The sequence below is a fragment of the Ochotona curzoniae genome, unplaced genomic scaffold, assembly GCF_017591425.1.
Source record: "Ochotona curzoniae isolate NIBS_2020 unplaced genomic scaffold, NIBS_Ocur_1.0 contig_2210, whole genome shotgun sequence".
NCBI lineage: Eukaryota > Metazoa > Chordata > Mammalia > Lagomorpha > Ochotonidae > Ochotona > Ochotona curzoniae.
Window position 1 is genome coordinate 33,058,539 of NW_024465369.1, and position 128,468 is coordinate 33,187,006.

The following is a 128,468-nucleotide window of genomic DNA, read 5'->3' on the forward strand; positions in this document are numbered from 1 at the left end:
AAGATATGAGCCAAACACAGTATTGAAAAGATAACTAGCTGATAAGTAAAGGTAAGTAAATAAAGATAAGTAAATCCTGTAGCCTACAAGAAAACTCGCTTAGGCCCAGCACAGCAGCCTAGTGGCTAAAGTCCTCACCTTGAACGCGCCGGGATCCCATGTGGGTGCCGGTTCTAATCCCGGCAGCCCTGCTTCCCTTCCAGCTCCCTGCCTGTGGCCTGGGAAAGCAGTCGAGGACGGCCCAAAGCCTTGGGACCCTGCACCCGTGTGGGAGACCCGGAAGAGGCTCCTGACTTCGGATCGGCGCAGTACTGGCTGTTGTGCTCACTTGGGGAGCGAATCATTGGATGGAAGATCTTCCTCTCTGTCTCTGCTCCTCTCTGTATATCTGACTTTGCAGTAAAAAAAAGAAAAAGAAATCTTAAAAAAAAAACTCAGTTCAGTAAAGGCACACATTAAGTGCAAGCATGGGAAGATTTTCCGTGCCTATGGAAAACAAAAGCAAGCAGAAAGGCAAAATACACTTTAAATAAAAGTCGTAAAAAGGGAACATGATATATAATCAGAGATCAATAAAATGAATTAAATATAAGTGCATGTGCAGTTGATGTCAGCACCCAATTTTATATAATCATATCTGCAAGGAGAAACAGACTAAGAGAAATAGTGGGAGCCTGTAGCATCCCACCAACATCAATGGGCAGAACATCCAGACCAAAAAAAAAATTCTTTCCAGCATCAGAATTCACTCAAATGATAGGCCAGAGAGATGCAGCAGCGTTACAGCTAACAGCTGTAAGATGCACATTTTTTAATCAGCATGTGGAACACTATCCTGGGACAGGTTTATATTTTAGGCCACAAGCCTCAGTAAATTCGGACAAAGCCGCATCTTTGTATATATATTTTTTGCCACAATAGGACAAAACAAGAATAGTGTCCAGAACACATGACAAAGAAAGATTAAAGTCAAACAATGTAAATAGACATCTTGCAAAAGAAATTTAAATGACCAACGAAATTATGAGAAAATGTTCAACATCACTAGCTATCGGGATGTGCAAACCAAAATCCAGAGATAGCGCCTCACCCAGTTAGGATTGCTGTTGCCACGAGATGCGCTGCAGGTGCTGGTGAGGGCGTGGGCGTGGAGGAAAGGGGACTCCTGGGCTCTGCGCATGAGCAGGTGCGTGAGTTCTGCCACCAGTCAGAGCAGTGGGGCGCTGCTTCCTCAGAAGCTGAAAGCAGATCTGCCATATGACCCAAGAAATAAAATCAGCATCTCCGATAAATCACACTCCATAATAGCCAAGATACAAAACCAACCTTGTGCTGCTTAGAGATGAATGGATAAAGAAATATGCTATGGTGTCTTACCTGTCGCAGCAAAATGAATGGAACTATAGGTCATGAATTGGAGTGCCATTACACCAGACACAGGAAGCAAAGACCACGTTTTTCATACATGGAAGTTAAAAATCAATCTGAAACTTAGAATAGTGATTACTAGAGGCTGGGGAGGGCAAGGGGAGTAAAGATGGAGATGAGACAAGAGGTCCAAAACACAGAAATATTAAGTTCTATAATTAACTAGCACTTTGGGGTGATGCAGATCACAATAAAGTGTTATAAAATGTGTGAAGGGGGCTGGAAAAGTGGCTTAGCTGGCTAACTTCACCTCCACTGGCATCCCATATAAATGCTGGGTTGTGTCCTGGCTGTTCCACTTCCCATGCAGCTCTGGGCTTATGGCTTGGGAAAGCAGCGGAAGAGGATCCAAGTCCCTGGAACCCTGTATCCCTGTGGTGACAGGGAAGAAGCTTCGGATTGGCTCAGCTTCGGACCTTGAAGCCTGCAAAGGGAAGTCCTGGGCTTGCCTTTTCTCCTAAAGTCAACAATCTTGGGGTTTTTTTTATTGGAAAGGCAGATATACAGAGAGGAAGATCTTCCATCCATTGATTCACTCCCCAAGTGACCGCAACGGCCAGGTGCTATGCCGATCCGAAGCCAGGAGCCTCTTCAGGGTCTCCCACGTGGGTGCAGGGTCCCAAAGCTTTGGGCCATCCTCGACTGCTTTCCCAGGCCACAGGCAGGGAGCTGGATGAGAAGCGGGGCTGCCGGGATTAGAAGCGGTGCCCATATGGGATCCCGGGTGTGCAAGGCCAGGACCTTAACCTCTGCGCCACAGCGCCGGGCCCCAACAAACATTTTTAAAAGAGTTCTTCTGGCTCATTACTAAATGGACGAAACGGGAGCGGGGGGAGAGGAATGGATCTTTGAGGATGTAACAACAGAAACTTTAAAATGCAAAAAAGATAAAAAGACTGGAGGGAAAAAAAATAAGGGATCGACATTGTCAGTAGGTTAATAAGCTGTTGGCTTGCAAGGGTGGAAACCCCTTGGAGGCCATACTTGGATTTCCACATGGGAGTCCTGGCTAGAGTTGCAGACTCCTGGCTTTGGCCTGATCCAATCCTAATGGTTATGGTCACTTTGGGGAGTGAATCCAGCAAATGGAATCTCTCTTGGTAACTCTGTGCTTCAATGTCATTTTTTTTTTAAAGATTTATTTTTATTATTTTTTCATTGGAAAGGCGGATATACAGAGAGGAGAGTCAGAGAGGAAGATCTTCCGTCCGATGATTCACTCCCCAAGTGAGCGCAACGGCCGATGCTATGCCGATCCAAACCCAGGAGCCTCTTCCGGGTCTCCCACGCGGGTGCAGGTTCCCAAAGCTTTGGGCCGTCCTTGACTGCTTTCCCAGGCCACAGGCAGGGAGCTGGAAGGGAAGCGGGGCAGCTGGGATTAGAACCGGCGCCCATATGGGATCCTGGGCGTGCAAGGTGAGGACCTTTAACCACTTGCGCCACCGTGCCGGGCACTATTAACCAACCAGATGTAATGGCCATTTATAGATGACTTCAGCCAGTGACTCAGAGCATTTACAGGATGCACACTCTACGCCACAAAATACACTAACAAATTCAAGGAAAAGGAATACAATGTTTGTTTTCAATTCACAGAAAAATGAATTCAATAAAAGTAGGTGAAAAATCTCAAAAGATTTGAGGAGAAACAACATACTTCTAAACAACATGTAAATCAATGAAGACATCTTAAACTTGAGGGATTGGTGTTGTGGCACAGTGGGTTAAGCTGCTTTTTGCATAGTGGCATCTCGAATGAATGCTGGTGTGAGTCTCAACTGTTCCACCTTAGATCCACTTCCCTGCTAAGGCACCTGGCACAGCAGCAGCACATGGCTCAAGTACTTGGGCCCCTGCTACCCCCATGGCTTCTGGCTTTTGCCTTTCCCAGCCCCAACTGTGTAGCCATTTGGAGAATGAACTAGTAGATGGAAAGTAACTCTAATTCTGCCTTCCCCCCCCCAAAAAAAAAAGGCATTTAAAAATGTGTTAAAGTCATGGGCCCAGTGCAGTGGCCTAGCAGCTCAAGTCCTCGCCTTGATCACACAAGGATCCCATATGGCACCAGTTCTAATCCCAGCAGCTCCACTTCCCATCCCCACTGGGGGAGTGAAATTGGATGGAAGATCTTCCTATTTCTCCTCTTCTCTGTATATCTGACTTTGCAATAAAAATAAATAAATCTTTTAAAACATATGTTTAAGTCAATTAAAATAGAAACACAACTTGCCAAATTCTGGGATGCAGTGAAAGCAGTGATTAAAAATTTTTGCCCTGGGGCCCAGCGCAGTGGCACAGTGGTTAAGGTCCTCACCTTGAACGCCTGGGATCCCATATGGGCACCAGTTCTAATCCCAGCTGCCCCGCTTCTCATCCAGCTCCCTGCCTGTAGCCTGGGAAAGCAGTCGAGGACGGCCCAAAGCTTTGGGACCCTGCACCTGTGTGGCAGACCTGGAAGAAATTCCTGGATCCTGGCTTCGGATTGGCATAACATTGGCCGTTGCGCTCACTTGGGGAGTGAATCATCAGATGGAAGATCTTCCTCTCTGTCTCTCCTCCTCTCTGTATATCTGACTTTCCAATAAAAAAATAATAATAATAAATCTTAAAAAAAATAAAAATAATAATAAAATAAATCTTTAAAAAGATTTTTTTTTGCCCTGAATGTACCCATAAGGGAAAAAATGTAAAATCAGTAATCTGAACTTCAACTGTAGGGAAGCAGAAAAGCAACAAGTGAAGTGAAAAGGAACAAATGAAATGCAAAGTAAGAAGAAAAGCAATAATGAAAGAGCAGAGATTGCAAATGGGAAAGTAGTAGAGAAAAAAAAAGCCACTCCCTTGAAAAGAACAATAAGATAAACTTGCAGCCCGAGAGAAAAAAAAGATAAATCACCAAGATGAGAAATGAAAGAGGAGCCATCACTGCAGATCTCCTGGGCTTCAAAACGATAATAAAAATATTATGAGCAACTTCATGCCCACAAAGAAACCACGGAACTATAAAGGTTCTAGAAGAAACAATCTTCGATAAGGAGACTCAAGTATGGCAATGACTTTTTAGGTAAAACACTAAAGGAAAAAACCGAATAGCCAGATTTCATTGCCACTGTTTATGACGTTAAGAGAATGAGAACGTTAGCCACAAATGGGTAGACAACATTTTCTTGAGAGACCACTGCTGAAGGACTGATACTCAGAATGTACAAGGAACCCCACAAACTCATTAAACAGTGTAGGACATCAGGGAATTGCCAGTAAAACGATGAGACAGCATTTAACTCTCATAAGAGTGGCCTAAATCCAAAACGCTGACATTACCTGGGACATGCGAGGAGAGATAGTCATTGCTGATCCAAATGCAAAATGGTATTCCCACTTTGGGAGACTGCCTGGCAGTTTCTTACAAAACTAAATATACTCTTAGAGAAGCAAATGTTTGTGTTCCTCAGCATTTAGTCAAATGAGCTCAAAACTTACACACCAAAAGCTGCACACAAAGGCTTGCCATGGACTTGTGCTTGCCAACGCTTGAAGAACCCGGGATATTCCTGACTCCACTTCTGAATCCAGCCTGTTAGGGTGTGCTCTGGGGAGCAGCAGGCCTGGCTGCATTGGGCTCCTGCCACCCCCAGGAGACACTTAGAGTAGTTGGCTGCCAGTTCTCTTTTTTTCTGACTTATAAATTATGCAAAGTTCTCTTTAAGACATTAACAAAGCCAAACGTTGGATTACTAAAGTTTTGAGAAACAAAGAACAGTATACATTTCTACTCCCAAATAAAGAAGGGCCCCCCAAAAAACTGTTAAATATGCTTGACAACAAGGTACTAGTTTCTCTAGCATTGCCTATATCGATAATATCATGGCACAGGTAAGTGGAATGTTGGAACTGTGACTGCAGCTGAAGGGACTGCATTGTAAAATACGGGGGGTGGAGGGAGAAGAAAAGGGAGGGTTATAGAGAAGCCACGTATATACCTAAACAATTGTATAAAGAAAAATAATTTTTAAAAAAATTAGTATGTATTTTAAAAAAATACTAAAATTGACCATTTTCCGGAATCATTAAACTTCAGGTAAGAAGTCACAAATAATATTGAAAGTGAAAAATAAGGAATTATATGGCACAAATATTAATAAAATTTAAGATTTAGAGAAAATGAACACGTTTCTAGAAAACAAAGCTGACCCAAGGAGGACTAAACCTGAAAAACTGAAAGAAATGAATAAACATCAAGTGTAACAGTTTCTGGAAGAAGAGCACAGTACAGGCTGTACAGGGACGTTGCCCACTTAGACATACCACGCTCCAAGACGGAGAAGGTCTGCAGTAAAAGCTTACTTACCAGTTACATGGGCGTCACAGTGTCACCCACAGCTGACTTCTCATCAGAAAAATGAGTGCCAAGAGTGACATGTTTGAAGTTCTGCAAGAAAAACACTTCAGCTAACAACTATACCCAGGAAAACTATTCCAAGCAGAAGGTAAATCAGTGTCATCTTGAAACATGGCGGGATATGTGTTGCTAGACAGCCTTCTTTGCAAGGATCAATAAAGGAAGTGCCAGCTACTCCACTGCCAGTCGATGGGCCTCGGAAAGCAGCAGAGGGTGGCCCAACTGCTTAGGCCCCTGCCACCCACGTGGGAGACCTGGCAGAAGCTCCTGGCTTTAGCCTGGGCCCAGCCCTAGCCATAGCAGCCATGTAGGGAATGAACCAGCAAATGGAAGACCTCTCTCTGCCTACATCTGTAACTCTAACTTCCCAATAAATCTTTTTTAAAGTTCTTCCAGTATCTTAAAAAACATATATAACAGAAGTGATAACTCAAACTCACATGAAGATATGAAGAGTTCCAATAAGGACAATTACATAGATAACATACAGACTCTGCTGTGCTTTTCTCTTGATTTGAAATACAGCTGGCGGGACAGGGTCTGGTGCAGTAGTTGACATCTGATTAGGACATCCACATCCCGTGGAGTGCCTGGGTGTAACTCCCCACTTGCTGGGACTGTGTTCCTTGGGAGCAGCAGGGCGATGCGGATAGTTAGGACCCAGAAATCGACATCATGGGAGACAGTTTGGTGGCTCGCATAGAGCTACCCTAGAGTTTGCAGGCATTTGGGGATTGAAAGTGGATGATCTATCGCTCTGTTTTGTACATAAATACAGATATGAGCAGGCCTTAGGTACAAGTGATTAAACTGCCATTTGGGATGACTACATCCTATGTTGAGGTGACAGTCTTGAGTCCTGGCTGCTCCATTTCCCATCCAGCTTCCTGCTGGATCTTGGAGGGGCATCAGATGACGGCTCCTGTTACCAATATGGGAGACCCAAGTGGTGTCTGAGGCTCCTGTCGTAGGCATTTGTGGAGTGAACCAGCAGACGGCATTATCACTCTCTCTTTTAAGCAGAGAAAAACTAAATAGAGGCTGGAGTTATTGCACACTGGATTAAACCGTCTTCAATACTGCCATCCCAGAGGAGCACAGGTTCAAGTCTCTGCTGCTCCGCTTCCAATACATCTCCCTGATAATGCACCTGGGAAAGCAGTGGGAGATGGCCCAATTATGTGGGTTCCTGCTCCCCTCATAAAAGACCTTCAGGCAGTTCCAGTCTCTAGGCTTTGGCCTGGCCCTGCCCTGGCTACTGCAGACATTCGGGGAGTGAACCAATACATGAAAAACTCGGTCTCGCCGAGAATCTTGCAGCTCTGCCTTTCAAATAAATAATTTTTTAACAATATAAATACTTTTAAATAATGACTTTGAAATAAGTACAATTACAAGCAATAATTTAAAAACTGTACCATAGAGTTTTGGCTAGAATAGCAAAGGGAAGGGAGGAAACCATTGTACATGTAGAAGATTTTACATTTTACTCATTTCCTGGAGTATATTTTATTTGAATGAATATTAATCACAGATACCTTATGATAGATTAAGATACATGTTGTGGAACTGGCACTGTGCTATAGCTGGTTAAACCTCTGCTTACAGTGCTGGAATATCATGTGGGCCCTGGTTGGGGTCTCAGCTATTCTAGTTCCAGTCCAGCTCCCTGCCAGTGCATCTGGGGAAGCAGCAGAGGATGGCCTAGGTGCTTGGGCCCCTGCACCCATGTGGGAGACCCAGAAGCAGCGCCTGGCATTGGCCTGGAACAGCCCCTTGGCTGTTGCAACCATTTGAGGAATGAACCAGCAGATGGAAGATTTCTCTGGAGGTGGCATTTGATAAGCTGCTTCTGAAATGCATAGGGAAGATCAGAGAATGAAGAACCACAAGTTCTTGAAAAATAATGTGATTGAAACAATTTGTTACATTACATTTCAAAACTTTTTTTAAGTATAGATTACTGAAGAGAACATATATTGATTGGCACAGGAGAAGAACAATAAGAAGAAACTTAAGAGACTAAAATTAGATCCATAAACATATTGACCTTTAAAACAACAAAATGGCACCTCAACCCAACAGGGAAAGGAAGGTCTTTCAATGAATGCTATTGACACAATAGTCTAGCCATATAAGGAAGCAAAAACAGTTACCTTGTACCAGATGCCAGACAGACGGGAAGAAACCTAAATATGAAATCCTAACAGGAAGACATGAATCATATTTTTTGTCCTAGGGAATGAATAATCTAAATAAATAATGCTAATAAGTGCTGTCACTTAACAGGCTAATCCTCTATGGCACCAACATCTCATATGGGGGACCTGTTTATGTCCCAGCTGCTCCAGTTCTGACCCAGCTCCCTGCTTGTGGCCTGGGAAAGCAGTGGAGGATGGCCCAGATCTTTGGGACCCTGTACCCACAAAGGAGACTCATAAGATGCTCCTGGCTTCCGGCTTCAGATCAGCCCAGCTCTGGCAGTTAACGGCAATTGCGGGGTGGGCGATGGGTGGTGAATCAGCAGATGGAAGACCTTTCTCTGTCTCTTTTTCTCTTAAAATGTGCCTGTCAAATATTTTTTGTCCTGAAAAAAAAAATCGTTAAAAAATAAGGCTAACCATAAAGGAAAAATGCTGATGTATCTGCAAAATTTAAAATATTAATATGTCAGGCCTGGTGCATCGGCCTAGTGGCTAAAGTCCTCACCTTGAACATGCCAGGATCCCATATGGGTGCCAGTTCTAGTCATAGCAGCTCCACTTCCCATCCAGCTCTTGCTTGTGGCCTGGGAAAGCAGTTGAGGACGGCTCAAAGCCTTGCACCCACATGAGAGATCAGAAGAGGCTCCTGGCTCCTGGCCTCAGATCACCTCAGCTCTGGCTGCTGTGATCACTTGAAGAGTAAATCAACAGATGGAAGATCTTCCTTTCTGTCTCTCCTCCTCTCTAAATATCTGATTTTGCAATAAAAATAAATAAATAAATCTTTAAAAATAAATAAATATGTTAATATGTCAAAGACACTGGGAAAGAGAATGCACAAAATGGCAGAAGTTTCAACAAGAACAACATAAATATCCAGAATACAAGAAGAAGTCCCTTGAAAATAAATGAGAAGGGGCCCGGAGGCCTGGCCTAGCAGCTAAAGTCCTCGCCTTGAACGCACCAGGAACCCATATGGGCGCCAGTTCTAATCCCAGCAGCTCCACTTCCCGTCCAGCTCCCTGCTTGTGGCCTGGGAAAGCAGTCGAGGACGGCCCAAAGCTTTGGGACCCTGCACCCGTGTGGGAGATCCAGAAGAAGTTCCTGGATCCTGGCTTTGGATAGGCATAGCATCGGCCGTTGCGGTCACTTGGGGAGTGAATCATCGGATGGAAGGTCTTCCTCTCTGTCTCTCCTCCTCTCTGTATATCTGGCTTTCCAATAAATAAATAAATCTTTAAGAAAAAAAAAAGAAATGAGTAAAAATGGATAAAAGACATTAACAAACACTTCATTCACCAAAGATAAAATCAAAATGACCAATAAATGTACAAAAGGAGCTCAGGCTCATTTGTTATGCAGTAAATTCTAATTAAAACCACAGTGAGATGTCATTGTACATCTAACAGGTTGGTTCACATTGTTAAGCCAACACATCCTGGGAGTGATATAAATCAGTTCAAGAATCTTTGGAGAACATTCTTGGCCTAATGTGGTAAAGCTGAATGTAATAAACCCCGAGTCTGACTCCATCCTGATGCTCGCATCCTTGTACAGATGCATACTCCAGCAAACACGTTCAAACATCCATAGTGATGCCTGCAATACCCCCAAACCTGGAAGAAAAACCAAATGTTCAAGAGAAAATGAAAAATAACACACTCACACAGTAGGATAAATACAATATAGCTACAGACGTTACTTGCACGGACGCATCTTACAAACAGAATGCCTAGTAAAGTCTCAAAAGTATACACTCTACCTTGATTCCTATTCATCTCAAAGCGAAGAGGCTGTAACAGTGTTTTGGGATATACACATACATATGCACACATTCATCTGACAAAAGCATAAAGAAAAGCAAACAAGAAGGGAAGGGAGCTGTTAAAGTAGGCGAGCGGTTGTAGAAAGGGCATATGGAAATTTCTGGGATGCAGCAAATGTTCTTTCTCTCAACCAGTGTCTCACATGGACATTCATTTGTCTAAAACGTACATGTATGTGTGTGTGCACCTGTCTGTGTAAACATGGAAATGCACAAAGGTTCTTCAACAAATTTTTGGAAAAAATGAAATCAAAAATTCATATCAGGGCAAAAAAAAATTGGAAACCATGCATAGTTTTCAAAACATCCACTTTGTATGAAATTTTTGAACATCCTTTGCATGTGTTTCATGTATTTTCCATAGTATATACATGTACTACATACAGTATATAAATGTACTAATGACCAGTAAACATGAAATTCAATACTCTAGTGGTTAGGAAAATTAAAGCTAAAGTAACTTAGCAGTGATCACCTGCCATGACTTGCTAAAATATCAAAAAATGATAATACTCATTTTTGCTGGGGTTGCAAAAAGGCAAATCCGTAAAATGCTTCTGGGAAGGACTGTAGTACTCTGCATAAAACTGTAAAATTCATGAGCCCAACGCAATAGCCTAGTGGCTGAAGTTCTTGCCTTGCACATGCCAGGATCCCACATGGGCACTGGTTCGTGTCACAGCTGCTCCACTTCCCATCCAGCTCCCTGCTTGTGGCCTAGGAAAGCAATAGAGGATGTTCAAAGCCTTGAGACGCTGCACCAGCGTGGGAAACCCGCGGGAGGAAGCGCCTGGCTTCAGATAGGCTCAGCTCCAGCTGCTGCAGCCACTTGTGGAGTGAACCAGCACATGCAGGATCTTTCCGTCTCTCCTTCTATATGTATATCTGACTTTCCAATAAAGATAAATTAATCTTTAAAAAATGTAAAACTCATATCTTATTACTCAATATTATTACAATATTATTACAATTATTACAATATTATTACTATCTTATTACTCAATATTATAATAGTAGGTACTTTAATGAAATACTGTTAAATGCACTCAAAATTTATTCAAAGATGTTTACCATTCATTACAGCACTGTTTGCAATAGTGAAAAAAATGAATAAATGTCTGTAAGGAAATATTTCTCCCATCCAAGTACTAACCAGGCCCGACCCTGCTTAGCTTCCGAGATAGACAAGATCGGGCGCACTCAGGGTGGTATGGCCGTAGACAGGAAGTATTTCTGAAAAGTCTCCCTTTTATACAATGAAACACTACGCTGCTATTAAAAATAAATCTTTATGAACCAACATGGAAATTTCCCAAAGACATATTGATTTAATAAAAGCAGCTACAGAGAAAACATATATATATATATATATATATATATAGCCCTACTTTTCAAACTAGAAATATACATATATTTCTTTAATAGACTATGAGTTTAAACTCTAACCTGTTAGCAGGGATGACCTATGGATAGGAAATGCGAAAGAGGACATTTTCATATCCTGCTCTAAATACTTATTATACGAACTTATATAATCATAGATCTATACTTATGTTTTTTTAACAAGCAGTAACAGCATTTTTGTTTGTTCCATTCTCATGAGACCAAGCTAATACACTTGGAAATGACTTGCCTTCAGGGCTAATTCCTTTGTACTTGCAGAGTCCTGAGTGAGCTTCTAATTGTGGTTGCAGGGCCGTCAGGCAGCAGCTGACAGTGGCTGTGCCGGACACTGAGTGCCCTGGTCCGTCTCTAAGCTTATCCCCTCTCATGTCCTGGATCACCAGCAATAACAGCAATGTGTTCTGAAAGCTCTTGGCTCAAGTAAATAAATTCTGATGGTCCTTGTCAAACTGCATCCATAACAAAGTGTAGCTGTGGCTGCAAGATGTATGTTTACATCCCAATCAGTATTCACGCCCTTGGTGAGTGACTTTTGGAATAAGAAGTTTGCATTCAGACTCCTAAGTAAGGACCTAGACCCACAAAATCAGCAGCTAGAGTTTTCCTCTGCTTCTCCTTCCCTGACTCCACCCTGGCGCTTTCCCAAGCCAACCGTCCATGGCTCATCAAGGTGGGACACAGAACAAAACCTGATCATGAGTCGTCTGGAATCAACAGTGAATTAATACAACGACAACAACAAAAAAAAAACCACTATCAGTATACACACAAAGGAAAATCCAACCACACTGCATACATTTTGGTGTGCAGTTTATTTTTGTCTGGAATCAAGCCCATATGAAGGCAATTGCCAAAGTAGCCTTTATTGATTTTGAAAAACTGGCTGCTTCTGCCTTGCAAAATCCAAGCCAGTAATGCAGGAAACATCCCTATTTCCATATGCAGGAGAGGAGTGTCTAGGCAGTGCCTTCTAACTCATGAACACGGGAGGATCCACATCATTTCAAATACAAATGCTAACACATCAGCACCCACAGATCAGCCAGTCTGGCATCACTGGCATGCATGCATCATTGCAAAGTACCACCTACTTGGCGGCATCCGCTAGGTCTCACTATGCCTGCATCTTCTTATTCTAGAACGGAAGATAAACTAGGCATTTAAATGCGTCTAATATTGATGCTTTATTTTCATAAGTCATCAATAAGAGAATGATCTTAATACATTTATTCTCATGTGATTAATAAAACACTTTCAAAACATTCTGTACATTTCAAGCCACTCAGAACTGCATTACATTTCTATAAATGTGATTTGTTGGGATGAGGTGCCAAGATGTTTCTGTACAAAGATGTACAATATGTACAGTCACCGTAAGTGCAAGCTGTGCAAAGCAGAGTCTAGAACACTAACTCATGCCAAGGCTTAGAAAAACATCCAACACGTAAGACTAAAGCATTGTGGTTGTTTCCCCTGGGCAATGGTTACTTTATAAACAGATATTTGTATACGTCCTAGAGAAGGGGCCGCCTGACACCTCAGCTCAGTCAGCACCATGCAGCTGACTACTCACATGACACGGCTGCTCTCCTGCATGCCTCTGGAGTGTGCCACTCGGCACTCGGCCAAGTCTGACAGTTCTCACTGAGGTGCCGTGGCTGTAGCTGCTTTTGCCTGCACCGCAGCAACAGCAGGAGTTTTAAACTTGGGGAGGTAAAGGCCAAACTTGTTTTCGATGCCAGCGAAAGTGGCTGTGGCGAGTCTGTATCCACCGATGTGATCAGGATTGGCAGGGGGCAAGTCTGCGATGCGTGACTTAGGCGTGGGTTCTGAGCCCGAGGGTTTGCTGTCGAGGCAAGAAAAGGCAACAGTTAGCCTGCTCAACTCTGCTGAGGCTGGTTCACAACTGAACATTTTCCTCTTGACCCCGCATGCCACAAAGAATAACATCTATCTCAACTAGTTCCATGTTGTCTCTGCCACATTAGCTGTAACTTACACCTGCTCTAAAAGCTATACATAATTGATGTGGGACAGAAATGGTCTGTTTTAATGCTGAAACACCTACATCAATAGATTCACAGAAATAAGATCAGAAGAAAATATACTCAGTTTTAGTAAATAGGACGATGAGATGACTTTGATATTTGACTGTTTTCCAAATGCTCTGAACTAAGCATACATTAAAGTGATTATATAATTGTTCACGCTTTCATATTTTCATAACATATATTTCACATGTTTTCACAAGTGTGCATTTTTCTTTTCAAAGCAGACTCCTGTAGATTACAACTAAAATTGTGTACAGAGAAGTAGATTCAGGTGTCACTTTTACAGAAGACTAAAAGCACAGAAATGCCTGAACCCTAACATCTTCACAATGGAACTGTAAGATGAATGTTGTCACTTTCTGTGCACGTGCCTTCCCTACACAGAAATCTAATTCCCCACTTGGCCTTGGAGCAGCAGATTACAAAGCTGTTATGAAATAAGGGTTCTCAAATAGCATTTAAGTTTTCTACTTTAGCTAATAGTTACTTGCTTTGGGTACAAATTCTCCTCCCAGCAAAGTCAACAAGGAATTCTTCTTTTCCCACTACTGACATTTGCAGCACTCAGTGAGCTGCAGGCAGCACAATGGTCAACCCTCCAGTGATCACACCCAGAGACACAACCTGCACAAGACGCTTTTTTTTTTTTGCAATAAATTATCTCTAAAAACAACTTTACCTAGCTGATAATAAATTATGGGGGACAAAAGAAATAAAGGACTTGGCCCTTTCAAAAACCATTCACAAAAGTGTTACCAGCACACATTTATACTACTTCTGGTGAAAAGGCCACATAATCTAATCCACATGATGAACACAGAACTCCATAAAGCTCAGGATTTACTTTCACGAAAAAAGACAATTGTTGAGGAAACATTTCCATTTATCATCTCCTCAGGCTTTTCCCAAATGGTTAATATACTGTGCATGCTTCTGCTTGTCAAGATCTCGTTCTGCTGACCCTGCAGCTTGTTAAGGCTGACATCTTAAATGCACTGGTCTTGAAGGGCTCTGTCTTCCTGGCTTTCTAAGAATTTGAAAGGTGTCTTTGTAGAGCAAACATTTTCATGTTCTTGGTGATTGAGCAGCCATACTTACAGGCCTCCAAAATCAATGTAGAACCACCGCTGGAGAAGTTCATAGGTGACGAGGGTAACACCAAACTGGGGAGAGGACCGAAACACCCGGGCTGCAAAACGGGAGGGCACAGTGCAGACTGAGAACCAGGAATGACGAGGCAAAGACACACAGCAGTAAGCATGCAGAGGGACAGGCTCGCCAGCCAGCCGCTCCTTGGGGCCTGCACCTACCTGCAGTGCCTTTCCAAAAGGCTGAGGGTCCTTCCTCCCGAAGAATCTTCCTGAAACAATCAATGACCCCACTATAGGTGGTCTGGCCAGCCCGGGCAGCCACCTGCAGCCTTGTCTTGATGACATCAGCGGGGGTCACTAGGGAAGCAGCAGGCACGCCTATGGTGGAGTCGGGGGAGAAGCCACATTTAATATATCCAAAAAACGTCTCAAGGACAGAGAACCAGCTAACACTGGACAAACAATAACATCTACAAGTTCAACCACCTAGGGAAAGCTCAGAGCTGCCTCAATACATGTCAGGACACCAAGAGAAACAGAATATAAAGGTCTGTGAGCTGCTTCAGTATGGTGAGGACCAAATTACTTTAATGTTTCTGAATTAAGAAAAATACCACATGACACGAAAGAACAGTGAGAGTGTGGAAAATATAGCCAGATTAGGTACAATTCCCAAGTGTTCCCTTTTGGTTTCATTTTACCCTTTTTTTACTTTCTTAAATAAGATTCAAGTCTTTTCATGCATAGTAAGTAAGAGAATGATGCTAACTTAACAAGCTGCTGAATGGCAGCTGACCCCAAACTGGTGCGTTGTGCCCATTCCTGTCAGCTCTTCTGTGTGAGGTGTCAACACTCACCACCACTCACCTGTTGGCAGGGCTAAGTTGAGAGTTGGCTGTGACTGGTTTCAGACATGCTTACGTGACAGAAGTCATTACAACTGACGCGAGAGGAGGCCGGGTGAACCGTTAGGGAACAATCGGCCCTCCCATCCTCCCCAGAGCCACAGCTCCCTGGGCCGGGTGCAGAATGATCAACAGCGGGCCAAGCAAGATGGATTTCACAACCACATCTTTTTACTTATAAAACAGGGAACAAAGCAGCTCCCCAACCTTCCCCAGAGGGAGGAAATTCAATTTGGCCTGAACATCACTACATCATCCCTAGGCAGATGGAGCTGGCGGCTTCGCAGGGAGCTCTGTTAGAGTGTGATGCAAATGCCGCACCCTATTCAGATGAAACTCGGTAAATTGCCTGCCTGGGTAGGTGGGATGCTGAACACTCTCAGTGCCTGCTGGCAAAGCTTTACTGGTAAAAATTAGGGACATTCATCTCTCATTCTGAAAACTGACATCAAATGTCTGTGGGTGAGAAGTTGGTGGCAACGTGGGAAATGTTTACTTGGTTCCGACACCCACTGGCAAATGGCTGCCCACAGCTAGACCATCTTCCCGGCTGGCCTTTGCTGCTGACCAAAAAGTGCAGGGAACGGCTTGGAGGGAAAATGTTGGCTCCCATTTAAAACCAGGAGGCTAGTCAGTACCTAAAAAGGGGGTGGGCAGACACTCAGGCCAAGACAGAGCAGCTCACTCTCCTGGCTTCTGAATGTACATCTGACTGAAATTACAAACGCCAACAGACAAGGTATGCTGAACCCCAAATGGGCTCAAAGCTCCCTGCAGGAGTTTTTAAACCATCGCAACTCATTGCCTGTCATCATAAGCTCATCCCAACACTCTCAGAACCAAGGTCTCTCAGCACACCCCAAGCATGGCACACTCCAAGGCATGCCTGGGCGGGCTGGCTGTTTGACCAGGGCTACCCGAAGAGATGCCACCGAACACTGACAGCCATACTGAGCTCAAAGACAGCTCCTTGCTGGCCACAGGGAGAGCAAACACGTCCTCTCCTTCCTTGGCCATTTCTGAATGCAGTGTTGGCACAGCCAAAGACACTGGCTCTCCCCTGCTATTCCAAGTAAGCTCTTTCCTACCTCAGGAGTAAGGCTGTGCCTGAGAGGAGAGGGAAGCATCTTAGGACATTGAGGGTGTGTTTAGGCCCTCTCTGACTAGGAATCCCCTCTGTGTCTAATTTAGTATCTCAGACTGAAGTTTTCATTCATTCCCCGGTCATTGAGTTCTAGTTATGACTAGGTTGGCCACTATGTCACAGACAGAATGACACTCCTGTCCTAGAATCCTGCAGTAGAATAGAGCACAGAACTCAAATGTGAACAAGCCACAAATAAAGTCAAAGCATTAAGAGTCAGGAAAGATGAGAATCAATTCAGGGTGGTTTGCTAAGGGTACTACTTCTAGGTCTAACGAAGGTGATGGCAGGAAGAATGGGAACAGCTTTGTGAAGCAAACTCAATTTTGAGTGAAATCATGTAGATTCCAACATACAAAGACAGTAAAGGCACGCTAGACCTATGCATAGCATGAGGTATAACCAAACAACTGATTTGATGAGGAACTTTTTCACCTTAATGCTTAGCTTGGCTGCACCCAAGGTTTCAGGGCACAGGAGGCTAAGAAACGCATTAATGATGAAAGCCCAATTTAGATGGGCATATCTAATTTGGCTCAGAGTTGCTAAGCTGCATTAAGCTGTTTATCCACATTATGCAAATGTAATTAACGCTCATCAGAATTATAGCACATCCCACAAAGGAGAAAAAAAATGATCATATTTAAACTACGTCAGAATCAAACAATAACCCTTCCAGAAATAGAGGGAAAAGTACACGGACATTCTGCATCTCTTCCAAAGGAGGAGAAAAAGGATTCTTACGGTTACAAATAATGCTGTAGTTACCTGCCATAGCTCCAGCTGCAAGCAGATTCAAGCCTCCCACACGTCCATTTTCATCAGCCAGAAGTAGTTTGCAATGAGCATAAACAGGGAAATAGATTGCAGAAAAGGGAATGTCTCGGAGGAAACACGCTTTGGCACCCTGTCACACAGAGAGGAAATCGTTTAAAACAGTGGGTAAGCAGGTGTGAACGCCCTGATGGGACCCAGAGGGCTCTCCGTGACAAAGCTGAGGTGGCCCGCAAGCAGCACTAAAAGGAATGTGGGCAGGAAATGGCAAGGACACAGGCCTCAAACACGCAAGGCTCACAGCTGGGGAAAGTCCTGAGCTTGGTAACTCAGAGTCGGCCAGAATCTGACAAAGCAAGACTTCTCTGGTATTTCTTGCAGAGATTCAAAATTTGACATTTTGTTGTGGTAATACCACATCTCTCTTTTTAACAAACATTTAAGTGTGCAGCATAATATTAATTATCAGCAGAACAATGCTGTGTGGCAGAACTCCATAAGTTAATGCTACACGATGAAACTCACTATGCACAGCACTACACATAATTTAAGGATAATAGAAATCAGTTCACAAACCCCAAAGCTGACTGTTTTTCATAGCTCTGGCAGGGGGAGGGAGTAGGAGGTTAGACTTAGAATCCCCAAGTCAATAGCTGCATTTTGAAGCAACCAAGGAAGGCAGTGTACACAGCTACAAATAAGGATGGGCACTGTGTCACAGCAAGTTAAGTTGCTGCTTGACAGGCACACATCCCATATCTGAGAGCCTAGAATCAAACTCTGTCTCTTCTTTCAATCTAGCTTCTTGCTAATGTGCCTGGGCAGCAGCAAATGAACTCAAATAGCTGGTTCCTGCTACCAACATGGGAGACTCAATGGAGTTCCTGGCTCCTGACTTCAACTGCTTGTGGTAGGTACTTGGGGTATGAACCAGTGGATAAAAGATCTCTTCCTCTGTGTCACTCTGCCCTTCAGATACTTTTTTTTTTTAAAGCTAACAAATGACCAATTCAATCTACATCTGCTTATAGTCCCCACTGTGCCAGCATAGACGCTACTGACCGGTAAAGGCAGTTAACTATTATAGGGAAAGGGAAAAAGAAACCACAAATCTTTCCTCTGTTTTCCATAGCAGAGAATCAGAGATAGTCCAGACAAAATATCTTAGCAGGTGGTTTCTATGGGAGTAAAAAACACCCATGAACAGCTGGTCGCAGTAATTAAGATCACCCAAACACTTCCCTTGGCTGTGCCAGTAGTGCACCCTCGGCTGTGTCAGTAGCGCACGCTGTTCCACAGTGCAGGGATTTATCTAGCTAGGTAAATTCTGTACCTTGGCACTGGCTTCCCTAATGGCTCTGTTTGGAAAGGGCAAGCCTAAACACTTTCCAGCTTTCAATGGGAATTCAAATAGGAATTAGGAATAGGCTGAGAAGCAAAAGTATGCACAAAACTCTGAGATTATTTAAAGGTTTCCAGACAGTCCTGTAGCTACGTGAATCTAATGTAGACAAATTCTAATTCCTAATTTGCAGCTATAAAAGCAAATTTACACATTCTGTGTGATGGATCTATAAATAAATCAAATGCTGTGGAAACACAGTTGCCCACAGCAGCTAAATTTACCCAGTCTCTCTTATACCAGGCAAAGGAATGGAAAGAAATACTCTTCCTTGTTTAAGAAAAATAATAGCTTCTGCTCCATTACATCTGATCTGTAATGATGGGAGTAAGCATACCTGCAGGGAAGGGATCTGTTGACTGGCATTTTGCTAAACTACAGCACACTCTGGTGTGGTGGTGATGTTGTGGCTGTTTTAATGGAATTCATTACTGACAAATCCTACCACTTAACTTCTTAAAGACCTGAATCCTACCAAACTCCACTACTGTTTTACTGTGGTCAAATTACTAAGACAAAGAGAGGCTCCTATTGGGAAGATAACAATAGAAATAACTCAGACTCAAAACAAATGTAACAGTATGTTTGAAGTCCTAAGCCAGTTCAAAAGAGAACACCAAAGAAACTTTTCCCAAACCCCCATCAAATGAGAGGCTGTGAGCCTGAAGCCAGCAGGTGCACCTCCCTGCCGGCAGCTTCATAAAAGCCTGAAGATGGCCACAGCAGAGCAGGCTTGTGTATCCCAGGGCCTCCAACAGAAGAGTTCTGATTTGTTCTTTTTTGTTTGATTTTTCTACTCCACAGACTGCCCTGCTGGACAAGATTGTTTTTCAACCTGGGCACAGGGAGCGAAGCAGAGAGGCTGTTTCTGTATTCTTTCACATTTCTGTTGACTACATTACACCTTGCTATTGCCATGCTCATGGTATCTACGCACCTTATATAGACCAAAAAGTCCCAAGTCCCGGAGCACATTCAAGGCACTGACTCTGGGTCCTGTGGTGATCTCTCCGGCTACCTGCAGGCGAATCTTCACTATCTCCAGTGGGTTAGTGAAGATGACCTGGGAGCCTCCCGCCTGTAGGGAAAGGAGAAAAGAGGCAATTCTCACATCAGAGCTTGGCTGGCCACATAAATCAGGAAAAACAAAGACTCCCCAGTTTCTGTTCTCTTTACACCTCCCCTTTTTCATGGAATGAGCATGGCATGACTCAGTGGATGACTGAGCACGCTGGCTGCTGGTCTCCAATTCAGTCCTGGGTCACTCTACCTCAGCATTTTTTATTTGAAATGTCAAGACTGTTTCTCAGCAGGCCTTTCCAGGATCATCCTAGCCACACATTCAAAGCACCAACACTAACAACCCATGCAGAGCAGGGTTCTTCCCAGGGAAAGAGACGGTAGCAAATTGGTCATCTTTACACACTAGAGTTAAATTCAGATCCTCCCGTATTGCTTCACCCTTGTTATCAGCAAGCCTTCTCTTGGGCCCAGCCACTAGCTTGCCTGCCTTGGATTGCGGAGCCATTAACACAGCCTGGTCCCCACAGGGGTGCCGTAAGTCAGACTCCTCAGGTTTAGATCTAAAAGGTATTATCCTGCACAAAACTCAGAGATGGGCGCACGGCCACAATCATAAAATAAAAGGAAAGGATTTAGCAAGACAAATTTCAGTATCATTTCAAGACAAAACCAAGAAAACTGCATGGCAGTGCTGGGAAATGGACCACTAGCTACCGTGAGTACAGCACCCTCAGATCAAAGCAACTGTTTAGTAGTGAGTGACAGAGATTTAAATTTGGATAATGAGACTCCATTTGCATCTGAAATCTGTTAAGAGATTAGCAGAGGGAAAAAAAAGTATTCAACTATTACCAACTCCTTTCTTCAGTTTTTAAAAGAAAGAAAAAATATGTATGTGTCATGACTAGATCATAAACATTTGTTTCCTTTCATGGCATGAAAAAAATCTCATTTATACATCTTCCTGTTAAACTACAGCCATTTACATTAACTATAACCATATTCATATAATCCTTGCAATGCACTTCACACAAAGAATATAATATATATGCTTCATTAGAGCCCTGCAACTCCTCCATGTGTGTAGATTGACAACAAGCTGGATGCCAGGCAACCCATATGCAGCCTCCACGCTCAACTTCATTCACTCACATTCCTGCTCATTGATCTAAAATCAATGACCTTCCCAGACCCCTCCTCCCAAGGGGTAGTGGTGAGGCTCAGCCCGTTTTTTTCCTAACTTCCCTTGGGCTACAAACCCCCCAACTATTCCAGTTCCAGTCCTGACCCCTGACTTCTTTCAACATCCACACTTGCCAACCCTGACACTGGATTCCTTTCCTCTTCGCAGGCCCTTCATTGTTCTGGAGTCCCCAGGGTCCTAATCCCTTTTTTGTCCACCTAGCAGGGAGATGCAGCAATTTGCCTTCTCTCCCTCTTGGCTTCCTGTAACTCCCCAAGTCGACACAATCCAGACCACTGATACATAGGTCCCCCAACGACGTACTGACCCAATTTTACATGTTGATTTGCCTGTGTTTCTCTCTTTTAATCTATTGCACTGCAGGCAGAAGGAAGCATTTCAGTGTTTCAATCTAAGCAAACAATACTTTCAAAAGGATTGCTGGGTAAAAAATTATGTTAAAATGATAATCCAAGTAATTGCTCCTGGAGCTAAAGACCAAACCAATTCAAAAAAGTTTACTACTTTCCTGAAATCTCTTGTTTAAATAATGGTTTGAAGACTATCTTTGGGAAAATGTGCTTTATATTCTAAGCTAAGGCAGATTTTTAAAAAAGAACTGCAAATTTTGATTATAATCCTACAAATTCACTACTGCCAGCCAGTGGCAGCCCCTGGGTGCCAAGTGTTAAATGTGTACATTAGGTTTAAATAAATGCAAAGTTCTTTCATGTTTTTAATCACTAGTGAATTGCAACACCCTGTAGAGCAGGAATACTCCAATCTGCATCTCCTACCCCACTCCACAGTTCCATACTCCCCTGCTTTCTCTCACAGGCCATTGGGATCGCCAGCTTATTGTGATCTGCACTTTCTAAACATCTCAATTTTCTTACCTGAGTGTACAAGTAACCAGTTTTCTACTAAAAAGCTACAATTAAGGATAGGAAATAACTATATTTTACAACATCTACATACTAATTGTTATATGCTTTCGAGATTAGTTTGCCTAGCACACACTAAAACCCAACAATATATCGGACATAAACATAAAACTAAGCTACTATGCATTTATAAGCATATGTAATTTGACAGGTGAACAAGTTTATGATGAAACTGACTACAGCAAGGCATACATGTGTGAGTTTAATAACTACATAATCTATCCTGTTGAAGAGGGAAACTTCTAATGACTGCAAAATTTGTATATGCTTTAAAAATTGGCATGGTTTTTAAAAAAGATTTATTTTATTTTCATTGGAAAGTCAGACATACAGAGAGGAAGATCTTCCATCCATTAATTCACTCCCCAAGCGATCACAACGGCTGAAGCTGTTCCAATCTGAAGCCAGTAGCCTAAAGCCTCTTCTGGGTCTCCCACACAGGTGCAGGGGCCCAAGGTTTTGTGCCATCCTCAACTGCTTTCCCAAGCCACAGGCAGGGAGCTGGATGGAAAGCAGGCCGCTGGGATTAGAACCAGTGCCCATATGGGATCTCAGCACATGTGAGGCAAAGACCTTAGCCACTAGGCTACCATGCCCGGCCCAGCATGCTTTTTAAAAAAAAAAAAAAAAAAAAAAAAACCTTGTGATAGACCTAGGAACAGGTAGGCAAATAATATGCTAAAACACTGAACAAAATTACAAAAGATAAAGATTGTTATATGATTTATCTCAAACTCTGAGTGTTTATAACACAGAGAAACACACATGACAAGCAAGCACTGCCTTTTGTCAAAGCCTGAGGTTAATCACTATCCATCTATACACATGATGCTCGTGTCACTGGGAGGAGTACGATCCTAAATTAGTACATCTACACTTGTAAGAAATCTAACAATCTAGAAACAAGGATTATGATGTTATCATACCCTTTAATCGAGTGTCTCCCTTCTGAAAAACAAATACAGGGAAATATACATTATATCATCAAATGAACAACAGCTTTGTAAAAAGTAGTTCTGCTCACAACAAGCACAGAATATGTAAAATATAATAAGGTCACATTTCAATGAAAAATTATAATATTGTTTACTATTTTAACAGAACAAAATTATACAAACAAAATTTAAATGCACAATAAGAAAACAGCTGGACCTAGTGCCATAACCTAGTGGCTAATGTCCTTGCCTTGCATGCACCAGGACCCCATATGGGTTATGTTCATATCCTGGCTGCCCAACTTCCCTTTCAGCTCCCTGCTTGTGACCTGGGAAAGCAGTTGAGGACAGCCCAAGGCCTTGAGACCCTGCGCCCACATGGGAGGCCAGGAAGAAGCTCCTGGCTCCTGGCTCCTGGCTTTGGATCAGTTCAATTCTGGCTGTTGAGATCACTTGGGGAGTGAATGAGCAGACAGAAAATCTTCTATATCTTTCTCTGTAAATCTGACTTTCCAATGATTTAAATAAAAAATAGCTGACTACCTACACATATGAGAGCATTCTAAAGAATGCATGGAAAAATAGAGTTAAAAGATATCTTTTTCAGTGTCTTGCGTCACTGGCAACCCATATAGTTGCTAGTTTGAGTCCCAGCTGTTCCACTTCTGATCCAGCTCCCTGCTAATGCCCTAGGAAAGGAGCAGAGGTCCCAATACCCACATTGGTAGCCGAGAAGAGGATCCTAGCTTTGGGCTGGCCCAGCTCCAGCTATGGTGGTCATGTGTGGAGTGAAAACAACAGATGGAAAACAGAAGCTTCCCTTACCCCCATTAACACTGCCACTCAAATGAAAAAAATAAATCCTTAAAAAAAGAAAAAAGGTCTATTTTGGTTCCAAAAACTTGTGAAATCTATGTGTAGGTTTTCATAACACATACTTTTCATGAATTTTTGGAATACCTCACATATATATAAACATTTTTAAAACTAACCCAATACAGGTACACTCTAAAAAATAAATCCTGAAACCACAATGATGCACAGCTACATACATCTAAGCAAACACTGCTTAATTTGCCATCTGTTACCTCTGGTGCTGATCCTTACAGATAACATGCTGTTCCAGACCACACCAGTGGTAAATATTTCATTTATCAAACTAATTGCCAGTATTATTTTCTAACCCATCTCACTGATGAATTTCTCTTATCAAATATGTTACTTTTTTTTCTTAAAGAGACACAAGTACAAGATTTAACACAGTCTTAGATATTTTTATTTTTCAGTATTAAGCAATCATTTCTTGGTTCTAGACTTAAAAAGAAACATAAAAGGGAACAGATGTCATGTTGAATGAAGATTACCCATTCACAACAGAAATGTAAAGAATACAAAAATTCTGATTTAATCTTATATCACTTAATTCATGATTAATGAGAAAATAAACCAACTAAAGCAAATGTCAGCAGGGAAAGCATGTGCTATGAGATGTCACCTTAAACTCCAAATGTCAGAGGTTGAGCAGTGGTGACAAAACGAGGCCTGTTCAACTCTCTGCCTCACCATGCCACACCAAGGCAGAGCCCATGAAGACTTGGGACTCCCTATTCTCAGTCCACTGATTCTCTCTTCTTTTGATCTGTTGTTTCTCATAGTTTGGAACTATTTCTCTCCAAACACAAAATGCCCAATCTGAGCATCTCATTAGAAAGTCTTCCCTTACAGAATCGGATGAAAATCTTAACATCAATTTAAGGTTCACAGCATTTTTAGCAGATATGCAAAGTATGTGTGTTTGAAATAAAGAAATAAACTAAGCTGTAGAATTACTTGTCACTGGAATTGCCAGCACAGGAGTCGAAATAAACGCATTGCATTACTTTCACAAAGCGGAGAGAAATGTAGTAGTTCTTTCTAAACAATCTAGGACAAAGAGAGCTTATAAGTAACAAACTGCACTGTCCTCAGTGCTGAGTGAGGATATATGCTGAGGTGTTATGACATGATATATACTCCTACAATAAGGTGAGAGATGCTATCACTTCATGTCAACACTCTCAAAATTCAGGTACTGGAAACTCGCACCCAATTCCAACAGCAGTAAAAGGTGGTATGGGGAGGTGATTCAATCATAAGGATTCTAAACAAGACTGAAGGGAGCTGCCTTGTTCACATGAGACATAGCAACCAGGTACCATGTTGGAAGTAAAGAAATAGTCCTTACAAGATAGGAGTCTGCTAGCACCTTCATCTTGAACTCCCAACCTCCAGATTCATGAGGAAGAAATTTTCACTATTTACAAACTGCCCACTTTTTTTTATTACAGCACCCAGAACACAGGAGGATAGGACAATTTAAAAACCCACACTTTTGGGTTTCGACGGAAGATCTTCCTCTCTGTCTCTCCTCTCTGTATATCTGCCTTTCCAATAAAAAAATAATAAAAATAAATCTTAAAAAAAAAAACCCCACACTTTTGATATAAAAATAGAGACTTTTAACTTGTTTGCATGTATGTGTTTGAAGCAACAGCCTGAAAACAAGTCTGACTTGCTAAAGAAGATATAGATATGGGGTCTTAAGCCGACCAGCTCCAGATGACAGGGAGAGTGTGTGAGGAAGGGTGTGTGTGTGTGTGCGTGTTCCCACGTACGTAAGTTGATAGCAAAACTCGGGGGACAGCAGAAGGAATCTGGGTTTGGAAGACTGATGAAATGGAGGTCATTAACTTTGAATTCATCATAAACATTTCCATTCCTTGGTTTCTAAATCACCTTGTGGACTTCACAGAGCTGTGTGTTGACTGATGTGAGAATACAGGTTGCAAGCTAGACGCAAAGGAAGGGCATGAGGACATGAGGGGATGACGTTCGCCCTTTGCTGAGGAATAAAGAAATTTTCAGTTTTACAACTTTCATCTTCTCAGAAGTGGTAATTCTCTGAAAGTAACATGGTCAGTTCAAGTAAGCGGTGAGCCAGTCTCTGGTTAGAACTTAACAATCAAAGCACAGGTGAGAGAGACCTTCAAGAAGGTAAACACATGTTAGCCCATTTTAGCTTAATCTTTCACCCTCAGTAATTTGGACAGACATGTAAATTGACTCCCACTTAAGTTTTTAGATGTGCCCAAGAAAATATGTTTACAAGTTTTTTTTCTTTTTAAAATGATCAGTAACAGGGACAGATGTTTAGCCTGGCAGTGAGGACAGCCATGTCCTCTGGCTGAGTGCTGGGGTTCAGTCTGCAGCTTCCCGATGATGCAGGCACCGAGAGGCGGCAGTGGTGGAATGGGTAACCAGGTTCCAGTCATTGCTGCAGGATACCTGGTTTGAGTTCCTAACTTCTTCAGTCCTAGCCCAGCTCCTGCCATGGTGGGCATCTGAGGAATGAACCAGTGCATGGGAATGCACTTTCACCCTCTTGGTTTCAGTCTCTCTCTGTGTGTATGTCTCCACTTCTTACATAATTTTTTTTTAATAAAAAAAACCATAAGCACCAATAAGAAAAGTAATAGGTAAGTTAGACTGAGGAAGATGGTTCATAACAAATATCTGACAAAGGGTTCTATCCATGTGGTATAGAGAACGCCTACAAATCATTATAAAATACGAATAACTTAAAAAAGACTTAAACAGAAACATCACAGAAATAGACATGAATAGTCAATAAACACACAAAAAGATACTTAAAAACTGGGAATCAGGGAAATGCAAATTAAAGGCACAATAGGCCACTATTTCACATTAACCAGATAATACAAAAAAAAAAAAAAAAAAAACCAGACTAAAACATGGAAGATGCAGAGCATCTTCTATCAGACTCTATGGAAGAGTCTGTCAAATGGACCAACCATGACTAGAACCTCGTTTCTTTTAAATTGAACATACATTTCCTCTGTTCTATTCTTGTTCACCCAAGAAAAATAGAAAGACCATGTTAACAAAAAGACTATGCAAAAATGCTGATAGCAACCTATAGACAAAAGGCAGAAACAGTTCAAACAGCCAGCAACAAAAGAATGGATAAACAAATTATGGCAAATAACATAAAAGAAATCAGCAACAGCACAATTAAAAAATAAGCCAAATAAAAAAAAAAGACACAAAACAAGTATAACTGTGTAAAAGTCTTATGCTAAGCTAAAGCCAGTCAGAAAAGAATTCATTTTGTATATTCCACTCGTATTAAATCTAAGAACAAATACAACTTGCAACAAAATCAGAAATGCAATTGCCTAGGGGAAGGGAGGAAAGGTTAACTGGAAAGGAGCAGGAATCAATTTTCTGGGGTGAAAGGATCCTTATCTTATCTTGGATGGTGATTACAATTGTCAATACTCACTGAACTGAATACCTAAAATCTGCTTTCTTTAATGTTAATTGTACCCAAAAAATACTCAGATATGCATATATACTCATCTAGTTTTGAAAGCAGGGAAGAAAGTAAAAAGGAAGAAAGTGAAAGCCACTACAAAATTAAAGGGGCTAGATTCATTTTGATACAGGGAGAGGGCCTTGACTTGTTCTCTTAAAATATAAGGAGTTGGCCTTAAAATTTTTAAATTTGGGGTATGGCATTGTGGTACAGTGGTAAAGCTGCCACCTGCCATACCTTTGTGGGTGCCAGTTGGAGTCCCACTTACAATCGAGCTCCAGGCTAATTGGCCTGGGAAAGCAGCAGAAGACAGCTCCTGTACTCATATGGATACCCAGAAACTCTTGCATTCATACTACCATCTTCACATCCCAGGAAGATACAACTTCACAAAGACCAGGACAGTAACAATATGGACAGACAATAACAAAGGCTGGCAAGAATATGAAGAAAACAGAATCCTCACACACTGCTAAAAGGATATAAAAAGTAGTTATTTTAGAAAACAGTCTATGCTAATTAGTTACCAGTCTCACTCGTAGTTGTATACTCACAAAAATTGGAAACATGTTCATGTAAAACCTTATATACCAATATTATAACAGGACAAAAGCGAAAATGACCCCAAGGTTCATCAACTAATGACTGGATGAACAAATATAACCTAACAATATATTTAGCAACAAAAAGGAGTGAAGTATGAATACATACCACACCATGTATGGAAACCGAAAACTTGCTAAGTAAAAGTAGCCAAGCACAGATCACTTATCATGATTCCATTCATTCAAAGTATCCAGAATTGGTAAATCCAAAGAAATAGAAAGTATATTGTTAACAGTTGTTTACAGTTTGAGAGTGAGGAGGGAAGCCTGGGGAGTGACAGCTAAGGATACCAGGTATCTTTCTGTAGTGATGAAAGTGTTCTAAAATTGACCATGGGGCCCGGTGCGGTGGCGCAAGTGGTTAAAGGTCCTCGCCTTGCACGCCCAGGATCCCATATGCAGCCCCGCTTCCCATCCAGCTCCCTGCCTGTGGCCTGGGAAAGCAGTCGAGGACGGCCCAAAGCTTTGGAACCCTGCACCCGCGTGGGAGACCCGGAAGAGGCTCCTGGCTTTGGATCGGCATAGTATCGGCCCGTTGCGCTCACTTGGGGAGTGAATCATCGGACGGAAGATCTTCCTCTCTGTCTCTCCTCTCTGTATATCCGCCTTTCCAATAAAAAAAATAATAAAAATAAATCTTTAAAAAAAATAATAAAATTGACCATGGCGATGGATGTGTAACTCCACAAGTATTCTAAAAACCACTGAATTGTATACATTAGAAAAGGAAACTGCATGATACATAAACATTCTCAACAAAGCTACAATTTTTAAGCTCATCTGAATCATTCCAAGAGTTCCATGAATAAGGAAACAAATAAATAAAATGATGAATTCTAACATATACCAAATGTGGAAAAAAATGGATTTGGAGATAAAAGTAGCTTGAGTCTTAAAAAAAAAAAAACTGGCTAGCTCAACTGGCCTCCACCTCCAAGTACCACATCCCAAACAACTGTCGGTTCCCATCCCAACTGTTCCACTTCCCATCTGGCTCCCTGCTTTGTGGCCTGGGAAAGCAGTAAAGGATGGCCCAAAGCCTTGGGACCCTGCATCTTCATGGGAGACCTGGAAGAAGCTCCTGGCTTCAGATTGGTTCACCTCTGGCCATTGCAGCCATTTGGGGAGCGAACCAGCATATGGAAGATCCTTCTCCACCTACCTTTCTTTCTGCAAACCTGCCTTTTCATTGAAAATAAATGCATCTTTTTTTCTAATATAAAAAAGTAGCTAGAATCTCAACTTTGCCAATTACTACGTTCTAGATTTCACTGATATGTTTCTATCATTATCCTGTATCTCTATACCAAATGCATTATTCTGCATATCTCAACTATTACATATGTGTAAAAACAGTAAAGCAAAGCAAATAGAAAAAACATGTAATGGCTGAGAAGCAGGGCTTTTAACTTTTTGGTCACTTACTCATTGGTCACTTAGTCATTACACTGCATTTTCTCTAAAGAGCAATGTAGTCATTTTCTTTTCTTTCTTTTTTTTAAAAAGATTTATTTTATTTTTATTGGAAAGGCAGATATACAGAAAGGAGAGACAGAGAGGAAGATCCTCCATCCGATGATTCACTCCCCAAGTGAATGCAAAGGCCAGGTGCTATGCCGATCCGAAGCCAGGATCCAGGAACTTCCTCTGGGTAATCACTGCGCCACCACGCCGGGCCTACAATATAGTCATTTTCACAGCAATAGGATTTCCCTCCTATCCAAAGAGAACTCAGGGGCCAGGTTGTAGGTAATCCTTCTTCCTCATTAACCTGAAGGTCATTGCAATAGGTGTATCTTTAACATGGGGTTAATTTTCAAAGCGCAGCAGCACTCCCCCCCCCCCCCCCCCGCAGCTCTGTCCAGCACACTCACAGGGACTCTGCAGAGTATAACATCACCACTAGCAGGGATGGTGAGGAAGCCCAAGCCCTCTAGACAAACCAGGATGAGTGGCTGCCCATGACTTAAGCTCGCTACCCATGTGGGAGACTGGGATGTAGCTCCACGTTTCTAGCTTCAGCCTGGCCAAGGCTTGACCACTGTGGCCATTTTGGGAATGAACCAGAAAATGTACATGTCTCTGTATCTCCTCTCTCTCTGTAACAGCCTCTCAAATAACCTTTTAAAAAAATTCAACCAGACAATCCATATCAAAGCTCTGAATCATGACTTCCAGTATCAGCACCAACAATTTTCCACAGACATTTTCATCATTCACAGCCATAATGTGATTCTATACTTGGGAAAAATAAAGAAATTAGGTCATTGATTTTGGTTTAATTACTTAGGTCACACGTCAGAGAGAGATCAGTTTTATGACCACAAACCTCTGGATATGCTTATGGAAACAGGAATAATCTGCTGGTGGCACAGAAGCAGCAAGAGTTACAAGACTTTTGGCAAATGTGGCAGGAATTTTTGGCAAATGTAATGTGGTAACAAATGAGGTAGGAAGCTTTTTCTACGAACCGAAAATGAAAAACACTGTGGAAAAGAATATGATGTATCATGTTTCTCTCATTAGATAAACAATTTCAGCATTTAATTGGGAGAAAGCAGAACAAAAGCTATTTTTTGAGAACTACCTAAGCAAAGGTTTGCCCTTTCATAAAAACTCAACCAAAGAGGTCTCCTTCTGGAGAAGGCACAAAGACGTGCTTGCAGGCACATGTATGCAAATCTGCATTCTCACTCCAAGCCAAAGCACCTCTTCCACAAGAGGTGGATTTCAGAAAGGTGAGAACTCAGGTATGCGCCACGCTGACAAATCTCATCAAAAAGAATCTGGGGCAGCCTCTCTTACTGGCCTCTGGGGCATCTGGTCTAAATGGGAAGCTTTGAAGGTCATCGACCTCATTACCTCAGGTTCCATAAGCAACTGAGGAAGTTTTAGCCAAGACTGTCAGCCAGCTCAACTGGAAGTTATTCATGTTTTCAGGAGCAAAGTGGCCTAAATACAACTTACACAGATCACATGTTGCTAAGTGAAATAAATACCCACAAATAAAATTAGTTGAGGTGCAAATTTAATTTGAGAAATGGTCTAAATCTAAGGTCTTTTTACATTTCAAAGACAGAGAAATGTGTGCTCTAAGTAAATATAATCTGAAGCTATGGGCAAAGAATTTTTGCAAATAGCTGCAATACAATTATAGCGGTTGGTCAGACTCCCTGATCTCTAAAAAAAAGAAAATTACAATTATCCTGCAATGGCATATTAAGTCCTACACCTTAAACACAATGGCCCAATTAAACAGTCAGCTAGCTTACACTTAACTTCAAGGTCTCAATCAATATAAATGAATGGTAACTCTCCACTGTATTTTCTATGAAACTTTAGAATAAAAATTAGAACCTTTAAAAGTCTGAAATATAATATTTCAGGTATTTCAAGAATGAAAATACCACTTATTTTCTGTCTCAAAACCAATTAGATCACACAATAAAATTTGAGAATTATTCTACAAGATGGTAATGAAAAACTTCTCAGAATCCCTTGAGTTCAAGTGAAATGTCACATCCTATGTAATGTGAAAAAAGTTTAAGGGAAAACATAGTTGCCACAAGAAACATCCAAGATGAATACTGAATACTTACACAACCCCCAGCAAGGATTTCTGCTGGTAATGGAATGGAGCCATCTTTCCTGGTAAATTTGTCTCGCACAAAATCGTTAACCTAATTAGGAAGATAGTATCACTTAGAATTCTCAATCACTTCTACTGGCACATTGCTGCTTTTCCAAGTCAAGAAAGCATTTGTCACATGATAACATTAAAAATTATAAAATATTACATATAAATTTTTAATTATGTAAGTGCCTTCTAGTAGGGAACCCGTCCAGGAGAATTAATTTTAATTTTTGGCTTCATTGCAATATAAACAAATGATACAATTTCAGTGAGAAAGAAACTTACAGTCAATTTAATGGCCTTCTCTGGAGCAACCCCTATTAATTGTGGTATCAGGCCTAGACAAAGGAGAAACAACATTAGCAACACAGATGTCCTAACACAAGTAGACTAGCCCAATAAGGAGGTGCTTGCCCCATATTATTTACCCAGCAAACATTTTAGCATTTTCATTAAAATGGTAAAAAATGGAGTATGTTAAAATTTTTTCTCTGTGTGTGTGCATATATATGATTATTTACTAGTCAAATATAACATTATCTAATCTTGAGGCTACAGACCCTTTGCTTACACACACTACTGCCTTTGAAGCCTAGTGATCCAATACCTCTCCAAAAGGTACACAAGGAAGAGTGGAGACTTCGGGTCTTCTCTATTCTGGGAACAGAAGCAAATTCCCTCCGTGGCACTGTGGAGCTGATGCCATGCCTTCAGGAAAGTTCTGAAGTGCGTGCTTTTACACATATCTCTATCTTACCACAAATGACACTACCTTCATAAAAGCATAAAGTGACTTCATTATTATGGAGCTTTAACCCCCAAAACTTTCTCTTCAGAGAAACCCAGAACTCAGTATTCATTTATTTGAAATGAAACCAAAACTATAAAGAAAAATGGAGCTTTAACTATCATTTAATGACTATGTTCCATAAGTAAAAGCACATGTCTATTGTGTTTTTATTTACAAATATATGTCAAGCTTAAGACATGTAAAAACAATTCCCTCAAAGAAAGAAAATTATTATTCTTGGAAAGCTAAATTTCCCAGGCTGCCTGCAAACTAGAAACAAAACAATATATAAACAGTTCAACATCTGTAGATATTCACAGGGCTTGACTTTCTAAAAGCACACAGCTTACCTAAATTGTTAGCATACATTTTTTGCCTGCATTTTTAAAGATGCTAACAATAAACGGTATATATCCTTTAAATCGGCCAGCCAAAGGGCAGTTACATATGTGTCTGCACGCATGTTTATTGCTGATCTTAAACTTACTTTGAGGATGCTGCTGAGTGATTTTCTGTGAGTTGAGATCCAACAAATAATCATACATACAGGCTACTGTCAGTCAAACTAAATTATCAATGACAAACACAAATCCGCATACACCTTGCATGGGTAGCAGACTGATTTAAAAGAATATATCAGCAGATGGCAGTCTTAACTTTCTAACCCTCATGATTACCAGGCTCTATTACTTTTAATCTAACTCCCATACAGCCATGTCAGCATGTGTATTTGTTTTACAACTTGTCTCAATCAGGGTTCATGGAATTTTAATAAAGTACTGACTTGTGTCATTTTATCATTGTTGCCTGCAAAGAAATTTACCGGATCTGTCAACAATTTTGTCAACCATCTGACGGAATAATGGACGAGTTCTAAGCAATCTATGACAATCTCAATGATCACAGCGCTCACAAACAGGACTCCTACAATCTTTGTCCTAATCCAGAAGTCCCTCATTTGAAGGACTGATTTTACCAGCTCATATTATGAATAAAACCAACAATGTCTTCCCCCACTGCACTCATTTAATTAATATGACATTTCCCCCAAATGAAAGTTTCTATAAACAGCCCTCCACTGCAAAGGTGAAGTTATGCACTATAATTATAGATTCTAAATTCTAATAGTGGACACTCTTTACAATTTGAAAGCACACACAAAAAAAGAGGAGAAATCTTATCATTATTCAAAAAAGACTGGCAATGTCAAAGAAAAAATCCTTGATACTCTTCAACACGATCTCCCTATTAAGTACAAGCTACATATACAGGCCTAAATTGATTTAAAAATTAGCATTTACAGGCAGATCTGCATTCTGGAAATGCATACCTCTTCCCATGGAAAGAATTCAGAGAAGCCGGAGTTCTGAATATTTGAGGAAAAGTAATTATATTCATTCTTAGGAACAGGGTATCGGAAGCTAATTTGATTTCAGAATGATCTTCTCTTATTCTATATATACTGGGAAAAGTAAACATTTACATGACCCTCTCCTTCAACTTTAAGTATATCAGTTATATTTTTCACGTGAATACCATCCATAATGCTAACCACTGGTATTTTCTTCCTCTCTCCATAAGCACAAAGCTTTGTTCAGGCCCAGTCTTTCCCCCCTCCCTAACGCCCCCTTGGAAGAGATTCTAAGCCAGTTTTTCAATGGAGCTCAGAATGAGCTAGGGATTAATGATCCTGTGTGTGCAAACAAACAAGTACAGTAAATTACATAAATGCTCTGGACCTGAGCATGTATAGCCTATTTTCAAAGAATTCCAAGTGGCGCCCAAAGGGATTAAAAAATTAATCTCCCTCCAAAAGGAAACGTAAAATTCTAATGTGAAAAGACATACATGAAAGTCATTCCCTCTCCAAAAAGAGCAAGTCCCTACAAAACCAACAGGGTTGGTGATGGAGGGTGGGATGTGGAGAATTCTGCACAGGGCTGTTACCCCTGACACCAACAATGCTGCTTGCTGTAGAACTGGTGGTAACTTTCACTGCAAGAGAAAAAATCTGTCTGTTTTGACTCTGTGAGCTATGAGGAGGACAGGTTAAAAATGAGACTTGTCACCCAAGGGTTTTCTTTCACTTTTTGTGTTGTTGTTTTAAACACCAGGTGAGTCACTGGGGGGGGGGGGGAGCGGGACTTATAAATGGTCTCCTTGAAAAAATTTTTTAAAAAAGCTCTTTCAGTTCAAACAAGTGCACAGAGGGTAAACCCCACCCTTCAGGGGCAGCCTGACTTCTATTTAACAAAAAGATGTATTTCTCCTAATTCTTTAAGGAAAGAAACTCTCTATTTCTTAACTGTCATCCCCATATTGCACCCACACACATGTGCCTTGGTTTGTAAGAGCGTGGTGAGCATAGATTCATACTGGGATAACAGCGTTTGGATGCCAAGAACTATTTCAGGAAAAAGAAAATGAACATCTTGTTTTGGGGCTAAAACTGTTAATCACCAGAAAGAATGTGAGAAAGAGAAAACTGAAACAGCTATAGTCTAGTTAGGCATGCTACATGCTGGTTTCCATAGCAAAAGCTGGTAAAATCAGGAACTTCAACGGCTGAGATTTCTTACTCACCCCGGTAGAGTCCAAAGAAGCCCTCATAACGCAAGACTTTCTTAAAACAGTCAAAGCTGTTTTTGTACATCAGTTCCCCTACAACAGAGCCAGTGCCACGCTGGTTCTGCATTCGAGTCTTCACCAGGTCTATAGGATATACTGCAGTGGCTCCCACAGCTACAAAGAGAAAAATGGTTAGACTTAAAAAAATACAATCAAATGGAGAGTCCATAAGGACAGCAAGTCTTATCCCAAAGGAAAATAAAGTGCATAAGACACGGCATCTAAATTTCACCACACACTTTACATGATTTTTTTCTCATACCCAACTGAGGCACACAGGTTGGCAACTACTGGGGTCTATAAATCCAGCTGCTTCAGAGGACAGCTGTTATAGAATGTTTTTTGGTATCTTAGGTTCATTATTAGAGGGTAGATTATCAACTCATAACCACCATCAGATAAACTCTTGATTTTCCAAAATGACAATATTAAATCTTCATGTATTAACTTTTCTTATGTTTTCCACTAAATGTTTAACTAAATGTTATATCAGTCAGTTCTTAAAATGATTACACAAGTAAATAGGTAGGTACAATTTTACATTTTAGTATACAAAACAACTTTTGTTAAATTAACTTGGGTCATAATCATAATATTGGAAACAAATTCCAATATGACACTACCCTCTACATAGAATTTGGTTTAAAAAAATAAGACCATACTTCAGGATGTTTCAGGGTTCAAAAGTTGTATTAGAAAAACTAAGGGACTTTTTTTTTGACTGTTGAAAATAAAAACATGCCTTGCAACTTTCAAAATTGAGACTGAAAACACAAAATATCAGTCTCATCAATGCAAGCTTGTTTTGAAAAATTAAAAGCACTATAATCACACCTGCTAGGTTCTTTTCAACAAAGCAACTTCAGATTCTATACATTTTTCTTGGTAAAATGTTTAAGAAAAACATTCTCTCAAATTCCAGCTGGCAGTGTTGGTGGTAAGAGAGGTTCATTGTCACAAACTACAAGTCTAGATATTCTTAAGTCAGTGAAAGGACAGACAGAGGGAGGAAAAAAAAAAGAAAGAAAAAATACAAATAGAAAAGCAAAAGTGAATCATTTTGAAAGGTTGTTTTACCTCATGAGATTCTAAGATTTGGATCCCAAAGCTTCATTTCTTTCCTTCGCCCATACTCGACCACATAAACACAGTCTTATTCTCCACTTTTCCATATGGGTCTTAATGGATATAATTAAGGGGAGTGCAGCACAGCATCTCAGACTTTCACATCATTACAGAGGTTTTGTCCCGAAGACAGACTGGAGCCAGAGGGGCCCCAGCCGTGCTATGACAAGTCCTCTGATCACAGGTAACAATAAAGAACACTTCAGAAAGGCCCGCAGGAGTGACCTGCGGGGACAATGAACTACACCTTGGCTGATCTGCCCTGGTCTAGTGAGATAACGTTACCTGAGCACAACCCTGAAATAGCACACAGACATGTCACTCACCTCCCGCAACCGAGCCGAGAGTGAATCTGTAAGCCGACTCAGCAATCTGGAGCCAGACAGGCCTGCCTAACCCAGGAGATTGCTGCAGGGAAGGAGCAAATGCAACAATAAGTATAAGAATACATACAGCAAAGGGGGGAAAAAGCTATAATATGCCTATGTTCAGAAAGACAAAACCTGAAAGTGATATTATCATTGAGGTATGATTTTCTTCTGCAAAGAATAGAATACTCACATAGCTAAAATGGAAGCAATGTATTTTTAAACAGATGCCTCTATCATTAACATTTAAAAATAATACTTGGATAGCTATGTAGGATCTTTCCCCTGCTATATTTCACAAAACTATTAATGCTTCAATAGCTATGACTGTTTAAGAATTCCACAGAAGTGAGTTTTTTAGGGGAACAAACATTTCAGGTACAAAACCACTTTCTTCCTTAACTTAAAATTAAAACATCATTCTCTCAAGGTTATAAAAGTTATATTGATTCCTAATCAGAGAACACTGATCATCTTCTTTGTAGTAACTAGTGTCTTAGCCATATTAATAATTATAACATAAAATGTTTAATAAATAATAAACCTACACAAAAAGAAACATCCTACATAATACAAGATGTTATTTTACAGGTATCTGAAGCCATAAAAAAAGGATCTGAAATAATTCGTGTGTCAATTCTGTTAATATTTTGAATATGAAAATATCAGAGTATATAAGCAGTCTGAAATGAAGAAAGAAAATAGTTGCCTTATTTTAAAGGAAACTCGAAAAGTAGCTTTAAACAAGCTTTAAAAAAGCATAAAAGACAGTTTAGATATTACATGTTTATATAAGATGCATATATATGCATATATAATGCATAAAATCGCATAACGTGCACTCTAAACATATTCAAAATTTCTAAAATAATGGGCTAAAACAAAATATCTAAAAATAAGCGGTTTTTTCCCTCATTTATCACTGTAAAAGTCTTTTTTGGTATTAAAGCATTATATTGACCGAGCATGTCTCAACTACTAAAACGTTGAGCAATCTGTTGGTACAGTGAGATTAATCAGGTAATTCTTGTACTTTTCTTCAAAGACTACAATTAAAGACATAAACACACTGTTCTTTCAAGGGAATGATGATAACTTATATTGCATTTTATGAGACATTCACTTCATGGCAATACTATCAACTGAACGTTTTGTCCTCTAAGATTCCCGTGCTAAGATCTGTATCTGATCACCAGTGTGATGGTATTAGAGGTAGGCATTTGGGGAAGTGATTAGGTAATGATAGTGGAGCCCTTATGTTATGACTGATGCTGTATAAAAAGACACACAAAATCTCTACCTCGCTCTCCTTTTCCCTCCCCCAACCCAGTGGATATAATGAGCATATTATAATCTACAAACCAAAAACAGCCCTTTATCAAGAACTACATAAACCAGAGCCTTGATGTTGGACTTTTTATTGTCCACAACTAAGGAGAGATAAATGTCTTAACTACTGAGTCTGGTAATTTGTTATAACAACTCAGAGAAAGGCATTTGGTCTTAAATTTTCAAATCTTTTCCAATTAACATAGCTATTAAGCTACTGATTAAACAGGTAGTATATGCTTATAATTTCTTAAAAGCATGTACATAAAACTTTTTTCCCTAAAATTAGTTTCACAACCACAAAACTGGATGAAAAGAAACCTCATTCCCATAATTGATCATTTTCAATCACATGTCCTCTCAAAAAAAATGTTGAATTAAAATTCAGAATTAAAGGGCTGTGACCCCAAACGAGCATCAAATAACCACTGATTCCCTTATTCATAGAAAAGACTTTCCTTTTGTGTTCAACCATATATATCTTTCTATTTGCTTCCTTTAATAATGTTGGTAAGCCCTACAAAATCCTATGAAAACTAAAGGATTATACTGTGTTTTAATTCTTGGCAAAAAAAAAAAAACCTACCTCAAACTATAAATACCTGAAAGTCCTTTGACAGAAACGCCACCTTCACCTTTATTAAATAGTATTTGTAACAAAATGTACAATATATATGGTTATCAAGATTATTTTAAGGCTTAGTTGTCACTGTAACTTCTAGCTCACTTGTATTCAGATATGTAAATTAATGTAATTAATGCTATGGATTTCTCACCATGAATATTCATAAACAGAATGCTACCTTCTCTGTCATCACTATTAATGACTGAAAACTGAATATTTAGCATTTAGGCTGAAAGAAAATACTCAACACTAAGAAGATTGCCTACCGTGAGCAAATGGGCTAGAGGAAAAGGCACTTTTTCCCGTAAGATTATGATTATGAAAGCTGATATTTAACAAGGTTAATTAAGTGGTTTTCAAAGCAAAACAAGAGAGTCTACCATGCTTTCAAACCTGCTTCCTAAGTGTACATGTATGACAAGAAAACTTGAAGAATGGAAGTTTCTTTCTTTCTTTCTTTTAATCCTAATGACCACATCCTAAAATGAGAATTAGGCAGGCAACCTTATGTCCCTAGCAAGTTGAGCAACTTGCCCAAACCAAGCTGCTTCAAGCAACATGTTAACCAAACATCTTTCAAACGATACACTGTTAAGGGGTAGAAGAAAAGTACCCAATAAACTTCATGCTGTGCATTGAAGCACACATATACACAAACCCCCAAAGACCAGATTCTGCATCAACTAAAATGTAAAACTCGAATGGAAAATAAAACTATGGAAAACAAAGTTCTTTTGAAATCACACCTGTGACTTTAGTACTACTGAATATATGTTCAATATTCTTGGCCTTGCAAAGATCAAACTTAAAGCTAACACAAATAAAGAGAAGGGAATGAATGAAAAAATTTTCTCTAGAGAAAAACAATAGATATGTTTCTCTCAGTTAAGAGGAGTTAAGGCATATCAAGTACTATAAGTCCTTAAATTCAATTTAAATTTGGGTAAATAACAGCTAATATATAAACCTAACTTTCTACTTTTTTGAGAACAGATTCCCACTTATGGTGAAAGAATCACAGGTGAAAAGACAAAAATCTCCCCCCAAAACAACTTGTAAACAGACTGTAATGCTTTCCTCTGTGAACCCTTGCATACCAAAGAAAGTCCCTGAGAATATGCAATATACAAGCAGATCAAGTCCAAGGTCTAAGGAAAGCTATAGATGAGAGATAAACATCATTCTATTATCATTTTGAAGAATACAATATCACGGGCCTGGCATGATAGTGTAGTGGTTAAAGTCCTCGCCTTGAACGTGCCGGGATCCCTTTAACGGTTCTAATCCTGGCAATCCTGCTTCCCATCCAGCTCCTTGCCTGTGGCCTGGGAAAGCAGTCGAGGACAACCTGAGGCTTTGGGACCCTGCACCGACTTGGGAGTCCCAGAGGAAGCTCCTGGCTCCTGGCTTCGGATTGGCTCAGTTCCAGCTATTGCGGCTGCTTGGAGAGTGAACCATCGGATGGAAGATTTTCCTGTTTGTCTCTCCTCCTCTCTGTATATCTTCCTTGCCAATAAAAATAAATAAATAAATGTTTAAAAAAATACAGTATTACTACCTATATTTTCAAAACCTTTAGGAGAATGGCCTCCAACTTTGACACAATTTTCCACCAAAACAAAACTCTCCTTTTCTCGAGTGCATACACTGCCAGCAGGCCCATTACAGAAAATTTGCTTCCATATGGCTGAAAGAATAACTGCATAATTGTGTAGAAGCCTCAGCTTGCTTATCCTTCTCCTATCGTACCGAAACTGGTCTTTTCCTTGACTTTAGCCCCCAAAGTGTCACCATGTTCCAATAAAGCACACATCCCTGATGACTTGGCTCACTTCCTTCAAATCAAAATTTACATCTTTCTCACTGCTGGAGGTTTCTATACCAAAACATATTTATTCATCCTACTGGTGACAAATATTCAGCTTGCTTCAAATTTTTTGTTATTATAAATATGTTGCCGCACACATTCTTGTACTTATCTTTTAATGCATGTATGTTCTTACTGTTGTTAGAGCCTATACCCAGAGAAGAAATAACAGGGTGTGCATCTTTCACTGTAATTGCTACTGATAAATCTTTTTATTATTATTATTAAGTTCTCTTGTGTTGCCACAGAAGCTTTACATAACAAGAAGCAAATTCTCTTTTATGTAATTTTTAAAAAAGGTTTATTTTTATTTACTTGAAATATAACAGAGTTGCATAGAGACAGGAAGAGAGACAGCAAGGCTTCCATTTGCTGGTTTACTTCCCATATAGCTACAACAGCCAGGGCTGGGCCAGACCAAAGCCAGGAGCCAAGAGCTTCTTTCAGATCTCCCTGATGGGTGTTGGAACCCAAACACTTAAGCCATCCTCTGATGTTTTCCCAGGTACATTATCAGGGAGGGGTTGAAAATGAAACACCTAGAACATAATCCTGAGTCCATATGAGATGCCAGCATTGCATGTGGTGGATTAACTTGCTATGCTACAATGACGGCGAGGATCATTACTGAGCCATCACAATGGGCCCAAATGTGTGTGTGTTTGTCTCTAATTATAATACTAAACTTTCTTTTTAAAAAAGAAACTATTCGGATATCTTCTTTCTGAGGTCCAGGCTTTTTGCTCATTTTTCATTTAAACTATATGCCTTTTGTTTCTGAATTTGTAGAACTTAATTATATACTCTATATAAAAACTTATGTCACTAAACCGCATTACAAATATCCTTCTACGGGCCAGTATAATGATTCAACTGGCTAATCCTCCACGAAGTGCAGCATCCCATATGGGCACCAGCTCTTATCCCAGCTGCTCCACTTCCCATCCAGCTCCCTGCTTGTGGCCTGGAAATGCAGCAGAGGATGATCCAAGGCCTTGGGATCCTTACATCCACTTGGGATCCAGAAGAGGCTCCTGGATCTTGCTTCAGATTTGCTCAGCTCTGGCGGTGGTGACCATTTAGGGAGAGAAGAGCAGACGGAAGATTTTTCTGTCTCTCATTCTCTCTATAATCTGTCTTTCCAATCACAATAAATAAACCTTTAAAACAAACAAAACAAATACATTTCTTTCCTTAGTGTGTAGTTTGTCCTCTTAACCTCTCTACGGAATATTTTGATGAACAAAATTATTAAATTTAATAAAGCTCAATGCATTAATCTCTCTTTGTGTTTTGTACCCTCTTCACACAATTTTTGCTTATACCAGATCATAAATATTATCTTTTATCCTCTTCTTTAATATTTAGGACATCCCAACTGGAATATATTTTTGCATATTTGTGGGGTAGAGGTTTTCTCTTAAACAAATATTCATTGTCAATTAATTTAAAAGAAAAAAAAATTTTAGCAGCAAAAAAATAAAGAATAAAGAAGAAAATATAAAAATACAATTATCCTACACATCTCATTTCTCCCACTTAATGGGAATAGATGAGGGTCATTTGAGATCATCTTGGAGTTTGCTCATACACATTTAACATATTCTATAACAGCAACTGCAGTAGTAGCTGACATTGTACTCTCACTGGGCACTAAGCCTAATATAAGGTATTACCTCCTGTAGTTCTTACACTAATACCATCCAATGGAACTTACTATCGCTTTTTAATAAATGAGAAAATAGAATGGATGTTACATAGTCAGTGCCCAATTTCTTAACTACTGCCTCCCTCATAACTTCTATTTTTAAACTCACAGATTTGTTTTACTGTGCAATTTTTTGCAGACTAAAATAATAAGATAAATGTCTTTCTTCCTATTTTATATGTAAGTTTTGAGGCTTTAACTAGGGAAACACTCCACACACTACATAAATAATTATTTACTGCCAACACTTTCATATTCATCAGTCCTACATCTGTAGATGCAGCCAACGGCACATCAAAAATAGCTGGGGAAAAAGACATCTGGAAGAAAAGGTGTTCATCATGAATATGTTTAATCTTCTTCAATCATTATTCCCTAAGCAATAACCATGTACCCAGCATTTACATTATATTCAGTATTGTAGGTAATCTAGCAACAATTTAAAGGATATGGAAGGATGTAGGCAGGCTTTTTTTGTATGTACTATACATTTTAAACAAAAGACTAGAGTATCCACAGATTGTACAATCCGTCGTGGATCCCTAGAACAACTGCCCCCAAGTATCAAAACGATAACTTTATTTCTTGTCTGGAAATATAGGGAAAATTACATAAGAAATCATGGTATCTTCTTGAAGTAACATGAGAATATTTATGCTTACCACTGTAATTCCACAGACTAAAGAACTTTTCGAACTGATTCACTAGAACTGTAGTCTACACAAGCTCTCCCAGAACGCCTCACAATATGAAACAGATTCACAGAGGGAAACTTGTCCATAATTGAAAAGAAACGTAATCTATTACTTTGGTTGCTGAGAAGTCAGCCTGCTTTCCTTACAAAATTTCAAAGGCTACAACAGAAAAAGAGGGCTTGATTTCCTTAACACTAAAACAAACAAACACTCATATTTTAGCAAAAATGTAATAATAATAAAGTTTATTCCTGGTTCATTAATTACTTTTTTTCTTGTCATAATCTATAAACATAATCCCAGTGAATTATTTCCTTCATTTGAGGAATGCTGCATATTTTTAAAACTCCATAATAATAAAAAGCTAATTTAATGATAATCCATAAATGTAATTAGGCAAGTAAAAGGAAAAGAATCCAATTTCTAAAGGAAAGGGGTCAAGCTCAGATATGCGTATAGTCTTAAACTAGAATAAAGCAATAATCTAGCTATCTCTTAAAAAATACTCCATGAGGGAGAAGGTAAGGTCATCTTTGAGCTAAGCAATCTTTCTCTGAGAAACAGTCCTCAGTTTTCACAGTGTTCACAAGCTTTAGCTGTGTGGAGACTGTGCTACCTCAGCATCATGATGATGGCATTGACGAGACAATTCCCACCTGTCTCTGAAGTTCTGCCAGGTTGTAAGGCAAGGCTCCCTCGGCCAATGGGGCTATTCTCTCGATATCTGCCAAGGTCAGGCGCCTGCAGGCAAAAATACAGGAAGGAAAGGGTATGACATTGATGAACTCCTCACATCACCTTGTCTTCAAAAAGAAAACAAAAACAGCCAGAACTGTGGCTTCATATTTTAGTGAGAAAAAATTCTTCGGACCCTGCTTACATGAATGTAAGACTCTAGGGAAATAATGGGGAGTGCATAAATTTAGTAATATTCCAGGAACAAACATTACAGTGAAGAAATGATCACCCTTCTTGCCAGAAGGGAAGCATAGATGTTGACAGTCCACATGTATCCCCTAAAACACAGAACTACCACATACTCAATGCCCCCAAGGAAGGGCAACAGAGTAGGAGGGAGACTTTGACAGGACCTACTTTCAAACCCTCCCAAGTTTTTTTTTTTTTTTCAGATTTATTTTTTATTTTTATCACAAAGTCAGATATACAAAGAGGAGGAGAGATAGAGAGGAAGATCTTCTGTCTGATGATTCACTCCCCAAGTGACTGCAACAGCCGGTACTGCGCCGATCTGAAGCCAGGATCCAGGAATTTTTTCCAGGTCTCCCACACAGGTGCAGGGTCCCAAGGCTTTGGCCCGTACTGGACTGCTTCCCCAGGCCACAAGCAGGAAGCTGGATGGGAAGTGGGGCTGCCGGGACTAGAACTGGCGCCCATATGGGATTCAGGCATGTTCAAGGCGAGAACTTCAGACACTAGGCCAGGCCTCCGCACCAGATCCCAAACCCTCTGAAGTTTTAACCATGCAGAATACACTACTGTTTCCCACAAAATTTGCTCACAAATAAGTGCATTCTCTGACCTAGTTAAAAGGTTACTTTAGACCTAGCTTACAAGAAGTACTTTTGCTGACATTGTAGCGATAGAAACACAGGGGACCCTGCACCAGTCCTGATGCTGTGGGTAGGGTTCCCTTGTGTCTCAGGCCCATGAGCCTCTTTCCTACTCCTCAGTTTTTCTTTTTCCTTTCCTTCTTTCATCTTTCTTCTTTCCTTTTTTTTTTTTTGTTGTCATTAAGTTGATGGGACTTTGTTTTTATATTGACTCTATGGCACCAGACCTCCGATCAAGTGAGGAGATGTCTCTGGTGCAAAAATAAGAATTAAAAAAAAGGCATACATTATCATAATGGAGATTCAAAGTCTGCCTAAAAACTGAATTTTAAATGGATGATACATAGCCTGGATCACAACTTGTTCACAGAGTTCATATCATTTCCAACTCAACAATTTACTACATGGCATGAAAACAAGAAATCACCCATCTTCTACTAGCCCTGAATTCTGTGGTTAAAGTCCATTGTTTAAAACACTGCTACATTTACAGAATAGAAGTGACTTTAAAAAAAATCTGATCTGGGCTTGGCATGATGCTCTAGTGGTTAAAGTCCTTGCCTTACATGCACCAAGATCACATGTGAGTGCCAGTTCATGTCCCGGCTGCTCCACTTTCCATCAGGCTCCCTGCTTCAGGCTTGGGAAAGCAGTCAAGGACAGCCCAAAGCTTTAGAACCCTGAACCCCCTTGGGAGACCTGGAAGAAGCACCTGGCTCCTGGCTTTGGATTGGCTCAACTCCAGCAACTGCAGCCACTTCAGGAGTAAATCAGCAGATGAAAGATCTTTCTCCCTATATCTCCTTCTCCGTGTCTATCTGCCTTCCTAATAAAAAAAAAACATATCTTTTAACAATCCAATATATAAATCAGATATAAGCATGTGTTCCCATTGGTACTGCCATATATCTCCATGGATAACAGTTCTTTTGGATTCATATAAGAGTTTACAAATTTTGTTTTTGAAATCTATTTGAGAAGCAGAGAGAGAGAAACAGAGAGAAGCATCCATCTAATGGTTCACTCCCCAAGCACCCACAATAGCCAGGACTGGGCCAGGACAAGTTTCAGGAGCCAAGAATTCAATCAATACCTTCATCCATGGGGCTGGGGTTATAGCATAGCTGCTAATGCCAGCTGGGATGGTGGCATCTCATATGGGCACCAATTAATGTCCTGGATGTTCCACTTTCGATCCAGCTCCTTGCTAATGGCCTGGGAAAAGCAGTGCAAGATGGCCCGAGCGTTTGTGTTCCTGCCACTCACATGGGAGATAGAGATGAAGCTCCTGGCTTCAGTCAGACCCACCTCTAGCTACTGTAGCCATCTGGGCAGTGAACCAACAGGTGGAAGATCTTTCTTTCTCTTTGTGTGTCTTCATCTATTTCTAATTCTAATTCTTAAATAAATAAATAAGTCTTAAGAGAGAGAGAGCGTGCAAGAGTGAGACAGAAGAGTCAATACTGTGGCCAGAGCATGCAGTGCTGGCATCCCATGAGTGCTGGTTTGAGTCCTGGCTGCTCCATTTCCCTTCCAGCTTTTTGTTAATGGGCCTGGGAAAGCAATGGAGAATAGCCCAAAGACTTGGGACCATGCAGCACGTTTGAGACCCAAAAGAAGCTCCTGGATGCAGGCTTTGGAATAGCTTAGCTTTGGTTATTGCAGCCATTTGGGGAGTGAACCAGTGGATGAAAGACCTCTCTCTGTCTCTCCTTGGCTCTGTAAATCTGTCTTTCAAATAAAAATAAACCTTTAAACAAGCAAAAACCAGATTAAATGTCCTCAGAGTTATGATGCTTTAATCTTAGAAAATATATTCATCAACATCTGACCTTATCTCTGATAGCAGCTATAATAATGTCAGAGGCATAGCTCCAACACATTGTGGTACATGATGTTCAGTAAAGTAACTGTTTACAACAAACCAAAAAGATGACAAGGCTTTTTCCATGTACATCAGTCTATTTTATAAATCCAGGTAAATTTTCACACATCTCTTGAAATCCAGAGAACCAAAACAACATTTCCCCTCTGTTTCTTCACTTTCCTCCCTTCTAATTTTCTTCATTCTCCATTCTGCTTTATCATGTCCCTCAACTGCTTACTCCTGTCTTTTACCTCTTCTCTACCTATTCTCTTTCCTTTCCCTTCCTCTCCCAACTCATTCTTTCTCCCACTCCCTCCTTCCTCAGTCTCCCTCCAAATCTCCTGTATCTCCTCTCTGCCTTTCTCTTTCTGTTAGAATTTACATACTGAACAAAATGTGCCTAAAAGATTGCTGGGATTAACTGAAAACATATTTCTGCTTCACACTTTAAAAGGACTGCCCTGGATGGGCATTGTGAGATTGCCACTTGGATCAAATCCCAACTCGGCATCTGCTCTAGCTTCCTGGCAACGTTTCTGGGAGTCAGCAGACAGTGGCCCAGGTACTTAGGCTGCTGCTGCCCACGTGAGAGACCTGGATGGAGTTTCTTGGCTCCTGGCTTTGGCTTGGCCCAACACTACCTATTGTGGACACTTCAGAAGTAAATCAGCGGATGAAGATCTCTATTTCTCTCCCTTCCTTCCTTCCCTCCTTCCTCCCTCCCCGTCTCCCTTTCTGTTGGTCTTTTAAATATTTAGTGGAATAATAAATATTGAAGAATTATTGGAATAATTACCCTGAAGCATTATATAAGTCTGCAAGCTGATACAAAATATCAATTTCTAGTGGAGTAACTTGTCCATAGCGTATGGCACTCTGGGCAAATTCCTCTAAAACGGAAGAAAAACATGTTAAAATGTTGGCATCAAACTCCTACCTTAAGCAACTATAATATAATCTGAGAGCTAAGAGCACTTAGTTTTTATTTTAAAAATCTAAAACTGCATTTAAAGACTTAAATTAAACTACATGGAAATAACTATATTCCTGAATGTTGTTAAAAAATAAAATGTTACAATGATGCAACAGCAAAAATAGAGAAATCAACTTCAATAACAAAACAATCTCCTCAAAGTCCTTTCTCTTCTCTGATTTTTTCTATTCACTTTGGTCTCCAGAGTTACAAGATAAGCAACCTAGCTTCACTCCAGTCACCCAAAACATTCTACTGCAGTTAACCAGCAGGAGTAGGTTTCCCGTATTTCTGTGGCAACTTCTTCCAAGCACAAACAAGCTGCTGCCACAGTGCCACTGACCTGTTTGACAGACTCAGCCAAGGTTCTTTTCAAAACTGTCAAAGCCACTTTTCTGTTCTTGACCTCAGCATCTCATTAAGTCTACCACCTGCCTTTCTGGAACCCACTTGAAATGTATCTACACATGGTAACATACTTTCTAGATCTGGCTTTGGTATGGTAAACCTAAATGAATCTCATGCCTAGACGAAAAAACGAAAATGCTGAATATTAAAAAAACAAAAACCTTACCCTTTGTCACTTCCACATCTTTCCTTGTGCCAGCAAGTGTGCTATATATCTTACGAACAAGCTCCATGTTGTTCAGCAAGGAGTTAAATGCATTGAAGTAGGAGAAGCTAACCTGGTGTGAGATACTGCCTCCAGCTGCCTGGGAAGTGACAACATGAAAAGTTAAACAAACCCAAAAAATACACTTATGAAAACTGTATTTTTCTGAGTAGATCCAACAGGCTTTATCATTCAAATGGCCAAAAACTAGTCTGTAAATACAAGCAAAGCATCCTACTCAAACACTCAGTGCATTGCATGCCCTCAGGGAAGTCTACGTGATTTAGGTTTTAAGGAAGAAAGCAACATCTGGAAGTTGGACTTCATGGTTCATCTACCTATAAGGTCAAAAACAACAAATATAATTATCATAGATCAAAAACAATGGTGATTTAAACAGAATTTTCAAGATCCTCAACTATAGACTCCCATTAAGTTCTGGACAAATGAAACACCCATATAAAAAATAAGGAACACTTTAAAAATTTGCTTTTCCTCCCCCACCACTATACATATACACAAAAACCAAATGTTAACTTTAAATTTTAAGACTACTTTGTTATATCAACTTTTTAAAAAAAATTTTTAAGGCCATTCATATAATCAACATAGTTAATGGCCTTTGCTAAACTTTAACTGTTTCATGAAAAGCACAGTTAATACAAATGCCCCCTTCCAAAAAATAGCACAGACAGTCTGGAGAGGATGTATTCACTTGTATTTTGAGGGGAACAGTGCAAAAGGAGCCCTTGCACGCCTGAAGATGGGGCAACACGGCCTTCATTACCTCTGCTGGGAAAGGTGGTAATTTCTTTTTCATTCCCCACTTAAGCATAATTAAAACAACAACAACAACTTTTTGCAATTGTCAAAAGCTAATTTCCAACCTAGAAATAAGAGAAACACATACAACTGAAAATAGTATCTACTAAGAATGTACAGAAATGCTTATGAGTAGCAGTATAACAACCTAATCTTAAGGCACTATTATGAATTGTGCAGGTAATGAAGGGCCAGTACATTCAACCCCATCGTCCCTCAAACACATGCCTCCACCCACGTACAGATCATATTATTACTAGCCTCAATTTGAATACCAGTGACTCAAAAAGACCCAAAGAATGTATCTGAGGATCAGAATATGACTTTGGTAAATTGAAGCTATTATGGGTCTATCTAACCCAGTTGGAAAAGATTAAATGGGCCCCTAAGGCACACTGAGAGAGCCCTTTTCCCAAATATTTTTTTGTCTTCATTCCCTCTTTTTCTTTCCTTTCTTCTTTCACTTTTTTTTCCTTGTGGTTGGGGCATGAGGTGAGGGTAGGGGGACAGGGGATGGGTGTCAAGGAGGTGAAACGTGTAGGAGAAAGTGACATGCTCCATGTTCAAATTCACTGAAGAAAAAGAACAGAAGTTGATCTTTCTACCCCAGTCTAAATCAGGGATAATGATCTTCAGCTGAAACAACAAACGTTCTCCCTGGCTTTTCTCCATTCAAAACAAGCAGTAATCAAAAACTTACACATAAGCACAATGCATGAGCAAGAACACGGGAAAGTGGGGAAAGTTTCACTGCTCCACGTGAGGAAGTGGGTGGCATGAGCTTGCTGTTGGTCCAGATGATTGCTTAGAGAGATTAGCAATTAGACAGGGAGCAGAAAACTGTGTCTGGTGCACAGACTGGATGCACAGGTGAAGGGGCAGAAAGAGGAGTAGGCCATAGAGGCTGAGGGCCACACATCTCCTCCATACCTTCTGCCTTGGGCATGGTTATTTAAAACAGTGTCGAGGTCAGCAGACAGCACCCTGAAGGCAACAAAGGAAGAAGCCATCCTTGTAACAAGACCTTGAGCCTGGTGAGGTGGAAAGAGGTCAAGATGAAGGCAGTAGTGCTGGGAGAGGCAACGCCCATAAGATAAATAATTGCTCACCCCTGTCTACAGAATGGTTTCTCCTGAACATTACATGGAAATACACATTTTGGAAACTATGAGAGTAAGATGGTGGCTGTGAACAAAGCAATGATCTGAAGAAAGACCACTCACCATCACCATTATCACTACTACGTATTCACATATGCAAGCAGTGCACACACACACATCACATGCATGCACACACACACTCTCAGCTTGTACCAAACAAGAATGAAATTTAAATGCTGAGATTCCTATGTGTCCAGGGAAGCAAACCAGAACTCAAAAGATTCGGGGAAACAGAAAATTGAAGAACTTGCTATTTACTTACGGAAACTAGGTTCTCCTCCACAAAAGGAGTAAGCATGTGAGACCGAATGGTAACCATGATGTCACTGAAATCTAGACCAGAAATCATGCCACTTTTGCTCTTGTCTTTCAGGGCAAAGGCTTGTCTTGCATGTTCTAATTGTAGTTCCTAAAGGGGAAAAAATAGAAGTAGGGCATGAAATTGGTTACAGTACATCCCAAGTATATGGTCTGAACAGTAAGGACAAACACCCTTTCCCCACATGTATTCAACACAGAAATGAATAATACATGGCTCTGAATACATATAAGCTTCTCATTTATTTTAAGAAGCATGTGTTTTCTTGAAAATATTATAAGCTAATCTTCAGGAAGAGGAATGAATCAGAGCATGCCATACAGAAAGGAGCAGGGAAGAGGTTCAGATTTTACTTGAAAGGTTTCCATCATTGAAAACAAAGAGAGAACAAAGTTTTCAGTGCTTTACTTCACTCTTGTACTAAAACATGATTTATTCTCTCTGGTTGAAGGTTTTCTTGTCATCCATGATTTTTTCTGAACTAAGAATTTAGATTCGTTTTCAATGTTACATGTTACAATCAGTCTCTCTGTAAATGAATTACAAATCACTCTTTATCAAACAATTTTTACAAATTAACTCAGTTACAGGCTATATCTAAGTAGTTTATCAGTTCAGGAACTGCATGAGATGCCCGTATTCACACCTGAGATGTGAATGATGTGCTACTTATCCTATGTGTACTATTAAAAGGAAAAAAACTAAACTAAAAAAGAGGGAGAAGGGAGCCCAGCACAATGATTCAATTGGCTAATCCTCTCCTTGCAAGCACTGTAATCCCATATGGGCACTAGCTGGTGTCCCAGCTCTGCTTACTTCCCATCCAGCTCCCGCTTATGGCCTGGGAAAGCAGTCAAGGATAGTCCAGGGCCTATCAACCATGCAACCCTGCAACCATGCAGGAAACTTGGAAGAAGCTCTTGGCTCCTGGCCTCAGACCAGCTCAGTTCCTGCCATTGCAGCCATTTGGGGAGTGAACAGTGGATGAGAGATCTTTTTCTTTGTCTCACCTTCTCTCTATAAATCTGCCTTTCAAATAAAAACAAATTTTTAGTAAGTCAAGAACAAAATTTCTGCTGTGGAGATCCATGAGGTAATCCAAATAAACCTATTAATACACTATAATCATACGGTGCTGTTAGAAGTCACTTTTATACTAGTTGCAAACCTAGAAATAAGACATATCCAAATATACATAAATACTTCTCAAAGATAAGGATAACACTTTTCACTGAATTTATGAACATCTTTAAACCAATGTTGCTATAACTTTTTCTGACATCTCAGGAGCTTTAAAAAAAAAGATTTATTTGTTTTTATTGACAAGTTAGATTTAGACAGAGAAGGAGAGACAGAGAAAATGATCCTTTATCCACTGGTTCACTGCCCAAGTGGCCACAATGGCTGGAGTTAGGCCAATCCAAAGCCTGGAGCCAAAAATCTCTGCCAGGTTCCCCCATGGGTGCAGGGCCATGCTTTGGGCCATCGTTTACTTCCTTCCCAGTCACAAGCAGGCAGCTACATGGGAAGTGCAGTAATCAGGGCACTAACAAATGCTCAAATGGGATCCTGGTGCTTCTAAGAAGAGAATTTAGCAACTGAGCCAATGTGCCAGGCCCTATAACAGCTTTTGGGTTGAGTTTGATCCAGCTGTTAAGACTCTGTTTTGAATGCCTGAATACCATACTGGAGTGCTTTGAATCAAGCTCCAATCCTGCTGATGCATATCCTGGGAAGGAACAGGTGATGGCTTTAATGGTTGGGTTGACTGTCATCCACATGGGAGGGCTGACTAGAGCTCCAGGAGCCCAGCTTCTGCTGGTCCCAGCAATGGTTTTTGAGGGCATTAGACAAGTTCACAGCAGAGAGATGTCTGTCCCCCTTTGCCTTGTTTTCTCTGTCTCTCAAACAATTTTTTTTAAATATTTATTTTTATTATTTTTTCATTGGAAAGGCAGATATACAGAGAGGAGAGACAGAGAGGAAGATCCTCCGTCCGATGATTCACTCCCCAAGTGAGTGCAACGGGCTGATACTATGCCGATCCGAAGCCAGGAGCCTCTTCCGGGTCTCCCACGCGGGTGCAGGTTCCCAAAGCCTTGGGCCGTCCTCGACTGCTTTCCCAGGCCACAGGCAGGGAGCCGGAAGGGAAGCGGGGCTGCCGGGATTAGAACCGGCGCCCATATGGGATCCCGGGCGTGCAAGGCGAGGACCTTTAACCACTTGCGCCACCGCGCCGGGCCCCAAACAAATTTTTTTAAGATTTATTTTTATTGGGAAGGCAAATTTACAAAAAGAAGGAAAGACAGAGAAAGATCTTCCGTCCATTGGGTCACCACCGAAGTGGTCACAACAGTCAGAGCTGAGCTAATCTGAAGCTAGGAGCTTCCTCTGGGTCACCCACACAGGTGCAGGGTCCCAAGGCTTTGGACCGTCCTTGACTGCCTTCTCAGGTCACAAGCAGGGAGCTGGAAGGGAAACAGAGCATCCGGGACATGAACCAGCACCCATATGGGATCCTGATGCACGCAAGGTAAGTGGCCAATAGGCCAGTGCACCGGCCATCCTAAAATAAATTATTTAAAAACAAAATTTAAAAGAACCGGAGAACCAAGGTGGCAGAATAGGGTAACAACACGTTTAACTGGATGGAGAAACATTAACCAGTATGAAGCAGAGAGGGCACATTCCAGGAAGCAGTAGAGGACAGAACAACAGCAGAAGGGTGCCTGGAGACTGACAGACACAGCAAGCAGTGAAAACAATGATGTGTTGTTGCAGTGACTGATACACTAGCACCATTCAGCAAATGGTGATCTGAACTCCACCAGCAGCCGGAACTCTACCAGTAACCAGGTAGGAAGGGACATTTACCCAGAGCTCCAGAGGCAAACCAAAGAACTACCCCTCCTGCTGGTCTGTTTGATTTGACCAGGAGCAGAAACAGAGAGGCAGATCCCAGATGGGCAGTGCGGGGACAGGGTAGATCTCACAACCCAGTTCACCCCTGTAGAGCTGAATCGGGCGTCATTTGGTTTTAGGACAAAAAGGCAAGGGAAAGAACTGAGCATATGCTGAGCCAGGAATGAACTCATTTCTGGCTCAGCGAACTGCAACACCATGGCATCCTACAGTTTACACCCAAGACAGGTCTAGGTATCCCTCAGACCTCATAGCCAGCAGATTAAGAGCTCTAGTAGTGGCACATCAGGTGCCATTTTGTACAGTGTAGCAAAAATTTTAGGGCTGCAAGAACAACAGTGAGCCACACATGTGTTGATCTCATGAGAGCTCACTGAGCTCAGTGCATTGCACTGGTCCCACAGAAAACAATACCGACCTTGGCACTGTATGGGTCAAAATAGGTCCGTGTGCCTCTCAGACCTAACAGTCAACAGGTTTCTGCAAGAATACCACCAACAACAACTTAGCAATATAGGACTCATGGTGTCTCCGTAATCCTGGGAACTGCTCCAACTGGAAGTGGGAGAAAGGCTGCACAGACAACAGGAGGTGGAGAGTGGTGAGCCAGGAGCTGGGGCTAAGGAGACCATGGTAGAAATCTAATACAGACCTGGAAATCGCTGGAGGGAGTGGCACAATTGGCTGCAAACAAAGAGCTGTATACCAACTGCAATAAGTAAAATTGAATTGTAGACCTGTGAATGACACAGCTTAGAAACCTGCCCCAAGGAGAAGAATCTGCTAACCAGAAATACAATGTCCAAGAGTAAAAGAAGACACAAAGGCAAAATGTATATTACTGAAGACTCACCTGTAAAGGAGTAAAACCCTATGCCAACTTCAGAGTTCACTGAGGAAGACATTGAGAAAATAAGAGATACAGAATTCAAAACATTTGTTATAAAGCTTCTGATCAACAGCGAGAAGCACGTAAAGCAGGCGTTCAAGAAATTTAAGGAATATATCACACAGGAAATGAATCAAATGAAAGCTGACATATCAGAAATGAAGAATACAGTGGAGCAAATTAAAAGCACAGTGGAGAGTCTCCAAAACAGAATAAGGGAGGCAGAAGAAGGAATTTCAGAATTGGAAGATATTTCCTTTCATCATGGGGAAATAAACAAAAAGCTGAAAGCAGAGCTGGATCAGGCCAAAAAAAGTATTCGAGAATTGATAGACACTAGTAAGAGGCCTAATATAAGAGTTACAGGAGCCCCAGAAGGTACAGAAAGATAAACTGAGATTAAAGGTTTATTCAATGAAATGATAAGGGAAAATTTCCCTAATCTGGAGAAAGAATTGGGAAACAGCATTTTCAGGAGGGGCACAGAACTCCCAACAGGGTTGACCAAAATAGATCTTCACCATGGCACATGATAATCAAGCTCTCTTCAAACTGAAGGAAAAGATCCTTAAATGTGCACATAAAAAAAAAATCAACTGAAATATAAAGGACTGCCAATTAACCTCACAGGAGATACCTTACAGGAAACTCTACAGGCCAGAAGAGAATAGAGCAACATATTCCACATTCTAAAAGAAAAAAATTGTCGGCCTAGGATAACATATCCAGCAAAGCTTTATTTTATCTTGGAAAGTGAAATAAAATTCTTTTCACAGTAAAGAAAGTTACAAGAATTTGCCTCTTCCAAACCTGCTCTACAAAGGTTACTTAAAGATGTTCTCTTGACAAAGAGGAATAGCACCCACCAAAACTAAAGGTAAATGGGAAGAACATCCCAGTAAAATGACAACAGAAGACTAAACCAATGAACAACCCATTCCTAAAATGACAGGACCAAAATACCACCCATACTTTAACCCTGAATGTAAATGGCTTAAGCTCAATCAAATGTCAACCGGACTAAAAAACAAAACCCATCTATTTGTTGCCTACCGGAGACACATTTCACCAACAAAGATCAGCGAAAACTATATCACATGGATTTTTACTTTTGTTGTTGTTGTTGTTAGTTTTATCTCTTCAAAACACTTTTTTCTGATTAAATTCTTAACTGATAGATCATACAGTAGCATCATTTTCTTGAAGAAGGTTCTTGATTTTCTTTTTCATTTCTTCAGTGACACATTAGTCATTCAGTAGCGTGTTATTTAAATTCATGGTGTTGTTAATTTCTTTTTTCTTCCTGTTGTTGATTTTGTTTTGTGGCTTTTCATTTAAGGGGATGTACAATAACTGTGAAATGGAGACTAACACACCCAGATGTGAGGATGCAATGCAGTATGCATCTCTACTTCCAGACAAAAATGAACTCCCAATGAAACTGTTTACTATATGAGAATAGAATGATGGACTCTGCCATTGTCCATGCCCACAATGATGGACATATCACTGTGTATTAAGAACTATACTTTAGTAATGATACAGGGGAACTCAGTGGCGGGGGTGGGGGGGGGAATTGGAGAGGGGATAAGGGAAATCCCAGGAGCCTATGGAAATGTATCATAAAATGATGATAACAACAACAATAATAATTAAAAGATTAAAAAATTTAAAAGAACCAAGTGGTTTTGATAGGATTATCACCCTTTCCATTTACCTATATTTTCCTACATGCTGTGAATTCTGAATGATGATTGAAAGACATTAAAATTACCTTACGTGGGGCAGGCAGAATGAGTGGTGAACACTCACCCCACATCGGAGGTGACTTCAATCTCTGGCTCTTGCTCCTGACTCTAGCTTCCTGCTAACACAGATCCTGCGACACTGTGCCAGCAGCTCAAGTAGTTAGTACAGTGTTGCTGACTCCTGCCTTCTGCCCTTGCCAATCTCAGCCACTGTGGGAATTTGGGGAGTGAACAAACAAGAGGGTTTCTGTCTCTCTCATCATTTTGTCGCACAAATATATATTTTTTTAATTTGAATTTCTTACTAGATGTTTGTTTTACAATTCATTATAACAGGCCTAACTGTTGGAGACATTTGGGGTGTAAACCAAAGGATGGAGGATTGTTCTGTATGTTTCTCTCTGCCTTTAAAAAGATGGAAATAAATTTTTAAAAATTAAAATAAAAAAACTAGAGAAGTTGAGAAAATTATACATTTGCAAGCTGATTCTTTAAAAAGGAAATGCCCTTTCAGGTATATTTTCTGTTTGTTTAATGATTTCTCCAAAGATGACTTTCATTCACTGAAGACACTTTGCAATATTTATTGGTATCTGTTTTCGTACACCGAGAGCTTTACATAAGAAGCTTCTTTTTTTCTTTGTTTTGCTTCTCAGTTTGAAACTTTTAAGCTAAAATTGTATACTCCATATATATTTTTTGGAAGACTAGAAATGTATTTAAATGTAAGAACAGTGCAAGGAGCCCTCAGTACCCTTCAAGCAGTTTCCACAAGATCCATCTTGTTGGGCCTAGCGTGATAGCCTAGTAGCTAAAGTCCTTGCCTTCCATGCACCAGGATCCCATATGGGCGCTGGTTTGTGTCCCAGCTGCTCCACTTCCCATCCAGCTCTCTGGTTCTGGCCTGGAAAAGCAGTTGAGGATGGGCCAAAATCTTGAGACCTTGCACGCACGTAGGAGACCCACAAGAAGCTTCTAGCTCCTGGCTTTGGATTGGCTCAGCTCCGGCCCTTTTGGCCACTTAAGGAGTAAGCCAGTGGACGGAATATCTTTCTCTCTGTATACCTGCCTTTCCAATTTAAAAAATTAATAAAATTTAAAAAATCTTAAAAAAAGATCAATTTTGTTTTCCTTATATTTCCCAGTCTGCCAATCCTACAGAATCTACAGTGATCCTTCAAGTACACATTTCTACAAAGTAAAGAAGTCTTTGAACTACTGACATTCCAGAAATAAGAGATTCTATTCTTTCCACGTTACTCTTTCAAGGAATTTTATGCTTTATAAATCCACATTTTCATTTGGGCTGAATATAATTTTTTTATAAATTTTTAACTTATTTTCATTTCATTTGGAAATTACTAAAAAAATAGATTACCCATCCACTACTTTGCTCTCCAAACACCTGCAACAGCCAGGGGTGGGCTGGACCAAAGCCAACAGCTCAGAATTCCAACTAGGTCTCCCACATGGTACCAGTGACCCAACTACTTGAGTGTTACCTGCTGACTTCCAAGCTGCACCTCAGTGGGAAGCTGGATAGAATAGCTGGGACATAAACTAGGCATTCTCATAGGAGATGCAGGTGTTCCACTGTGCCAAATGCTCAGTCACTGAGCATCACTAAAAAGGCTTAATATACCCATGCTTTGCCACTTGCTATTTCTTGGAGATAAAGATAAAACGTAATGGGAAGGGAAAGATAAGTAGATAATGTAAAGGACAAATGAGGGAAGAAAAAGGTAAGACAAAGAATGGACCTAGTAAAATTAATAAAAAATAAACTCACACCAAGGAACACAATCATGAAATTTCAAAACACCATATAAAGCAAAGATTTCTAATGCAATAAAGGAAATGTGAACAGTTGGTATACTGTATTGTTTAGGGAATAAGGGCAAGAAAAAGTCTGTATGTATTCATTGCAGATACAATATTTTTATAGCTATTTTCAATCTGTATTTGGTTGAATCCACAGAAGCCAAACACACAGATACAACGAGCCATATTTATCAAATCACAGTAATTCACATAATTAGTGATCTAATCAGAATCGTGGCTTCATTAGATTGGAAGGAAGAACAAATATGCCCAAGTCTGTGTTGGGGAAGGAGAGGTCAAAGAATTAGTTCTTTTATATTTATTTTTTTATTTTGAAACTTTGAATTTTGTGGCGAAAGAATTAGTTCTTAATGCTTCATAATTAGAATCCAATCGAAAATACCTAAAGAGGAATGAAGACTGAAGCCCAGAAGTTAAATCATAACTTGGGACATCTGCATCCCATGTCAGCTTGCCTGGGCTCCAGTTCCCACCCTTCTCATCTAGCTTCTTGCTGATAAGCACCTTGGGAAGCAGCAGATGCTGGTTCAAATACTTGGGTCCCTGCCACTCACACCAGAGATTGGAATTGACTTCCAGGCTCCCATTTCCTGTCTCTACTGAAGACGTCTAAGGAGTAAACCAGCAAATGGAAAACTCCCAGCTGCTCCACTTCCAATCCAGCTCCCTGCTTATGACCTGCTAAAGCAGTGGAGGTTGGCCCAAGTTCATGAGCTCTTGCACCCACATGGGAGACTCAAAAGAAGCTCCTGGCTTTTTGCTTTGGATCAGCTCAGCTCTGGACGTTTAGGAAGTAAACCTGAGGGTGGAAGACCTCTCTGTCTCTCCTCTCAGCAAATATCTGCCTTTCAAATAAAAATAAATACATCTTTAAAAAGAAAGAAACAAAATTAGCTCTGAAGAACAAGAAGTGCAAAAATAGAAATAAAATGTCAGGAGACTTCTATTTTTGTGAAAAAATTTTCATGAAACAAGAAAAGCAGTAGGAATAACCAGCACATATTTACATCTGCTTAGAAACTCAACTCACCTGGAGAAACTGTGTAAATTCTGTGTAATTGAGATGCTTCTTCCGGTTGTGACCAAAATGCAGTCGGATAAATTCACAGTCCCAGTTAAAAGGGATATGATGATGAATAATAGTCTGTCCAAAAATTTCCTTGACATTTTCTTAAAAGGGAAAAAAAAATAAATCAATTAAATCTGGAACAAGTAGCTCAATACACTGCAATCTTCCTACAGAAAAAAATTGAGAAATTTTAAGTCAATATTATCTGCTATTAACTGTAAATTTTTTGTGTACCCAGGAACCCATGCACAGTTGATACAAAATACTATTTTACACTGACGATTATGTACCATTACCTATAAGGCCATGAATTCTTAATTTCTCTTGATTTAATTTTAATTAGAAAGTGATTGGTATCTTACACTATAAATGTCTTTTTCTTTACATTCCAGTATAAAATCAATAGTGTTTTCCCAATTCCTCAAGGAGTTGAATTAAGCCCTTTATCAGAAGCATGAATACCTAAATTACAGTATAATACAATATTTGTCATACTAAATATGGTTTGATTGAGGCTTGATTATTACATTCACACTAGCCTGAATATATCTATTGAAGATAGATATAAGAAATACTACCAAAAGCATATCATTAACTCAGCAGCAAGCACCTTATTAAAAGCTTCTGATATTGTCAAAAATATGGTCTTGACACAAAGCTTCAAAATCCCCACAAAATCCATGATTAGTCTGAACTATTAAAATATTTTAGGGTAAGTGAAATTAGTGATTCATTTTTTAAATAACGAACCAAACCCAGTACACTAACTTTTAGATAGGAACCAGTCACATGGTATAATAAACAATCAGAACCCTCTGGCAGCTTGTCATCATGCACTACAAATGTCATTCACTTTCTTTCACAGTGCTGAATTTACTAAAAAATGTCAATTCACGAATGACTGGTACTTTAACAAGCATACTGTAAAGACCAATTTAGGAGCTCATGCCAAAAAAGGAAAGAAAAAAAAAAAGAAAAACATATTAACAAAGAAAGCATGAAGTTTGTTTTACTGATGTCTGACAGACAAAATTACTTTCAAATTCAAGCCAATTCTATTAGTAAAAGGGTTTAGAGAAATTAGTAAATATTCATTTAATATTTCTGTAAACTACTCCATGGTATTTTTTAATTCCTATTTGAATGAGATCTCATCATTGTAAAAAAGTTTAATGGATTCCCTTCAGTCTTAGAGTATTAGTCAAGGGGTGAGAGCACCTCAGAATCCTAAAGCTGGAAATACTACCAGTGGGGACTCGGTACTTGATCTCTGAACTGCCTACCAGTAATAGCAATTGGAAGGCGGCATTGGATGTCACTGGGTAGATGGGATTCTCATCTTTTTTTTTTTTTTTAAGGAAGGAAGGATTCGTTTCTTATCTCAGCAATAATAGTAGTTCAGTTTGTCAGAGTTTTCAAATTATGCTAAGTCTTTTCACCTTACCTAAAAACAAGCATACAGGTTTTCTGTTTCTGAAAAAAACTAACAATTCACTCAATACCAACAATTCCTGGGATCCTGGCATCTATTCAATACAAAATATTACCCTTAAAATCTATAGAAAAAGTTCAAAGATGTTAAAGTTTACATAATAACTAAGATAAAGCCTGCACAAAAATTGAGGATTAAAAATATGACAGGATCAACAGAAATTTTTTTAAGATCCATTTAATTAAGTAGCTATTTCTATTCCAAAAGTAATTTATTTATGAAGTTTAACAATAAAAACTATTGCACTAAAAGAGCCATGAAAACATTGATGGAAAGCAGGTATTAAGAAAACTTAAATTTCTACAGGAATTTAATTAATGATTAAAGGGAATAAATTACTTAATGGCAATCTTTATTGTAAAGGAAACAGCTACAACTCATTTATTTGGTAAGATTTCAACATACTGTTACCCAGAAAATTTTTACATAATGGTGGAATGAAACTGAGTCTCTTTTATATTTAAAAAACTCAGAATCTGAAATTTAATACTATATCAAATAAAGGGTCAAGGCTTTCAAATGATAAAAATCTATGCAAAATTTTTTCTCAAATCACAAAAAGAATATTTTACAACTAAAATTATACAATTCTGGGTCCACTGTTGTGACACAGTGGGTTAGCCTGCTCCCTGGGATGCCAGCATCCCATATGGATTCTGGTTTAAGTTCTAGCTACTTTACTGCAGATCCAGTTACCTGGGAAAGCAGCAGCAGATGGTCCAAAGGCTGAGGCCCTGCAGTCACAGGGATACCATGATAGCTCCTTGTTCCTGATTTAGCCTGGCACAGTCATAGATGTTGTGTCCATTTGGGGAGGGAATCTAGTAGAATACATTTTATCTCTAAATAACTTTACATTTCAAATAAGTATTTTTAAAGTACAACTCATATTGTCAAAATACCTTTATAAGAAAACTTTAGCTATAAATTCTATGCCTAACAATATTTAAATGCAATTTCAGAATGTCTCTGGAATTATTCAAATCATGGCTTTAATGTCTCGCAGTAATTATCACAAATTCAGAAGTGTCATTTGTTTCAACCTTTTCTTTGAACATTTCCTATTTCTCTCAATGATCACTTGGCTGCTTTGCCTGTGGTTTTATTATGATCATTAATACATGCTGTGATTTATTTATTTATTTAAAGATTTATTTATTTTTATTGGAACATCAGATATACAGAGAGGAAGATCTTCCGTCCACTGATTCACTTCCCAAGTGGCGCAACAGCTGGAGCTGAGCCAATCTGAAGCCAGGGGCAAGGAGCTCTTCCAGGTCTCCCATGCAGGTACAGGGTACCAAGGCCTAGGGCCATCCTCAACTGCTTTCACAGGCCACAAGCAGGGAGCTGGATGGGAAGCCAGGCCGCTGGGATTAAAACCGGCGCCCATATGGGATCCCGGAGCGTGAAAGGCAAAAACTTTAGCCACTAGGCTACCATGCTGGGTCCATATGTTATGATTTATTAGCTAGTCATGTCACAGGATACAGCTGTATTCCAAACCTTTGGCACCTTTGTAGATATGTTCTCCTTCCCTTCTGTAAATTGCTTCCACTACCAGCTGCCTAAGACTGGCTCAAGAGGATCACAGAAATCATTTATTCACCTAGTTTTTTAAGACCATTTCATATTCACCACTGCTGCTTTTACCAGGATAAGCTTATCCCCAAAGAAAATTATATTAAAGTTCCAAAACTGCAGAACATATACTTGTGCGGCCCATTCCTCAAACACCTGATGCTCTTTCTTACTCAAGTTCGGCAGGTCCTACATGAGATGAAAAGCAACATCATTCATCTCAAATATCCTCAATACATCTACTTGGAACTGCATAGAACACTTCCCCTGAGAGAGAATCCCGTCTTTCCAGTGGCAAACAAAGGCTAAAAATGCTGGCCTCAAAGAAAGGGATTTAACCCATACATCTTATTGGCAGCAAGATCATGATATACACTAGGTTGGCATTGCTAGGAAACAGGAATCCATTCTCTTTAACTTAACAGAAAATGACAACTTTTTCACTTCCTGCAGTGCATGCACTTAGGAAAAGGATGTTTACAACTCTACCGAAATGGGAACTGTGGCCAGATACAAAAGTAGCCTGTCGTATGTTCTCTTTTCAAAGAAGAGGAGTGCACTGATCTGTCAGGAAGCAAGGTAATGGTCACAACTGTGATTAAGTGTTTGAAGATAGATAATGTTAGTCAGCTTAGCTGTATCAGTCACTTAAAATGCTTGTTCTAGATGAAATACACATCACAGTGTTGATTTTATATAAATACGTCTTAACCGAGGTTTTAATTTCCCCAGCAGCCCACACTATGTCTCCCCATCTCATCCACCCTCATCCCTCCCAGGGTTCTTATGGGAGCTTCCTATTGGCCTTTTTCACCTTTTTCTGCAGTACAAAATTACCTCTGACCGGGGCTGGCACTCTTCTCCAAGACTGCCACCATGCCTGTTCCATGAATGAGCCTGGAAGGAGCTGCTGTACCAACGGTGTGGCCAGAGAACTCCTCCTGTAGGTATACAAGCCATCAGCCCTGTGACACAGCCCACCTACCAGCAGCCCAACGACATCCTGATGCCAAGGATTCCAGCCCAGCAGGAGCCACTGCTTCCAACTTATAGGCTTGAGGCCAAATATTCTTATTGTCATGTTGGGGGGAAAAGTCCTCAATAGCTGAGTTTCACCTGTATGGCTCTTAAAGTGAAGTCAGAGAGGCTTTTAGGACTTCCCACCATCAACAGTGAATATCCTTGTGTGTAACTGAACAAACACAGTGGTGAAACTAGTGGAAGTGAAGAGTTTTTCAGTGAAGGAAAAATTGCAAGGAAAGAGAAGGAAAAACTAGGAGATCAAAAAAGGAAACAAAGGAAAACAAACGAAGACGACCACAGAAAGACCAACAACAGGAACTTGTACAAGTTCCAAACAATCTAGCTTGTAAACTCAGTCCTAGACTTCCGGGTTCTGTTCCCAGGTGGGTCAATGGTTTCCTGGAAGACCTCTGTTTTACTGCAGGAAATTATTTTTATTCGCCCTTTACCTACCTCCAGCAGGCCTAGTGCACAATCAGCAAAGTAGTTGTGCTGCCAAACACATGATATGTAAACATCCATTTTTCAGAAAATGTGAGTTCACATTTAAAGAGCAAATCTAATCTGAAAGAAGCTGTATGCTCCAATAGTCTATCACCAAAGGGTGTAAAGATTAATACTGGGACACTTTTATTTTACTTCAAACTATAGCACTCTTATAAATTTTTTCTTAAAAATGATCATCTCTACAATATTCTGAAAACAAAACAAAGAATCTCATAAACTCACTTTAATTGGGTATTCGGGCAACGCTCTACGTCTTATCTAATCTATCTAATAGGGGCTTATTGCCATAGAATTGCATAGTATTCCACGTCCAAATCTTTGTGTCCCCTTAAAAAGTGTACATTTCTCACAGCTATACTTCGATTTTCTGTTCCTTTAAGTCAGGAGTGGAGAACATCCAACCCATGGACCATATAAAGCCCACAGCACAGCCCTGCCAAAGCACCCTCAACTGAAATTTAATAAATTTACAGCAGACTAATTTTCAGGTTGATAATTTTGTATGATCCATGAATGATATAATAAATATCCAAATGACTCTGACAGAACAAAGGCTCCGCACCCTCTGCTCAATCAGAGCAGTGGTTATGCCTAATCTATCCCAAGACATTTTTTCCCTCTAGGGAAAAAAGCCTATTTTAGAGGTATAAATGGAACACATTTTTAAATTTGTTTTACAAGTTAATTGTCAAACACAGCACTAAATAAAAAAGAATCCTTGTTTTTTGAGTTTCTCCAGAGGATGAGGATGTACCCTTGCAAAAGCTCACGCTGAAGAATTTCCTTTCCTAGGCAAACACTTGGGAACATAGGTTTGTGAGTTTCTAATGCACAGTCCAGAACAGACAACATGTTTCATACTCATTTATTAGTTAAGAGTTAAGAGGGCTTTTTGATTTGCTTAGAGTGATTATATCTTTGTCAAAGCAACAGTCCTTTTTAAAAATGTGGGACAAATGCATGGTAGCTTTCAACAACACAATGTAATATTACTGCTTATCTAGGTTACTTGATCCAATTATATCAAGCATAGTATCTAGTACACTAGTGCATAATATGGAAACCAAGGCAAATTTATACTATATCTAGCACACATCTGTCATGCAATGACCTCTATAAGGCTCGTGCACCTGGCAGTAACAGATACTCAAGCCATTAAGTAATTCTTCACAGCATGCATTAGAAATTTTATTAAAAGAACATCAAAAAGCAGATAATTAACTAACGGTTTTCATTTATTTTTTAAAAACAAAAACTCCAGGACCCTTTCCTGAGCCTTCATGTTCTCCAGTGGGTTACCAAGGCCTCAATGCAGCTCCTCTCTCCAGGATGGAGACGTCTCTATTAAACAAAAGCACCTGTCCAGCACTCAAATGCTGTTCAATACTACTGTTTATATAAAATCTGCAAAGATGTACAAGTTTAACTCTAATATGATGTGAATAAAAAGCATATCTAAAAAGCCATAAATGAGAATATATACATGTACACAGACAACATTATTTTCCTAGTTCACAAGAGACTGATGGCGTCAGTTTTTCACTGCACCTTGCATCCAATATTCTCTTCCAATTTTCATTCCTCATATTCACAAGCAAAGTCTACATTTTAAGTAGCTCCAAACTAGAAAACATAAGGCCATTTAAGTGAAAAGAATTTAATTCTAGTTAGAAAGAAATCTAAAATTTCCTTTTACCTAAATATGTGTCTATAAATATGTAAGCACAATTCATTTTATCTGGTGGATACAAACATGAAAACTAACCCTCATCACAAATCCAAAATTCTGTGAAAATAAACAGCAAGTTAATTATTTCCTCATGCAGAAATTCTGAAGTTTTGGATACAGACTGAAATAAGTGGACCTTGGAAATCTCTTTCAATGGCATTTGCTATAGGTCAGATTTTTACTGATTTTTCTCCTTTCTTAAAAATATAAACTATTCCTCCTTCATGATGATTCATCATAAGAAATTTGTCTAGAAATGAATCCTTAAAACAAGGAAGACAGGACAGAAAGAGGAAATGGTCAAGGTCCTGAGAAAGTGAGTGAGCACCATTGAGAAAGCCATCCAGCTGGCCAGGGATCCCAGGAACAACGTTGAAAAGGGAAAACAGCTTTTTCTTATTCCATTATAATCTTCTTTTCTGTAGATTACGAAGTGAAAGAATGAGAGCAAGATTTTGGAGCATTCGTTTGTTCTTCAGTTCAAACCAGGTACTATCAAAACTACGAATGATTTGTTCTATTTTAAATTCTATTTCATTGCAATCCTATCTTACATTCTGGTTCAAGAGAAAAATAAAATATTTATAGAATCATAAAGCTGGGATCTAACAACTGTACGCTTTCGTTGGAATGCAATAAAGACACATGAAAACCAATTACAGAGCTACTTCTAGCCTCATTTTCATCTACCAAACAACAATGTCAGGGTTTGTACTGTTCGTATGTATTATTAATCCATTGGATGAAGTGATTCAAGTGACTTAGCTTTTAAAATACAAACTGTAAGAAGTGGTCAAATGGATGTGACACAAAGAACCACAGTACAAAATAAATTAGAATTTGGTTTAGAGAAATCATTTTTAAACCACATGATATAAACACAAGATTACCATCACTAACACAGACATTTATAAACAAACTGTTTCCTCAGCTCTTCTACATCACATTTTGAAGTGAGACATGTAAGCACGAGTGCTATCTACTGAAAATGGAAAATGTAGCATTACTGGTAGTATAGGGCTAATGCCAAATAATGAAACATCAGGGAATTCATGCTTTAAACAACAAAATCTAGATGTTTCTGAGGAAACTCAACATTCTTCAGGAGACAAAGCAAGGAGAATTCCAAAATATAAGCAGAAATATAGAGTTTTATATGTAAATGGTATTTATTTAGGGAAGTCCTCTCATACTGAGACACTTGGATCAGCAGACAGAATAAAGGGAATACTAAGTGCCAAGCCATAAATGTGCCCACGGAGGCTAGAGCAAAGGCACCCCACACTGGTCCTGCCAACTTATTTACTCTATCATTATTGTTGCCATTACTGACATACTGCTTAATTTAGGTTTAACCAAAGGACATTGTTTTGTAACTCAACCACAGCAGTGAAGAAATTTTGAGTTCAGGAAAAGCCCAATTTTCCAAGATTATATATATAAACATTCACTCCAATTCATTCAAAATTCAGTGTTTCAAGATGAAAAAGTTCTAAAGATATGTTTCACAGTAATGTGAACATATTTAACACCACTGTACTCTTAAAAATGGTTACTGGGGAAGGTGCTCAACATCCAATATCAGACTGCCTGGGTTTGTGTCCCAGCTCTGCCCCTCATTCCACCTTCCTGAGAGGCAGCCTGGCTGATCCAGCGGCTCAGGCCCTGCCGTCCACATGGTAGACCCCAATTAAGTTCCTGGTTCTCAGCACAGCCTAGTCCAGCCTGGGTAGTTATAAGCATTTGGGGAGTAAACTAGTGTGTCAGAGATCTACCTGTCTTTCAAATAAATTCAAAATTTTATAAAACTAATTAATATGGTGAATTTTAGTTTTTTGCTACAATAAAAAATTTCAAACATAAAAAAACAGGGAAGGCCTTAGGATTCTTGAAATACTGCACTGTTTTTATTGTAAAGTCTGTTGCAGGAAAAAAATGAGACAATTCTTTCACTAAACAAACTAATTTTTAGAAATAAGCATCTTTAAAAACTGCTGCATTGCTACAAATGAAAAATCCCAGTTTTCACAGTGAGATATTAACAATGTGTTAGATTGTATGTCTACCAGAGGATTTAAATCAATTTTCACATCCAACTCAGATGGAAATTTTAATATTTTAGCTTGTTTTCTTATACTAAAAATCTAAAATAGAGACTTTGAGAATGCTAATTCTGCAAAAACTCTTCTTCATTCTCACTCTTGATATTAAAATGACATAGTAGCAATTTTGCAAGAAATGCTATAGGAAGCTCTGAATTTCCCATCAAAACTTTCTTAAAGGAGTAAGAAGATTGTTCTATAGGTTTACTTATGCTATCCCAGAATAAGAACATTTTATACCAGTTACGTTCTGGAATGAGCTGAATAATATTCCTACATTTCTTAATTTATAATAGTCTAGTGCTTTTATAAAAAGCCTGATGAAGAAAATACAGTCATTTCTTATTTGTAGAAATCATTGTAGGAAATTAAAACTTCACTTACTTGCTATGTCTTAAGTGAACACAATCTATTTATCAGTTACTAAACATAGCAATTACAGACTGGACTGGCATCACTAACTAACTTACTTATCACTTATAATCTTTTCTTCCCCTTACCAAATGTCACTTCTCCATTTCCACTCTTGTCAAACAACTGGAAAGCCACTATGAACATGGAATCTGGAGCACATAAAACAGATTCAAATGCCAAAAACTCTTGATAGGAGATCAACCTGAAATAAAATATAAAATATTAACTGGTAAACAAAAAGAAGAATCAAGTATGTAATCTGCCTATACTATATAATCAACTATTTGATGATGAAGTGTAGTTTCTCTTTACAAAAAGTATTCCAGAGAACGAGGGAAAGGAGGAAAGGTGGGAAAAAGATTAGACTGTCACTCTTTGGTAACTGCCTAATAAATTAGTGGACTTATACAGTAAACAGGAGTACCTAATCTCACAAAAACAAAGGAAACCAGACCAAAACCAACAGACTCTGAATTGAAGGCTCTGGAGGAGAGCTCCCCAACCTCAGCGCTGCTGGTAGTTTGGACTGGCAAGTTCTGCCTTGCGCAGGGAGCTCTCCTGTGCACAGCTGAATGTCCAGCAGTCCCCTGGCCTCCGCACACCAGACAACTAAACATGTCTGCAGACATCACCAAAGGTCTCTTGGAGAGCAAAGTACTGCACTGAAATCACTAATCCAAATATAACCAACTTACAGAAAAATAGGAGGGATTAAAAAAATGTTGACCACCACTATAGAAATGCTAACTGCAAGCAACTACAAAACAATCAATCTGTGGTTGCAAGAAAACAATGACAAGGGAAGATAAAAACACCTTGGAAGATGAGGTAGGCATGTGGCACATTAGTTACGTCATCACTGGGTTGTTCATATCCCACATCAGTGCATCTAGTTTGAGTCCCATTTACTCGGTCTCCAATCCAATGAAAACATTAAAACTCCTGTTTCTCTAAAACATATCTACTAATACAGCATCATTCCTATCAACTGCAACTGGCAACAACCATGTAACTAATGCCCTGAATACTTTCTGCCCTCCTCTAACTCATTCTTCCAACTTTAGCCAGAGGGAACTTTTTTAATTTATTCTAAAAATTAGTTTTTATTCAAAATTATTCAGATAACACACAGTTTACTCACAATCCAGTAATTAAAAAAAAAATCCTTGCCTTGCATACACCAGGATCCCATATGGGTACCAATTTGTGCCCTGGCTGCTCCACTTCCATCCGGCTTCCCTGCTTGTGGCCTAGGAAAGCAGTAGAGGATGGCCCAAAGCCTTGGGACCCTATACCCGTGTAGGAGACCCAGAAGAAGCCCCTGGCTCTTGGCTTTGGATCAGCTTAATACTGACCATTGTGGATACTTGGGTGCTTTGTTTTTATTGGAAAGGCCGATTTACAGAGGGAAGGAGAAAGAGAAGGAAAGATCTTCTATCCGCTGGTTCACTCCCCCAAATGGTCACAATGGCAAGAGCTAGGCTGATCTGAAACCAGTGGCCTGGAGGTTCTTCTAGGTTTCCTATGTGGGTGCAGGGGCCCAAAGACTTGACCCACCCTCTGCTGATTTCCCAGGCCATAATCACGGAGCTGGACGGAAAGTAGAGCAACCAGGACACAAAACAGTGCCCATACAGGATCTAGCACTTGAAGGTGGAAGATTAGCATGTTGAGCCACAGTGCCAGCCCTCTTCTTTTTGTCCAAGATGTATTTATTTGAAAGACAAAGTTGGGGGTGGGGGAAGATACAGGGATAAATCCATCCACTGGTTCAATCTTCAAATGGCCATTGGCTGGGGCCAGACCAGACTAAACTCAGGAGCCAGAAGCTTTTTTTTAAAGAATATCCTACATTGATGCAGGTACCCAAGTAGTTAGACTACCTTCTGCTGCTTTCTCAGGTGCTGGGCCAGACCAAAATCAGAAGCCAGGATCTTTCAGTTCTCCCATTTGAATACAAGGGTCCAAGCACTAAGGCCATCCTCTACTGCTTTCAGGTAGAGGATGCTAAGGTGCTAAGATTAGCAGGAGTGAATCAGAAGTAGAGCAGCCACAACATGAACTGGTACCCATATGCAATACCAGCATTGCAGGTAGAACTTGAACCCCACCACACTGATCCATATGTTCTAACTAACATTATATGTCTTTTGATCAACATCTTCCCATTTCCCCTACCTGCAACTACCCAATCACCATTCTCCTCTCTACACCCACGAGATCAACATTTTTATATTCCACAGGAATGAGCTCTTGTGTGACTTGTCCTTCTGTGTCTGATTTATCAGCGGGGTCACTTTAAACATAAATCTAGCCCTTTTGCTGTCAGTTCCGAGAACCAGCCATGTTCTTTCAGCTCAGGATCACTGCCTGGTAATTAATTCTCTCCACAATAGTCCCCACCACCTTCAAGCTCTTACCCAGTCATTTTACTCTGGATACTAACATACGTCAGCTCAAATATCATTTCTTCAAGAGAATCAACCTAGAGCCCCAAATGACTTCAACCCTCACGGCATACCGTACAGCAATGTATTGTCCTTTCAGTACTCTTTGCACAACACTTAACTGAAATAATCATACAATTCATTGTTTAAAGGTTAATTATCTAGAATCTCCATTCCAGAAAGATATAGCATAGGTTTAATTCAGGCAAAAAATAGGATATTCTTGATCTGAGAATATATGACTTTTGATACAATACAAAAGCGAATGTAATTTTATATTTATTTTTTGCTACCATCCACTTAAAACATTTTGACACTCAAACCTGCAACTTGTTACCTAAAACACCTTGAAATATGCTCAAACTGCAAAGCTACAGTCTATCCAAAGCAATGATGCCTTTATTGAAGGAATAGCATCATGACAGTACAGACTATGTCTTTACTGTGCCTGTGTTTAAAAAAAAAAATCTTTGGTAATATTAGGTGCTTGAAAGGCTAGTGAATCCTGGGAAGTATGGCCAGTAACTGCAATTGTCTGTCAGGGCACATTAAAAATGCACTTTTTGCATTGGCGTATTGCTTAAAAAAAAAAAAAAAGCAATGGGGTACACATCTGGCACAGTGGTTAAGAAGCCCACATCCCAAATCCAGGTGCCTAGGGTTAAGTCCCATTCTGATTTCCATTACAGCTTTCTGTTAACACACACACTCTGAGTGGCAACAGGTGATGGCTTAAGCAGTTGCAACCCTGTTACCCATACAGGAGACTTGGATTGAGTTTCTGACTCCTGGCTTAAAAGGGATCCAAGTTGCAACTATTGCAGGCATTTGGAGAATGAATAAGCAGATGGGATATCTTTGTCAATTTTTGTCTTTAAAATAAAATAATTTGAAAATATGAAAATACAAACTGTAATTATTACTGCACAAATTTTAGGGAAGCAAAAACAAATGAAGTGGGATCAACATTGTGGCATAACATTAAGTAGTGGCCTACAATGTCAATAGCCTCTATGGACATCAGTTCAAGACCCAGCCACTGCATTTCTGACCAAGCTCTGCTAATATGCTGGGGAAAGCAATGGAAGATGATTCAAGTCCTTGAATCTCTGTACCCATAAGGGAGATATGGAAGAAGCTTCTGGCTCCTGGCATCAGCCTGGCCCAGCCATGGCTGTTGCTGCCATTTAGGGAGTGAACCAGCAGATGGAAGACTGCTTTCTCTATTTTTCTGCCCTGCACCCCTTTCTCTCCAACACTGCCTTTCAGATAAATAAAAGAAAATTTAAAACATTATTTATAAGAATTCAAACAAACTAAGTTATAACAAACTCTTACCAGGTATCACCACGACCTCATTAGGTAGGTTTTAAACTCTGAAGAAAATTACAAATCAATGGTATGCAAATACAAGAATAAATAATACAAATAGCACAGTGACGCAGGGCAAGAGGTACACAAAACCTTCACTTTCAACATATTTCACACATGTCTGAACTTTTTCACAATGTCAACATTCTTCTGATATGAGAGTAATTTAAAAATAAAATAAGCTGATAATGCATGCAAACAATCAAACATCTTTTTCCAAAATAGTCTCAGGAATTGAATATCAAAAAATATAATTACCCTGAAATACAAATCGTGTAGCTTTAAAAAAAAAAAAGTTGTGCTCAGCAGTAGGGACTTTTGCTGTATTTTATGAAACAAGCTCTTTTTCCTCAATCAGCAAGGTCTTAAACTGTCAGGGGACAGACTGAATTTAGCTCACAGATGCTTACTTTGGCATGCAAAGCATTATTTCTGTAGTTGTATTAATTGGCTACATTAGGAAATCACAAGCTTTCATATATAATCCAGATTTCTGATTTCCCTTGATAAACTGCAATCTTCTGGTTCCAACTAGCACCAGCTCCCTGGAGACAGGCTTAACACTTTTGCACAGATCACCTGCTCTTTGGGATTTGAAGGAAATAAGTAGCCCTTTGTTCAAAATAGTCTATGGAATGTATTAAATATCTACATTTTAGCTGTCAGCACATTAGATATTCAAGCAACTTAAGAGTCAAAGGATTCTTTAAAAGTTTAAAGAAGGCATCTCCTCAAAGACATTCAATAGGCGCTATGTTAGGGGGATAGTGAGTAAAGCCACTGCCTGCAATAACTGCATTCTATATGGGTACCAGTTCAAGGTCCAGCTAGCCAGTTTCAACCAAGCTCGCTGCTGGTATGCCTAGGAAAGCAATAGAACATGTATCAAGTGTTCAGGTTCCTGCATCTGCAGGGAGCTCAGGAAGAAGCTCCAGACTCCTGGCTATGGCGTAACCAAGCCCTGGCCATTGAGGCCATTTGGATAGGAGACTTCTCCTTCTGTCTCTTCTGTGTAATTTGACTTTAAAATAAATAAGTAAATCTAAACTAATAAATAAAGACATACAACAAATCAGTAGGCCTATGAATAGTTTCCTAACCATGCCTTCAGTTTGATGTTCTGCCACTACAAGAAGTTTTCAGGAAAATGCTCACCAATCCCTGAGTACTGTTATACAGGGTGACTTATTTAAGAAAATCATTAAGAGGGCCCGGCGCGGTGGCGCAAGTGGTTAAAGGTCCTCGCCTTGCACGCCCGGGATCCCATATGGGCGCCGGTTCTAATCCCGGCAGCCCCGCTTCCCTTCCAGCTCCCTGCTTGTGGCCTGGGAAAGCAGTCGAGGACGGCCCAAAGCTTTGGGAACCTGCACCCGCATGGGAGACCCGGAAGAGGTTCCTGGCTTCGGATCGGCATAGTATCGGCCCGTTGCGCTCACTTGGGGAGTGAATCATCGGACGGAAGATCTTCCTCTCTGTCTCTCCTCTCTGTATATCCGCCTTTCCAATGAAAAAATAATAAAAATAAATCTTTAAAAAAAAAAAAAAAGAAAATCATTAAGAAAACACACAAAAGTATTAGCAACTCAAATATGTCACCTAAACACAATACTCAGCCTTATAAAAACGAATGAATTTCTGGGCCCGGCGCAGCACCCTATTGTCTAACGTGCTTGCCTTGCACACATCAAGATCCCATATGGGCACTGGTTCTAATCCCAACAGCCCTGCTTCCCATCCAGCTCCCTGCTTGTGACCTAAGAGGGCAGCAGAGGATAGCCCAAGGCTTTGAGACCCTGTACCTATGTAGAAGACCTGGAACACTCCTGGCTCCTGGCTTTGGATAGGTGTAGCTCTGCCCATTGCAGTCACTTGGAGAGTGAATTAATGGACAGAAGATCTTTCTCTCTGTCTCTTCTCTCTCTGTATATCTGACTTTGCAATAAAAATAAACAAATTTTTTTTAAAAACTGAATTTCTGACAACATGCTATCACTTGCATGTGCCTTGAAAATATTATTACGTAAGAAGCCATTGTTTAAGAAAATGGAGTTTGATTAAGGGATTACGAAAAAGTTCTAGAGATAGATGCTAGGGACAGTTGCACAATCATGCAAATGTACTTCAGGCTACTAAACTCTATTCTTTGAAGAAGCAGAAATAGTAAATTTTACCTTACATATATTTTAATACAAAAAGTCACCTGAGGTTTCTTAGCTGTGTATGTGTCAAAATTCGGCAAATATTTGTTTAAGATCTATGTTTTTCACTATGCGTAATTTTATACCTAAACAAAAATATTCTAAATATTGAATTCTAGTTAGTAATGTGCAAGCTGAAATATTAAAATGTCAGAGTCTATAATTTACTTAAAATGTATTTTTTCAAAATAAGATGAAGTAATACAAAGATGGAGAGCTATGTGGAAAAGCTAGCTAGCACGGTCAAATATAAGTGGTAGAATATATGTGGTAGATATATAAGTGCTCACTATAAGATTCTTTCAATTTTCTGAACGCTTGGGAATTTTCAAGAATGAAAGGTTTGGGGCGGGGATAGGGAAGTATGGGCTGGTAGACAGTCTCACCTAGTTCAAGCCTAAGGCATTACTCACCACATTATACTATAACAATATTTTTCAGAAAATAAGAAAAGGCTTGCTTATCTGCTAACACAGAGCAACATGCTATAGAATAATGTTTAAAACTTTTTCCTTTATTCTGCCACAGATTTTCCTATCACTAGAAGAGCCCAAGAAATTTTCTAGTTGAACATGCATAAATAAGTTAATAAATGCTGAATGCATAAACCACTAATGAGTTCACACCTCAATTTTTTTCTTTTAATGGAGATTAATTGGCACTTTCATATTCTGTTTACAAAAATATGCATTCATTTTATAACTTACTATAAATAATATATTTTATTAATTTCAAGGTGTGTAATCTTAAAAATTTCTATTTTAAATTTTGAATTTTATCATATAGTTCTGCATAGTCTAGGATTTCCCTCCCCCAAATTCCCAACTCCCCAAATGATTTTTCCCATATTGTCACAACAGTACATTCCTTCATACGGAGTTACAATTCCATCAGTCTGCTATTTAAGTGTGTATTTTAAAATTCTTCTATAAGATCTTTTTTTTTAATGTTTTAAATTTATTCATCTTCTTTTCATTTGAAAGGCACAGAGACAAAGAGACAAACACAGAAATCTTCATTTACTGGTTAAGTCTCTCAAATGCCTGCAACAGCCAGGGCTTGGCCAGGCCGAAGCAGGAGAGCAAAAGTCAATCTGGGTTTCTCACATCTGTGGCCAGGATCCAAGTGCAGCACCCCAGGGTGTGAATTAGCAAGAAGTTAGCTCAAACAGTAGCTGAGATTCAAACCAAACTCTTGAATATGGGATAGAAGTGTCCCAAGCAGCGACTTAACCATTGAGCCACACACCTGATATTATAAATCCCTTTTTAAGTTACTGAGTGGAAATTAATAAATTGCCAAAACATTAATGAATTAATTTTGCAATTCTTTAAAGCAATCAATTTCTGCACAAAAGGTTCTGTACCCACGTTCAACCAAAAGGAAAACATTCCACCTCCACACCTCCAAAAAAGGGAAAACTAGTTTTCTGCATTATTGGGAAACAGAGCTTAAAATTAAATTATGACCAGGCTGTAACATAGAAACTATGATTCTAGAAGTTAATATCAAACAAACAAGTGTCTAAATATTTTAGATCAGATCACATAGTAATATTGCCTAAAATCTGCATTTAATTCCCAAAAGTGTTTTGCTTTTCATTATGTGGCAAAAACATCAAACTTTAAACCACAATCTCACAAACAATAATTGGGTAATGGCTTTAACTTTTAAACAACCCAGCATGCTATTTATATCACAGTGCTGCTTTTACTTGGCTTTCCGCAGCGTGTACCTGTATCACACAACGCTGCTTATTTTGTCATCTGGAGGAAGAAGACGGGGAGGAAGAGAAAAGGAGTTCACAGACTAGAAAACATGGGAAGTGGGGGTCACATTACAAAAGAGCCCCTGGCACTTGTAAGTAAGTCTTAAGCTCACTTTTCCCACACATTTGGCCAGATTATTTACATTTCTCTTTGCCAGTTATTCCCATTCAGTCTTGGTGTCAGATGACTAGAAGTACTATTGATGGGTTTCCATTCAAGGGATATACTTCCAGGAGTCATTACACATAAATGACCTTAGACCAAGGACAGATCTTGGAATTAAGAAAAACACATACTAAATGAACTATTAGAATTTTTCATCACTATTCTAAATAAAGGGTATAAAACAGAAAACATTATAATTTCACCAAGAAAAAAAGAAGATTAAAACTTCTATATTACTGGACATGTCAATCAAACTCTTGAATCTTATTTTCCTTAATTGTCAGATGAAGAAGGATTGGTTTCCTGAAATAAGTCAAATATTATCAAAGTCTTCATTTTGCTGAATTAAAAATTATAGGAGAACCTTTTACAGAAGAGTCATAGACTGAGGCATAGACCTTTAGGAAAACCTATGATCTCAACGGAGAAAAATGCTGACACAAATCCATACATTCTCACTATATTACAGGAAGATTATTCATGGAGAGGAAGCTAAGAATCCCTGTGCTTCTAGAAAATTCCACCTTGTCTCTGCTTTAGAAAGAATGTGTGCTTTATATATTCATTTATACTTCAAGATGTAACCCTATGAATCAAGATATTTGCTTAATCTCAATCTAACTCATTCCAAAGATCAGGAGAAAATGAAGTTTAAAAATTGTTTTACAAAGTAAGCTAGGTTTTTCTTTTAAGATTTACTTATTTTTATTGCAAAGTCAAATATAGAGAGAGGAGGAGAGGCAGAAAGGAAGATCCACCACCCAATGATTCATTCCCCAAGTGACCACAACAGCCAGAACTGAGCTGATCCAAAGCCAGGAGCTTCCTCCAGGTCTCCCACGTGGGTGCAGGTTTCCAAGGCTTTGGGCCATCCTCTACCACCCTCCCAGGCCACAAGCAGGGAGCTGGATGGGAAGTGGAACTGCCGGGATTAGAACCGGCACCCATATGGGATCCCAGCGCGTTCAAGGCGAGGACTTTAGCCACTAGGTCACTGTGCCAGGGCAAGCTACGTATTTTTAAAACTTCTTTTTAAGCTAGGTATTTTAAAAACTTATTTTTAAAAACGAAGTATGCATTAATAAGGATTATTAGATTTTATGATACTATACAAAGTACAAAGTACATTAGTGATCTGGTGATTAAAGCTTTTGATTGTACTTGGCCACATGAAAACATCCTACTTTAATGACCACATTTCAGGCCAGTACTATAGGAAGCTCCAAAAAAAGATACACTCAGATGAAGTAGGGAAATGATCACAAAATAAGTATCTGAAAAAAATACAATTTTTTTTTAACTTAGACTGATAAAAGAAGTTTCTAAAACAGTACATAGGAGCCTGGCACAATAGCATAGCAGTTAAAGTCCTTACCTTGAATGTGCCGAGATCCCATATGGGCACCAATTCTAATCCCGGCAGCCCCACTTCCCATCCAGCTTCCTGCTTGTGGCCTGGGAAAGCAGTCAAGGATGGCCCAGAGCCTTGGGACCCTACACCCTCGTGGGAGACCAAGAAATAAATTCCTGGCTCCTGGCTTCAGATCGGGGCAGCACAGGCCATTGCGGTCACTTGGAGAGTGAACCATCGGATGGAAGACCTTCCCCTCTGTCTCTCCTCCTCCTCTGCACACCTGCTTTTCCAATAAAATAAATAAATCTTTAAAAAAATTTTTTTAAAAATAAAAACCACCACGGGCAACACCAGCATCCCAAGGGGGGCACCAGTTTGAGACCCAGCTGCTCAGCTTCCGATGCCACTCCCTGCTAATGCACCATGGAAAGCAGAAGACGGCTCAAGTGTTTGGGCCCCTGCACCCATGTGGTAGAACTGGATAAAGCTCAAAACTTCTGGCTTTGGCCTGCCTGTTGCAACAATTTAGGCAGTGAATCAACAGATGGATGTCTGTCTCTTGCTCTCTCCATAATTCTTTCAAATAGATAAATAAATCTTAGAAAAAAAAAAAGAGTACTCCAAAAGCTCATGAAAAATGACATTAGAGTATGAGTTTTAATAGATCTTCAAAAGATTTTCTGAGAAGTCTCAGATGAAAATAAGAACAAATACTCTGAAAATATCTAAGTGCTTATTTACCTTTAATAATTTTAAAGAAATTATCATTAAATATTTCAAATATCTTACTGTCTAATCATTGAGAGACTCTGATAAGCCAGTACAACCAACCTCATTCTTTAAACATCAGACACAAAATGTTCACAATTTCTCCAATAGTTGCCACTTATTAATAATACATAAAATTTTCAAGGTATAAAATAATCTTTCAAACATATGTTGAGTATGTAATAAATATCCAAATTAATAGAGTACTAATCCTGGCCTCCAAGAATTAAGATACCATTCTAATTTAACCATTGTAATAGCTGCCCATAACTGATTCTCACTGCATGTTTCTCTTTTCCCACTCCCATATGTCATTTTCTAAACCTGATCATGGCTGTGGTAATAAAAGGAAGTTGAAAGACTCCTCGGGTGGGTATTTCACATAGCACTTAAGATGCCACTTGAGGGTTCCATTTCCCATGTCATCATGCTTGGTTTTGAGCTCCATGCTTGAGTCCAGCTTCCTGTAGTGTACACCCTGGGAGGCAGCAGGTGTCAGCTCCAAGAGTGGAGTTCATGCCACCACATGGGGGGCCTGGATTGGTCTCCCAGTTCCTGGCTTTAGCCTAGTCTCAGCCTTGGCTGTTGCTAGCACTTGGAGAATGAATCTGTTTGTCCCTATGTTAGTCTACCCCTCCCTCTCTTCCCTTTAAAAGCATAAAATAAATTTTAAATCATAAAGAATAAATATTAATTACTGTCTGGTTTTCAAGGTTTTTCACTATAGATTGCAAAAAGAACCTGAGCCCAAGATATGTGAATATAGTTTGAAAGCACCAGAACAAACCAAAATCGTCTGAATATAGTTTGTACAAATATTGCAGTTCCTCCATAAACTGTCCAGATGTAACTTTAATAAACATAATGGTGGTGCTTTCTCCTTGAGCTGAGTAAACTGACACTCTAGTAAGATGCACCTGTTACTTCTGCGACTTCATACACCCATACACCATCAGGCTAAAAATATCTGCAAGACAGTCACAGCCTACATGATACAAAGACCAGCACACAAGGAACTCCATTTCCTACAGCACAGAAGAAATACCACAGCCACTTAAAACACCTGCAATACAACCTTCCCACCCACCACCACTCAATAAAACACTAGTGTTCCTTGATGCCACTACAGTTCCCTATTCAGGAATTGTCCTCCTTATCTGTCCAATTCTCAGCAAGTTCCTGCTACTCCTATCACTCAACTATCATCATCAATAATGCGCTATTGACAACTCAACAGAGTGAGCTGTACTTCCTTGGGTGCCTGTTGCATTTTTCATACATGTCTAGTACAGCACCTGATTTTTGTTTGGTCAATTGTAAAAAATATGTAAGTCTATTTTTATTGGGAAGCCAGATTTGCAGCGAGAAGGAGAGACAAAAAGATCTCCCATACACTGGTTCACTCCCCAAGTGGCCGCAATGGCCAGAGCTGAGTCGATCCAAAGCCAAGTAACAGGAGCTTCTTCTGGGTCTCCCATGCAGGCACAAAGTACCAAGGTTTTGAGCCATCCTCTATTGCTTTCCCAAGCTACAAGCAGGGAGCTGGATGGGAAGTGGGGCTGCCTGGACATGAACTGGTGTCCATATGGAATCTAGGTGCCTATTAAGGCGAGAATTTAGCCACTGAGCCATCATGTGAGGCCATTTGCTTATGTTCTTTATCACAAGACTATGAGTTTCATCTTGAGCTCAAAAAACTCGTTTTCTTTATTTCTGTATTTTTAAGGTCCTATGGTATCTAGGAAATGGTTTTTCAATTAATATTTGCAAAGTATATATGCAGGTAAACTAAACTCTTCCTGGTTTACTTTTCTTCCTAGTACTCACAACTTCTAACATGCTAATAACTAAATTAGAAAAAAAAAAAAAAAACAGAGGATGAGAGAGAGAGAAAGAGACAAAGAGCACATATCTATTTGCTGGTTTACTCCCTAAATGTCTGCAATGGCCCCAAAGCCAAAGGTCAGGAACTTATTCCAGATCTTCCACATGAGTGGCAGGAACCCAGTTGCTTGAGCCATTACCACTGTGTCCCATGATGCTCATTAACAGGCAGCTAGAATCAGGAGATGAGCTGGGAATCAAACCTAGCCACTGCAGCATGGGCTGTGGGTATCCTAACGAATAAGCCAAATACCTTCCCCTTACCGTCTTCCCTTATTGTCTTTATTATCTTTGAGTGGTTTTGTTCATTGATGTATCCTAGCACAAAGAACAATTCCTGAACACAGTAAGTATTTGGTGTTTACTGAATAAATTAATACAATAAATGGCTATTTGGGACTCTTCTGTTCAGACTATTCAACATACAACAGTATTTCCCATTGTAATTTTTTCCAGAAAGAAATTCTAGTACCTTTGATTACAACAATAAAAAAAAATGTTTTTTGGGCCCGGCGCGGTGGCGCAAGTGGTTAAGTCCTCGCCTAGCACGCCAGGGATCCCATATGGGCACCGGTTCTAATCCCGGCAGCCCCGCTTCCCTTCCAGCTCCCTGCCTGTGGCCCGGGAAAGCAGTTGAGGACGGCCCAAAAGCTTTGGGACCCTGCACCCGCGTGGGAGACCCTGAAGAGGCTCCTGGCTTTGGATCGGCATAGCATCGGCCGTTGCGCTCACTTGGGGAGTGAATCATCGGACGGAAGATCTTCCTCTCTGTCTCTCCTCTCTGTATATCCGCCTTTCCAATAAAAAAAATAATAAAAATAAATCTTTAAAAAAAAATGCTTTTGTAAACTTTGACAAAAAGTTAATCATATGAAAGAAAAAAAATCCAGTTACTTATGGGTAAATTCTTAGCTTTTTATTTCTGATGATATTCCAGAACACAAGTTTTCAGAAAATGCATAAAGGTTCTTACCCATCCTTGGTTTGATCAGCTACTCCTGCCAAGAGCTGTACAATCTTTGGATTGCTATTCGGATCATTATAAAGTCCAAGATAGCGTTGTACAAAGTCTTCTGGGGTCATATAATGTTCTCCATCAACCTCAGTACTGGCATACTAAAAAAGAAAAAAAAAAGGATACTGCAATTAAAATTATTCAATACCATATTTTTTGGTGAAATTAGGTAAAAATTTTAAAAGTAAATTAAGAAAAGATTAAAATCACAGATTTCTAATATAAAACTTTTCTCTGGATAGTAGGAAATTAAACATCTAGTAATACACACTTCAACTAGTTGAACATTAAAAACATTATGCTAAATAAGAGAAACCAAATACAAAAGGCCATATATTTTAAGATTTTATTTACATGAAATGTCCTAAATACACAAATCATAGAATCAGAATTGTGGTTACCAGGAGCTAGAATAGGATTATGGATGATAACTTAATGGGTATGCTTCTCTTTGATGATGAAAATATTCTTGAATTAGACAGCAGTGATGGTCATACAACATCACAAATGTGCAAAAAAACCATGAATTTTATATTGTAAAATTGTTAAAAAAAATTATAATGTTGGGCCCAGCATGAAAGGCTAGTGGCTGAAGTCCTTGCCTTGCATGCACCAGGATCCCATATGGTTCTAATCCTGGTGGGCCCACTTCGCATCCAGCTCCCTGCCTGTGGCCTGGGGAAGCAGTCGAGGACTGTCCAAAGCCTTGGGACCCTGCACCCACATGGGAGATCTGGAAGAGGCTCCAGGTTCCTGGCTTTGGATCGGCTCAGCTTTGACCACTGTGGCTGCTTGGAGATCTTCCTCTCTGTCTCTCCTTCTCTCTGTATATCTAACTTTCCAATAAAAATAAATAAATCTTTTTTAAAAGAATTCTAACATCATATGAATTCTATCTCAATTAAAAATATACTGATAAAGGCTGGTGTTATAATTCAGCATGCTAAATTTCTACCTGAGACACCAGTATCCAATATGGGTACAGGTTTATGTTCCAGCTGCTCCACTTCTAATCCAGCTCCCTGTTAATGCACTTGGAAAGGTAGCAAAAGATGGCTCAAGTATTTTTGCCCCTGCCAGTCACCCAGGAGACATGTAAGAAGCTTCTGGCTCCAGCCTGGAGCAGCTCCAGCCGTTGTAGCCAAGATACCTCTATCTAATCTCTCTCTTTATCTCTCTTCCTATGTCTCTCTCTCACCCTCTCAACCCTCTCCCTCTCTTCCTCTTTTTGTTTAAATGTGTGTTCAATTGCTCTGTAACTCTGCCTTTATTATAGAGGTCTTTTGTCTGAGTATGAGAGAGAGAGAGAGAAAGCTAAGGGGTAAAAGATTAGGAAAAGCAAAAGGATGACCAGGACGTGGAAATAGGAAAACAGCCTCTGTAGATTCCTAAAGGCGTCTGTCTTCAAGAGTAAATGTGTACTGGAAAAAGGACCTGGCATAATCTGCTAAATCTTAGAAGCGAAATGAGTGAGAAAGTTATAACGAGCAAGGTCTTTCACCACAGGTATATGATCCAAGTTATAATGGCTGAAAAAATAGAAATAAATTTTAAAATATTCCATCATTTATGTCTATTTTTAAATAAACATTATACCAGTGTATCAAAAAATGTATTTTACAGGCTTCACACTCATAATCAAACATGAACAACCAAAAGCCCTTCTCTGATAACTATAGCAGATCAAATCAGTTACTTCAGTCAACAAAGCAATTTTATTACAACTGAAGGCTACAAGAGCTCACTAAGTTGGTTACCACAAAGTTTTTGAAAATCCACACCAAGGCCTAGCCCATCATCACAAAATTACAGAACATAAGGATGAAAAAAAACCGGCAAGTCTTCAGAGAGAGAAACCAGGTCACATACAAAGCATCATGAATCAAGGGCATCATGTTTCCTCAACAGTAACCTTGCGATCCTGAAGCCAATGGAGTGTGGCCTTGAAAATTCTGAGAAACTGCACAACTGAAACTCTACACTGAGCCAAACTTTGAATCAAATATGAGGTTAGGTCAAAAGTACTGAGAGACACCAATGTTCAGCACGTTTTTTTCATTCTTCATGCACTGTTTCTCTGAAAGTTACACGAGAATTTGTTTCAAGTAAAAAACACATGCGCTCCAAAAAACAAATGGTTCAGCCCAAGGAAGTAGCCAAGGGAAATCCTAGGACAACTATGCTTTGGGTCTCAGGAGGCTAATCCTGATAGGGCACACAGAAGGTTCCAAGAAGCAAGCCCCAGGGAAAACATAAGGTCTGCTTTCCAGGGTATTTGGCTATGCAGATGATAACATTAAAGGGAGTATAAGTCTTTACTCAAATATCACCTACAATGAGATTTATCCTTACAACATTATTTAGTATTACAACTCAGCTTTTATATGTATTCCCAAATACCCTTATGCTGCCTTTTTTTTTAATGCTGGGGTTTTTTTAATACCAGGTTTATTGTTTGTTTCCCAATTGGAAGAATCTTTACGTAGTTTGCTTACTGACGTATTCCTTTTTTTAAAACAAGATTTTATTTATCTTTTATTCGAAAGGCAGATATACAGAGAGGAGGAAAGAAGAGAGGAAGATCCTCCATCCGATGATTCACTCCCCAAGTGAACGCAACGCTGGTACTGCGCCGATCCGAAGCCAGGATCCAGGAACTTCTTCCAGGTCTCCCACATGGGTGCAGGGTCCCAAGGGCCTGGGCCATCCTTAACTACATTCCCAGACCACAAGCAGGGAGCTGGATGCAAAGCGGGCTGCCAGGATTAGAACCAGCATTTATGTGGGATTCTGGCACATGCAAGGTGAGGACTTTAACCACTACACTATGGTGCCAGGCCATTACTGATGTATTCCAAACACCAAGAGCACTGCTTGGCACAAGCAGACACTGAGCAAATATTTATTAAATCAATAAATTGATAATAGGAGTTGCAGGTACACAAACAAGCAAATGAGAATTTTGGTAACTTTTAGCTCTGTGAAAAAGTACTTCAGAACCCAGTGTGATGACTCAGTGGCTAAATCCTCACATCACACATGCCAGGATCCCATATGGGCACCGGTTTGTATCCCAGCTGCTCCACTTCCCATCTAGCCTCCTGCTTGTGAACTGGAAAAGGAGTAAAGGATGTCTAAAAGCTTTGGGACGCTGCACCCATGTGAGAGACCCAGAGGAAGCTCTTGGCTTCAAATCAGCTCAACTTTAGCTGTGTAGTCACTTAGGGAGTGAACCAGCAGACAAAAGATCTGTCTCATGGGCCTGGCACAGTGGCCTAGCGGCTAAAGTCCTCGCCTTGAACACGCCAGGATCCCATATGGGCGCCGGTTCTAATCCCGGCAGCTCCACTTCCCATCCAGCTCCCTGCTTGTGGCCTGGGAAAGCAGTCGAAGACGGCCCAAAGCTTTGGGACCCTGCACCCCTGTGAGAGACCCGGAAGAAGTTCCTGGATCCTGGCTTTGGATCGGTGCAGTACCAGCGTTGCGTTCACTTGGGGAGTGAATCATCGGATGGAGGATCTTCCTCTCTGTCTCTCCTCCTCTCTGTATATCTGACTTTGTAATAAAAATAAATAAATCTTAAAAAAAAAAAAAGAATGTGTTGATATTTCTAAAAAAAAAAACAGTAAAAGATCTGTCTCATTCTCTCTGTAATCTACCTCTCCAATAAAAACAACTAATTTTTTTAAAGTACTTTTGCTGTACAAACATAGAAAATATTATAATAATGTAAGACTTGGCTCAAGATAAAAAGGATTATACTCATAATAATGAAGATACCAAATCTTAATTTAATAAAAATGATAAATTTAGTAAACCAGTACAGGCAGAAATAGTATAAGGAAGCTAAGTCTTCAACTATTGTCATGGTAAAAATGTCTAGAAATAGCAATATAGAAATATGAAGGGAGCTATACTACAATCAATAAGAAATCTACAAGTGGATGCTTTTGGGAAGACAGGTGGTGAATTGTGTAAAGCAGCACTGGTTTGCTTTTGGGTTAAGTATGTCAAATTCCTACAAATGTGATTCTAACTACACCAAGCCACTTGCCCTATCAGCAAGATAATAATTTGTTTCCTTAGTATTATTCTGGAAAAAAGCAGAGACTATCAATGCAACTGCTTAAGTAGCTGCCCATAGTGGGCATATTTTTCCAGTTGCTGCTCCCAAAAGCATCAAGAAATAAAACACCATTTGGTGCAGTGGTTAAGGTACCACTTGGAACATTAATACTACAAACCAGAGTATCTGAATTTGATCCACTCCTGATTGCAACTTCATGCTGATAAGTATCTTTGGGAGCAGAAGTGTTGGTTCAAATGGTTGGCCCTGACACTCAAGTGTCTCAGAAGAGAAATGATACTAAAGAAGGAATATGCAGACATGTGTAAGTGAAGGTGAAGCTGATAAAGTAGTGTAAGACCAAAGAGGAAGCTGGCAACATAACGTAGCATGTTAATCCTCTACCTGTAACACTGGCATCCCACATGGACACCAGTTCAACTCCTGGCAGCTCCACTTCTGATCTAGCTCTCTGATAATGGCCTAAAAAGCAAAGAAGGATGGTCCAAGTCTTTGGGAATCTGCACCTACATTGGGGACCAGAGGAAACTTCAGGCTCTTGGCTTTGGACTGGCCCAGTTTCAGCCAATGTGGCCCCTTGGGAATCGAACCAGTGGATGGGAGATCTCTGTCTCTCCTCAAATTCTGCCTTTAAAATAAAAATAAGTAGATCTTAAAAAGAAGAGAGAGACAGAAGAAAATGGAAGAAGAAACTTTAAATGCTACACTGAAGGGCGTGAACTGTATTTTGTGCGTTTTAGGATATCAGTAAAACTTTTAGAGGAAGAGAGAGTCTGATCTGATCTGGTAGCACTGTAAAAGATGGAGAAATCAAAAGAGAGGAACAGAGTGCAGCAGGGAGATCAACTGGTGGTGCTTGACAAGATCCAGGTTGAGGACTAAACCAAGGCAACAAAAGTGGAAAACGAGAAAAGACTGTTACCCACTGCTAACAGCTTTTATTACTCAAAGTTCATACTATTCAAAAGTTACAATAGCATACATAGTGAAAAATCTTTTTGGTACCTTTTTCCACACTCAACACCCCACCCCAAAGGCAAACAATTTCCTATCCCCAGGTACTAAGGTGGCTGGGAGTCTGGATCTGGCTTCTCTACTCATCTCTTCCCTTCCCCTAGTTACAGGAGGAAGAAAAAGAAAATTTGGAAACAATGATCTCACCCACTTTTCTTCCCAAACCCTTGACCCTTCCCGTCCTGATCAACTATGTAAATAAAAAAATAAATAAATTTTAAAATGAAATTAAAAATGAAAAAAATATCCAAAAACTCACGGAAATTGAATGAGGGACGATCTTGTCTTCCCGTGGACACAGAATGGAAGGCAGAGCCATTTCATTCTTCCTCACCCCTCCCAACTCACTCACCCCCAAACATGCCCTATGTCTGTGACCTCCTCACTTTTTAAGGAAACTGGAAATGAAAAAAAAATGCATATTATGATGAATACACACATCAATTGCTTACACCAAAATAAACATTTCAAATTCCATTTTTCCACAAACTTTATAAAGTACCTTCATTATTCTAGAAATGTTTATGCATAAATAGGCAAATCATACTTAATTAAGTGCCTATGAATATTTTAGTCAATAGATTGTCAATAATGGTTCCACGAGATTCTACTGACTGGTGACAGCGCAAGCATTTTAGTTTGTGTAAGTACACTTTGTTATTTGGAAACTGCCTCCTGGTTCATTTCTCAGGATGTATATACCTCATTTTCTTTTATACAGATATCATGCTGATACATTATTCACATTGTTCTGCACATTTTACTTTTTTCCAATTCAGCCCTCTTAAAAAAAGCTATTTAGCAATATTAAGGCACATGAAGACATTTTTGAACAATGGAATTAAAACAAAAGCTGGGAGTGGATATGTGGCCTACTAATTAAAATGCCCACATCCCCTGGGCCCAGCATGGTAGCCTAGCGGCTAAAGTTCTCACCTCGAATGCTCTGAGATCCCATATGGGTACCAGTTCTAATCCTGGCGTCCTGCTTCCCATTGAGCTTGTGGCCTGGGAAAACAGTTGAGCATGGCCCAGGGCCCTGGGACCCTGCATCTGCATGGGAGACCAAGAAGAGGCTCCGGGTTCCTGGCTTCAGATCAGCTTTGCTCTGGTCATTGCAGCCACTTGGGAAGTGAATCAACACATAGATCTTCCTCTCTGTCATTCCTCCTCTCTGTATATCTGACTTTCCAATAAAAATCAAATAAATCTTTTTTTAAATGCCCACATCCTATACTGAAATGCCTGGATTCCATACTGGCTCTTCCTTTGACAATGCTGACCCTGGAGGAGTCATAGGAGTGATGACGGCTTGTGTGGGTTCCTACCAAGTGTGCGACACTTGGCTGGAGTTTCCAGCTTCCAGCTTCTGCCTCAATCCAGAGCAATTCAAGCACTGTGGACCGGTCCAACAGATGGGAACATGCATTCCTTTTCTGTCTGCCTCTCAAGTAAAAACAAACAAAAGTAAGTTGGGACAGGCATTCTACCCAATGATGAAGGCACCCATTAGGATGCCAGGTCCCACAATAGAGTGCCTGGTTGATTCCCAGCTCCAAATCCTGATGCCAACCTCCTGCCAGTGCAGATCCTGGGAAGCAAGAATTAGTTGAGCTCCTATCACTTATGTGAGAGACCTGGACTGAGTTCTTATCTACTGGCCTAGCCCTTGCAGACAGTCTTGGAGGAAAGAAACAGCTAGGAACACCATTCCATCTCTGCCTATCAAATAAATATAAAATATTTTTAAAAGGAGATGTTTGTCTTGGTGTCAAAAGTTGAAATCTATGCATACTTGCCATAATATGCATTTTTATGAATCTTTTGAAGACACCCATTAAGTACTATATGCACACATGTAATACAAAACAAAAATGCTCATATCCTCTGACAATTTCTTGAGCCTGATCTCAATTAATTACTTAATATATGTGCTGCCAAAGTGAGCACATCAATTAATTTACTTAAAATTAGAAAAAACTGGGACAAGTGCCATGGTATATCAGGAATAGCCACCATCTGCAATGCAGGTATCTCATATTGATGCCAATTTGAAACTAGGCTGCCTCACTTCCAATCCAGTTCCGTGCTAATGTGCCTGGGAAAGCAGCACAGGATGACTCATGCGCTTGGGTCCCTTCCACCCAGCCGGGAGAGCCAGAGGATGATCCTGGTTCCTGGCTTCCATCTGGCTCAGCCCTGGCCAATAAAGCTATTTGTGGGGAGAGAACCAGCAGATAAGAGATCTCTCTCTCTCTCATTCTACAACTTCCAAATAAGTAAAATAAACCTTTACAAAAAAACCTAAAAGCAAAATACAAATAAGATCACTTCCCACAGACAGAGTGTGCCTTTCTGTCCTTAAGTAGAGGATGACAAAACAACAAGAACATGAAAACATTTCAGAGGTAGGACTAACAAAGTTCGCAAGTGATTGTCCATTGCTTTTCACCAGAAGTGTTTATTCTCTAAAACCTGAATTTGATCATAAAAAAAAAACCCCACTACATATTCAGAACACAAAAGGAAAAGTGTATCAGTACATATGGAATCATCTGGATTCCACAATGTTTGTGACTCTTAAATCTATCAGGAAACAGAGCAGCCTTAGAGGCACAAACCATCAAGGCTGCAGCAGACAACAAGGAAAACAAATGCTTTTGTTGTCATGTACCGAAACAGGCTTTGCCAGTATCTGGAGTTACAAATGATGCCAAGGAACAAATTACCCTGAGGTATTTTGTCAGTGTTTTCCCCAGCTCTCCCAGTCCATTTGAACTTGATTTTAACTGAAGGATAGTGTGTATAGCTTAGAGGAATGAAACATAAGTCCTCTCATCCACCAGGAGTCAGTACTTGACTTGTAAAGAGACAATTAACTAAGTAACTCATTAAATTAGAGACAATTACTTGTCAATGTCAGTAAGCTTGTGGCCTGAAAGGACACAGCCAAACAGAGAATGCAGAACTGAAACTAAAATCTGCCCACAATCAGTCAAACGCTAAAACATTTTAGGCATTATGCTAAAACAAAAGTTAGTCCCTCAAAAATGGGTGATAAATTTAAGCCAAAAATATGTTTCTAAAGACTGATTTATTTGAAAGGCCCCATGACAGAGAACAAGGAACACACAGATGTTAACATTTGCTGGTTCACTTATGAAATGCCATCAAAAGCCAGGGCAGGGCCAAGCTAAAGCCAGGAGCTAAAAATCTTATCAGGGTCTCCCACATGGGTGACAGGAGGAACCCAAGGACCTGATTATCTTTTGCTGCTTCCCAGGCAAGAAGTTGGATCAGAAGCCAAGGGGTTGGGACTCAAACCAGCTCTGAGATTGAATACTGGCGTTCCAAGCAGCAGCTTAATCCACTGAAACAGCTTTTAAAATGCTTTTTCAGAAGAAAAAAAAATACATTTTAGGGAGCTGGTGTTTTAGTGTAACAGACAGAGCTGCCTCCTGAGATGTCAGAATCCAATATGAACATCAGCTCAAACCCAAGCTGTTTCAGTTCCAGCCCAGCTCCCTAATGCATGGGAAAAGCAGCATTTGATAGCCAAGTACTCGGCCCCTTCCACCCATGTGGAAAACCCAGAACAAGCTCCTGGATCCTGACTTCCCGCCTGGCCCTGCCTTGCCTTTGCAGCCATGTAAGAGTGAACAAGCTCATGCAACAGTTTATCTTTCTCCCTCTCTTTCAAATATATAAATAAATCTTTTCTAAAAAACAATGTTTATAGAGTGAGCATTTGGAATAGTAGTCAAGAGGTTTACATCCCAGGGGCCCAGCATGATGTCTCTCAATGGCTAAATCTTCACTGGGATCCCATACAGGCACTGGTTCACGTTTGGCTGCTCTGTGTCCCATCCATCCAGCTTTTTGGGAAAGCAGTGGAGGTTGGCTCAAAGCCTTGGCACTCTACACTCACATGGGAGACCTGGAATAAATTCCTGGCTTCAGATAGGCTCAGATCTGGTCGTTGTGGCCATTTGGGGAATGAACTAGTGGATGGAAGATCTTTCTGTCCTTTTCTCTGTAAATCTGCCTCTCCAATAAAAATAAATAAGTCTTCAAAAAAAAAAGTTTGCATTTCCTAGCAAAGTGCCCAGGGCTCAAGTCCCCACTCCACTTTCATGCTGAGCTTCTTGCTAACTGTACCCTGGGAGACAACAGAAGATAGCTCAAGTGCTTGCATCCCTGTCACCCCCGTGACAAATTCAGATTGAATTCTGGAATTCTGGCTTTGCTCTGGCTCAATCTTAACTGTGGGATGGAATCTGGGAAATGAAATGGGAAGAAAGATCTCTCTTTGCCTTTCAAATAAATTAAAATGTATTTTAACCATACTCAAATGAAAAATGACTTACTTTAAACAACTCAATTGCTTTTAATGCTTTTTTAATGATGGGGTAATAATATTTTAACAGATTATTCTCAAAAAGTAAACATAGCCTAAGTAGCATTTAAGGCTAGAAGAAAATATTAAGTGATTTTATTGAGGTATCTTCTTGCTACTAGTCTAAATGACTTAAATAACTACACTAAAAATGATAAAAAGCAATTTAAATCTTTCAAAATTTTATGCTAAAGATTTAATATATAAGACCATCTAGTAGCTTCATAACATCATTTCCATTTTATTCCTTCCATTTCAAAGACTGAACTACAATGATTTTAAGTGAAATTAATCAAAATTTATGTTCACACTTTGAATAACTTTAGAGTTAATCATTTGCCATTTCAAAGATGTCTCTCAAGCAGTTGTAAATCCTCTCAGGCAAGAAGTCAAGGACACATGAAAGACATTGAAAAAGAGTAGGTGACGGTACCAGGACTAAAATAAGTGGCCTGTTTTCTTGCCGAAACCTTTCCAAAACCCAACTCAACCACTTGAAAAGGCCAAAGTACACATCTTTTCATTTCCATAATATTTAAATTTACACTTAGTTCACACATGGTTCACACATGCTGAAACCTGAAAAATAAGTCTTATAAGAGATTAAAATCTTTATTTAATAAAAATTGTCCTTAAAAGACAGATTTCATAGACATATATTGTAATTACACTGAACTAGCTTATCGCCAAACAAGATCATATCATCTAGAAACTTCTTGTGATCAAGCCAGCAAATTAACATGTCAAGACCTCACTTGACTGTAATACACTACTCCTTTGCAATTTGCCAAATTTAACCTGAAGCAACCTTTAGGATATATCAACTACTTCACAATTAACTATATAAATTACACATTACATAGAATTTACAACTCTGAATTACCACTAAGAAAAAAACTTAAAATTCAATTATTTGAATGAGTTAAAAAAATTCCAAATAATTTACATGATATAAACTATTTCTTTAAATGGCTTAAGTTCAGAAACAGACACTTTGATGCTTCATATTTCTAAAAGACATTCCCGAGACGATAATAAAGGAAAATTTTGATGTGAATAAAATATTGTTCTTGTTAATTCTACACTGTTACCAAGATCAAGGATTTTCTTCCAAGTAAACACACCAAAACTGAGGCAGTATGTCTAGAAACAGTAAGTCAAAAATCTGCTGAAATCCACCCTTTTGGGTTATTCTGTATTCATTGTATAACTGTGGGCACTCTGCCTGGCATTGGGGTGCAGAGATCAGTATGAACCAGTTCCTCCATCAAGCAGTTCAGAAACGACACATGACAGAGGCTGAAACTGCGCCAGAAAACTAGGCTTCCAAAGCCCTATGCCACCAAGCCACTGACAATGTTCAGGTAGAACACTCAGTTTCTCCGAGCTGCTTCTTAAAAACAGAAAACAAAACAAAATGCAGGAGAGTTACAGCTTAACAGCTAACATGTTATGGAGGGAAAGACAGATTCTGAAGATCACAGAACTTAGAAATGAGAATATGTGTATATTGAAATAGTTATTGTTAAACAGAAATGCCCAAGATCCCAGTTTTCTGCCCTCCTTTCGCTTTCTGCTTTTGTCCTAACATGAAGTACTTAATGTTCTAATTCTTCATGTCTCTCCAGACTAATGTTTCTTTGGAGTTGGCTTCCAGTACTGCCGGGCTCCCCAGGACACAGGCCCTGACTGGTCTAGGCAGCTTCATCTCCGTCTGTCCAACACGTGGCTGTAACATGAGTCAAGCGAAAGCATTCCTCCATGACTCTGTTCCAACTGAGATGAACTGACATTTTTGGACCTTAACATCTTGTGATTTCAGTAACTCAAATGACAAAGTCACATAGTTCAGTAACTACAGAGGATCACAGAGTGAATTCCCATATAGAGAAAATGAACTCTGTGACAAAGAGAACAATATGTACCAAGGCAAGAGTGAGCATAAAAAGTGAGTTCCTTTGCTGCCCCCTTCACTGCTACTGCCCTTTATTCCAATGGAAGCCAAATTTAGTCAGGAATTCGTGCCCTTTCACTATACCAGCACTCTGCACCGGAGCAAAAACCACATAGATCCAATATCCAAACCCAGTTACAACATGAATTTACCTTACTTTAGTATGGTGGCACTACTAAAATGAGAGTACTGTATTATTGCAGTACTATGAGATGAGAAAAACAGTTACACATGAGAATGGTTTTTAATTTAGCAACTTTATTATGGCCATCTTAATTTTAATAGGGACTTCAATTAGTAATGTTAAAATCTTCCAATATTACTAAACCAATCACATAAAACATCATGGAAAAGCAATTTCGCACCTCTAATTTTAATTAGCACTCAGAGTTTCATACTTTGCACACCAGAAACAAAATCTGTTTGATTTGGCAGAGAATTCTCCAGAATCTTTACTTTTTAACTTAACGGATTCCATAAAATGCTACATGCTTACTTTTCTATTGGCTTCAATACCTGTATTTTCACATGTTGTCCATTATAGCAAGTCTGCTGTCAGCTATTGATTGTTCATTTTCCCAACGGAGTAAAGAAGAGCAAAACTTTTGCCAGTCACTCAAATCAAATGAAACTACTATAATAAACTAAGTCTACAAAATAATTTTCCCCTTTAAAATGACCAAAGTCCTTAGAAATAAAAATAATGATTCCTGGAGAACCCAATAACATGAATTAGAATGCTTCCCAGGGTAAATCAAGTTAAATAATTAATTTGCATTATTCTTTAAATACATACTTCAATCTCTTGGTCTAAGTAACCATGGGAACTTACAATGAGTATATATATTTATCAGTCTGTGCAAATCACATCTTCCTGACAATCAAGGTGCAGCTCCCAGGGGGAGAGGGGTTCTTAATTGTTGGTAAGCCTTGATTAAATATAAAAATATTTAACATACAAAAATGACTTTTAGCATAGTAGAGAGAAAATATTCAGGATCTAAGAGATTAGTCAAAAGCTTTATAAGCATAGCTTGGATTCTGTTTTTAATAAGGTTGCTTTTTAAAACACAAGGCAATCAGGGAAATCTCAACACTGAATAGAGACTGATGATATTAAGGAATTTTTAAAAATGCAATAATAGTACCATGGCTTGGTTAGTTTTCTGGAATCCTTATCTTTCAGAGATACACACTAAAATATGTACGTCTGCTGCAGTAGGATGGCTAGGACCCGCTTCAAAATAAGCCAGTGCAGCTGAATGAAGGCAGAACAAAGGAATCTAAAGGGTTGAAAAGCACATGTGACATATCTTGTGATATCAATTAAGCTCACGACCCAAATCTTAACTAAAGCCAGTATATTCAGGGTTCAATCAAGTGCTTACTGAATATCTTTCACTCAAAGCTGAAACTGTCTTGCCTAGCATATCTTCAAAATGCATTTCTTATATTTCTAAAAAGCCAGTGTTGACCACAGCAATGAATTCAGTAGAAGATACTTTCAGAAATGTCCACAAAACTAAGAGACAAAGACAGAACAGGGACATGGTGACTTTAAAAAAACAAAGAAAACAAAATGCTACAAAATATAATGAATTACAAGGTTATCTTCCAGAGCTCTGTGTTGATATTCGGAGCTCATGGTTAGACTGCTATTCCTTTTCTGGTCCAGACTGACCAACAAGGGCTCAGAAGAAAACTGTATCAGGATCTTTCCCAGCTCTCGGGTCTCCCAGACTTAGACAAAGCTGTAACTCTTTGCAGAACCTTACAGACTTGCGAGAAATTGTTTTTTGCTGATATTTCTGAAAAAGGGATTTATGATGATCTTTAGACTCATGTTTCAAAAACGTACTTGATTTTGTATATAATAATAAATATATATGAACATTTGGTTATTTTATTAGACCCAGTCTGGGGAAGACAAAGGGCCAGATCTTGTTTAGAAAAGACAAAATTCATGTGTCAACCAAGAAGAGATGAAAGGGAACAGGGAATAAAAACTAAGCTTTATCTATTATTCTCCATAGTTTACATGTTATTTTTTGTCACCTTTATAACACCCCTATGTGCTACGTGTAGTCAGATGAAGAAAAAGGCTCTAAAAGTAATGTAAACCTGAGGCCACACAGCAAAAGGGGACCAAGTCAAGACTTAAACCCAAGCTTTATTACAAAGCCCATGAAGGCCTCAGCGGCAATCTGCTATCTGTTGGATGAAGAGTTTCATCCAGCTTAAGAAGTTCCATGAATCCTACAGACATGAGGAACTGGGAGAAACAGTGATCTACCAAACACAGATGCACAGAAGGTACAGTTTATGTATCAATAAGATCTATGCAAACTAATTTAAACTCTTCTCTGTAACTACACGCAGGCTCTTCCTGGTGTGGCTCCTTCCCCTTTATCTCTTGCTAGCCCATCAGCCCTCAAGACCAATGCTCCAGACACGTGAGCCTCCCTCCTGCAAGTTCAACACTCCAAACCCTCATTTATATCTAATCCTTTGACACTGAGATCCTTAGGATTCTCTCCATTGCCTAACCCTTACTGACCTTTCTGTTCTCAACTTTGTATCATCTTGTCAAGTGCCATTCCTGGTTACATTCTAGAATAATAATTTTTTCCAAAAAAATTACCTACTTGGGCAGATGCATTATCTCAACTGGAAATCCTCCACTCCCAAGTGCCAGATCCCATGTAGGTTGTTCATCTCCTGGCTGCTGTACTTCCCATCAGACTCCATGCTAATGGCCTGGGAAAGCAGAGGAGGATGGCCCAAAGCTTTGACACTCTGCACCAACTTAGGAAGCCTGGAAGAATCTCCTGGCTCCTGCCTTCAGATCGACTCAACTCTGGCACACTGTGGCCACTTGAGTAGACCAGTAGATGGAAGATCTTTCTGTCTCTCCTTCTCTCTGTAAACCTGCCTTTCCAATAAAAAAAAAATAAATTTTCAATAAAACAAAACAAAAACTATGACCCTTTCAATCTATGTTAATCTCTTGTTGCTACTGTTTCTTTCATGGGCTTTTAACTGTCTTATCTGTGGAATGTGAGGCTCTATGTCTGCTTATCCCTACTCCCTCTATGCTTCTCTATATTATCACCACAAATATAGAGCCAACCACAGGAAATTGAAACTGTGTTCACCAGAAGTACAATATACACTTAATAACACTAATTTCCTTCTATTTGCAATTATTTTTCAACCCCAACCCTTCCAACTGATACTAGAATAAAGTCTTATTACAGTCTAGATTGCCATTAATATCTAAGTTATTTATCCATTGAAAATTTGTAGAGTTTATAGTGAACATTTTATAAACAAAAAATAATCTTAAACTCTTGTATTTTGAAGAGCTAGTGAAAAACTTTAACCAGCATTACCAATAAAACTATAGATTCTTTTCTATGTGTCCAATACCAGGTTTATACAATTCACTTCATCCTGGGAAACTTTCCACTTCAGATTCTGAACTACTAAATTCTTACTTTTAAGTCATCCATATGCTCAATGTTTAATACATGGAGACTTTAAAAAAATGATTTATAATTTAGTTATCTGAAAAGCACCGCTACAAAGAGAGAGCATCCAAGACCTATGAGATGCCAGCACCACAGGTAGCTGTTAAGCTTGCTGTACCACAACACATGGTAAAGTCCCACCTTCACTTTCAATCCAGCTTTCTGCTAATGCACCTAGAAGACAGGTGATGGCCCAGGTACAGGGATTCTTGCCACCCATGTGGCAGACCTGTTTGAAGTTCCTGATTTCTTGCTTCAGCGTGGCACAGCCTTAGCTGTTGCAGGCATTTGGGGCATGAACCTGCAGACAGAAGCTCTCCTCTGTCACTGCCTTTCAATAATAAATTATTGAACTTAATATAAAATATGTAAATTATATTAAATATTAAAAGTAATTTTTTAACTAAGAGAAAAAATGCATATTTGTAACTTCATATGGTACATGCTCTTCACTGCTACAGTGCTAATAATGAAAAAAAACAGAATCAAAACAATATTGGAGTTCTGACATTCCAGTAATGTTTTGGACTGACATATATAGTTTTAATATATGCCCTTTGGCCATGCTGAAAAATGAATGGCAGAAAATCAATCAACTTAAACAAAATGTTGAAAGGTCTTAATGAGCCCAGTACTGTGGAATAACAAGTTAAACTGCTAGCTTGGCACAAGTTTGTATCCTGGTTGCCCAACTTCTGATACACCCTCCTGTTAATACTGTAAAAGCAGCTGAAAATGGCCCAAGTCACTGGACTTTCACACCCATGTGGGAGACCTGGAAGAAGCTTCTGACTCCTGGCTTCAGCCCTGGCCACTGTGACCATGTGAGGAGTGAACAAGACCATGATTCTCATTCATTTTCATTTTCTCTCTGTCTCTGTAACTCTGCCTTTCAAATAAATTTTAAAAAGAGAACTGAAAAAGTCATTCACTGAAAGTGTTGTTGTTAATCTACTTTGCCACAAAGCGCAGACAGCATGAACCCTCCATGTTGAACATTATCAGGCTGTGCCAATGACCTGCTCCCTTCCTGTTTGCCTTACCTCATCTCTCTTCGCAGTTTCTTTTTGCTACTGCACACTTACGAAATGGGGTCAATGGAAGTGTGTGGGTGGGTGAGACAGGTAACAGAACAAAGAGATAGGAAATGATAGTTCTTAGAGTAGCAATAGTAAAAGCTTGACAATTGGTTGTAAAATCATAACAAAGCCTAGCATGTAAAAATTCATTTACTGTACTTTCATTTCAGGTATCTGTGACAGTAGGAAAAAAAAATCATAGTGAAAACATTTTTTTAAAACAGATGGGCCCTGGGCCCGGCGCGGTGGCGCAAGTGGTTAAAGGTCCTCGCCTTGCACGCCCGGGATCCCATATGGGCGCTGGTTCTAGTCCGGGCAGCCCCGCTTCCCTTCCAGCTCCCTGCCTGTGGCCTGGGAAAGCAGTCGAGGACAGCCCAAAGCTTTGGGAACCTGCACCCGCGTGGGAGACCCGGAAGAGGCTCCTGGCTTCGGGTCGGCATAGTATCGGCCCGTTGCGCTCACTTGGGGAGTGAATCATCGGACGGAAGATCTTCCTCTCTGTCTCTCCTCTCTGTATATCCGCCTTTCCAATGAAAAAATAATAAAAATAAATCTTTAAAAAAATAAATAAATAAAAATAAATAAATAAATAAAACAGATGGGCCCAGCGCGATAGCGCAATGGTTAAGCTCCTCGCTTTGAACATGCCAGGATCCCATATGGGCGCCAGTTCTAATCCCGGCAGCTCCACTTCCCATCCAGCTCTCTGCTTGTGGCCTGGGAAAGCAGTCAAGGATGGCCCAAAGCCTTGGGACCCTGCACCCATGTGGGATACCCAGAAAGAAGTTCCTGGCTCCTGGCTTTGGATCGGTGCAGCACAGGCCATTGCAGTCACTTGGGTAATGAATCATTGGACAGAAGATCTTCCTCTCTGTCTCTCCTCCTCTCTGTACATCTGCCTTTCCAATAAAATAAATAAATCTTAAAAAAAAAAATAAAGCAGAAAATGTAACTCATCAAAATCTGAGAAGCAATGAAGAACACAATAAATAAACGTATTCCCCTATATTCAAAATAAAAACATTTTATTCATATAAGGCTCTGATCATGAACATTGCAATTCCACTAAGCATGGATAAATCCTACTTTCAAGCAGAAATATTTTCTTCTTTCAGAAAATGAGCCGTATTGAATAGTGGATTTTCAAAAAATATTTAGATATTATTTGGGAGAAAGACAAACAGAAAGACAGAGGTCCTCTGTTTATTAATAAATTCTCCAACTACCTGAATTAGCTGCAGCTAGACCAGAAGGAAGCCAGAATCCAAAAACTCTCAGTGTGCGTCTCCTACACGGGTGAGCTAACCCAAGCACTTGAGTTATCAACACCAACTGCTTCCCAGGGTGCACAGTAGCAAAAAGATGAAAATGGGAGTGGAACTGGTGCCTGACCTTAGGCTCTCCAAAACAGGATGCTAGTTTCTCAAATATCCATGTCCACATTCATTATTTGTGAACATAGATGATTAGTGTCGTAAATCTAAATTCTACAAAGCAGAGCTTTCAAATGAACCGGAACCCAGTGACTCCTAAATTCTAACAAATCAAGTTATACTACTTAATGTAGTAACAGAATAATGTATGTTTTAGCTTTTGAAGATACCCTCCCTATGAAACTACTATGTTCACTATTCCCCTTTGTTTTTCTCCTCCTCCTTCTTACATCAGTTGTGGATATCTCTTACAAATCAATCTTTGATCCTCTGTCCTATCTATTTTGTATTCAATTCCCCTAACACAAGTATGCATCCCACCACCTGTATCATCACATGTGTGTCCAAATATGACTAACTTAGAACAGATTTACTGTTAACATCCTCCAAAATTCCCAAAATGCATATTTTATCAATTAAGATCTAGTCTTTAAAATATCAGCTTCACTACTCCTTCTTTGACTTCCATATACAATATCAAACTCAAGGTTTATCTCTTACAAAGACCCTTCTTGGCCATTTTCCCCAGCCATCAACTAGCCCATGTCATTATCTCCCACACCTATGATTTCAATAGCCTCTTGACTGATTGCCTTACCTACTTCCAATCTCTATGCTTTATCCAACACACAAAAAAAGCTGACAGAATTCACTTCAATGTGCCTTCTCAGAAATCTATAGTATCCTCCCACTACTTCAAATTCCTAAGGCAACTGTTCCAGTCAGTCACAGAATAAGAACATTTTTAAATTTTATTCCTAAGTAGCAAGTTTTTTTAAACTTAAGAAAACATTGCTTCTTAGTCTTTCAAAAGCTTCTCCATTTCAAGATCCCACAAATAGAGTAATACAAGGGTTAAAAATATGGGTTCCAGAATTTGATTAGAATCGAATCTCCATTATAATATTAACCAAATCGTTAATTCCATCTACATGACAGGAATACTAAACCTAGCTCACAAGGTTATTATGAAACCATACTATCCTTAAAACATCAGGCTGATTTCCATTACTCTCTAAAAGATCGATACATTTTAGCCATTGTCATCATCACATGGTCACCGTGATCTAGGCAAGCCAACCTGATTGCTCTGTCACTGGCTATGAATGTCTACACTCATCTTGACTACTTCAACCACAGATCAATTCAACTGAAATGGTCCATAAAAGGAGTTAGACTAATGACATGCCCATCATCATTTAAGTCTTGTCTCAGTTATCCCCCGTAATTAATCAACATGGTTCTTAGTATTGATAAACCTAAGTGCATAGCACACAGCAAAACAGTTCTTAGTAAGAATTTATAGGTAAATACATTAAATGCTAAATAAATAGCATGTTTCTTCTCTTCATTTATAAGTAAAATATTAAGAAATCACATGAATCTGTAATAAAACTGAGTCTACATAGTATCCTACTGTTTCAAGTAACTGCAGTTTAAAGTATTCAAGCCAAGAATAAAAATCATTAGTTGGTAACTCATCTCCTGTTGATTGAACCAGCTATATTGTCTCTTTCTCGCTGATTTCCTTCCCCCCCTTTTAAATTATCTATGTTCAATCTTATTTTATTAATAATGTTTAGGTCAATACTTTAAATTGAGTGCTAAATACAGTTATGGCATCCAGGAACGTTAACATCCAAATAAGAGCATCATCAAAATAGCATACAAAAAGATGACAATATACAAAACATTAAAGCAGAAGCTAAGATTTAAAGTTGTAAAAGCAAGATACAGTTCCCGCCTCTCTCCTTCTACCTCCAGCTACCAACAGCACAACACCTTCTTCCCAGTCTACTCAAAATAAATAAGCAAACAAACAAATCCATTGAGAAATCAGATTTATTCACCCAGGGAATGTGAAAGCTGGAATGACCTTGCTTCCATTTCCTGTGTCCCACTGTGGATGAGACCAGTAAGAGGGGACAATAAGCCTAAGGGTACAAGCTCTAGATGGCTAAGGGTCGGGGATGACCTGGTGTTGCTGACCTCTTATATCATGTACCATCTCAATAGGTTTCTTCCTTATCTAACTGATCTGGAAAAGAAAACCACACTGCATAAACTCTTTGACAATTATATGGCATATTTATCTATGAGAAACAAAGGTTTCAAGCCATAAGTGCATGTTTCTATTACAACTTCATTGCTCTGGAAAATACATTTTCCTCACTGGATATTAAAATAACTTAAGGTTCCCACTTCCATTCATTCATTTTCATGAACTATACATATGTATGTCCATCTATACAGCCTCCTCCACAACAAGCTTCAACCACATGTTTCCAATAAAAATGTTATCTATTCCAAGCTCATCAGCATATCTCAGAATCTGTTCCTAATATAGAGCCATAGACTTGAAATTGGAAGGAACCCTGAAGGTCACCTCTCATTTTACAGAGGAAAATAATACTCAGCAGGGAGCTGCCCAAGGTCAGAAAGTATCTACATAAGAACCCAGCTTCAGAATAAGAAGTTCTCATAACAAAAGATCTCAGGAGGAAAAAAAAAAAAATCACAAGATTTACTGAAATAGCTCCACCTGAGTCCCTTTTTACAGCTACTTCTTAAGTACAACTTCCTGCATACAGAAGTTCAGAAATGTAAAAAAATGAAAAGTCAACCTCTTTTTAATGCCAGTAAAGTAACTTATCCTACAAGCTCAGCCAAAAACAGATCCTTGCAAGAATCAGACTACCATGTTTGTATCATTATTTGGGAGCAAAAATAAGGGGAAAAGACATATAAATTAAGACCATTATAATACTTTTATGGCCTTAAATAACTACATAAAGGATTGCACATAAGTAGGAAAATTTCACATTTAACTTTCAAGGAAGAAATATTTGTTTAGCCATTATATACCTATTAGTTATGCCAGAATGTCAAAAAAAACTTAGCCTCAGTGCGAATTAGCCTCCGCTCAGCTGAAAATCCTTGTTAATCTTTTTTACTTAAGCCATGCAAAGAAACCAGAAATTTATCAATCCTTAATAAGCACTTTCCATCAAATTTCAATAAGCTATACCATCTAGCCATGTTTATAAGAAAACATGAAAAGAGAACATTCCTCAAAGTTAAGGTCTGAAAAGCACAAATGCCTTTTGGGTTTATTCAATGCCATATACTACGGTTGCCAATTTACCTGTAGGAATATGTTTCTTAACTCCTGAGGATCACCTCGCTTGGTTGTTTGCACCTGTAAGGGAAAAAAAAGTTAATGCTTCACTAGACACTATACAATCTCTTCAGATTAGACTTCACATCAGTAACAATCAACTCTGTTATCTTTTATAGAGGTATTTAGTTTAAAACAAACGGAAAAGCCTAATTGCTGATAACAACTGTCAAATTGGAGATCTGTGACCAGAGGGTGGAAACACAGGTGTGAACAGCCTAAGATACAGCAATTTACTGACAGTGCCTTCTCTCGACTGGAAAAGGAAAGCAGTTGAGTATCAATCTTTTACTTTACTCCACATTCACTAGCAAGAGTAGTACCCACCCACCCTCAAATCAAGAGGCCAGCACGAGTGGAGCAACAGAAAAGTGAAAACACCCAAATTAATCGCATGGCCTAGCAGCCTTTCTTCCCGACGGAAAGCAATCCTAGCATATAATTATCTCCGCGCCCCTCTCCTTCCCCATTCAACCTCCAGCACCAGAGCTGCCGCACAGATACTTTTGACATCCTGCACCTACAAAGCAGGTGTCAATCATTGCCCTCGGGCCCCAACGGAGGCCAATTACTCAACACTCGCCCCTTCCCCCACCGCAAAGCACAGATGCCCTAGGTATCCGCGGCTTTCCTTGCTACTTTGTCCCACACGCCTTTCCATGCCCTACAACCCTGGACTCCCAATCCCACGCCACTCAAGGCACGACACGACTCTTCCTTCACCGACCCATGGTCCTCTCTAGCTCTCACACTCACAATCCCTCCTTCCCCTCCCCCAGCTGGGCATCCCTTCAGTCCAAGCCCTGCACAGCTCCCCAACCCGCGGAGCTGCAGCTCCAGGACAGGCTAAGCACAAGGTTAAGAAGGAAATGGGGAAAGACGAGGGGCCGCGAGCAAGGCCCTCGGAATTTCTCTTATGCAATAAAGAGCTGCAGAGAGTTGGGAGTCACCTTGACCGCCATGCTGTGCTCGGAAGCCGGGGACGAGCAAGTGAGCGAGCGGGGCCGAGCTGTCAGGGCGCGCGCGCGCCGCCTCCCCGCCCGCCCTCCGGCTCGCCGGCGCCGCGCGCGTCCCTATGCAAATGAACAGGGGACACGCCGCCCAAGGGAGAGCGCCGGGCACCGCGGCCACACGGGCGGCTGGTCCCGGGCCCGCCTGCCAGCCGGGTGGACGAAGGGCACAGCCTCCCACGAGCGAAGACGGGAGTGCGAGCCTTGGGATTCCGACACGCCGCGAGGTTGCTACAGCCGAGTTGCCGCCAGGAAAGCCCAGGGTTTTTCTAGGGCCTCCTAGGGGTGTGGCTTTGGGCGCTACCGAAGTCTTTCCCTTCTCGAGGCTTAAAGGCACGTTTGGGGTTTTATATTGAGCAGGATCTCAAGGGATCGAAGAGCAGCACATTTCACTGATAACGAGTTAATGACAATTAATGGCAGATGCACACAGGACAGGGAACCAATCGCTGGGAAAAAATCCAGCTAACCTATTCCAGCTATTCTTCCACTTAGGAAGTGAAGAAATAACGACCTAGATTGGCAATGGACGAATACTGTTAGAAGTACACTCACTCCACTTCGCCGATCTCCCAGATCTTTTGTGTGAAGAGATGGGATACAAATACACATGGAGAAAACGCCATTTGTCTCCGTCAGGGCAGACAATGAATCCCAGCTCTTGCTCCTAGTCATTCTCTATTGTATGCTGGGGTGCCTTAGAAACCGTAGCTCTACTTGAATGAAACCAGTCTCTCCATAAGTTTTACTGTTAAGACTGTATTAGCCCACAAACTGATTTATTTAAAGTTTTACTATGCATCTGTTTTATGTCAGGTACAGTCTTGCTTGTAAAGAATACAAAGGTAAACAACACATACAGCCCTCCCTTGGTATCTAGAGTGGTCTGTTCCTAGGAACTGCTTTGGATTTTGCATGCTCAAGTCGTTCATGTTGAATGTGCATTCTCTCGTTTAGCTTCGTTTAGCTTTAAATGGTCTCTAGCTTACCTATAATATCTGATACAATGTAAATAGTTGTTACATTGTATTTACCTTTGAAATAATGACCAATGATGTCTGTACATGTTCACTGCAGATACTTCATTTTCCCCAGTATTTTCCATGGAGATCTGTTGAACTGTTGGATGTAAACAGCGAACATGGTTAGCCAATTGTGCTTACCAGCTAGGAACTTACTGATGGTCAGCGCTTCCCCAGAGCCCTAACCACACATGTATTCGTGTCTGGTTTTTTTTTTTTTAAGATTTATTTTATTTTTATTGCAAAGTCAGATATACAGAGAGGAGGAGAGACAGAGAGGCAGATCTTCCATCCGATGATTTCACTCCCCCAATTGACCACCATGGCTCAAGCTCAGCCGATCAGAAATCAGGAGCCAGGAACTTCTTCCAGGTCTCCCACAGGGGTGCAGGGTCCCAAAGCTTTGGATCATCCTGGACTGCTTTCCCAGGCCACAAGCAGGGAGCTGGATGGGAAGTGGGCCTGCTGGGATTAGAATCGGCGTCCATGTGGGATCCCTACCAGGACTTTAGCCACCTGGGCCCTATCTGTGTCTTTAAACCCTGAAATCACCTGGGGTTATCTCCTGTGGTTGGGAGGGCAGCCTAACAACTGCCAGATTTATCTTAATCTCACTTAGTTCTCTAGTGCTTCTCCACCTTCTTCTACATTTCCAAAGGTGAAACACAAGAGGCTTCCCTGTTATCCAGTCTCATCAACAGTTATTTATGTTAAGCATCAAAGTTGAGAGAACGGGGCGGTGCGGTGGCACAGTGGTTAAGGTCCTCGCCTTGCACGCCCAAGATCCCATATGGGCACCGGTTCTATCCTGGCAGCCCCGCTTCCCTTCCAGCTCCCTGCTTGTGGCCCAGAAAAGCAGTCGAGGACAGCCCAAAGCTTTGGGACCCTGCACCCGCGTGGGAGACCCAGAAGAGGCTCCTGGCTTTGGAACGGCATATAGTATCGGCCATTGCGCTCACTTGGGGAGTGAATCATTGGATGGAAGATCTTCCTCTCTGTCTCTCCTCTCTGTATATCCGCCTTTCCAATGAAAAAATAATAAAAATAAATCTTAAAAAAAAAAGTTGAGAGAACTGAGGAGAAAGGAATGGCTAATTGAAAATGCTGCTGAGTCATGCTTACCAGGAGTCTTCCTAAGATGAACTTTTTTCTCTACATTTTGACTATCACTACTACTTAGCACTACTACATGTTTCTTTAGTGTATTCAAAATGTTTTTAAACACTGTAACATTTTGTCATACCAGCTTCTCATGTTCCTGATATCCTAATTTTTTTTTCTTAAGTAAAAATATGAGGTTTGGGTTACAAGTGAAGGATGCTTGCTTAGTAAAACAAACTCCTTCAGATTAAATTACAATAGAAACTTATTTAAGTGAAGTAAGTATTTTCAACAGGAAATATTGTTGAACAAATCCGTACTGTTGGAGTGAAAATTCTGGCCATTCCTAATGAGCAACACAACATTAAGCAAAGCTCACCACAATAGGCAGTTAACAGGTACTGTCGTGCTACAGTGAAAATGTTCATGATTCAAAATAGCTTATTTTTGAGTATTTCAACTGGTACTAATCTACCTGCAGTGGAGATGATATAGCAATTTAAAATTAAATAAAGATCCTGAAATATCCAAGTATTTCTGGGAAGCAAAAAAGAAAAGAAATCAAGGGCATCAGTCTTCCTGATTTAAAATTATACTGCAAGATTATGGTAATCAAAACAATATGTTCAGGGCTCAGTGCGATAACTTGGTGGCTAAATCCTTGCCTTGCAGGTGCTGGAATCTCATATGAGTGTTGGTTTGTGTCCCAGCTGCTCTACTTCCCTTCTAGCTCCCTGCTTGTGGCCTGGGAAAGCAAAAGAGATGACCCAAAGCCTTGGGACCCTGCACTCACATGGTGGCCCTGGAAGAAACTCTTGTTTCCTGGCTTCAGATCAGCTGCACTCTGATTGTTGCGGTCACTTGGGGAGTGAACCAGTGGATGGACAATCTTTGTCTCTCCTTTCTGTAAAATCTGCCTTTTCAATAAAAATAAATCTTAAAAACAATATGGTCCTACTAAAAACATACATATAGTCCAATGGAACATAATGGGAAGCCAACTAATTTTGAATAAGAGCACCCAAAAGATGGTAAGAAAAATTGTCTCTTCATTAAATGATGGTGGAAAAACCAAATTTCCACATGCAAAGGAATAAATCAACTAAAAAAAACTGATGAAAAATCTAAATGTAGGATCTGAAAGCATAAAAATCTAAATAACATATAGGAAAAACCCCTTGACATTGGCCTCAGCAAGTTTCTTGACTATTACACCAAAAGTTCAGGAAACAACACACCAAAAAAAATAAATCAGACTACATCAAAATTTTTTAAAATCTGTATAGCAAAAGGAAATCATCAACATAATGAGAAGGCTGTCTATAGGTTAGGGGAAAATGTGAACCATAGATCACAAATAATAGTCCAAATCTTGGACTAATAACCAAGATTTATTAAGAATTCATACAAGTCAATAGGAAAAAAAAAATAATCACCCAATTAAATCATACGCAGGGGGCTAATGTTGTGGCACAGTGGATTATGCCACCAAATGTGATGCCAACATTCCATACTGAAATGCCAGTGCCAGTCCTATTTGCTATGCTTCTGACCGAGCTCCCTGGTAATGCTCCTAGGAAGACAGACCCCAACACCTTCACGGGAGATCCAGGTGGAGTTCTACCTCCTTGGCTTAGGCCTAGATTAGCTCCAGCTGCTGTGGTCATTTAAGGAGTGAACTAGCAGGTGGAAAAACTCTTTGCTGCTCTGTGTCACACTGCCTTTCAAAAAACATAAAATGAATCTTTTTTAAAAATATAAATAGGGTCCAGCATTGTGGCAGGTAATGCTGCTACCTGCAGTCTGGCAGTCCATATGATGTTAGTCTGAGTCCTGGCTGCACCACTTTTGATTCTGCTGCACCTGGGGAAAACACATCAAAGACTGCTTGGTTCTCTTCTACCCACAAGGGAGACCACAGGAAGTTCTTGACTTCAGCCTGGCTCAGCTCAGTTATGGCCAAAGAGGGTATGAACCAGCAGATGGAAAATTTCTCCTACTGTTGTCTCCTCTTTTGTAACCCTGACTTTCAAATAAATAAGTATTTTAAAATATAAGAATTAAGCAAGAGACTTACAAAAATTTCTCCCAAAATGCAATACAAGTAAATGAAAAGGTTCTCAACATGATCAATTATTGGGGAAATAACAATTAAAACCTGTATAAGGGCCCGGTGGCATGGCCTAGCGGCTAAAGTCCTCACCTTGAACACGCCCAGGATCCCATATGGGCGCCGGTTCTAATCCCGGCAGCTCCACTTCCCATCCAGCTCCCTGCTCGTGACCTGGGAAAGCAGTTGAGGACAGGCTAAAGCTTTGGGATCCTGCATCTGTGTGGGACACCTGGAGGAGGATCTGGGCTCCTGGCTTTGGATCAGCACAGGCCATTGTAGTCACTTGGGGAGTGAATCATCGGATGGAAGATCTTCCTCTCTGTCTCTCCTCTTTTCTGTATATCTGACTTTCCAATAAATATAATAAATAAATCTTTAATAAAGTAAAATAAAACCACAATAAAAGGGGTGGATATTTAACCTAGTGGTTAGGACACTGGTGTACCATACCAATAGTGCCAAAGTTCAAGACTTAGCTCTGGCTCTAATCCCAGCTACCTGCCAGTACGCACTCTGGGAGGCAGTAATGCATAGGGCTCTTGCCTTCAGCTTCAGCAGGGGCAGAGTGAATCAGCAAAGGGAATAGGCACACTTTCATTTTTTTCAATACATTTTAAATTTTTTTTAAAAAAGGAAGAAACGTAAAGGTCCAAGAATGATCATACCAAATTTGAAATGAACAAAATTCAAGGTTTTATATTACCTAGCCAGAAAGTTTTTAAAAATTAGTAAAATGGGATATTGGCTGGCATAAAGAGGAGTAAATAGATCAAGGGAACAAAGTACAAAATCCAGAAATACACCAAAAATTATAAAGCCATTTCTAATAAAAGTGTCAGAGCAATTTAATGGGAACAACGAGTCTTCAAAAAATGATGCTAGAATAACCAGGTATCAATGTGCAAAAATAAATGAATTCTAACCACCACATCCCAACATACATGAAAATCTGACACCTAAGTGTGAGAGCTGAAGTCATAAAGCTTCCTTTTCCGTTTAGATTTACGAATACATAAATGAGTTGCTTTAAGACTTAGAGGTAGAAAGAGGTTTCTTAGGACACTAAAAGCAATATAATAATAAATTAATTGCTCACATATTTTAGTTCATTAACCACTAATGTTCATCAAAATATAGTACTAACAAAATGAATAAGCAAGCCATAAATTTGGGAAAATATTATTAACACATATTGACAATCCAGAATATTAAAAAATCCAAATACAATGCTAAATGATTAATTTTAAAAAGGATATAAGGCATACAGTGAGATGATTCAATGGCTGAATCTTGAGCTTGCAGGTACCAGGATCCCATGCGGGCACAAATTCTTTTTTTTTAAGATTTATATATTTTCAGGCCTGGTGGCGTGGTCTAGCAGCTAAAGTCCTCACCTTGAACGCCCAAGGATCCCATATGGGCGCCAGTTCTGGTCCCAGCAGCTCCACTTCCCATCCATCTCCCTGCCTGTGGCCTGGGAAAGCAGTCGAGGACGGCCCAATGCTTTGGGACCCTGCACCCGCGTGTAGAAGACCTGGAAGAGGTTCCTGGCTCCTGGCTTCAGATCGGCATAGCGTCAGCCGTTGCGCTCACTTGGGGAGTGAATCACTGGATGGAAGATCTTCTTCTCTATCTGTCCTCCTCTCTGTATGTTATTTTTTTTATTTTTTTATTGGAAAGTCAGACATACAGAGAGGAGGAGAGACAGAGAGGAAGATCTTCCATCCGATGATTCAGTCCCCAAGTGAGCACAATGGCTGGTGCTGTGCTGATCAGGAGCCAGGATCCAGGAATTTCTTCCGGGTCTCCCACGAGGGTGCAGGGTCTCAAAGCTTTGAGCCATCCTCGACTGCTTTCCTGAGCCACAAGCAGGGAGCTGGAAGGGAAGCGGGGCTGCCAGGATAGAACCGGCACCCATATGGGATCCTGAGCGTGCAAGGCAAGAACCTTAACCACTGCGCCACCGCACCGGCCCCAAATAAATAAATCTTAAAAAAAAAAGATGTATATATTTTCATTACAAAGTCAGATATAGAAAGAGGAGAAGAGACAGAGAGGAAGATCTTTTGTCCGATGATTCACTCCCCTGTGACTGCAACAGCGAAAGCTGAGCCAATTCAAAGCCAGGAGCCAGCAGCTTCTTCCAGGTCTCCCACACCGGGGCAGGGTCCCAAGGCTTTGGGCTGTCCTCTACTGCTTCCCCAGGCCACAAGCAGGGAGCTAGATGGGAAGCATGGCTGCCAGGATTAGAACCAGCATCCATATGGGATCCCAGCCTGTGTAAGGTGAGGACTTTTTGCCCTGCTAGGCCACCACACCGAGCCCATGGGCACCAATTCTTGTCCCAGCTGCTCTACTTCCCATTCAGCTTCCTGCTTGAGGCCTGGGAAAGTAGTAGAGTATGGTCCAAAGCTTTGGGACTCTGCACCAGTGTAGGAGACTTGGAAGAAACTTCTGGCTCTTGGCTTCAAATTGGCTTATCCTGACATTTGCAGCCACTTGAGGAGTGAACCAGAGGATCTAAGATCTTCCTCTCTGTCTGTCCTTCTCTGTATAGCTGACATTCCAATACAAATAAATAAATAAATCTTTATTAAAAATGGAGAGAAGACTGTAACAAACACCTACAAAAGAAACTATACAAATGATCAATAACTACACGAAAAACATCATTAGTCATAAGGAAAAGGCAAATTAAACAAAATTTTAAAAATACTCTTCCCCAGTTGTACTTTCTTTCTTCCTTTCTTCTTTCCTTCCTTCCTTCCTTCCTTCCTTCTTGCTTGCTTATTTTCTAAGACAGTGGAGAAGATGAGTCACTCTGGGCCGGGGACATACCACCCCGGCCCCAGGTTGGTGGCAACGGCTGCAGATTGTCTGGGTAAAGACGGTCTGAGTGCATGTTGAAGTGGGAATGACTGAGGGCATGTCTGACAGGGAAGGAATGACTTAGGGGTCTTCCATGGACCAGGCCACTACACTCAGGTGGACAAGAGTTCTGACATGGAGTGGTTGAAAAGGAGGAAACTGGAAGGCATGTTTGGGTTAGGCAAGGTACCCAACCATGTGTGAGTTCTGGACCGAACTAAATGGAATAAGCCACTGTCCACTGACACTTGTGAAAGCTGTTACTGGAAGGCATGCCTGCCTGAGCTAGGCTGCAGTACCCCCATAGTGAGTATCAGAGCAGGAGATGCGCCATTTCAGGTTGGGCCACAGCACCCACTAGAACATGAGAGAATTGGATCTGGGGACAGATTGTATCAGGGAATTGTTGGCTTGCCTCTGTGGGACTACAGCACCTGCTGATTTATGCACAGAACTGAGGGCAGTGATGGACTTAGCCAGGCTGGACCACAGGACTCACCTGACAGGAACCCACCTGACAATTATATACCCAGCTAGGAAAAGTGGGTTGCTGTCAGGTGAGTTCTGTGGTATGGCTGGGAGAAGGTCTGGTGGGGCCAGGGTGCCGCACCTACTGCCACATACAAGGGCTGGGTGTGAGGGTAGACCATGCCATGTAGGCTACTGCTCCCATTGGCATAGGTGAGATCTGGTGCCAGCAGCAGCCCAGGTAGGGAAATTTGGGGAAATTCCCTACTAAGCTATAGCTCCCACTGAGAAGCACAAGAGCTGGGGTTGGGGTGGGCCAGGCCAGGCTGCAGCACCTGCTTGAACTCACAAGAGCCAGGGCAGGATGTGGGCCAAACTCAGCTAGGCTAGGCTACAACACCCACCAGTGAGAGCTGTATGGACCATGCCAGGCTGGGTAGCATATACAAGACCCCCTAACAGCACATGCAAGACCCGGGACTAGGAAGGAGCCTGGTAGGGGAACTCTGGGTACTTCCCTGTTGGGTTGCAGCTCCCACTGGTGAATGCAAGAACCAGAGCTGTGAATGGAATAAACTGCGTAAAACGGCAGCACCCATCAGCAAGCATGTTGGCCAGTGCAGGTGACAGACCAATCCTGACCCTACACTGGCTGGTGCACATAAGAGTCAAGTCTGAAGTCACCCCAGACAAGAGATCTTGGGAGATTTCCCAGCTGGATCACTGGACTCAGATCCTGGCCACAAGGGTAATCACTGGAGTGTAGTCCAACCTTAGAGTGCATGTATCAGGACTGAGCCTCCTAAGTTGCAGATGCTTGTGCACTGACAGCATGCCCAGATGCACATGGTGGACATGACAGCTCATCTAGGCCAGCAGAGGACATTGGAGTGCCTCAGTGCCTCATCAGAGAGGGGAAAGCAGAACAGCTCTCTTCGACAAGCTTTGCAACATGTTCCTGGAACTGTGGATGCACTACAGTGCACTTGGTCAACCAATAGACCTTGAAAAGATTTTCTCAACCTTGAAACAATGAAACCAACAACTTCTTAGTACTACTCAAATAGCACACTTGGTTTCATCAAATGACCATTCCCCATTCCCAGGTTCTGATGTAGTTTGACAGAAAGGACACAGGAGAAAAATAAATAAATAAAATTGAAACATTTGTCCCACCCACCTTTCTCTGGACCTGAACCTCTCTACTCTAAACAGAAATCCACATGGGCATGCATCCTTCTCAACTATGTAGACAATATTAAAAAAAAATTAAAATTTTTAAAGAAAAAATACTATTACATATCAATTAGAATTACTAAAATATATGTTACTGGAAAGAATGTGAAGGAATTAGAAATTTATGACTATCGACTGTAGTGAGCATGTAAAATGGAGTCATTTCTTTGAGAAAAAAGGTCTAAAGAATTCTCATAAAACTAAACAAACACCTACCCTATGAACCAGCAATCCTGCCTCTTGATATTTGCCAGAAATAAATGTTGATACAAACAAAAATAAATGTTCATACAAAGATTGATACCTGAATTTTCACAGCTACTTTACTTATACTAATCAAAAATGGAAAATGGCCCAGGTGTCCATCAACAAGAATGTGTAAACAAACAGAACATTCACATCCTGGATATTATTCATAATTTTGAGAGCAATAAACTACTGGTAGGTCTTAAGAGCACAATGCCAAGTGGAAACAGCCTTACATGGAATCAGGTAGCACAAAGGAGAATATACAGTATGATTATACTTGGAAAAAGTTCTAGGATAAACAAAACTGTTCCATGTCAGAAAAAAAAATATAATTACCAAAGAGAGGAAAGAGACATGAGAGAACTTGCAAAGATATTAAATAGTTTGTGTCCTGCTTTGGCTTTAGGTTATAGGGGCATGCATTTTTCAAGTCAATGATGTACACTTAAGGTTCGTACATTTCAATATAAATATGTGCAAATACTTCTTCATAAGAAAAAAATACTGGGAACAAATGTTGAGTCCTGGGCTAATGATACAAAGAATAAGGAAGTTATAAAATGTTCATGGAAGATGGATTTGAAAGATAATACATATTTTCTATGAACTTTCTGAAGTATCATATTTATGGCAAGGAATATTAGCATTGTTTTACTATTTTGAAAAGCACCAAAAGAGTAATATAAAGGTATTGATGATATTTCAATGGATAGATAGATATGTGATATTTATTGGGGTGGATTTACAAGAGTTCATGAAAAGATTCAACTTTCCTAAATGTTTGAACATGTTAATGAAGTTATCAGGAAAACTGTGCTGATGTTGTGGTGCAGCATGTTAGGCATCCAATTTAAGTTCCAGCTGGCCCACTTCTGATCCAGTGACCTGTTAACATGCCTGATCAGACGAATAAACAGGAGTGTTAAATGTAAGAGATCTGGAGAATGAAGGGATACAATCAATCCTTGGGGAGAGATAGTTAGACCTTGCAGAGAAAGACAAGTTCAAGAGGAAAAGTGGATAGAATTGGGGAATGGTTAACATACTTTTTTAATCAGAAGAGAAAGACAACTAAAAATATGAATATACCTTGACCAAGAAGAATCAAAGATCTCGACCAAAATGTTCTTAGCTTATATCACTGTCAGTTGTACTGACAACAGAATACCCACTCTGAAGATAATGACAGTATTATAAGAAAAATCAACTGAACACGAAGCCAAAAGGCACTAAGAGTTAAGCCACACGTATTTTAATTCCCCATGATATAAAAACAGTCCCAGATATGGTCAGTGTTGGCTCACTCTTCTGTTACCCTGAGTGGATGGGCTTGATCAGCTAATTCTCCCAGTGAAGATGGAGGACATAATAGGTAATCAGCAGTTACAATTTCTCTAATCACCTGTGACCATTCAATATAACTTTATCTGTGACCTAGTTTTGTGTTGATGACTTGGAAGAAAATTAAGCTGCAGTAATGGAAGTGTAGCTTTCCTCGGTGATAACACCCTGGCTGAGATCCACATGGCAGTAACAGCATCCTCACTGCACCAAAGACAGCAGCTTCAGGGTTCCACCTGACAGCAACAGCTAAGTGAATGCGATCCAAAGCATAACAGTGGTGACAAATGTGAACAGATCACAGAGAAGCAACTACCCAGAGTCTGAGACAAATCCCTCTTTGCAGACACCTACTAGAAAGACTATGTGCAATGTGGGATGCTTCACTTTCTAGAATTGTTTAAGACAATGAAGTTCTTTTTTTTTAAAGATTTATTTATTTTTATTACAAAGTCAGATATACAGAGAGGAGGAGAGACAGAGAGGAAGATGTCCCGTCCAATGATTCAGTCCCAAGCAACTGCAATGGCTGGAGCTGAGCCAATCTAAAGCCAGGAGCCAGGAGCTTCTTCCGGGTCTCCCACATAGATGCAGGGTCCCAAAGCATTGGGCTGTCTTCCACTGCTTTCCCAGGCCACAAGCAGGGAGCTGGATGGGAAGTGGGGCCACAAAGATTAGAACCGGCGCCCATATGGGATCCTTGGCGTGCAAGGCAAGGACCTTAACTGCTACACTATCATGCTGGGCACAAGACAATGAAATTATAATCAATCTCTGCAATATGATATCATTATAGCTTCTTACTGATACCTCTAACAAGGGAATATGAAGTGAAATAATCATCTAAATCTACTACGTAACAATGTATACATTAACATGCTTAATTGTGTGTCAAATTTATACAATAAGAGTTTAGGCCAAAAAAAAATGGTTCAAGTAGTTTGGAATCTAGCTTTCAAGGAAACAATTCACCACTTCTTGAATTCAGCACTTCTGTGTAATATCCAGTAATATCACAGTATATCTTATTACTGTGTTTTTCCTCCTGTATTTATTCCTGTCCTTACGGTTGTCTGGATTTCTGACATTAGCTCAACTGCCACCACTTAAATGCTTCTTCATCCTTCCCAGCTGGTAACTCTATCACTAGCCATGAGTCCTCCTGTACTTCCTAAGTGAAGGTTATTACCACTGTTCTTGCTGTCTGGGTCAGAAATTTGGGTGGTGGACTCTTACATGTACTCCACTCCCAAGCAATCATCCATGAATGTATTTTCCATTCCCTTCAATACTTTTGCAATCTCTTCGTTATGCAGCTTAATTGCTCTCTGAGCCTTTAGTTCCTCTAGCCTCCGGTCACTGCCCTCAAATCGAGTTTTCATGCTGTTGTCAAATGTTTGATTCAAAGCAGAAACTGAATTCTGTCATTTCTCCATTCTTCTCTGGACACTCCTGCACATGGTGAAGAACAGGAGTGTCCTATTGCTTTCTATTACTTATACCATGCATCTTCCTACTCTGGTACTTGTTCCTTCAGTCAAAAGAATTTTGAATTTATGTGCTATTCCCTTAGCTAGGAATATTTTACTCCACATCTACTGCACTCTCTGTCCTTTCAGAATCAACTAAGCAGTTCCTTCTCCAGAAAACAATCCCTGGAAACCTTTTCCCATGTAGGAAAGCCCCTCTGAGCACTCAGTGTACTCTATGCATGGCCTACGTCACACTGTATTAGAATTACCTTTTTGTTTACTGTCTTTTCTATTTGGGGTGTTCAAACTTTACTGACACAGAACAATACAGTAGAACTTTGTTTTTACTATGCAGTACACATAGAAATGAAAAGTTTAGGGGCCAGTGACATGGCATAGTAGGCTAAGCTTCTACCTTTGGAACTGGCATCCCATATGGGCATAAGTTCATTCCAGGCTAGTCCACTTCCCATTAATCTCCCTCCTTATGGCCTGGGAAATCAACAGATAATGGCCAAAGACCTTGGGACCTGAACCCATGTGGGAGACTCAGAAGAAGCTGCCTGCTGGTTTTGGATCAGCTCAGCTCTGGTCATTGTGACCATTTGGGAGCAAACCAGGACACACAAGAGTCTGTCTCTTTCTCTCTCTCCTTCACTCTACAACTTTGCCTTTCAAATCAATAAAAGGAAATTAACATTTCATGGAGTAATACTGAATGTTACTTTGCACAACATATTCTGGTATTTAATATTTTGTATTATTTTACTTTTTAATTTTCTAATGCTGGTTCCAACATATTAAACTGATACCACGGGTCATGACCCATGATTTTTTTCTCCCCCATTGGAATGGCAAAGTTATAAACAGCAGAGACTGAGAGTAAGCTCTTCCTTCCACTGGTTCACTTCCTCACATGACTCATATTTTAAAGCACTATAATAAAAATGTGAACTCATACATTCCAGGCCATGGCAGATTCTCAACATAAGAACTGGGAAAAAAATGACAAAAATTACTTCTGAATCTCCAGGAATTAGTACAAATCTAGACACATAGCATTGTTCAATAAAAATGTTTCTAAAACAGAACAGCCTCACAAATTACCTGTTACTCCCATTTTTTAAAAACAAAAGTTTCTTTTAAAATCTTAAAGTAACAGTAAAATACAGACATATAAGCTCTGACACAGAGACAGGCAAACCTAGAGAAGGAACTTTTAAATTGGCGAGTCTGAAGTACACAGTGAGATTGAGAGACACGATTCTGAAAGCCAGGATTTAGATGTTCTTGAGCTAGAAATCATCTTAAAAATTTTATATTTATTGGGCCCGGCGTGATAGCATAGCAGCTAAAGTCCTCACAGTGAACACGTCGGGATCCCATATGGGTGCCAGTTCTAATCCCAGCAGCCCCACTTCCCATCCAGCTCCCTACTTGCGGGCTGGAAAAGCAGTCAGGGGTGGCCCAAAGCCTAAGGTTCCTGCACCTGCATGGGAGACCTGGAGGAAGTTTCTGGCTCCTGGCTTTGGATTAGCTCAGCTCCAGCTGTTGTGGCCACTTGAGGGGTGAGTCAGCGAATGGAAGATCTTTCTGTCTCTCCTCCTCTCTGTATATCTGAGTTGGCAATAAAAAATAAATCTTTAAAAAAATTATTTAATACTGATTAATATACTGATACAAAGCATTGAAAAAAATTATTTAAAGTCAGAGATACACAGAGAAAGGAAGAGATGATAAGAGAATGAGCAGTCTTCCATTCCCTTATGACTAGGGATGGGCTGCGCAAAAGCCAGAGTCTGCAATTTCTTTAGAATCTCCCAAATGGTACAGGAGCCCAAGCACTTGAGCCATCTTGTGCTTCTTTCCCAGGTACATCAGAGGGGAACTGGACTGGAAGTAAAGCAGACGTCTCTCACAGTGTGCCCATATAGAATATAGGTCCACAGGCAGCAGCTCTACCTGATATGCCACGATGCCAGTCCCAGAAATCATCTTTTAAGTGGCCTAAAGGCCAATGAAGCAAAAAAAAAGTCATAAAATAATGTTAAATAGCCAAGTTTAGCTAATACCTACAAGGTACTTACTATATGTCAGATAATATTTTAAGGATTTTCAATGGAGTAATCCTCAAAGTAATCTTGAAACAGGATTACTATCTGGTATTATCTCCATTCAAAACATGAGAAAACTGAGACTTAGAGATTAAAAAAGTTTTTGACATTACACAGCTGGTAAATGATCATTAAAGTGTTGAGAAAAGGACTGTAACAAAAATGTTGTGAAAAAAATACCTCAGTATGTAGTATAATACATGAAGAAAAATATTTAAACACAGAGAACTAATATAGGAATCCCATTAACTTCTATGACAGTTCCAAAGAAATCAAATTTTAAATGATAGGGAAGAAATTATATCAGCAGATTTTCATATTTAAAATATGAGGTTTCAGGGAGAAGTGCTAGGCCAAAGATTTAAGATGCCACCTGGGATGTCCACATCCCACCTAGAGGGCCTGGGTTCCAGTCCTGGCTCTGGGTTCTTCTCCAGCCTCCTGTTGAGATGCACCTTGAGAATGGCTCAACTGCTTGGATCCCTGTCACCCACTTGAGAGACCCAGATTTCATAGCTCTTGGCTTCAGACTGGCCAGACCCAGTCTAAGGAAGTGAACCAGCACATGGAAATCTGCAAAAACTACATTTTCAAAATAACTTTTATGTACATAGAACAAGTGTTCCATACCAAGGTACATTTTAAAACATCAGAACACTGGAGATTAAAAAGAGGATTTGTCATAGGCTGCCTGGCTGCACGACCCAAGAATAGAAGCAGGAAATGGTCTCCCAACTTTCACACCAAATAAACCACTGAACAAGTTTTTACTTTTCCCATAGCCTTGGACTTTGAGGCTAATAACATTCATGGGAGGACTGCTTTCATCAAGAAACTACCATGGTGTGATGGCTCAGTGGCTAAATCCTCACCTTGCAAGCACTAGGAACCTACCTGGGTTCATGTCCTGGATATTCTACTTCCCATCCAGCTTCCTGCTTGTAGTCTGGAAAAGCAGTAGAGAACGGCCCAAAACCTTGGGACCCTGTACCTGTGTGGGAGGACCCAGAACAATCTCCAGACTATTGGCTTCGGATCAGCTCAGCTCTTTCCATTGTGACCACTTGAGGAAGTAAATCAGTGGATAGAAGATCTTTCTCTCTCTCTCCTCTCTGTAGATATGCCTTTCTAATAAAAATAAATAAATCTTAAAAAAATAACACATAGCTCACATGAAATAGAAACTATAACTGCCCTTGGTCATTTTTACTTCCTCAAGCTACAAAATTAAAGCTGGCTAAAGATTACAACAGCCATGTTAATCCCTATCATCAAGGGGAACCTGAGGTGTTGCTTTATAATGGGACATAGATGAGTATGTCCAAATACCAACTGAGGTTACTCAGTAAAGACAGCCAATCCAAGGATGCAAAGTAGATTCAGATTACTTTGGTCATTAGCATTTTGAGGCCTAGTCAATGTGGTTATGGGGATACAGAACAAGAACTGGAAAATAGAAGGTATGATTATGAATTTAGGTCTCATGACCATCTAGAGAAGTGGGGTTCAACAGCAGCAGCACTTTATATTATCCTTAATCTCAACTCCAATTAACACTTTTTAAGAAGAGAACTACATTGGATATTTAAAATTTTATCATCCTGTGATAATATAACTGATAGAAGTATATGTGGCTGTTACATTGGTAACACTGATTGTTACACAAAGATAACACAAGAATTTCCCACAGGGCAGGTGATGCCAGGAGAATACTTGGACTTGAATTGCCCTTAGAATGCTCCACACAAGAGAGATTACTGACCAAAGAGACCATAGCAGAAAGGAGCCAGAATTTTCTCATCAGAGAATATGCACAATGCAGAAAATCCCTTAGGCTCACTGCAGTAACTAAGAATGCATGTCATGTGAATGGTTATAAGAACTTATAGCCAATACCAACTGAAGAAGAGAATGGCCAAACAGTAAATAACAAGACTCACTTCTTCTCTATTCTTCCTTGAGGACCTACCCCCTTGAAAAAGAAAAAGGAAGAAACATTCTAGAATCAGAAACTGTTTTTTAACCTAACCATAATACACTGTACTCCATCTTCCATTTTAGGTCTAGGACTATAGAGTCTGACCAGCAGTGGAGAGTTTTGAAACTCCCTATTCTTAAACCAGGCCAGGCTAGAATTTAAGTAACTTAAAATACCAGGAAACTATATAATATGCCTGGAGGGAGAGGTCACTCAACATAACATAGAAGGAACAGTTAGCAGAGAAAACAAACATTTTTTTTTTAAGATTTATTTTTATTATTTTCTTATTGGAAAGGCGGATATACAGAGAGGAGAGACAGAGAGGAAGATCTTCCATCCGATGATTCACTCCCCAAGTGAGCACAACGGCCGATGCTATGCCGATCTGAAGCCAGGAGCCTCTTCCGGGTCTCCCATTTGGGTGCAGGGTCCCAAGGCTTTGGGCCATCCTTAACTGCCTTCCCAGGCCACAGGCAGGGAGCTGGATGGGAAGTGGAGCTGCTGGGATTAGAACCGGTGCCCATATGGGATCCCGGGCGTGTAAGGCGAGGACCTTAACCACTGCGCCACCGCGCCGGGCCCGAAAACAAATATCTTATGCTTAGTAACCTGTATACATAACTATAAGAGCTGTACATAGTTAATGATATAATGATAAGTGGATGAATCAGAACTTCAAAATGTATGCATGTGGTAAGCACAACTGGATGAGTGATTCAAATACGTTAGAAAAGTCTGGAATAGAGCTGAGGTTTTCAAAATCACCATTTTGCAGACGCCAGAAATGATCATATATCTCACCAGACCTACTTCTTTTTGCTATCTGTTTGTTCAAGATGCAATGTAAATTTATAGCATAATTGTTTTTCACAAGCCAAATTTGAATGATGGTTACTTGGTTATCCGATGCATACATGGCTACCCTCTATAGACCTATAAATTGTAGTGTTTTTTTAAAGGGGGGGTTGCTTTTCAAGGATTAATACCATAGTATTTCAAAGAATCAGGCTAAACAGAGTGTGATTCCTCTGTTCCTCCCTTTTCCATTAAAAACTGAGTACTATGCTTGACTTTTCCCATTATCTGCAATCATTCCAGTTTGCAGGGAGCCTATACATATAATTGTTAATATTGGCGATATTTCAGAGAACATGTCTTTGAGCCCTCCAGTGAAGATTCTTTTTGCCCACCTGATGTGAAATCATCTACCTTAACCTATTCTATCTCTAACTCCAATTTCTATAGTGTTATTGGCAATATTTGTTAGACCACTCTGATTTATGAAGTTTTCCTCCTACATTGGAGTATTTTAGAGCACTGGAGCAAAGTAAGAATTTTCTGGGACTACTTACGGTATATATATTTCATACCTAGAAATGTCCTAACACTTTCTTAACCTCTGGTTCGAAGTATATAAAAAGTTCATGGCTACATTTTCAAAAGTCTCAGCCCCATAAGACGCTAAAAGAAAATATAAACAGTTTAAAATATGCATGGAAAATGGCACATCATCTTTTTATTTCAATTTTCCATGTTTTGAAGTACTTCTGAATATATGAATAAGACAACATGAAAATAAGATATCATCAGAGGATAGCCCTTTCAAATCATACCTATTGCTCCTATCTGCCACGTAATGAGTTAGTTAAGTATTTGTCCACCTTTAATAAATCAAAGTGTGCTAAGGTAAAATACAAAACAAGGCAATTTTCATTTGTGGTTCAATAGAGGCTCCTATACAATTAAATCTTGTACTAGTAAATAAAATTGCCATTTGGTATATAAACATGTAATCTAATTTACTTACTTAAATGGAAAACAAAAGTTAATACAGTTAAATCATATTGATAATATTTAAACGAACTGCACACTGTCATCTCCCTGCTGCAGTCCTTCTGTTCATTTTACTCAAAAGAACAATGTGAACTTCACAATAAGAGAGCAAAAGAACTTTAAAGTCCACATACAAGGGAAAAAATAGAAGTCTTTACCAAATGAAAGAAACATACAATTTAGCTCAGTAGGAAGTCCACATACCACAAGGACAATGCAGAAGTGTAGCCACAAATTTTAAGAAAATTTCTTCCTAGTTTTGTGACTCTGGGATAATAAAAGTTTACATAAACAAAATGTTAGTGTTGTGCAGTAGTTGTGTACTAATTTAAATTTTTTTTTAATGTGAGAAACACACACACACACACACAGCTCCCATCTGATGGTCACTCCCCTTATGCACACAACAGCTAGTGCTGGGCCAGGGTAAGGCCAGGAACCAAGAACTCAATCTATTTTTCCCAGGCAGGTGATAGGCACCCAACCATTTGAGCTATTATTCTTTACCTCTCCCAGTGAGCATTAGCAGAAAAGTGGAATCAGAAATGAAGCCAAGGCTTGAACACAGGCTCACTGATACGGGATATGGGCTTCCCAACAGGTATTTTGTAGGGCAAGTGCCAACTCTTACTTGTTAGTTGTTCTAAGAAATTAGTTATTTTAAAAAAAACATTATTTATTTATTTATTTTCAAATTTATTTGAAAGAGGGACTGAGAAACAGAGATCTTCCATCTGCCAACTCATTACCCAAATGTCTGCAACTGCTGGGCCTTGGCCAGGCTGAAGCCAGGAGGTAGGAACTCAGTCCAGTCTCCTCTGTGGCTTGGCAGTGACCCAAGTATTTGAGCAATCATCCCCTGCCTCCTAGGGAGTACACCTCAGCAGGAAGTTGCACTGGACGTCATGAGAACTTGAACTAAGCACTTGGAGAGGGAATGTGGGCTTCTCGTGCCATGTCACAACCACTGTGCCAAGTGCTTGAGCCTAGTTGTCAATTTTTGAAAAGGTCTGAAAAGGTTTCGAGTTTACACTATCACTTTTTTACAAAATGGAAGTTTTCATTTTGCCAAATACTAATTCTTAAATGAGATTATTTTAAATTACATTTAAATTTTTAGATAACAGTCAATAAATGAGAATCTAAAAAGCATCAAAGTATATCAGTAAATAGCTCCATTTTCACAGGGACTGTCCCTTTGAGTTGGAAGGAGGGGAGAGGAAGAAACCTGAGAGAAAACAGGAACAAGATGTAGTGATGTAATCAATACAGCAGTTCATCTGGAGAAAGAAATTCTGACTAAATTTTAGTGCAAACTCTTTTCATGTTAAGTGAGTACTTAGCAATGAAGGTTGCACATAGGTTTGTAGGAGTTGTCAATAAGGAATAAATAAATGTTAAGAGCAGAGAAGGTGTTGATTCACAATTGTGCCCAGTGAACAGATCAGAAAGGGAGGCAGTTCTGCTGTGACCAGCAGGCCTGATCAGAGTGTGAACACAGTAGCCCCTGGATACAACTGGCCTCGATGAAACCAACTAAAGAGAAATGAGGGAAGAACAAACATGTCCTCGTTAAAGCTCGGGGCTACTGCCAGAAACATCATGAGCTTATTTCTGCTTCTTAGGGGAAAATTCGGAGAGAAAAGCAAAAAAGATATCGTATCTGCCCATGTTAACCTTCCCTTTCCAGAACTGTATTACAGAGAGAACTCTGGGTTTGGGAAGTGGTAGTTTATGGTGGCTGGATGACTTAAGGATAGAGAAGGAGGTGGAGAGAAGGGTAAGCTTTTTTTGGGGGGGTTGGGTTTGGGGAGGAAAGGGAAGCTGGCTTTCCTTAGAGTCCCACCGGAAAGCGAAGCTTAATCTGAGTTAAAAATGTCTGGGAGAAATCCAAGATCAATGGTAAATCTGGGCTTGCCTGCAAGGTTACTCCCATGTCCCAGGAAAAAAAAAATTTTTAAAGATTTATTTTATTTTTATTGGAAAGCCAGATATACAGAGAGGAGGAGAGACAGAGAGAAAGATCTTCCGTCCAATGATCCACTCCCCAAGTGAGCGCAATGGCCGATGCTATGCCGATCCGAAGCCAGGATCCAGGAACTTCTTCCGGATATCCCACATGGGTGCAGGGTCCCAAGGCTTTGGTCTGTCCTCGACTGCTTTCCCAGGCCACAAGCAGAGAGCTGGATGGGAAGTGGAGCTGCCAGGACCAGAACCGGCACCCACATGGGATTTTGGTGCGTTAAAGGTGAGGACTTGAGCTGCTAAGCCATGCTGCTGGGCCCCCCAGAAAAATCTTATATATTAAATCAGCTGGCAAAAAAAGGACTCCTGAAAATCGTATTGCTTACACACACTTTAGGTCAAAGCTATTCCCTACTGACATTCACAAATGAATTGTGTAAGAGGGAAAGGCCTGTTATACACATGTTGACAGTAATGAGCTTAACATAGATGAGGTGGTTTTTAGCCTCACTCCACTTATTCAAGAATGTTTTAATGAAAAAAAATTTAAGTTTCCAATATTAAGAGCCAAGGATTACTTGAATAGCAGTGGGAAATTCTAAGTCTCCCAGAAAAGTTATTAAACAAACATTTAATAATAGGCATCAAATATGTGCCAAGCATAGTGACTTTTCTGAGCATTTCAAAAAAGGAAATTAACCCTTTATTCAACAAGAAAAACAATAAATAAGAAAAATACAGGACTGGTTTGAGATGACTTGGCCAGTTATCAGCTCTATTAATTCAGTTACCTCAAGCAAAAGTATGAAACTCAGGGAATTTTAGAGGTACCTAGGGATCTACTGAGGTAGAAAATATGAAAAATATGTGTTCATCTGTCCATCACCTTTTTGTTTAAAAACATAATAATTTAGGGCCTGGAGCAGTAGCATAGAGGCTAGAGTCCTCACCTTGCACATGCCAGGATCCCATATGAGTATCAGTTCTAATCCCAGCAGCCCTGCTTCTCTTCCAGCTCCTTGCCTGTGGCCTGGGAAAGCAGTCAATCAAGCAGTCAAGGACAGCCCAAAGCCTTGGGACCCTGCACCCACATAGGGGACCTAATCCTGGTTTTGGATTAGCTCAGCTCCGGCTGTTGCGGTCTCTTGGGGAGTGAATCATCGGACAGAAGATATTTCTCTCTCTCTCCTCCTCTCTGTATGTCTGACTTGAAAATAAAAATAAATAAATATTTTTTAAAACACAATAATTTAACAATAGTAATACTTACTAGATGAATTAGCAGTAGTATAAACATCTGCATATATTTACAAGGAGATATGAGCTAAAGTGTTTATGTATGTGTGTCCCAAATAAAAATGTTTGATGACTAGATTACCTAATGACAGGACCAAACATACATATTAACTCTGAAAGTAACTAGCTTAAACTCAATCAAATGTCATAGATTAGTAGGCTAGATTAAAAAAATAAAACAAAACACATCTATTGGTTGTCTAGAAGAGACACATTTCACCAACAAAAATCAGCGGAAGCTATATCTCATGGATTTTAATGATATCTTGTTTTATCTCTTCAAAAGTTTCTTCTGATTAAATTATTCAATGACTCATAGAGCATAGAGTAGCATCATTTTCTGCAAGAACGTTCTTGATTTTCTTTTTCATTTCTTCAGAGACACATTAATCATTTAGTAGCATGTTATTTAACTTCGTGGTGTTGTTAATTTCTTTTTTCTTCCTGTTGTTTTTGTTTTGTGGCTTTTCATTTAAGGGGATGTATAGTAGTTATTTAATGGAGACTATCATATCTAGTAACATGTTATTTAACTTTATGGCATTGTAAATTTCTATTTTTCTTCCTATTGTTGATTTTGTGTTGTGACTTTTCATTTAAGGGGATGTACAGTAACTGTGAAATGGAGACTAACATATCTAGATGTGAGGATACAATGTAGTATGCATCTCTACTTCCAGACAAAGATGGACTTATAATGAAACTGTTTACTATATCTTGATAATAGGATGCTGGACTCTCTGCCATTGTTCATGCCCACAATGATGGACATATGACAGTGTATAAAGAACTATACTTTAGTAATGATATAGAGGAACTAGGTGGGGGGAGGGATTAGTGAGGGGATAAGGGAAATCCCAGGAGCCTATGGAACTGTATCATAAGATGATAATAATAATAATAAATAATAATAAAGAAACTTAAAAAAATATAAAACAAGTTCACTGAGCCCGGTATGATGGCTCGGTGAGTAAATATTCGCTTTGCACACACTGGCATCCCATATTGGTGTCGATTTGTGTCCCTGCTGCTCCACTTCCCATCCAACTCCCTGCCTGTGACCTGGGAAAGCAGTAGGAGATAGTCCAAAGCTGCTGCTGGCTCCTGGCTTCAATGGGTTCAGCTCCAGCCATTGCAACCACCTGGGAAGTAAATCAGCGGATGGGAAGATCTTTCTATCTCTTCTTCTCCCTTTAGATATGACTTTCCAGTAAAAAGAAATAAATATTTTTAAAAATAATAAATTCACCCTAGAATTCCTGAATTTATTATTCAAAGTATCTTGTTTCTCTTAAACTATCTTTCTTTATATATTTTATGATGTTTTTTAGATTGGTATTGTGGTGTAGCAAGTTAAGCTGCCATCTGAGATGTAGGATCCCATAAGGATGCTTGTTCCAATTCTGATTGCTTCACTTCCCAATTCAGCTCCCTGTTAACAAACCTGAAAAAGCTGAAGAAGACAGCTAAAGTGCTTGGGTCCCTGCACCCACATGGGAAGTTCTCGGCTCCCAGCTTAGGCCTGACCCAGGCAGGCCCAGCTGTTGCGGTCACCTGGGGAGTGAATTGGTGAATGAAATATTCAATTTCACTTTTTCTTTCTCTCATCCTTTCTCTGTAACTCTGCCTTTCAAATAAAAAAACGCCACAGAAAATCTGCTGAAGGACAACTCTGTGTCCTCTCAAACTATATTTTAAAATAAAGTCATATCCCAACAGACTCAAATCAGCATTAGAAAATAGTAAAACCACAAAGACATAGGAGATATCAAGAGCAATCCTAAAAACTTCTTAACAAGAGGTCATATGCACAGAGCAGGGGGATTCCAGAGTGAAGCAGGTGGACAAGAGGAGACTTGTGTTCCAACCCTGGAGACTCCCGGATCTTCGCCAAGGACTATCAGTATGAGCTCCAAGGACTACATTCCAAATGCCAAGGAGACCACGGGGAATTGGAGTGCCTTCGGAGGCTAAGTACTCTGAGGTCATCCACTCCCACTTGAATCTCCCACATGGGATACAATAAGTCCAAATCCCTCCTTGCAGAGCCCAATGTCACTGGAACAACAGCCAGGAACCCTGAGTGGTCTACAGAAACAGAAGAACAATAAACTCCCTCTGAAACCAGGGAGAGGAGCTTTCTCTGGTCCTTGCTCAGTTCCAGTACTGGATCCCCAGCCTCTCTTGCAGTGACCATCAGGGTCACCCTGGTGCCCGCCCCAAAACAAAACAAAACAAAACAAACAAACAAACAACAAGAAAAAATTAAAATAGAGAACAACAAGGAAAGCTTAGAACTAGACAAGAAACGATCAGTAGGGACTCACATATACCTTACTAGGTATGACATGAAAATAAACTACTCCTAACTAGGGCATGGAGGATTTCTCTGCACACCCCTCCCAACAGTGTTCTATGCCTCAATGGGTGTCACATGCCTTGCTAAAGGTATAAGCCAGTTTAGACTATCCTAAAATCTGCCAAGTTCAGTAAAAATTATGCTTCAACACAATAAACTGCTAAATAATAAAATGAAAATAAAAATGAGATAACTGAATGGCATCCTATAGCCAATTTAAGGTAGATAGAAGCCAGTTGTATACAAACTATAATTGAAACATTAATGAAGTAGTCTCAGGATGTGGTTAAGAACTCGCACTGTCTAACATATCAGTCACTCAATACAATGTTAATTAACCCAATAATGTTGGAAACTGTTGTTGATGTTATGTTATGACATTTAATTGGTCAGAATGATAACCTGCCAGCTATGTCTCCAGACCAGAGTTGGTCTCCCCAAGAAACTGTTGAATTCAGCTGGGCAATAAGATACTGGACTCTATGCAAGGCACATGCTTGCATTGAAAGAAACAAGACTAGATTTGAACTGTAATACTGCAATAAGGTGAAGCAATCCACCAACGGGGGGAGGGAAAGGGAGAACATCAAAGCCTATGAAATGTTGTTATAAAATGAAATGCAATAAAAAATATATGTAGGGCCCGGCACGGTGGCGCAAGTGGTTAAGGTCCTCGCCTTGCATGCCCGGGATCCCATATGGGTGCCAGTTCTACCCCGGCAGCCCTGCTTCCCTTCCAGCTCCCTGCTTGTGGCCCGGGAAAGCAGTTGAGGATGGCCCAAGGCTTTGGGACCCTGCACCCACGTGGAGACCCTGAAGAGGTTCCTGGCTTCGGATCGGCATAGCATCGGCCGTTGTGCTCACTTGGGGAGTGAATCATTGGATGGAAGATCTTCCTCTCTGTCTCTCCTCTCTGTATATCTGCCTTTCCAATAAAAATAAAATAAATCTTTAAAATATATATGTATGTAAATAAAAAAGGAAACCCTAAAAAAATAAAGTCATATCCATAGTAACATCACCTTCCTCATAAATCACAAGGTTTAATTTTGTAAATAGATGAAAAAGCAAACCTTCATTCTTTAAATGCCTCCTACTGTACAGATTTACCCTTCTTACTGGAGGGAGCAGGTTCTCTGTGTCATATGATGCCAGGTGGCTTGACCCTTCTTTCCTTTCAGCTCATTGAAGACTGGCAAAGGTGTCTCAAGGGCCTGTGAGGATGAGATTGATGACATTAAACTTACCCCCAGAAAATTTTCACAAAGACTTCTTTGACTTTTCTCTGTATGGACAATGACTGATTGGTTTAGTTCATTTACACTTTTATATAGTCCCTCAAAATACTGATTCTACCATAAAACTGAATTTTATTTTCTTTTATAAACAGGTTACAAAAAGTTAGCTGAAAGCCAATCCATTAAAATAGCAGATTTTACAACACTGTGAATATACTTAACATAACTGTAGATCTATTTTTATTTATTTCAAAAGCAGAGAGAACACGAGCTGAAGGGACAGACCTTCCAGCTGCCTGTTCACTCCCCCAATCCCTACAATGATAGAGGTTGGTCAAAGTCAGGAGCCTGGAACTCAATGTAGGTCTCCTGTGTAGGTTGCTATAGATTTCAAACCCGTCTCTATGTTTCATATTCTAGCTGAATAGAAGTTTCTGGATAACTGCTTTGGAAATTGGAACTCATAACCCTAACTTCATTAACATTATGAGCTAAACAAATGAGTTACCTATTATTTGTTCGTGGAGAGGTATATATTTTGAAATAAAGACATTCTTAAGACATAAACACCTATTTTTCTTTTAGATCTTATATTTTCTGCATCTATATTCTGACAATATATATATAATCAGAAAAATACATATATTTTTTGCAACATATGAAAAAATCTCCTGGAGGGTTCAAGAAAGAATGATAAAATATACTGTTCATATGCACGTAAGCCCGCACCATCCATATGGTTACTAATTGTTTCTTAATAACATGAGTTTTTCCCTAGAATCCCTTTCCCAAGCTTATCATAATAAATATTAAATACCATCTCATACTTACAAAGAATGTTACAGCTTACAAAGTTAATTCATAAATATTATTCTATTTGGCCTTCACAACAACTCAGTGCTATGACAGGAAATACATTATTATCTCTACTAAGTAGACGAAATAAAACCAAACAACTATGAAGTAAAACTGAGAGCAGCAGGGCACTGAATTTTTCACAAAACTATCTGGCCTCTTGCATGTGTATGGAGAATGTATTCCTCCTTTTATAGAAATATTATTATATGGTTGTAATAGCCACTTCCTCAAATCCTCTGAGGAACAAGGTAAAACACAAGTATAAATTAAGAGGGGGAAAAAAACCTACAACAAAATAAGAATGCTTTTTTCTTTTTGGTAATTTTACTATTATTTTTCTAAAAGTCATTATACTATATTTAAGGGAAATTGTACCTGATAATAATGTGCTCTGTGACATTTAGAAATTATATTTGGTGGCCAGCACAGTGGCCTAGTGGCTAAAGTCATTGCCTTGCACATGCCGGGATCCCATATGGACGTTGCTGGTTCTAATCCCAGTGGTCCTGCTTCCCATCCAATTCCCTAATTGTGGGAAAGCAGGCGAAGACAGTCAAAAGCCTTGGGACCCTGCATCCACGTGGGAGACCTGAAAGAGGCTCCAGGTACCTGGCTTCAGATAGGTGCAGCTCTAGCCATGGCAGCTGCTTGGGGAGTGAGTCAGCGGACAGATCTTTGTCTCTTCTCCTCTCTGTATCTTTGCAATAAAAATAAAATGAATCTTTTAAAAAATAAAAATTATATTGAAAGTTCTACAACAAGGATAGTCTAAAACTATAATTTCAGTTCTGCAAGATGAGTGGGTTTCGTATTTCTTTTCTCTAAGTAAACAAAATCTTTCAGGACTAGTCATCTTTTTATTTGCAACAGGTAAGACAAATTCCGCGTGATTCTTTATAAGGATCGTAACAGCTGGTCAGTTACTAATCGATCTACTGATAAGGTGCTATTGGAGGGTGACTTTGAAAAAAATGATTGTTTTTCTCTTCACTTTCACAGTCCTATGGATACCCGTTGATTTTAGTTTTATGCCTTAGCATTATGACTAATTTCTTGTGTATCACTAAATCTAAAAGAAAAAGTATCTGGGTATTTTCAGTACCTCGTTTGGTCTTGATCTTCAGGAAGGTCATCCTAGGCACTGGATAGTCTGGGAGAGGCAGGCTCTTTCACCGGCTGTACGTGAAGGCAAACTCAG

The 128,468-nt window shown here is 39.9% G+C and overlaps 1 protein-coding gene across 1 annotated transcript; it reads right to left on the bottom strand.

Annotated features, from left to right (window-relative positions):
• Positions 1-12,053: 12,053 nt before the first annotated feature.
• Positions 12,054-101,833, bottom strand: SLC25A12 (solute carrier family 25 member 12). The gene is made up of 18 exons (XM_040971714.1): positions 101,697-101,833; positions 100,714-100,767; positions 80,034-80,176; positions 67,191-67,306; positions 58,218-58,357; positions 49,730-49,876; positions 47,447-47,585; positions 46,696-46,789; positions 43,118-43,202; positions 36,196-36,277; positions 34,700-34,858; positions 31,612-31,664; positions 31,292-31,372; positions 19,565-19,705; positions 17,220-17,358; positions 14,622-14,780; positions 14,410-14,500; positions 12,054-13,106 (listed from the first exon to the last, which is right to left on the bottom strand). Exons 1-18 carry the CDS (start codon positions 101,706-101,708, stop codon positions 12,902-12,904), a joined length of 2,040 nt encoding a protein of 679 aa, XP_040827648.1. The 5' UTR covers positions 101,709-101,833; the 3' UTR covers positions 12,054-12,901.
• Positions 101,834-128,468: the final 26,635 nt, after the last annotated feature.

Bases quoted from the DNA above. Each gene is read 5' to 3' on its own strand.
- SLC25A12 (XM_040971714.1), bottom strand. The intron at 49,877-58,217 runs GTGAGTTGAGTT...TTTCCCCTTTAG, and splicing joins AATTTACACAGTTTCTCCAG to GAACTACAATTAGAACATGC. The intron at 46,790-47,446 runs GTAAGGTTTTTG...CTTCCGTTTTAG, and splicing joins AGATGTGGAAGTGACAAAGG to AGGAATTTGCCCAGAGTGCC.